Source organism: Ctenopharyngodon idella, chromosome 3 (assembly GCF_019924925.1).
Source record: "Ctenopharyngodon idella isolate HZGC_01 chromosome 3, HZGC01, whole genome shotgun sequence".
NCBI lineage: Eukaryota > Metazoa > Chordata > Actinopteri > Cypriniformes > Xenocyprididae > Ctenopharyngodon > Ctenopharyngodon idella.
The window spans coordinates 10,424,193-10,557,056 of NC_067222.1; the positions used below are offsets into that span (position 1 = coordinate 10,424,193).

Here is a 132,864-nt window from a genome sequence, read left to right on the forward strand (position 1 = left end):
CCTCAGCTAGCCCCTCTAATACTATAGCCAAGTCCCAGGCTGGAGTTCTTGTACGTGTAACCGGTCCGTTGCTGACCGCCGTTACTATCATCTGCGTTGTGTTTAAGAAGACTCAGGACACTTCTAATGCAGTTCACCAAAAGGGATTTTAATGACAGCCACGGCCGGCATTAACTTCACTCCTGTGGATTAACATGTATAAAGTTCATATCTCACTCTGGTGGGCGTTTCACGAGACAATCCTCTCCCCAGCATAACCAATGTGAACTCATTTTGTGTAACAGTTGAGAAAATAACATAAACACTGAAACATTATAGAATTAACACAGTACAAGAATATAAAAGAACATGAAAGACAATAAAAGTAAAATACCTGTGGATTAACATGTATAAAGTTCATATCTCACTCTGGTGGGCGTTTCACGAGACAATCCTGTGTAATATAACATTTGTTAGCTAATTGATGACTCAAAACCCAGCGAATAACATATCATACGGCCCACACGATATAACTTCACATTCCTAATCCACTCGCGTATAAAACATACAACAGAACACTGCAAATAGTCTCAGTACTGGTTACAATAAGATATTTAGTCGATTTATACACTTTGTAAACTTATTTCACTCATAGAATGAAGAGCTCCAAAAAACGCTTACCTCTCCCCAGCATAACCAATGTGAACTGGCGAGAGGCGCGCAGTCACTTGAAAATGGCGTCAGCAGAGCGCCAGAAGAAAATGTCAAAATAAAAGTCTAAATAGTGAACAGTAGAATCAACATATATTATTCAAAGAAAAACAGAAATAAATAAATACAAAATACAATAGAAGGATTTTAGTGAAAAAGCAATGTGTTACATTCAACTTGTATTTACTTTTAACTCGTTACATACGCACTGAAGGCCTCAGCCTCAGCGTGCCACGAAGGAAGCGTATGACAAGGGGGTCTCGACCCACCGAGAAACCCCCTACAGGAGCATGATAAGCCGAGATGGCTGCTACATAAACCTTCAATGTCGAAGGAGATAACCCTTCCGAGAACTTTTCTTGGAGGAACTGAAGCACAAGGCTAATAGATGACTGGACAGGGTCCATATTGCGTTGACTACACCAAGTAGAAAACAACTTCCATTTGTATGCATATAGCTTCCTTGTGGAGGGAGCTCTCGAATGAAGGATGGTCTCCACAACCTCGGTTGTGAGACCGGAATCTATGAGCCTTGCCCCCTCAGAGGCCAGGCCCACAGTTTCCATAGTTCTGGGCGGGGATGGAGTATTGTGCCGCCTGCTTGAGACAGGAGATCCTGCCTGAGAGGAAGCTTCATTGGAGAGCCGTCTAACAGAGACATTAGGTCCGCAAACCATATCCTGGTCGGCCAGTACGGGGCCACCAGTATTAGGCTGACCCCTTCCTGGCGTACTTTTTCCAGAACTACGTCTGCCACGTCTGTAGCATAGCGTCCAGCCCCAGAGGTGCTGAGTACATTAGGGAGTACCACAGTGGACACTGGGTTGACTCTCCCGAAGCAAATAGGTCGACTTCCGCTTGACCAAATTTTTTCCAGATGAGCTCCACCACCTCGGTGTGGAGTCTCCACTCCCCGGGCCTCGGCCCCTGCCTCGACAGGGCATCCGCTCCCACATTTTGATGCCCTGGAATATAAGCTGCTTTCAATGAGAGGAACTTTCCCTGGGCCCACAGGAGGATCTGACTGGCCAAGTTGCAAAGTCGGCGAGACCGCAGACTCCCCTGGTGGTTGATATATGAGACCACCATCGTGTTGTCCAACACGTGATGGTCCCTCAGGTCTGGGAGGAAGTGTTTCAATGCAAGAAATACCGCCATCATCTCCAGCCGATTTATGTGCCAGGAGAGCTGATGGTCCTCCCATAAACCCTGAGCCGAGCGACCACTCATGATCGCCCCCCAGCCCGTGAAGGAAGCATCCGTCGTAAGCATTACGCAACGACAAGAAGTCTCCAACACAGGTCCCTGGGACAGGAACCAAGGCTTTTTCCACATGACCAGAGCACGAAGGCATCGGCGCGTGACTTTGATCATGCGAAAAGGATTTCCCCTCGGAGAAAACCCCTTGGTCCTGAGCCACCACTGTAAGGGTCTCATGTGCAGAAGGCCAAAAGTTACCACGTTGGACGCAGCTGCCATAAGACCCAACAGTCTCTGAAACTGTTTTACAGTGAGTGACTGGCCTAACTTCACCCCTTTCACGGCCCCGAGAATTGAACTCACACGAGCAGGGGATAGATATGCCTGCATCGTGGTGGAGTCCCAAATTACCCCTAAGTAGTTGGTAATTTGACTCGGAACCAGCACACTTTTCTTGGCATTGAGCCTCAGCCCAAGGGGGCTGCCCTCGTGAGTCCCAGACAGCTGGCGTCAGGACTTTTTCTTTGAAGCCTTCCAGGAAATAATGACGGTTCCCCGAGGCATCGCCCCATAGCCGTGGTGCTTCAGCCCCACAATGTTACTATATCTTGATGTTTGAGAGCCAACAACACACATCTCGTGTGTGTCCCCACCCAAGATGAATCGCGTGAAGGGGAACTGCTGCTTGCTGGTTTTCTCCGCCATTTTATATATATATTATATATATATTGTGTCTTTGTGAGTGTTTTGAAACTCTTGTCCTCAGACGAAGAGATCACTGTGCGAAAACAGGACAAACAACACTAAATAAGACACACAAGATACAGAGAGCGCTTGCTGAAGACAACAGAAGCTAGCGTTCTTTGTTCACGGACCAGTTTCCTGGTCCGTGACGTCACCGCCTCTGACGTCTCGTCTCATCATTGGTTAGATACAGAAGTGCTTCACGACGCAATCACACAGAGGGTTCCCATCACGTCATTCGACGTAGCGTAGCTCAACACGTAGCGTAGCATAGCTCAACACGTCTTATTGTCTATTTATCTAGTTTTCTTGATTTTTTTTTTTTTTTTTTTTTTTGCGAGTACCATGCTTTTACCATGCCTCAGAGAAAAACACTATTTTGTGAAGTAGCTAACATAGCATAATCAGATGCAGCTTTATTTTTAGTAACAGTAACACATCATTTTCTCCATCATATAATACGTTTTAAATTTAATTTCATGCCATTTATCAACACAAGCCATCCAGCATTTAATATGATATTCTAAAATCGATCTATCTTACTGCAGTGTGTCTCAAACAAGTGTCTCACAGCAGCCACCGAGCGAACGCACAGAGTAACGTTATAACATCATTTTCAACACTCTCCAATGTATATAATATGATAAACAGAGCTGTGTTACCTCATACTCATGACCGGAAGAGCGGAAGCAGCGCCGGCGACTGTGGCATAATAAAAGTTCCGCTGCTCAAGAGGCGTGTGTTGCGCAGTCGCTCCAGCGGCCCCGTTCAGCTCCCACAACACTCGGTCCTGCTCTGCTTCATACTACGGTAACGTTAATAATCTCATCCATGAACATGATTTCTGCCCAAGTCATATCCAGATTATTTCTACCGGCTGTGAGGTGAAGACCACATGTCCCAAGATTCCACGCTCAAACTTGCCATCATCAAGCTACGCCTTTGTTTTGAATAGGCCTCTAGCGACCTCTAGCGGACAGAAAATTCTATATATTGCACCTTTAAGTTAAATGTATAAATTAGAGTAGTCAAACAGTGAAGTAAATGAATCATTTGATTTGCAAGAACTAAAAAATGTTAATCAACTAAATCGTTTGTTAATTGCTATCAAAATGTATGAGTATCAAACATGAGTAATACAAACTCAAAACTTGATAGTTCTGCTTACTTAAAATTGGGAACATAACTCAAAAATTTTGATGTAACTGATTACCTCAATTTTTTTGAGTTAGTCCAACTTATTTGTGTTTACAGTGTAATGTGGATTTTGGTCATATGATGAGGCAGAAACATATGTTGTAGCATTTTATAATAAGCTAATTCCTACCCCTGCTTAGCATTTCCCATGTAAATATTCTTTATTGTTATAAAAAAAAAAAAAAAAAAATAGCCCAAATCACATGAAAATTGCATAAAAATACCATGCTGTTGTAATCATTTGTTTATTAGCTTCATGTTTCATATGTAGAAATGCTTCTCTAGGTTAGTACATTTACATTTTACATTTAATCATTTAGCAGACGTTTTTATCCAAATGAGGAGAGCAATAGAAGCAATCAAGCCAACAATAGGGCAACAATATTCAAGTGCTGTGACTAGTCCCAGTTAGTATGCATAGCATGTATGAAACTGAACTCAGAAATGTAGTGGAACTTCATCATTGGAAGAGTAATATGAGTGACACACAATGCAAATCTTCCTCCGAGTTATAACAGCTGTTGTACAAATGAAAACACACGGAGACAGTGCTGGAAGCCACTATGCTCACCAGATCACATAATTCAGTGGAAAATGAATAGCTATAATGGTTCTGTATAAAGAAATACAAAATAAAATATGTAAAACCTTAACATAACAAAGAGGCACACATGCGAAGTCAGAATTTTAAAAAGGAAATACTCAATTACCACAGTTATTTAGTAAATTACTGCTACAAGGAAGTAATAAGCAATAATATTACTTTTAAAAGAGTGACAACAAGTAATAAATTGCATTTTTTGAGAAACAAGCCCATCATTGTATAATACACATTAGGTTTAGAGGTCTATATAGAAGTTTATGTCATACTAACAATATTCCTAAATAAACTTTCTGCATTAAATACTTTTCAGCACAGATACAGTTTCTAGAAAATGAATAGTTTTTTATTAAAGATGAGTATAAATGATACATTTGAGGTTCTCAATCCACATCATCTCTGTCAAGCAGACACAAATGTTTACCTGTATTCTACTGTTAGTTTTTTGCTGTCTGTATTCTGAATAATATTCAGTGATTGAGAATGTATCATCACAGAACTGATTGTTTTTGTTGTTTTATTCAACATCAGGTTCTACAACTTCCAGCTCTGATCCATGCTATAATTATACCACTCTTGATCAATACTGGAGAGACATACAGCCAAGCTTTTACAGCCTTGTACATGACGACACTCTTGTTGAATGGAGCGGCTGGTATCGGCTGTATCTAAGAGGAAAAAGTGCTCAGATGTCTGAGTGGTGTGTGAGTACAACACATTGTGGTGGTGAAACTGGACTGTCTCTTAATGGCTCTCATCCACGTATTGAAGATGGAGTGGTGACCCGTAAAGTTGTGGGAACTAATGCATGGTGGTGGTTGTGGTCGTCGTCTTCTTGTGGCAGTTACAAGTCCACCTCCATTCGAGTCAAAGCCTGTCCAGGAGATTATTATGTCTATGAATTTGTCAAACCCAATGCATCGATTCCCAAGCCAATGTATTGTGCAGGTGAATTTTAAAAGTCAATATGAAGAGTAAATGCTCTATGTATTAGGTCATTTAGAAATCTTTAAACATGTTTTAAACAGTCAGAATCAGTGCTGTGCAGTCTATTAAACATTAGCTCATCACACCCACCCATCATTACTGTAGCACTTCCTCAATTCCTGAAATCTCACAACTTTAATCAAACCATTCAATAGTACAAATGCATCCTTACTGTAGTTGCTTAATGTTTGACAGGAAAAAAAGGAAAGTAGTTATGGTGTGGATCTAATCACAGGCATCTTTATATATATATATATATATATATATATATTTTTTTTTTTTTTTTTTTTTTTTTTTAATAAAAAAGTAAATACAGAACACAGAAAAACTTAAGAAGATAGAAAAGCAAAATGTAACATCATTTATAAAGCAGATAACATTAAACACCTATGTTGAACAGACAAGAAACAAAATAAATCAAGGAATATAAAAAAGATAATGATGCTAAATGAAACAGTTGAACATTATCAGAAACCAAGGAAATCAGGAATACAGGAAATAGAAACACAAAACATAAAACCAAACAAAATCAACTTAAGAGTCTTCAAGAAACACAGACACAGATGACGCACAGTCCTCTTGGGCTTTTGGATCAGACTGCATGCCACTGGTTAGAATATAATTGCTGATTTCAAAATCATGAAAGTAACAATGCTTATTGGTTTTAGAATAATCTAAATTGTCTTCAATGTTAATGCAGTGTTTTAACTGTACTTTTGCAAACTCCATGACAGTTGCTTTCCAAAACATCAGCAGTGATCCCTGCTACAACTATCAGTCTCTGGATCGTCCCTGGAGAACCAACAATGAAAGTGAAGATCGTATTTGTGATAGATTTTTCTCCTGGAATGGCTGGTACCGGTTTTTCTACAATGGAATGAACATCCAGATGCCAGAGACCTGTGTTAGTTCATACAGCTGTAACACACAGATCACGCTGTACCTCAATGGTCCTCACCCTCGGATAGAGGATGGAGTGGTGATCAGGGAGGTCTGTGGAGGGACATATGGGACTCGCTGCTGTGAATACAGAACAAGACCCATCAGAGTGAAAGCATGTCCAGGAAATTACTACATCTATGAACTTGTGAATCCAGACGTGTGGTGTGCGGGATACTGCACAAGTACCATGATTTACTCCATTTTTTTGACAAAGTCTTTAAAACAATTTAAAATAATTTCAGTCATATTTCATATAATTTCCTTTTTCAGATATTAGCACCGTTTCACAGTCAGTTCCCACTGTAAGTCCCACCATAATCACTGGATCCAACAATTTGAGTAAGTTGTTAATCATAGTATATGTAAATGAATAAATTAGTTATTACAAATAAACAAAACATTGTGTTGTGTCACATGTGGCATCACTAAAACAGTCATGTTGAGTATTATTTTTTTTAGAATCTTGTGATCTCTATGTTTGACCTGTTCAGATTTGTACTCATGGGCCACGTTCAGACTGTCAGTCCAAATCCGATTTTTGTGCATATCCGATTGAAATCCGATCAGATTTAGCCAGTCTGAACGGCCAAAAATTCTGGAAATCCGTTTCAGTCTTACCTCTCTGATTGGATTTCGTGTGGTTTATGTGACTGTTTCACGCCACGTAAAACGTAAACGTCAGACGTTGTCATAGGAAACATATGGAGCCCTGGACATGACATGCAGGAAAAAAAATAGTAGGCTAAATCATGCGCACAATTTACTATTTCGTTCCCTCGATTTATAAATCATGCATATTTATGTGAATTAGTAAATCGAGGGAATGAAATAGTAAATCATGCACACGATTTAATTTTTTTTTTTCTTGCATGTCATGTGCGGGGCTCCGTAGAAACATGCAGAAAGTCGCTGCAGAAACAAAGGTTATGTTGTTGCAAAGTGCTGGACAAACAGAAATTGGCAATGTAGCGGAGACATGTTTTGAGACCGGGGGAGACGACAGCAAGGAATAAAGCCGCTCATATCAGCCCCCTGCGTTTCTGCTGCTGAAGCCCGGTTCACACAACCAGCGACAAGGCAACATGATCCCATTTATTTCAATAAAGCGCTGACGACTTCCGGAGACAAGAGCGACAGTGACCGTAGGCGTGTCAAGCATCGAGAGACACGTGACAAGTTCAGAAAATTCAACTTTATGCAAATGAGAAGCAAATTTCCCAAGCGACAACCAATAGGAGTGAAGGCTCTCTGGAGCTCACGTCACCGTCTCGAGTGCAGGCAAGACAGGATTCCACAATTTCACTGCATACATGGATATAATTAATGATGCATGGAAAAGAAACTGCCACAGAAAGCCTATGCTAGGCTTTTAAGCTTAATTCCTAGTCAAATTAGAATGATTTCTTAGTTTTATATATCATTTGTGATTGCATTTTCTATAGATATGAGCAGACATGCAGTCTACCAGTAACATTAGAGCAACAGCACTAGGAACGTCCACAAGCGACTTCACAGTATGAACGGGGTTTAACGCAGTAGTCCAGTGCCAGCGGCTACACATTTTCATGTTGTGTCATCTGTACTGCAAACCCCTCTGTGTTGCGGTTGTTGTTGTTGTTTTGGCGTACACCTACCAACGAAACATCATTGCCATAGAAACCATTGCAGACATTCTGGAAAACGAAAGAGTGGCGTGGACACACAAATCGGATCTGAACAGTTGTGATACACAGTGTGGACATCAATAATTTTTGATCAGATTCCAATTGCATACACAAATAATCGAATTTGGAATGACAGAACATAGCCATGAAGTTTCTCAATGAAAATGCCTTGTTTGTTTTAATCTCATCATCTCATCACTCACAGATTATGACCCGTGCAATAACTACAACACACTCAACAACTATTGGAGAAACATTCTCAGCTACGGGCATCAATATGGACTCAATTCTGATTATGATGACACCCGTGTTAGTTGGGGCGGCTGGTATCGACTCTACATTAATGGCTTGAGTGCTCAGATGCCTGAATGGTGTGTGTCTAACTTGGCATGTGGAGGTTTTAGTTCTCTGTGGCTTGCCGGCTCTCATCCTCGGCTTGGAGATGGAGTTGTTACTCGTGAAATTTACGGCTCTCACTTTGAGGAGTGCAGATACTACAGATCCAACCCAATCCAAGTCAAAGCTTGTCCTGGAAATTATTATGTCTACAAATTTACCAGGCCTCCTCTTTCAATCCCAGCTCCTGTATATTGTGCAGGTACATTCATTGTTCATTATATTTTCTTCAATAAATTCATCTGCAGAATAAAATATTCTCTTTCTACTTTTCATAATAGTACGTTTCACCACCCCAAGTGTCGACCCCTGCTACAACTACAACAGTCTAGATGAGCCTTGGAGAGCCACAAACAATCCTTATGATAGTAACTATAGAAGGTGTGATAACTTCCAGGGCTGGTACAGGCTGTTCTACAACGGTCAGAGTGTCCAGATGCCAGAATCCTGTGTTAATCAGTACATGTGTGGCACTTACATCCCAATGTGGCTCAACGGCTCTCATCCACAGCTGGAAGATGGAGTGGTCACCCGTCAGATCTGTGGTTCCGCATGGACTGGCTGCTGTAATTACAAATCCCTCCCTATACAAGTCAAAGCCTGTCCAGGAAATTACTATGTTTATGAGTTTGTCAGTCCAATATTCTGCGGAGCTTACTGTGCAGGTGAGAAATTCACTAATATGTATTTCAATCATTTACCTTTCTGTTTTTCTAAAAATTGATATTGATAAAACAGTTGTTCCTATTATCAGATGTCACACGACTTAATGCAACAACACCAGCAACACTAACAACAAAAACAACAACACCAAGAACACAAACAACAGCAACAACATCCATTACTACTCCATTCACAACCACTGGTAAACTATTGTCTTGCTTACTTCATGAACTCTCATGAGCATCTTTTTGGAAATGTATTTCAATTACATGAACTCTCAACATTTTTCTGTTTATCCCACTATTAGATATGAGTGTAGTCAATTCAAAGTAAAAATGTCTGTCAGGACCTCTACTGTCAAATATGACTGACAGTTAGCATACAGTTTGGATTGGCAGTATGGTTGTGTTCTGGGCAAAAACTCCTTGCCCATCCATACAGCCTAGCAAAGAACATGCAGGGAGCACAGCGATAGCCCCCCAAAACAAAACTATATGCCGACATCCCCCAACCGCACACATCTGGTGAATTTACCACTTCAGTAATTTAAGTGATATAAAAATAGATTTGGTTGTAGGTGTAATCTTTTTATCTTAACTATTCTCAGTCTTCCACCATCCCAACATCTCCTCTTTCATACAGACACAGTGTCAGTGAATGATGTTTCCTCTTGTATTTCCCTCTGTGAATGAGTACATATCACCACACAAATGTCTTTTGTTTGTTTGACATTACTTTCTTAGCTACACCCTCTGGCTCTGATCCATGTTATAATTATACCACTCTTGATGAATATTGGAGAGACATACGGCAAAACCCATATCAGTACTCTGACCATAATGACAGTGCTGTTAAATGGAATGGCTGGTATCGGCTGTATCTGAATGGGAAAAGTGCCCAGATGTCTGAGTGGTGTGTGAGTCGTATTGGATGTGGCGGTAATCTTGGACTGTATCTCAATGGTTCTCATCCAAAACTTGAGGATGGAGTGGTGACCCGTCAAGTTTTTGGAAGCTATATGGATTCTTACCAGTGTGGAGGCTACAGATCTGCACCCATCCAAGTTAAAGCATGTCCTGGAGATTATTACGTCTATAAGCTTGTCAAGCCAGATCTGTCGATTTACAAGCCTTCATACTGTGCAGGTACAGTTTTGACTTCTGATGATAACATGAATTTTAAAAAGTCAGTCTAAATTGTCTATTAATTAACTAATTTGCAGATCAAATATTTTTGTTGTGAATGTTTCAACCAGTTATAATCTGTGACATTCAGCTCATAAACCAGATTCTTGTGTGTCTACTGTTTTGACCCCACACACCCACCTGTCACTAATACAGCAATGTGTAACACAATATGCCGATACAGTTTCTCAAATCTTAGAAGTCCCTTTTCCTAAGCACACATTACTTTACACTAAATGATACTCTATTTTAAGCCAATTTAAGCCTTAAATCTTGTGCCTATTTTAAATCATTTATCCATTCACCAGGATACACTGCACAATTTTAGCAATCAACATCATTAAAATCGACATGGATCTATAAAACTCGGGTACAGCAAGCATGTAAACTGTACGATCATGGCAAATGTTGACTCGTAGGCTACGATGCAAGTTTCTATAGAAGAATAAAATATCAGCATGCGCTAGTGGTAAACAAAAAGACCACGTTGAATCACACTTTGGCAGTTGTAGTTTTATGTGTGCTGAATAAAAAGGAAGCGGTGAAAGAAGAAGGGAAAAGAGCTTGAGGTAAGCAGATTTAAGTTTTAGCGCCATGTCACGTTGATTTCATGTTGCATTTTCATTGGCTGGTCAGTAGATGCAGTAGGACGAAAATCATCCTGAATTTCTGACACTGTCAGAACACTATCGTAGGCTATCTTTGGTCTCAAGACTGGGAAAATGTCTGTCTTTGATCCTCTCTCACTGTATGCCATAAGAACACAGATTACCACGATCACAGAAATCGCCACGATTGTTTCACGATGGCAATCTTTTGTTTAGTCTTCTGATTTACATAACTTTTGTGATGTGATGTTCTGTGTTGGCAGTCAAGAAGTGATACTGGTTTCATCCAGGGCACTATTTCCCAAAAGCATTGTATAGCCTAAGTTGATTGTAGCTCCATTAATGGCTTTCGATGCTTTTGGGAAATGCAGCCCAGAGCACTACCAAAAATCGTGCAGTGTATCCCGGGCTTTAAAGGTTATAGGACCTGACTGCACAACAATGGCTAAAATATAACTGTTCAAAACTACACTATCATTGTGCTTTATTATATAGATTTTTGAGTTCTTAATTAAAATACATTATTTTTATCAGTACTTTAACAAAGAACTCTTTTGTCTGTAACAGTTGCTTTCCAAAACATCAGCAGTGATCCGTGCTACAACTATGAGTCTCTGGATCGCCCCTGGAGAGCTAACAATGAAAGTGGAGAGTTTATTTGGGAAGAATCTTTCTCCTGGAATGGCTGGTACCGCCTTTACTACTATGGAATGGACGTCCGTATGCCAGAGACCTGTGTTGGTTCATACAACTGTAATGCATTCCAGAGTCTGTCGCTCAGCGGTTCTCACCCTCGTATAGAGGATGGAGTGGTGATCAGGGAGGTCCAAACAGAAGCTTCTACGAGTGGCAGCTGTGTATACAAATCAAAACCCATCAGAGTGAAAGCATGTCCTGGAAATTACTATGTCTATGAACTTGTGAATCCACAATTCTGGTGTTCGGGATACTGCATAGGTACCATGCTTTTCCCCACTTTTTAATAAAGTCTTTTAAATTTTAAAATAATTTCAGTAATTTCCTTTTTTTTTTTTCCCTCTCCAGATGTTAGCACCATTTCACAGTCAGTTTCCACTATAAGTCCAGCTATAATCATTGGATCCAGCATCACCTGGAGTAAGTAAATGTTGAATTCATATGAATAAGGTTAAGAAAAATGGTATATATTAATTATTGTAAATACATTTATTGTTGTTATAAATTAATATTTTATAAGAGTTAAACATGACACTTTTTGTGCAAGAACATCCTCACAGTTACACAGTCATGTTGTGCATGAATGGTTTAGGAATCTAGTTTTGGATAAGAATTTAGTTTCATCCCTCACAGATTATGACCCATGCATTAACTACAACATTCTCAACAACTACTGGAGAAGCACAGTCAACTACTGGCATCAAGATGGATACATATGTGAACATGATGACACCCGTGTTATTTGGGACGGCTGGTATCGACTCTTCATTAATGGCTTGAGTGCTCAGATGCCTGAATGGTGTGTGTCTTACATGATGTGTGGAGGTTTTAGTGCTCTCTGGCTTGCCGGCTCTCATCCTCGGCTTGGAGATGGAGTTGTTACTCGTGAAATTTACGGCTCTTACTACGATCAGGCCAGTTACTACAGATCCAACCCAATCCAAGTCAAAGCTTGTCCTGGAAATTATTATGTCTACAAATTTACCAGGCCAGCTCTTTCAATCCCAGCTCCTACATATTGTGCAGGTACATTCATCCATCTTTATATTTAACATGCTTATCATGAATTGTATTATTGATTTTCACATTACTATCTTGGATGCATTAAATCACTACTCTCTTTCTACTTTTTCATAATAGTACTTTTCACTACCCCGAGTGTTGACCCCTGCTACAACTACACCACTCTGGATGAGCCTCGGAGATCAACCAGCAATTCGTATTACTATGGAATGTGTGACTATAATGTGAAGTGGAAGGGCTGGTACAGGCTGTTCATCAGAGGTCAAGATGCTCAGATGCCAGAATCATGTGTTAATCAACGCATGTGTGGCACTGAAGAGCCATTCTGGCTCAACGGCTCTCATCCACAGCTGGGAGATGGAGTGGTCACCCGTCATGTCTGTGTTTCTTCATGGAAGGGCTGCTGTGGTTACACATCCCACCCTATTCAAGTCAAAGCCTGTCCAGGAAGTTACTACGTTTATGAGTTTGTCAGGCCAATGTTTTGTGGAGTTTATTGTGCAAGTGAGCATTTACTCAAATGTATTTCAGTTATTTACCTTTCGGTTTATTATTAAATTGATATTAATAAAAACAATTGTTCCTAATATCAGATGTCACAGCCTCTTCGACAACAGCAACACCAGCAACACTAACAACATCAAGAACACCATCAACAACACCAAGAACAGCATCAACAGCAACTTCAACAAGAACTGCAATAACACCATCAACAACAGCAACAACATCAAGAACACCATCAACAACACCAAGAACAGCATCAACAGCAACATCAACAAGAACTGCAATAACACCATCAACAGCAACAACAACATCAACAACACCAAGAACAGCATCAACAGCAACTTCAACAAGAACTACAATAACACCATCAACAACAACATCAACAACACCAAGAACAGCATCAACAGCAACATCAACAAGAACTGCAATAACACCATCAACAACACCAAGAACAGCATCAACAGCAACTTCAACAAGAACTGCAATAACACCATCAACAGCAACAACAACATCAACAACACCATCAACAACACCAAGAACAGCATCAACAGCAACATCAATAAGAACTGCATTAGGAACAGCAACAACACCAAGAACACAAACAACAACTATTACTCCACAAATCACAGCCACTGGTAAAGTATCATTAATTAGAGCTAAACCTCTGTAAATTCTATGATGTATAGATAAGATAAAGTGCAATCAGTCGGACGTACAAAGGCACAGTGCTCAGTGTTCATTCAGTAAAGAAATAAAGTCAGTCTGGTCTGTAATAAGTTTTTGTAATGCTGTTTTTGGAGTTGTTTAATCATCCTCTTCTCAGATCTTGAGAAATGTAATTGATTTTATTGCAGTTGATGTCTCAGTGACTGAAATCAGATCAATTATTATTTGCAGGAGAAATGAATTTAAATGGGAATAAAGTTCTTAAACGAAACATGGCTGAAACATTTGAAATAAAAAAATATATATATTTACATAAAATAACAATTTAAATAAAATATTTATTTAATTTATTGAATTAATAAAATAATCCAAAATAGGTTACATGAACATTAACTTTTGTATTGAAAACTATTGAACTGTAAGTTCAAATAACTAAAATTGTCAAGTTGAAAATACTTAATATTTTAAGTAATTTCAACTTAACTGAGTCAGTGCAAAATAATAACTAAAAAATTAAGTTCACCTTACTTCCATAGTTATTCCAACTAAACGTTATAAACTCAATTACCTAAATTTGTCAAGGTGAAATACTTAATATTCTAAGTAATTAAAACTTAAATAAGTCAGTGGAAATTAGTACCTCAAAAAGTTAAGTTGAGTGAACAAAAAACATTTTACAGGGACTGTTTGTACTGAAAACTTACTTTCACAAAGTTAACCCAACTAAACTTTTTAAGTTCAAACCACAATAAATTTGTCAAGTTGAAAATACTTAATATTCTATGTAAATACAACTTAACTGAGTCAGTGCAAAAAGATATCTCAAAAAGTCAAGTGTGTTAAGTGAATGATTAAATGCAGTTACCTGAATGAGCTGAAGCAATTTGCACGTTCCCAATAACAGCCAGAAAAGCGTAAAGGGATAGTTTGCCCAAAAACTTTAATTATCCCATGATTTACTCACCCTCACCCTTTCATAGTATCCAGAAAGCTTAAAAGTGCTACTGCCAGACCCGGAGATTGCCTGAATGGATTCGAAAACGGTAAAACTCAACTGTTTAACTCTAGGGGAGTTGGAAAATGAGCCTATTTTCAAAAATACTGGCATGTTCCTTTAAAGCAACAAGCATGTTGGCAATAATAACCAGAAAAGGTTAAACAACAAGCATGTTGTTGAAACAAGCAATGAGGATAAAAGGAAAATGTGACTTAGCTGCAGTGAAGACACATTCAGAGATGGAAGAAGGGTGACAAGATGTGACAAGGATACTTTGATCTTCCGCAGGAGCTTGCTCTGAATTTTGCTCTTAAGGCCCAGTCAGAATAGCAAAACTCAACTAAATTACTCTGAGGTCAGGTTCAATCCAAGAAGTTACTCTTATTCGATGTGGCAAATTGGCTTGTTCAAGTCAAATTGGCTTGTTCAAGGTTCAATAAACTTGCATCCGACGTGAAAGCCATATATTGTGTGTGTAAGAGTGGAACACGGAGGCATCACAGCAGAGTTGCTGCCCATCATAAATCAAAGCATGTGACGGACAGTGGTCGGAGGAGAACTCCTGAAAATTTTAACATAATGAACAAAGTTTAGCAATGCTGCTGCAATCAGTTCCTAGTAGAAAGTAAGAATTGCTTCTCAATGTAATTCTAATGGTCAAGAAAGGCAGAAAGTCTAGAACATGATAAAAATGATGAAATGATCCCTACAATTTGCTATATAAAAAACTATTTTATTACATTGGGGGATTTCAAGCAATAATCAATTGGGGGTGGGGGATTTTGTGGGGACTATGGCTCTGTTCACACGACTCAGTGTCTTTTCATGCTGTATTTCATTTATCTGTACTTCTCTTAGGTGTGAAAGATCACTGTTCTGAACTCAGCTGCTCTGAGGATGAACACTGTGGGAAGAGAAATGGTGTTTATGGCTGTTTATGCAACAACAACACTCACAGCCCAAATTCTGACTCTTTTGGTTGGTATTGTTTAACAATAAACAATTGTGTTTTTTCAATGACATTTTAAATTATTCTGTCAATCTTATGGATGTTTTCTTTTTTTTTTAGATTTCTCAGAAACCTGTGAAAGCAGCTCTGGCTCCATGTCTGTGTCTCGCTGTCAGCTCTTTGAGGCTGGTTTTTCAGCTGACATCTTACACCTCAATGATCCTAGCTGCAGAGGAACGGTCCGGAACGGCAGAGTGGAATTTCATTTTGATAACGATGAACACATCTGTGGTACAAATCTTGTGGTAAGATTCACTAAGTATAGTCTATTCAAGACACAAGTACATCATCCAGTCATGGGGGTCAAATATTCTAGGAATATTCCCTAATATCAGTGATTTACTGGTTGGACAAAAAAAATGCAAAAACCCATTACCATATGGGTTAATACCATTTGTGAAGGTTACAGTTAAAAATGTATCTATTATCTATATTTTTGTTGTTTATTTTCTCTAGTTTGTATCAGTGAAGTGTTAGTGGTTTTCAGCAATATTTGTTATGAGCCTTGTGTAAGATGTGCGACTTGTTAGACGCCCAAAAAGGGCAAATTATTGGAGCCCAGTTAACAAGAGCATCTGTAAGCTTAACACCCAAATGTTGTGTGTTTTAAGAACAACAGTCTTTATGATTAAGACTCTGTATACAAAGCATGGCAAGAGTTCATCAGCTAAGGAAAAAAAAGAGCAAAAACTGAAAGTAAATGATAGGGATGCACACTGAGTAATAAGAAGGACTGTGTCCAAACAACACAGACAAACTGCAAACTGAGAGCAAATCTCAGTATTTACCCTGAAGATCATGTTTTCACAAAAACTGACCACAGAAATCTTCACAAAGCCAACATCAGTGAAAGAACTGCAATTGCTAAAAAAAAAAAAAAATCTCAGACACTAATGCTAAAATGTAAAAAAAAAAAAGGAGTTATGATCATAAAACACGGATAGTGTTGGAGCTCTAAAATAAACTTTATCATCTGCCCTGGTCAGCTTAATCACCTGACTTGAATATTATTGAACTCTTGTGGTCAATGTTTTGAGTGAAGTGTGAGAAGTAGATTCCCTCCTTCAACATCTCTGAACAAACTGGCAGAAGTTCTGATAGACGACACTCCACTGGAAACTATTCAGAAGTTGTATTAATCTACTCTAATAAGTTTGAAAGCTGTATTAAAGGCAAATTTTGGAAACACCTTAATAAAGAAATATTGCAGATTTCCCGTATGTTCACATCATTTTGTCCAACACTTTTTTTCCACAGGCCAACGGCACCCACTTTATCTATGATAACTTTATTCTGGGGACACCAAAATCAGAAGGCCTCATCAGCAGAGAGAAAATTCTGAAGCTTTCTTTCAGTTGCGCTTACCCCCAAACACAAACACTTTCCATGAATGTGGAAATCAACCCACTGGAGAGGTGCGGATTTCACTCATTTTAGTTGTACTATCATAAACATGCCAAGAAGAGCTAGTGCAGATGTCAACATTTTCTGTGATTAAGAAAATAACTTCTTTCTTTCTTTCTTTCTTTCTTAATTTCTTTTTTTTTTTGTGAGTGAATTAATCCTATGGAAGCCCGTTTCCACCACTAAATAAAAAATAGAAACAGTAATTGCGAGTTTTTATCTCAGAATTCTGACTTTTTTTTCCCTCACAATTGCGAGTTATAAAGTCAGAATTCTGATATATAAACTCACAATTGCGTGATATAAAGTCACAATTCTGACTTTATAACTCGCAATTGTGAGGAAAAAAAAGTCAGAATTCTGAGATAAAAAGTCTCAATTGAATGATATAGTCAATTCTGACTTTTTTCTCGCAATTCTGACTTTTTTTTCTTACAATTGCGAGTTATAAAGTCAGAATTTTGAGATATAAACTCACAATTGCGTGATATAAAGTCACAATTCTGATTTTTCTCACAATTCTGACTTTTTTTCTCACAATTGTGAGATATAAACTCACAATTGTGTGAAACTTTTTTTCTCGCAATTCTGACTCAGGAATTGTGACTATATCACGCAATTGTGAGTTTATATCTCGCAATTCTGACTTTATATCACGCAATCAAGAGTTTATAACTCGCAATTGTGAGAAAAAAATCAGAATTTTGAGAAAAAAAGTCAGAATTCTGAGATATAAACTCGCAATTGCGTGATATAAAGTCACAATTCTGTCTTTTTTCACAATTCTGACTTTTTCTCACAGAGAGATTTAAACTCAGAGTAAAGAAATGCTTCTTTTCTATTCAAAAATGATCATTTTTACGTCACTGTAACGTAAAAAAATACTTTTTGATCTGCACATAAAAAATAAACCATCTGTACTAAAACATAGGATTCTTTTTTTTTTTTTTTTTTTTTTTTTTTTTGAAACTTTTTTTCTCGCAATTCTGACATTTTTCTCGCAATTGCGAGTTTATATCTCAGGAATTGTGACTATATCACGCACTTGTGAGTTTATCTCTCATAATTCTGACTTTATATCATGCAATTGTGAGAAAAAAATCTGAATTGTGAACAAAAAAAAGTCAGAATTCTGAGATATAAACTGACAATTCTGACTTTATATCATGCAATTGCGAGTTTATATCTCAGAATTGTTAATTTTATAAATCGCAATTGTGAGAAAAAAAAGTCAGAATTGTGAGATGACAACAAAATGAAAAACACAAATGAATATATAAAAAAAGCAAATATGGTAAACATTTCTAAACTAAAGATATATGGTGTACTCCTAAAAACTACCATAAAACAGGGTAATTCTAACACAGACCTATTCACCATTTTAACAGCATTGTGCACAAGAGCCTTCCGGCGGGTGAAGGGAGATATCGTGTTCGCATGATTCCTTATCAGGATGATGAGTTTACGCTGCCCTTCACTGGTGCAGTGGATGCAGAGCTCGACCAGGAGATGCATGTGGAAGTTCGTGTTGAGGGGGTCGACAGCCGACAGTTTGCCCTGGTGACGGACACGTGTTGGGCTACACCTGTGAATGATCCCAATTATGATTTACGCTGGGATCTCATTGTTCAAGAGTAAAGAAATGCTTCTTTTCTATTCCAAAATGATCATTTTACGTCACTGTAACATGTAAAAAAATACTTTTTGATCTGCACATAAAAATAAACCATATCACAATCTGTACTAAAACACAGGATTCCAATTTTTTTTTTTTTTTTTTTTTTTTTTTTTTTGTACATGGAATGCAAATTTATAGTACATGTCTTTCATGAGAGAATTTGATAATTATCATTATTGATATTCTCAGGTGCCCCAATCCAGATGACGATACAGTGGAGCTGCTGCAGAACGGCGTCTCAACATCCAGCCGTTTCTCCTTCAGGATGTTTATCTTCACTGCAAACTCCACTAAGCTTTACCTGCACTGTGCTGTTCATCTTTGCCTTCTGTCAAGCAATCGCTGCTCAACGGTGAGTTTACAAAACCTCTAGCAATGTAATTTACCAATTATATTAGCCGTATCTATCTATCTATCTATCTATCTATCTATTGTTCGTGGAATGTGACGGTTATAATGGATGGTTGTAAATGTAAAGGTTTAAGATTCTGCCATTAAAAAAATCCTGTTGATCAAACACTAATCTAAACATCATAAGGAATATAGCACCCTTAATGCCCATAGTGACAAGGTTTAATGTCAGGGATGCTACAGTAGTTGTTTTTGCTGCCCTCTTCTGGAGACTTAGTGCACTCCTTCATGTTTCATGCTTGTTCGGTGATATTCAACAGGGATTTACACAGCTGGGCTTTGTCTTTTTCTCCTGTAGAACTGTACCTCTGGACCGCACTGGAGAGAGCGCAGGTCTCTGGACTTCCATGACAGTGCTTCCATATCCATGGGTCCTCTGATGTTGTCTGAAGGAAAAACAGGTGAACATTTCATTTAATTTTAATCATTAATAAGATAATTTTTCTGTCATGAACACATTACATTTCGCTGCATTGCATTATATTCCCTGTTCACAGATAAGTGGGTCCCAGTGCAGGTGAAGGTATCTGAGGCTTCTTGTCTTTGTGCTTCCCTGATGGTGTTTCTTGTTCCTCTGATGAGTGTCTTTATCGTCTTTTAGTATATTTCAACAAGAAAATCGGCAACATTTAAGATGCATATTATCTAATGCCATTTTAATGAAGGTGGCATTGATGCCACACTGGTTGTGGGTTTCTAAAAGTTTCTTTATTTCATAGCAGTTATGTTATATGGCATAAGTGAATTAGTATTTAATCAGTTATATTAATTGTTATATATCACTATATTAATCTTATTTTACTTTATTAGAAGATGTGCTACAATAACAAAGGCAATCAGATTCATGTTTACTCAAATCATATAAAAAACATAAAAAAAATCATTCCTGTTCTGTGGTTCTGAAAAATGAATACACTTGTGTGGCATGTGCAGGATGATGATAGCAACTCTGGTTTTTCGGGAGCTTCCTGTTTCTCTGACTGAAATTATAACTGTATTGGGACTGTCACTGGAAAGAGTGCTAAAGCTGCTCAGGTCATATTTCTGGTGGAAAATTTGTAGAATTGATAATTCTTTCTAAACGTGATGTAAACATACTGTGTTGATGTGACAACAAATAAACAAACAGATGTGACTGATTAAGTACAAGTGTCCTCTTTCGATTGTGAAATAATGGCAAATACCACTTTATTTCGGTGACTAATGTGCAATCTTGACACTAATTAATTCATTATGATCAATGTATCATTTATTATTGTAAAACTATAATAAAACATTGATGCTTGGGTTTTAAATCTTCAACTAAACAACAAAAATGCCAACAAACGGCCGCTTTTATCATGTTTCTTTTTTGTGATCTCGCTTGTTTCCAGTGATTTCTTTCTGATTTCTGATTTCTATTTTTCTGATTAAACTTCTCTTTGTTGGTGAAATGATGGGTTTGTGGGACTGTTCCAGAGGCATTTTTTAGTGAAGAGCTGTAGAGCTTCTAGCCCAACTGTGGAAACGCAGCATGGTTTTGGACTCGGTGCTACAAGTCTGAGGCTATTAGCCCATCCCGGCATGGCCCATTGAAAGCCCTGGCTTACACTGGGCCGACAGTGAAAAAGTGGATATTGATTGTTGGGATGGGCATTGGAGAGCAGCAGGGGGCCCTCTATCAAAACTGTTGAAGAACTGGTTCAACTGGTTTTTATATAATTCTTATTCTCAGCTATGCAACAGAGCATCCGTTAAAGACGCAATTTTATGATGTGATTGTATGTCACAAAGCTTGAATACTTTTCTGCTACACACTAAAAAGTATGATGTTTAGCTCTGCAGCTGGATACTATTGACTTCCATCGGTCCGTTCTCCTATGTAGGGTCACGAGGGCCCTCAAGCAGAGCCTAAACCATGGTCTTGAACCGTAGGCAGGGAAATACACTGATTGGATGCCAGTCAATTACAGGGCAAACTCACACACAGACGTACACATTAACACTCACATACAGTTTAGTGTCTCCATGTTTGTGGAACATGCAAACTCTGTCAGGCTTCAGATAAATGGAAGACTTAAATGCAGTGAACAAACGTGAAAAGTTTATTAGGAAAACTTGAGGAACAAACATATATGAATATGTGACAGTGAAGATGAAGAAGCTCTGTATGTTGGCTCCCGTGTTCTCCGCACACCATAATCGGACACAGACTGAGGAGACCACCGAGAGGAAACGAAAGCAGGATTCCAGCAAGAGATAATGTCCCGCTACAAACTCCTCATCTTAGGGTCCTGAGCACAATAGCAATCAAGCAGGTAAGTCACGAGAGCAAAAAACACAAGGTATAGAGAGCACAGACAAAAACACATCCACGCGACACAACATAGTGATCAACTGACAATAGACACAGCTGGAAATAAATAGGGTAAGGGGAATTGCTTGAATCACGAGCTGCAGAAAATGACAGGACAAACAACAGAGACGAACCAGGGACCTTTTTGCTGTGAGATGTCAGTGACGCTCTTTAAGCTAATGCATTTGCAACCTAAAACACAAAATTAAACATTTGTTTTGTATGTACGTATGTAGATGATTATGACGTCTCAGTGAGTCACTGTGTGATTCTACCCGAGCTACAGATGATTGCCCGGCGATTGGCTCACGTAGTGTTGCACCTGCACGAAATCAACGCTCTTTCAAAAAGGGATTTGTTCAAACTGATGGTGGGAGGAGGCTTGGTGCTTGTTGCCGTTTGCTTGTCTGTGTGTCATGAGGGATATATGGAGGTTGCGGGAGACCACCGCCGCATTCGAGGAGTTCTCGTTCAGATCCGCCTTCCCTAGAACGGATTTTGGACCTTAATCTTCCGTTGGTTGTGTTTGTTTGAACTCGTTACACTATTGGACACTATTCATCTATACTGACTACTAAACATTTCATGTTTATTTTCTTTAGTTTAAAGGAACACTCCACTTTTTTGAAAATAGGCTCATTTTCCAACTCCCCTAGAGTTAAACAGTTGAGTTTTACCGTTTTCGAATCCATTCAGCCAATCTCCGGGTCTGGCGGTACCACTTTTAGCATAGCTTAGAATAGTTCATTGAATTTGATTAGACCGTTAGCATCTCGCTCAAAAATGACCAAAGAGTTTCAATATTTTTCCTATTTTTCCGCACCCATGGTACGGCAGCAAAGTTCCTTGATTATTACGCCAGAATGAGAGTATACTTCCTAGCCATATCGGCCTAGAAAATCACAACTTTTCATTTTCCATCGGTCTTAGTAAACAATGTAACAACAGAAGAGTCAAGTTTTAAATAGGAAAAATATCGAAACTCTTTGGTCATTTTTGAGCGAGATGCTAACAGTCTAATCAGATTCAATGAACTATGCTAAGCTATGCTAAAAGTGGTACCGCCATACCCGGAGATCGCCTGAATGGATTCGAAAACGGTAAAACTCAACTGTTTAACTCTAGGGGAGCTGGAAAATGAGCCTATTTTCAAAAAAAGTGGAGTGTTCCTTTAATAAATTGTTTTGTAACGAAGCGGTGTGGTGTCTCCCTGTTGTTGTGTTCCTTGACAAAGAACCGTAAAGGTGATGATACACAGGGCAACTTTTTGAGCAATGTTGCCAAGCAACGTTGCTTGGGCACTTTCCCACTGAGAATGAGCAACAAAAATATCTGGATTCGTTAGATCAGTTGTGGGCAAGTTTTTGAGATCCTCCAATCAGAATGTTAGCAACCGATCACGTGACCGGTTCGGAGATTTCAGAAAAAAATGCAAACAAGATGGTGGCCTCTCAGTGGCAGTGGAGTGGAGAAAAGGAGCATGAACTTATATTTTTTTATACGCTAGTAAGTTGTCACGCGTCAACACAAAACAGGGAATTTACCTCATATAATGCTTAAAATACCAACAACTGTCCAATGTCTAAAAAGACGGGGCCTGTTTAACGTCTGTAGTAGCGTAGGCTATAGGGTGTATGGTACATGAATGTGATTGACGTGGGTTCGAATCAGCCTTTTGCTGAACTTGCTCTTCTCCCTTTTCCTATCACAAATCAGATCAGAAGAGCATTTATGTTTAATTAAAATGAAGAAAATATTTGAAAAGTTGAAATAAAGAACACCTAACAAGTGTTTATTATAAAATATTTATTGGGTTGGCAATAGATTTGCTCCTCTCTGATTAGTTGCTGCCAACTGTCTGTTGCCCTAATTAGTTGCCCTGTATCTCATCAGGTTGCCCGTTGACGGCAACATTGCTCAAAAATTTGCCACGTGTATCATCACCTTAACAATGATACAAAAGCTTTTAAAATGAGGTTGATACAAAATGCTCAATGCAAAAAATATAAAGTTTTAATGAAAGTAATAATTACCCGAGAATTATGATGAGGGCTATCAGCATCATCACCTTAGATCATTTTATTGAAAAATAAAAAATTTCAGATGATTCAAGATAATGTGGTGAGGAGTATATGTACTGTCAAATATAAGTAATATATACAATATACTGATCAGCTAACAGAAGTTCTCTGAAATTCATAATTTCATTCTGCTTTATTGTCCATCTATTTTTGTTGCTGAAAATCTTTATTGTCTTTGCCATTTACATTATGCCTCATTCCCACAGGAAGTGTATGTTGAACTTTTACCCACACCTGTTGTTCAAGACAGACAGTAAAAGTTTTTGACCTTTGTATCATGACGACTCCACCCGCACATACAGATTTCATCTCACTCTCATACAGCAATGAGGACATAAACTTCCAAGAATGACTTCTAAACCTCCACATACAGGTATCACATTTCATTATAAATACATTGTTTGTTATATGAAATAGACCTTAGTCAGGGTAGTGCCATATTTAATTTTTGACAGAAATGAAAATGAGGCTGTAATGGACACAGAAGTAGGCCTAAATAGTGTTCAGTGGACTGTACTGTTGTTTAACATTATGCCAATTATTTATCTAATGAAACGTCTTTCCAAAAATAAATAAATAAATAAATAAATAAAAACTTTCAGTAGACAAAAATTGAATAAAACAATTTTGAAAGTTGTACTGTAAGTTGTGACATGTGATTTAGGACCTTTATACAGTGCATGTCATTGTGAAGACATATGATGATGACGACTGACGATTGTATGACGATCACTCACAGAATCACTTTCATCCATGTTAAATTCAATATGGCGTAAAACCTGTCTAAAGTCTACAGTAAATGTAGAGTAGCATACAACACAACACAAATTTAGTTTAATTATGAATATACTGTATCAGGAACAAATCAGTGTTAAAGAATGTGTTCAGTGTTAAAGAGCAGGGCCGTGCCCACCATTGAGGTCCCTGAGGTCTAGACCTATGTATTTTTCAGAGGTGTATATAATAAAGGTTGAGAAATAATAGCCTAATATTAACTCTATTTTGATTGGTGCTGCAATGAATTGCACAGTGCCAAGATAACCAACCTTCTCATCTGAGCTGCCTCAACAGTTTAACACCGCTCGTCAATGTCAAAATGTTTGAGACCAATCAAATCAAAGTAGGTACATTTTATGTTCATAGACACCGCTGAGAGCAGCGTGCCACAGTTAACGGCCATAAAGTAGCTAAACCAAACTGTTATACATGATACACGATAGAAATTTTACGACAGAATTTTTAAAGGAGAGAAATAATCAGGGATGCACACTAATAAATTTTTGTCTATTTTCCCCATTTTGAATTTAAAATATATGATTTAAGTGATTCAGATAATTTGTAACTGTAAATGTGGTGAGACAACAAACAGGTGATTTCATTGGCATAATATTAATAATGAATTTTATAGTATAATAATATAATGTTATAGTATAATAATATATTGTTAATGAATTTAATAAACTTAGTTACCTAGCTTTACTGGTAGCCTTCAGCCTTCACTTTACTATTAGCGTTAAAGGGGCAGTTGCACGCTACTGAAAGGGGACCATGAAAAAAGTGTTATCAATCATTCAGTTTAATTTACTTTTATGTAGTTCAGTGGAGTGGTGAAAGCGGTGAAATCTGTGAATCTCATACAGAATGAGAAAACAGACAGACGTCAGAAGTCAGAGATGATGTTTGACTGAAGACTAAAGACAGACACGGAGGAGAGAACCGAGTATAAACCGCTGACACCAGACAAATTCAAATGACTGTTCAGGAACATTTTATCAAATTCTTTCAATAGAATTTAAATTTCTTTAAGTACTTCATTTGCATGCAGAAACCTCATCAAAAGTTGACCAAATAAGAGCAGAGATATTATTAAGATTATCACAGTTTCTTCATTGCATATTCAGAGAAAGTTAAAATGAGCAACATTCTCAGTTTTCTCAAGACAACACCACAAAAAACACTAAAGTGATTGCATTTTCTAAACTGATTTCTCATCATCTCTCTTTCATATTTCTGCTTGTAAACATTATTTAAAGATGATTTCTATTGGTTTACTGTGATGATAGAGTAAAATATATGATTTTCTTTTCATACAGTGATTTTTGCCCACAATCGTCCTTGCAGAAGAAGATGGAGCAAAGAAAACCCCCCTATAAGTAAGACTTTACACAGATGAACAAACACATGAAGTAATGAAGAGAATGTTGAAATTATGGGCAGATTGACCCCTTAAAAGCAGAAGAGATAAATCCGGCCTCAAACACCTCTTACTGGTGGATTATGTTCATTTTGAATAGTGATGTTGAAGTTCAAGATCTTGGCATCGTAACATGTTACATATCACATGAGCTCTGTGATAATGTATGAAGTGAGGATTGTGAATTTCACTCTTTACAGTGAGGATCATTCTGTTGGGGAAGAGTGTGTCAGAAAACAGTGGAGTGGGAAACTTCCTGTTGGGACGAGCAGCATTTGACAAGGAAGCTCCTCCAGATGTTGTAGAGAGAGTCGGAGGAAGATTGAAGGACAGACATGTGATGGTCATCAACAGTCCTCAGCTGCTCCAGACAAACATCTCAGATCATCAGATCACACAGACAGTGAGAGAGTGTGTGAATCTGTCTGATCCAGGACCTCATGTGATCGTTCTGCTCCTCAAACATGATCAGTGTTCAGCAGAAGATCAAGAGTGTGTGGAGAAGGTGCTGGACTCTTTCTCTGAGCGGGTTTATCAACACACCATGGTGCTCACCACACAAGAGTCCACTGAAACCAATGACATCCTACAGAAAATCATTCAGAAATGCTTCAACAGACACTTCAGTCTTCAGAGAAGCAGCTCTCCTGATGATCTTCTGCAGGCGTTTGAGGACGTTGTGCAAATGAATGATGGACGTCACCTGGATTGTGCTGAAGGTTCACAGTATTTCTCAATGAAACAACAGGCCACAGAAAGATGTGAGTGTGATGAAATGTGATGTTTCTAATGATAAATGAACTGTTTTTAAATGAAGTTCAAGTTCGTTTTACTATTAACCGTCAAGGCTGAATAGGGAGGCGAACTCATTAATTGTTCTTCTCAGTTTCAGAGGGTGTGAAGCTGAATCTGGTTGTGTGCGGGAGTGACGGGACATTAAAATCCTCCATATCAGAGCTGATCCTGAAGCAGACAGACAGAAGATCAGACGTGGAGCTTCACGGACGTCAGATCAGTCTGGTGGAGCTTCCAGCTCTGTTCAACACTCGTCTCTCAGAGGAGGAAGTGATGCGTGAGACTCTCCGCTGTCTGTCTCTCTGTCATCCTGGAGTTCATGTTTTCCTCCTCATTATTCCTGATACTCCATTGACTGATGAAAACAAAGCAGAAATGGAGGAGATCCAGAGGATCTTCAGCTCCAGAATCAACAAACACATGATGATCCTCATAATGCAGAGTTCAGAGCATCAGACAGCAGAACTCAATGAAGAAACACAGTCTGTCATTGAGGGATTTGGAGGACGACATCATTTCTTTGGTCCTAACACACAAGTGTCCACATTGATGGAGAACGTTAAGAAGATGCTGGAAGAAAACAGAGGAGAGTTTTTCTCCACAGAGACATTTCTGGAGGCACAGATGAAAAAACTGATGAAATATGAAGAGATGAAGAAGAAAATTAATTCACTGGAGACACATTTACTGTCACCAGGTAAGAGTTAAAGGGTTAGTTCACCCAAAAATGACATTTCTGTCATTAATTACTCACCCTCATGTCGTTCTACACCAGTAAGACCTTCGTTCATCTTTGGAACACAAATTAAGATATTTTTGATGAAATCCGATGGTTCAGTGAGGCCTCTATTACCAGCAATATCACCTCAAGATCCATAAAGATACTAAAAACATTTAAAACAGTTCATGTGAGTACAGTGGATCAACCTTAATGCTATGAAGAGACTATGAAGAATACTATGAAGTATTGAAGAATACTTTTTGTGCTCCAAAAAAAAAATTTTTAACAGCTTCGAAGCTTTTGTTTCTAATCAGTGGTTCGGAACATGTAATAAACTGCCAAACTGCTGAAATCATGTGACTTTGGTGCTCCGAACCACTGATTTTGAATCAAAAGATTCATAAAGCTCCGAAGCATGCTCTATTGTGTTTTCACATATGCCGCGTTTGCAGTGCGCAACTGATCCATGGCTGTATATCACAAACACAACATTTACTTATTTTTATTTTCAAATCCAAAAGTTGTTACTGAATATGGCTTGTCAGCATTGCGATTTTCTTTGTATATACACTATATTTCATAGATGTCACGTTTAAACCCACTACATTTAAACGTTTTATTAATTTCATAACTTTATATGAAGTAATACTTTAGATTTCTATATTATGTTGCTCACGCAAGTGGCAAAACATGTAAACGTTAGCTTTATGTTAAAATAAAAAACATTTTAAATTAAACTTAAAATAGACAAAAACAGGCTCTCATCTTTTCTTTCCTTTTAAATCTTTTTACAAGAAATCCCTCAGGTCATAAAGAACTTTGTTTTTCCACCTTAACGAAGAGGCGAGTGCTATCATTTATGTCTCCTTGTTCACCTAAATGCCTAGTAAGGTGTCATTTTCCTTGCTTTACCCAAAGCAAAAAAGCCATTTTGACTGTGTAACAGAGACTTTAAATTATATGCATCTATGGTGAAATTACTAGGTTTTTTTGCGTCAATACATATTTATTTTAAAGCGAACAGTGCGCTGTCGTTTTAATTCAGCGCTGTGCAGCACAGCAAAAGTAGACTCGGCGCGGAAACGATCGCTGCACTGCTGCAGACGTACCGCTCCTGAAACGCACTGCCAGACCGCATCTGCGTGCAGTGTGAAATCCGTTAATATGGGCACAAAACAAAAATGCGCACTGCAAACAGAGTATGTGTGAAACAGGCATTAGTGCGTGTGCACTATTGCGCGCAACGTTTGTATACTTTAACCACCTCCAAAGATAGTGGGGGTCGCGAGTCACTGGCATCGTTATTTTGGGGGTCGTGGGCTGAAAAGTTTGGGAACCCCTGAGTTATGGTAATGGGCGTTTGTTTCATACCATCTAATAATTTTACCTGCAGCTGTGTTTACCAGTTATGACACGTCTGAGGATCATGAGGGTCTTTCCCTTGATGTTCTCCAGTGAATTAATTAAAGGACTGATGATGGTGACATGTTTATTTCAATGTCCCATTTCATAGGAGGAAAGACAAAAGGACAACAAAAAAGCTTCTTCCGATGCTTGATCTAAGCATATAAGCAGTTATCTGTATTCAAAGAAGTGATTTAAAAATACTCAGAAAGGGCATCTACACAAACATTACAGATTTAATCCAAATATAGCATTTCCTGATCATCTCTGTCTAACAATAAATTATTTACCAGTTACTTTTTTCTCATTCTTATGTGTTTGAGTTTTGAACTAGCTGACATTAACACATACCAACAATACACAACAACATGCTATTAGATTCAAATATGTGCTAATATGCTAATCTTGATTAGCATCTAACTTTGAAGGGTTAGTTAACCCAAAAATGAAGATGCCATTAATTACTCACCCTTATTTCGTTCCACACCCGTAAGACCTTTGTTCATCTTCAGAACACAAATTAAGATATGTTTGATGAAATCTGAGAGGTATCTAAACCACACATAGGCAGCAACGTCATTGCACCTTTCAAGGCTCAGAAAGATAGAAAAGACATTGTTATTATAGTCCACATGACTACAGTGGTTCAATCGTAATGTTATGAAGTGACAAGAATACTTTTTTTTTTTTTTTGCACAAAAACAAAACAAAAATAATGACTTTATTCAATTCCATCTCCTCCCTGTCATTCTTCTACGCTGTTTACGTTCAGTGCTTCCAGATTCTATGTTAGAATGCCGGCTCATTATTGAACATGAACAGCGTCGGCCAATACAGAGTCGGCGTTCTGACATAGAACACGGAACCGCTGCACTGCGTTCACTACATCAACAGCATAGGAGACAGACATAGAAGAGAATAAATTCTCAAAATAAGAATTTAACAGACAAATATAAAATAATCTAGGTCTGACCAAGCAATCTCGCTGAGCAGCAGAATGTCGACGGGGTCGCCTTTTCTCTGGTGGGTTGCAAAGAGAATAACTGGGCATGCGCAAACAGATAAGCACAGCAACGGCCAATAGTGATCAAAAATAGCAAAAGCTGATCAGCTGGGAAATAGAGCACTGTCTGAAGATATCCACTTATGCCTGGCCGGTACTTCTTGGATGTACAGTTGCAAGAAAAAGTATGTGAACCACTTGCAGAATCTGTGAAAGTGTGAACAATTTTGACAAAATAAGAGAGATCATACAAAATGCATGTTATTTTTTATTTAGTACTGTCCTGAGTAAGATATTTTGCATAAAAGATGTTTACATATAATCCATAAGACAAAAAAATAGCTGAATTTATTAAAATTAGCCCATTCAAAAGTATGTGAACCATTGATTCTTAATACTGTGTGGTTACCTGAATGATCTGTGACTTTTTTTTTTTTTGTGATGGTTGTTCAAGAGTCTCTTGTTTGTTCTGAGCAGTTAAACTGAGCTCTGTTCTTCAGAAAAATCCTCCAGGTCCTGCAGATTCTTCAGTTTTCCAGCATTTTTTGCATATTTAAACCCTTTCCAGCAGTGACTGTATGATTTTGAGATCTGTCTTTTCACACTGAGGACAATTGAGGGACTCAAACACAACTTTTAAAAAAGGTTCAAACATTCACTGATGCTCCAGAAGGAAACACGATGCAGTATGAGTCGGGGGGTGAAAACATTTGAACGGGATGAAGATGTACAAATTTTTCTTATTTCGTTTAAATATCAATTTTTTTCATTTATAACTGCCCTTCGGAAGAAACAGAAGATACTTGCATGTTTCCCGGAAGACAAATACGTACAATTTACCTTGATCTTCGAATTCAAAAAGTTTTCACCCCCATCTATTAATGCATCATGTTTCCTTCTGGAGCATCAGTGAATGTTTGAACCTTTTTTAAAAGTTGTGTTTGAATCCCTCAGTTGTCCTCAGTGTGAAAAGATGGATCTCAAAATCATTCAGTCACTGCTGGAAAGGGTTCAAATATGCAAATAATGCTTGAAAACTAAAGAATCTGCAGGACCTGGAGGATTTTTCTGAAGAACAGAGCTCAGTTTAACTGCTCAGGACAAACAAGGGACTGTAGGAAACATTCAAGGGAGAGGGATACATAGAGTAGAGGTGGAGACAATCTAAACAAAGCATGCAAATGCAGTGCAGGAATCAGCCCATTCCCTACATTTCCCAGCCATGATCTAATCAGCATAACGGTGTCATTCAAATGCATAGGTGCTAATCCACTCAGTCTGACAGTATCGCCCATACCTTTACATTATCATAGAGACAAAGGCACCGCTGTATCTTGAGCTTTGTCCTGCCAAATGGTTAGGAAGTGCATGAAGACAAAAGGTTAATGTTACAGACACCTGGGCTGCCTGCCTTGATCTCCTTAAATTGTCATTATCTTTACCTCAAAATGTTAAATACAATATACTTCACCTTAGTATTTCATGTGAGGTTATGTCAGGATGTAGGATCAGCAGATCTTAAACAGATTCTTAAATTTGTAATCTCACAGGACTCATGAACAACCATCACAAAACAAAAAAAACAGTCGTAGATCATCCAGGTAACCACACAGAGAATTAAGAATCAATGGTTCACAAACTTTTGAACTTAGTTATTTGTATAAATTCAGCCCCTCCCTGTCATTCTTCTACGCTGTTTACGTTCAGTGCTTCCAGATTCTATGTTAGAATGCCGGCTCATTATTGAACATGAACAGCGTCGGCCAATACAGAGTCGGCGTTCTGACATAGAACACGGAACCGCTGCACTGCGTTCACTACATCAACAGCATAGGAGACAGACATAGAAGAGAATAAATTCTCAAAATAAGAATTTAACAGACAAATATAAAATAATCTAGGTCTGACCGAGCAATCTCGCTGAGCAGCAGAATGTCGACGGGGTCGCCTTTTCTCTGGTGGGTTGCAAAGAGAATAACTGGGCATGCGCAAACAGATAAGCACAGCAACGGCCAATAGTGATCAAAAATAGCAAAAGCTGATCAGCTGGGAAATAGAGCACTGTCTGAAGATATCCACTTATGCCTGGTTAGGAAGTGCATGAAGACAAAAGGTTAATGTTACAGACACCTGGGCTGCCTGCCTTGATCTCCTTAAATTGTCATTATCTTTACCTCAAAATGTTAAATACAATATACTTCACCTTAGTATTTCATGTGAGGTTATGTCAGGATGTAGGATCAGCAGATCTTAAACAGATTCTTAAATTTGTAATCCCACAGGACTCATGAACAACCATCACAAAACAAAAAAAACAGTCGTAGATCATCCAGGTAACCACACAGAGAATTAAGAATCAATGGTTCACAAACTTTTGAACTTAGTTATTTGTATAAATTCAGCCTTTTTTTTTGTCTTGGGGATTATATGTAAACATATTTTATGTAAAATATCTTACTCATGACAGTTCAAAATAAAAAATAACATGCATTTTGTATGATCTCTCTTATTTTGTTAAAATTATTCACATTTTTACAGATTCTGCAAGTGGTTCACATACTTTTTCTTGCAACTGTATAGGTTAGGAGGCCGATGTTCCACTCGTGGGCCGATGTCGGGCAGATGTATATGTGCTGTCCGGGTTGGTGTTTCTAGGTGGAAGGCATTTGGGGTTTTTAGGTGTCAGGAGATGTTTGTCTGTAATATTTGTAGAATGTAACTGGGGTTTAAAACTGATGTATTCCCTCTTTTACTGGTTCAACAGAGAGTGAAGATGATGTGAGGATTGTGCTTCTGGGAAAAACTGGAGTTGGGAAAAGTGCAACAGGAAACACCATCTTAGGAAGAGATGCATTTATAGCAGAAACATCTCAAGAGTCAGTCACTAAAGAGATTCAGAGGGAAACAACAGAAATCAAAGGCCGACTTGTTACTGTGATTGACACTCCAGGACTATTTGATCCTGAACTTACTAATGAGGAGATCCAGAGAGAAATCAGCCACTGCATCTCCATGATCCTGCCTGGACCACATGTTTTCATCATTGTGCTCAATTTAGGACAACGATTCACTCAAGAAGAAGAAACATCAGTGAAGATCATCCAAGAGACGTTTGGGGAGAAATCTCTAATGTACACAATGGTGCTCTTCACCAGAGGAGATGATCTGAAGAACAAAACCATTGAACAGTGTTTGGGGAAACCTGGATCTCCTTTGATGAAGCTAATTGAAGCATGTGGAAACAGATACCATGTGTTCAATAATAATCAGACTGGAGACCGAACACAGGTGTCTGATCTACTGGAGAAGATAGACAACATGGTGACAGCGAACGGAGGGAGTTTCTACTCTTGTAAGATGTTCAGACAGATGGAGAGAGAAAAACAAGAACAACAGATGAAGATCCTGATGGACAGAGTCAGAGAAAGAGAAGAACTGATTAAGAAACATGAAGAAGAGAAAGAGAGAATGAAGATGACGATGGATGAAGAAAGACAGAATCATGATGAAGAGAGAAAGAGAAGAGAAGAAGAACTCAAAAGAGAAATAAGAGAACAAGAGAAACACCAGAGAGAGATACGAGACGAGATGAGACGAGAACGAGAGACTTTCAAACATGAAATAGAAGAAATGAGGCAAGAAAAAGAGAAGGTAAAAACAGAAACAGAAAAACTTCAGATCAAATATGAGTCTGAAATAGACAGACTGATGAATGAGAAAGAGAGAAAGAAAAGAGAAAAAGAGTTTAATGAAAGAGAAGCTCAACAAAAGACTTTTGAAGAGAAACTAAAACTCCTTGAAGAACAACATGAAGATGAACTAAAGAGAAGACAAGTGGAGAGGAGAGAGGAATATGAAAGACAGATAGAGGATATGAAGATGATCTGCTCTGAAACTGATGATTTACTACAGGTGAGTGTCCATGTTACTTAGTCTTTCATTTTTTTTTTTTAGTAGTAGCACTTTTACTGGTAAAGCAGTAGTAGTAATGGTATTAGAGGTGGTTAAAGTACTAATACTATACTAATAATAGACCAGCTCTAAACTAAGACAATCAATGTCTCTCAGCTTTACTAATTCACTGCTTACTGAATGGTTTGTATTGGTTTCATCTCTAAAAGGTCACAGCTTACAGGAAACTGGAGACTGAATTCAGCAAATGGTCCTGGAGGCTTCACAGTGCCATGATTGAAACTGAGAACAAACTATACAACAAGATAGAAAATGAAGCAATTCATGAAGTTAAAGAAACTGATCTTCAAAGAGAACTGAAGAAGACAAGTGAAGAAGTGGAAAAATCAATGTTAGAATTCTTTGAGAAAGACACAGATAAATATATATTGATTCAGTGGAAAACATTATTTAAAATCAAAATCAAAAAGTTTCAGGAAAACATTGTGAGAGAAACAAAGAGGAAATTAAATGAGATTCTTCAGCAGCGAGACCTGAAGAAAAAGATTGATGCTCAGAGGACATATAATGAAAACACTCTCTATGAAAAGAGCAAAGAACTTGCCTTAAAACTCAAAGACAAAGCAAATGATGAACAAACACTGAAGAAAGAGTTTGATTTGTTCTGGGAAAATTTGAAAATCTTCAGGGAAGCCATTGAACCTGTAAGATATATTGAGAAGAAGAGAGAAGAGTACTACAGTATTTTCATGAAATACTGTCATGGAGCTGCATCAGCTGCCATTTTTGGAGAGATCATCTGTCAGAAACTGAAAGAGCCCATTGAGCAGAGTGTCTACAAGAAGACTGCCAGAGATCTGACGGATGAAATGAGATCAAACTGTGAATCACTGAATGGAAACAGATCAAATCTGGAGAAATACATCCTGAAGACACTGGCAGAAGAGGAGGATTTTAACAAATACATGAACTACATTCATAACCCCAGAGATCACTTCAAGAGTTTCATCAGAGATGAAGTCAGTCAGTACATCACTGATAAGTTCAGTGTCAGTGTTTTACCCAAGATGAAGGAGAACATTGAACTCCTGCAGCAGAAGATCATGAAAGCAGCACATGAATCTACTGAACATGTTCAAGTGAACAGAGGAGATGTTGGTTTGTGGTTGAAGAGTTTCACACAGCAGCTCTCAGATGTGCTGATCTTCTCTGAAAAAGACCTCAGTGGAGTGAAACATGATGTTGATGATGATTTCAAACTCCTAGAACATGTGATAAGAGAAGAACTTCCTGCTATAATGTCTGATATCTGCAGTAGATTCAACACAGATATATTTGATGAAAAGCTTTACCTCAAGTTCAGGCCAAATGAGATTCTGACCGATCACTTCTGTCGGTGCTGTTGGGTTCAGTGTCCGTTCTGTAAAGCCATCTGCACCAAAAACATAGAACATAATGGAGAACACAGTGTTCATTTCCACAGAGTGAGAGGAGTTAATGGCACATATTACCGTTCAACACAGAATCTCTGTTCTGATATTTGCACAAATTTAGTTTTAAGTGATCAGTATTTTAATACATCAGAAGGAAGGTTTCCATATAGAGATTACAGAAGAGCAGGAGGAGATTATGCCATCTGGAGCATCACCCCTGATCTCTCTGAACTGCCCTACTGGAAGTGGTTTGTGTGCAGATTCCAGAAAGATCTGGAAAAATACTACAGTAAAACATTTGAGAGTTATGGTGAGATTCCAGATGAATGGAGAAAGTACTCAAAACATGAAGCTATTCAGAGTTTGGTTCAATATATCTGACACTTATGTCTCATCTCAGATTCTCTTAAGATCACAAGTTGAGACACAGTAAGACTCTGAACTCATCTACACCTCATCACAGAGAACATGAAGAGTACGCTGAATACAAGCTGGTAAAGAACATATTCAATCTAAAAGTGTTCTGGCTCCAGATTTACGGAAATCTTTTTAAGAAAGAAGTTAAGAAAGTTCATAGGATAAATTCTAAAACATTCAAAGTTCTCAAATATTCTCATAAGTACATCTTTTTTTCTTCATAAAAAATTATATGCTTTGGTGTTATTTTAAAGGCTGGTGATTGCTGAAGACTTGCTTAAATGAAAAGCATCTCAATTCTTTTTGCAATGATTACTGTAGTTATCATAATTAGTACACAGACTATTTTGGTTGTGACATTTTTAATAGGAGTTGTGGTTGGTTGTGACTGGTTTAATGGGAGTGCATCACTCAGCGTTGCATTTTTATTACACTGTGTTATGTTAAAATAGTAATTTTAAAGCAGTATCTTGGGCCACAGGTGAAGAAACACCCTGGATGGATGTCCAGTTAATCGCAGGGTACACACAGACACATTCACACAATATGTTGTCTCCATTTGACCTATGCTTTGGTTTGTGAGGGAAACCAGAGCACCTGGAGTTAACACAGTGAGAACATGCAAACTACACACAGAAAGACCTCCTAGCTGAGCTGGCGCCAGTGCACTCACTACACACCCGCTATAGGTGGAGAGGAGAGAGAGTAATCGAGCCAATTCACTGGTTGGGGATTAGGAGACCACGATTGATAAGGGCAATGGAGGGAATTTGGCCAGGACACTGGGGTTACACCCCTACTCTTTACAAGAGGTGCCATGGGATTTTTAATGACCACAGAGAGCCAGGACCTCAATTCTTAGTCATCTGAAGGATGGTGATTGTTACAGTATAGTGTCCCAGTCACTACACTGGGACGTTAGGACCCACACAGACCACAGGGTGAGCACCCCCTGCTGGCCTCACTAACTCCTCTTTCAACAGCTACCTAGTTTTCACAGGAGGTCTCCTATTCACGTACTAACCAGGCTCAACACTGCTTAGCTTTTTTTAAAGTCGATTTTTAAAGTCGTGGGACCGCTGTTCTTCTCACACTGAGAAAAAAATAAATAAATAGAGAGAGATGCAAGAGATCTGAATAGAAATAACATGTTATTGACATGACTTTTCCTGACCTTTAAATTTTTAAAGCCCAGATTCACAATCTGCATGCAGCAGCACTACCTACCAATTGGATGTTCTCCCCTCTTTTCTCAATTGTTTCTCTCTCACTCTATTAAATTCTTCCACTTCACTGAAATAGTAAATGGAGAACATGATCACTGCTGGGTTAACAGAAATACTGTTAATGCTTAAAAAAATGATACATTGGACACTGTGGAAAAAAAAAACAAGCATTTTCTACTCTTACATGTGATGATAATCCGGACCAGAGAAGAAGGCCTTCTCAGCATCCCACAGAGAAATTCTGCAGCACAGCCAGGCCATATATGATGGTCTATCAAAAGAAAAATGTTCATTGAAATATACACAGATCTAGGAATTGAGGTCAATTTAAATTAATCATAACATTGCATTTCCCAAAAGAACATTTGAAAATGTTACTTTCATAGAGAACTGTGCGTTTGAAATGGCTCTCCAAATGGGATTTCACTTTGCTCAACTTTGTTGGGTGAAACAAAGCAGAACTGCAGAACGGGCAGAGGAACTCCTTGCAGCATGTGATGCATCTCTTAGGTCCAGGAAAGGATCTTCCTTCTTGGATTGTTATGTGTTTCTTGATAAAGAGAAACAAGAGAGTCCAATTGGTCAAATAAAACATTTTAAGTTCATTTCATATAAATAAATAGACATAAATTAGGCCTAAGCCTAGTACTTGACCAATTTATTTATTATTCTTTTGTCATATATTGCCTGCACTGAAATCACTTATAGAGTACACAGTACGTGACACAATCTAACACGTGGTATTTTAACAGTCAATTATTATGATGGCCTCTCTGTTATGTCTATTAAAAATGTCAAATGCTTCAATCAATATTATAAAAACAATGTCAAAATGAAGAGACATGCTCATAACATGTATTGTGGGGTAAACATGCCCAGGTGAAAAAATACTATAGTAATTTATAGTAAATACTATAGTTTTTTTTTTTTTTTTTTTAACCATACTATAGTACTTGAATTAATTTGTTGTGGTAATTCTATAGTTGCTGTGGTAACATAACTATAGTAATACAGTATTTTTTTGACCTGGGCAGGCTGACAGTGAGCACGCACGTGACATTTAAAAAAATAAGATTATTTTAACTTACTTAAAATGGAAAAACAATGCATAAAGTGCTACAGTTTATTGTACTGGCTAGGATTAATAATCATACCATAGTCACTAAGTCAACACAAGCTTGCTAGTCGGGCTACAGTTTTGTTAAACGAATATGCTAACAATTCGTTTCACAGCATTTTAAGCTGATATATGATGGCTATAAAGTGCATTCAAGACTATTTAGCAACTCACGATCACTTCACTTCGCAATTAAATGCATCACAATTGTTTTTAATGTTAAACAAATAAAAATTGATTCACATTTGATACTCACACTCTGAATATTGTCCATCTTCCAGAAAAATATGCAGTCACTGGTCCTGTAATTCGGTAGGTGGCGTTGTCACTAAACATCTAGGGTCCTAGAAATGCGGTCCTAGGACTGCGGTCCTGAAAATGCAGCCTCCGGTTGTGCAGGCAGATGCTACTCCAAAAAATGTGCTTTAGGGTGTAACAGACAAGCTTGTTACTAAGTCTTTTGTCTGCAGTTTTCTTCCTCATAGGGGTGCTATGGCACCTAAATGAGCTACTTAAGTAAAGGTGAGGCAGTAGAGGAAGTTAGCAGAGTAGCAGCAGTAGAAAGCATTGCTTGACTGCATTTGTGCTATGTCCTGGTTGGGAAATGTTCCATTTCAAGCTCAATTTAAAATAAGGATGTGTTTTCTTTCCTGTTATTTAAAAACTTAAAAACCTGTTGATGAGGTTTGTTGCCAAGACGTTTTTGAACTTGTTTGTTGATATATGCTGAGCAATTGTATGTAAGCTGTGTTGGGTTTGATGCTAAAAGGATGATACAGTTTATTTGTATGTATTTTAGAAGGACCATTTATCGGTGGTTTTAACACCACGTGTTGCAAGCTACATATGGATTTAAAAGCCCATATGGATGTAAGCTTGTGGCTTTTGGCTTACTTATGGCTGTACCTGATTCGGAAGAGTCTGGAGCTTAAGAACTGTTATTGTGCGGTGTGAATTCATCACCAATAGTTGGATTATTCATCGTCTAAGGGACACCTTCAACTTTGGACATTGTTGGATGAACTTCATACCCTCAAATAAGACTCTCACACACACATCCATTTTAACTTTATTGAATTGTGCAACCTAATGCCCAATTTCTGCAATGCACCTATCCATTACATTTTTTTGTATAATGTGATTGATTGTCTTTTTCTTGTATTTTCTTTTTGTGTGGTGATAATTATTTTTTTTCATGAGAAAAGAATAGTTGATTCATTTGGTGAGCATCTTTTCCTTCTTAATCTGTTGTTAGGCAAACTGAATCCCCCTTAATTAAATAACCATAACTTGCTCAATTTTCTACTGATTTTCAAACTGTTTGGTTTGTTATAAACGTCAGAGATATACTTATGACACTGCATACTTATGAATAATTATAACCATGGACTTCCATATGAAAATAACATTGAACAGAACAGATAGGTGCAATGAATATACACACGCACAAGGTATTTATGTTAAATCAATATACAGGCTACTAAAACTCAGTGTACAGAATGGCAACATATGTATATATATATATATATATATATATATATATATATATATATACACTTTTATAATATGAATATTACTATTATAATAAAATCATTTTAATTATTACGTTTATTTTAACTTCTTCGGGGTTGGGCCATTTACTAGGCTTTTCCCCTCGACATTGCACTGTGCCTACTTCAGAGATCACTGTTCCAAAAAAAAAAAAAAAAAAAAAAAAAAAAGGTGTCCAAAAGAAACATTCTGAGATTGTGTAAACAAACTTGTAAAAAGCTTTGGGTCAACAACAATCTTGTAATACTATTATGTCATAGCCCCGCTGTTCCTGTGTAACAGGACCTGTATTGTACATACATCCACTAAGTAACAAACGATTATCCCAAATATAATCATAATATTGTCATATCTTACAGGTGAAAGGTGATCCCACGGGCTCTCGTTTTGAGACTACGGCGATTGGAGCATCCGTAGGCTGCACAAAAGTCTGGCATCTTCTCCTATAAAGCCAGCAATTTCCTGTATCATAATGTAAGATGTTTTTAACAAACCAGACCGATTGGAAATCATGTGCAACTTAAGTTATATTGAAAAGAAAGAGCAATTCTGCCTCTCCCACTGATGTAAAATTGCTGGGTAGCAGCTAAACTGTAACTACTAGGTCTCACTCAAAGCTTCTTGTTATTAGCCAGCTAATAACTACAACCACATCTACAAAGATTGTAATTTAGACAAAAGATTACAGGTGCTGGTCATATAATTAGAATATCATCAAAAAGTCGATTTATTTCACTAATTCCATTCAAAAAGTAAAACTTGTATATTATATTCATTCATTACACACAGACTGATATATTTCAAATGTTTATTTCTTTTAATTTTGATGATTATAACTGACAACTAAGGAAAATCCCAAATTCAGTATCTCAGAAAATTAGAATATTACTTAAGACCAATACAATGAAAGAAAGTTTTTTAGAAATCTTGGCCAACTGAAAAGTATGAACATGAAAAGTATGAGCATGTACAGCACTCAATACTTAGTTGGGGCTCCTTTTGCCTGAATTACTGCAGCAATGCGGCGTGGCATGGAGTCGATCAGTCTATGGCACTGCTCAGGTGTTATAAGAGCCCAGGTTGCTCTGATAGTGGCCTTCAGCTCTTCTGCATTGTTGGGTCTGGCATATCGCATCTTCCTCTTCACAATACCCCATAGATTTTCTATGGGGTTAAGGTCAGGCAAGTTTGCTGGCCAATTAAGAACAGGAATTCCATGATCCTTAAACCAGGTATTGGTAGCTTTGGCACTGTGTGCAGGTGCCAAGTCCTGTTGGAAAATGAAATCTGCATCTCCATAAGGTTGGTCAGCAGCAGGAAGCATGAAGTGCTCTAAAACTTCCTGGTATACGGCTGCGTTGACCTTGGACCTCAGAAAACACAGTGGACCACCACCAGCAGATGACATGGCACCCCAAACCATCACTGACTGTGGAAACTTTACACTGGACCTCAAGCAACGTGAATTGTGTGCCTCTCCTCTCTCCCTCCAGACTCTGGGACCCTGATTTCCAAAGGAAATGCAAAATTTACTTTCATCAGAGAACATAACTTTGGACCACTCAGCAGCAGTCCAGTCCTTTTTGTCTTTAGCCCAGGCGAGACGCTTCTGACGCTGTCTGTTGTTCAAGAGTGGCTTGATACAAGGAATGCGACAGCTGAAACATTTGACATTTGATATTCAACAGTGCTTTGATCTGCCTGCATTGACACTATTCTTTTAAGAGCTGCTGTGCAGCCAAATATTGTACTAGTTATCAATGTAAAGCTGCTTTGACACAATCTACATTGTAAAAAGCGCTATATAAATAAAGGTGACTTGACTTGACTTGAAACCCATGTCTTGCATACGTCTGTGCGTAGTGGTTCTTGAAGCACTGACTCCAGCTGCAGTCCACTCTTTGTGAATCTCCCCCACATTTTTGAATGGGTTTTGTTTCACAATCCTCTCCAGGGTGCGGTTATCCCTATTGCTTATACACTTTTTTCTACCACATCTTTTCCTTCCCTTCGCCTCTCTATTAATGTGCTTGGACACAGAGCTCTGTGAACAGCCAGCCTCTTTTGCAATGACCTTTTGTGTCTTGCCCTCCTTGTGCAAGGTGTCAATATTTGTCTTTTGGACAACTGTCAAGTCAGCAGTCTTCCCCATGATTGTGTAGCCTACAGAACTAGACTGAGAGACCATTTAAAGGCCTTTGCAGGTGTTTTGAGTTAATTAGCTGATTAGAGTGTGGCACCAGGTGTCTTCAATATTGAACCTTTTCACAATATTCTAATTTTCTGAGATACTGAATTTGGGATTTTCCTTAGTTGTCAGTTATAATCATCAAAATTAAAAGAAATAAACATTTGAAATATATCAGTCTGTGTGTAATGAATGAATATAATACACAGAAAGCTTGCCTGTGACAAGATGGCCGCTGGTGATGACGTTAGAGACTCCGCCGTAAGACATCTAGCCTGTATTATGTATATCTATGGATATAGGTGATAATCAAAACCAAGCAGATGTCTTGTTTGTATTTGGCAGAGAATCCGATTGAGGCAGGAACTGTGATCGTAGAGAGGGGGCGGGGCACAACTGCTCATTTGCATTTAAAGGCATATGCGCGAAAACAGCCTGTTCTTGACAGTAGTCAGAAATGGGTATTTACAACATGGGTTTATAAATGATCTGTGAGGTATTTTAAGCTGAAACTTCACAGACACATTCTGGGGACACCTGAGACTTAAATTACATCTTGTGAAATGGACATAATATGGGACCTTTAAAAAGTACATGCACCATTAAAACACAATGTTACGAGTGAGCGAGCTGACTGTTACAAGATGGCCGCCAGGTGCGGACGTCGACCTCCATTGGCCAGCAGCGTGGACGAGACTAGCCTTTATTATGTATATCTATGCCTATATCGCGACCACTCTCACGGATAGCATAGTTCTTCTTTCATTTTTAAAGTTTATTATTTCCACTCGTTTCAGTTTAAACATCTAATGGATCATTTTCTGAGCGCACTTATCTTTAGCGCACACACACAGACTGTCAGATGTCAAGTCTCGTGAGTGACTTCTCTTTCACATTTATTTTGTTTTGTTTAAATTGTCAAATACACACAAGGTTCTGTCAAAAACACATAGTTCACATAAACACAGTCAGTTATGTCTGTAAACGTAAATAGCAGGTTACAGAAATCGTATGTGTAGATCTGTGGCACATTCCCTTCATAAATAAAACTAATCCATTGTGTTCAGCAGCTCAGATGTAGTTAAATGAAGACTGTTATGTTCACTCTTACACACAGCTCACCGAGGACGGAAGGGCAGAACTGTCAGTCAGTGGGCGTGGGCGGGGCATGAGTAATGTGACGTCACATTACTCCAACGAATTTAGAGGGTATGCATAGACGTCACTTTCCCGCCGGAACGCACTCCCTCAGCTGGACTGAGTGGTAAAAGAACCTGCTGCATGACTGGATTTAATAGAGGAAACTGAGAAAACACGAGTAAAACAAACGATTACACTAAAGGTTGGACTCGAAAGTGTTCCTTATGACATGTCAAAGAAACCTAATCCATGGATATTGACATGCAGCCAGGAGTCGTGTTTCCTGACATTTATATGTGCCTGATTTCGACGCTGGGGAAATACATTAAACAAATCTGCCTGTGAATGCTTTTTATAACCACAATATAGGTAGGTCTAAATCGGAGCGATCGCTTATATCAATGTTATATATTTCGTCATATCGTCCAGCCCTAAAACGTGTATAGTTTTTGACAGTGTTTATTTAAAAACACCCAATTATGCAGAATATAAGATGGTAAATATTTAATTGATGAGTTGTCAACACAATATATAACAATACAATAAACAGGGTATGATTTTACCCCAAAATCCAACATTTTGACAAAAAAGATAACTGCAAATCCATGTTTCTCTGCCTGAAGTCCAGTTTTTTTTTCTGTGAATTGCAGCAATCAATTTGCTTCTTTTTTCTGTAGCTTTTGGCATTCCTTAAAAATATACCTCAGATTTTGTGTCAAAGCTATTTGTACAGTCAATCGCAAAGCTTTTTCCCCATTTTGGATGTGTTTTGTGTGTTTTTCGCCGCATTCACGCTGAAAACCAATGCTGCCACTCTGTCTTTTTGCCACTCAGTGGGCGTGACCGCAGTCATACCGGCCGACGGTGACGTCACGTGCATACCCTATACACTAACAAGAAGCTACAGTCAATTCCATTGCAACACCGCGCCCAGCAGCAGCCCTGCGTTTCCGCCATTTTGGGGTGAAAGCGAGTCGGCAGTCCACTAGTTTCTATGGCGATATCAGCTGCTTTGTTAAAAAAAAAAAAAAAAAAAAAAAAACGTACATTAAAGCTGAAATCCAACCTGAATGATGACAACACAGAATAAAATACTATCACTAGTGATCATCAAATCCTTTTTTACATTTTATTTTACATACTTTGTGTTTAAGTCTTCCACTTTTTTCACAAAACCTTTGTTATAGAAACCAAGTCAGTTTGGGTTAAAATTCTTTAAAAGGCTACACTGAATTATTACCAACAAATGAAATTAAATTAAGGACATGCATCAGAAAAATTGGAAATGTTGGACAATAAATATATGAATATAACAGCTTGATTTTGCAGTGTTGTCTAATGTCCGTTAAAGCAAAAGTGTCCAAAAGTGTGAATTATGCGATAACGGACACAGCAATGCATCATGTATTATAAGATCATTATGTTTGTAGCGTGATCCATTAAAACGTACAATATATATATTTCAATTCAGACCTAGATTCTATTATTACTATTACTTCACTAGGTCTGAAATATATTGTTCGCTGCAAACATGATGATCTTAAATGTATTAATTATTAATTTACTATTAATAAATGTGTAAAGTTGCATAAAATGGAAATACTCAATAAAGTAGGCTAACGTTACCTCAGATGGTTGAATGGTTGGATTTCACAACTGGTAAAATAAAACATATATAAGACAATACAACATTTACTGTAGGAGCCATACTATTTACTGGTGACTTAATTTAAAAAACTGTTCTATTGCGCTTCTGATTTGGCAGTGAAATTTGCCGATTTTGGGTGCGGAAGGATCCTATGGTCCAGTTAGTATTTTCAGCCCATAATGGCGGCCGCGCTACCGGAGCGCCATCTAGTGGCTGTTACCCAAAAAGTATCAAAGTGTCGCCTCTTGGGTTCTAAGCTCTTTGCTGAGGGCGGAAGGGCAAGGACTGTCAGTCAGTGGGCGTGGGCGGGGCATGGGTAATGTGACGTCACATTACTCAGAGAATCAAAACGGCTTGTCTAATGAGACTGCTTTGGTTTAATGGGGATTTTAAAAAAAGTAGTGTTCACACACTGCCAACACATTTATATCCAAACACCTTGTAAAAGTGGATGTAGCATAGGTGAACTGACCTTTATGTTGTATAACTAGTTTTGTGTTACGAAGACATGAGACGGTTATAAGGGTTTAATTCCCCTTTAAACAACATGACTCATATAGAAAGTCACTGCTACATTCATTTTATCACCTGATAAAACTCTCATAGACGCTGTAAAGTAAGTGTGTGTGTGTTTAGCTTCTAGCTTGTAACCTTCAACCTCAACATTTCCTGCACAGGTCTTTCCGTTTACCTCCTCGACTCTGATTTGACTTTTATTTCACAGCAGTGATTTTGTATGGTGAATATGAAGCCATGATCACAGACTGAGAGAGTTTAGAGATGATCACCAGATCACCTACGCATTACATATGAAATAATCTTTGAACTAATTACTGCTGTTTACTTAGCTATCACTATTATTTAAGTCCTTAAATCCATATTCAATAGCAAGCAAGAACAGTGCATTATGAAGCTCTTATCACAATGATAAAATCCCTATTTGTGTCTACTGATAATGTGCACTTACAGTAACATTGTGGGTTATTTGTGATATAATTCAACACCTTTGTATCTGAAGGGTCTATATTGGTACCTTAAAAGGTATAGTTGAGCTTGAAAGTTTACATACCCCTTGCAGAATATGCAAAAATGTTAATCATTTTAACAAGATAAGGATCATGAAAATTGAATGTTATTTTTATTTAGTGTCCTGAATAAACTATTTCACATAAAAGATGTTTACATAAAGTAAATGACAAAAAAAAAAAAAAAAAAGCTGAATTTATAAAAATTACTCTATTCAAAAGTTTAAATATCCTTGGTTTTCAATACTGTGTGGTTACCTGGATGATCCATTACTGTTTTTATGTTTTGTGATGGTTGTTCAAGAGTCTCTTGTTTGTTCTGAGCAGTTAAACTGAGCTCTGTTCTTCAGAAAAATCCTCCATGTCCTGCAAATTCTTCAGTTTTCAAGCATTTTTAACATATTTGAACCCTTTCCAGCAGTGACTGTATGATTTTGAGATCCATCTTTTCACACTGAGGACAACTGAGGGACTCAAACACAACTATTAAAAAAGGTTCAAACATTCACTGATGCTCCAGAAGGAAACACGATGTAGTCGGGGTGAAAACTTTTGAACAAAAAGATAATGTGCAGATTTTTTTTTTTTTTTTTAAGATCATATTTTTAAATTTATAACTGCCCTTCGGAAACTACGGAAGATCAGAGAACAGAGCTCAGTTTAACTGCTCAGGACAAACAAGGGACTCATGAACAACCATCACGCAACAAATAAACAGTCATGGATCATCCAGATAACCACCCACAGTATTAAGAATCAAGGGTATGTAAACTTTTGAGCTCAACTGTACATATTAGTACCTATAAGGTACAAAAGTGTAACTTTTGTAAAGGTATACCACCACAGTGACAGCTTTTATACATTTATTTCTGAAAGTGAAACCACCTTGGCCAGACTTCACAATTCAAACATGCCCAGCCGAACCCCAGAACAAAACCCAAGCTAGACCAAATCAAATTATTCAAACACAGAAAGAACAAGATCTAAAACATTAGCCAGAGGCAACAGCAAAACAGGATAAATGCACCCCACTAATCAAAGAATGAAGTGGAACAGAAATGCACTTTAAGAACATGACTAAATGATACACAAATGAGGATGACATTTACCCCACTTTAAAACCAATTAAAACTTCAATCTGCAACACAAGGAAAAACTCCCACAGTTGATAGGTGAAACCTCAGCACACTCAAACCTCGATACCAGTGAAGTCCTAAAGAAACATGAAGAAAATACTCAAACATTTGAGTAAATAATACAGCAAATCATTAGTTTTCTTATTATACACCTTGTGCAAGACATTGTAAGAAAAGAGTCAGCCAAATGTAAATGTAAATTTTGAATATCTTGAGGGTGAGAGGTGTGATGTAATTGTAACATTAAAATTAGTAGAGATATTACACTGTTCTATTGTTATGTTTCACTATTATGTACATATTTGTGTTGTTGAAACTCTTTATGGCCAGCTGCTGTTTTCTTATTTATTCACACTGTCTCATTTCCACAGTAATTGTACTTTGCGACTTTGACCTGCACAACAGTAAAAAAATTTAACCTTTGTATTGTAACTGACTCCACCCGCACATACAGCTTTGATGTTGGCAATAAGGAAAGAAACTTGAATTTCTACATGATGACATGTCGACATACAGGTATGAAATTTCCTTATAAAAACCTTAGAAACATAAATGTATATAATGTGAAATGTAAATGTTTATGTAATGTATGTAAATAATTATGAATGTAATTAATGACTGTATAGGCTGCAAAAAGGGCAGTTGATGAATTAACTATTTTAATGTTTTAAAGTATGAATGTTTCATGTAATTAATATGGGCTCATAACACTGCTTAAGAATTATAGTACAGTTTGAAAATTCAGTAACACTTTACAATAAGGTTCATTAGTTAACAATCTTATAATGAACTGCACTTCTGCAGCATTTATTCATTTTTGTTAATGTTATTTCAACATATACTAATGCATTATTAAAATCAAGAGTTGTATTTGTTAACATTAGTTAACGCATTGTGAAGTAACAAACAAACTAACAGACGTATTTTTACTAACTAACATTGACAAAGATTAACAAATACAGTAACAAATGTATTGCTCATGGTTAGTTCATGTTAGTAAATACATTAACTAATGTTTAACTAATGAACCTCATTGGAAAGTATTTTACTGAAAATTCTTTTCAAAGTACATATGTATGCCACACTACAGGACAATTTAAATTGAACATGGCCATTTTATAGATTATAAGATAACAATTGGCATTTGACTTTCAAGCCCCCTTTATATTGTTGTAATATCAATATAAATTTAAAACACAAATTGAAACAACTATTGGAATCGTCGTAAAAAAAGAAAAGAAAAATAAATGATAATAAAAATAAAAGAGAGCCAAAAACATACATTTTAACTGACTGTTCATCTTCAAATTGTACTGAATGTAAAAAAAAGTAGTAAAGCGTAATTTGTTAGACTACAGACCAGCATGATATAATGCCAGATGCTGTTTTATTTGTTGCAACAGAATAATTATTAATTTTAAATTATTATTTTGTATTCAACGCTGGGGACATATACTAGAAAGACTGCAGGGCCAGTCTGTGAAATAGGCAGTACAGACAAGTGCACTCACAGACTTCACTTTCCTGATTGAGGTGGATGGCCGAATTCCCATGACACATGATAACTTAACATTATAGCCTGCCATATAGCCAGAAAGACCAAAGTCCTCTGGTGCTCAGGGAAGAAAAATAAGAAGAAAAGAGGAAGAGAACAGGATAAAGACAGAAGTAATGTAATGTAATGAAAAATAGTTTATTTAATTGTATAGTGTGTAGAGCAGTGCTTCCCAAACCTGTCCTGGAGGACCCCCAGCCCTGCACATTTTGTATGTCTCCCTATTTCTGACACACCCATTTCAGGTCTTGCTGTCTCTACTAATGAGCACATGAGTTGGATCAGGTGTAAAAGATGTGGGAGACATACAAAATGTGCAGGGCTGGGGGTCCTCCAGGACAGGTTTAAGAACCACTGGTGTAGACGATACTAGTAAAGTTTGTTAATTTGAAATAGCTAGCTATCTAGCTAGATATAACAGTTACTTTTACATTAAAACAGCAACATTTTATGTAAAATTCACTTTAAAAACATCTACATTTCTCAGTTTTATTCATGGTATTTAACATGAAAAATGTGCCATGGTTTAGTGGAAGACTGCTGCCATCTACTGGAAAACTAAAAATTAAACAGTATGCTAGAGAAGTCACAAAGGCCACAAAGGTCAGACTGAGCATTGTTAAATGGGACGGTCTAGCCTATGCACTACTGTTCTTGTCACCTAGCAACTGTCACAGCTGCCATTATTGAGTCGTAGTAAAGTTTGTACTGGACTTTTGTAAATGTTGTATTCAACTGCCTAAAAACAAAACAGGGTTCATAACCTGTCTAAATATGTTCACCATGGTCCATTTATGTGCATAATAAAGTGTAATATAAACTATATAAAAATGCATCTTGGTAATAGGTGTCAACATTTGAACCTCTTTTTATATATATATATATATATATATATATATATACACACACACACACACACACACACAGGTACTGGTCATATAATTAGAATATCATCAAAAAGTTGATTTATTTCACTAATTCCATTCAAAAAGTGAAACTTGTATATTATATTCATTCATTACACACAGACTGATATATTTCAAATGTTTCTTTCTTTTAATTTGGATGATTATAACTGACAACTAAGGAAAATCCCAAATTCAGTATCTCAGAAAATTAAAATATTACTTAAGACCAATACAAAGACAGGATTTTTAGAAATCTTGGCCAACTGAAAAGTATGAACATGAAAAGTATGAGCATGTACAGCACTCAATACTTAGTTGGGGCTCCTTTTGCCTGAATTACTGCAGCAATGCGGCGTGGCATGGAGTCGATCAGTCTGTGGCACTGCTCAGGTGTTATAAGAGCCCAGGTTGCTCTGATAGTGGCCTTCAGCTCTTCTGCATTGTTGGGTCTGGCATATCGCATCTTCTTCTTCACAATACCCCATAGATTTTCTATGGGGTTAAGGTCAGGCGAGTTTGCTGGCAAAATTAAGAACAGGGATACCATGGTCCTTAAACCAGGTACTGGTAGCTTCACTGTGTGCAGGTGCCAAGTCCTGTTGGAAAATGAAATCTGCATCTCCATAAAGTTGGTCAGCAGCAGGAAGCATGAAGTGCTCTAAAACTTCCTGGTATACGGCTGCGTTGACCTTGGACCTCAGAAAACACAGTGGACCAACACCAGCAGATGACATGGCACCCCAAACCATCACTGACTGTGGAAACTTTACACTGGACCTCAAGCAACGTGGATTGTGTGCCTCTCCTCTCTTCCTCCAGACTCTGGGACCCTGATTTCCAAAGGAAATGCAAAATTTACTTTCATCAGAGAACATAACTTTGGACCACTCAGCAGCAGTCCAGTCCTTTTTGTCTTTAGCCCAGGCGAGACGCTTCTGACGCTGTCTGTTGTTCAAGAGTGGCTTGACACAAGGAATGCGACAGCTGAAACCCATGTCTTGCATACGTCTGTGCGTAGTGGTTCTTGAAGCACTGACTCCAGCTGCAGTCCACTCTTTGTGAATCTCCCCCACATTTTTGAATGGGATTTGATTCACAATCCTCTCCAGGGTGCGGTTATCCCTATTGCTTGTACACTTTTTTCTACCACATCTTATCCTTCCCTTCGCCTCTCTATTAATGTGCTTGGACACAGAGCTCTGTGAACAGCCAGCCTCTTTTGCAATGACCTTTTGTGTCTTGCCCTCCTTGTGCAAGGTGTCAATGGTCGTCTTTTGGACAACTGTCAAGTCAGCAGTCTTCCCCATGATTGTGTAGCATACAGAACTAGACTGAGAGACCATTTAAAGGCCTTTGCAGGTGTTTTGAGTTAATTAGCTGATTAGAGTGTGGCACCAGGTGTCTTCAATATTGAACCTTTTCACAATATTCTAATTTTCTGAGATACTGAATTTGGGATTTTCCTTAGTTGTCAGTTATAATCATCCAAATTAAAAGAAAGAAACATTTGAAATATATCAGTCTGTGTGTAATGAATGAATATAATATACAAGTTTCACTTTTTGAATGGAATTAGTGAAATAAATCAACTTTTTGATGATATTCTAATTATATGACCAGCACCTGTGTATATATATATATAAATTTGTAATAATAATCATATATTAATTTTGAGGCTGCATTTGAAGGAGCCTTTGAATTGGGACAGCTTTCGTCATGTTGTGGTGACGCAATCAGCCTTTAAATGCGCCCTTGAAGGATCCAGCCTTTGAGTTGGGACGCAGCTAATGAATTCATGTTTTGCACATGCTAGATGTAAGCATCTTCAACAGTGTATTTAGGTTACCATCTGTAAAAATTATTATCCCTTAAAAACACTTATCCCAATTATACTTTTTAAATCCCATATCAAACTTGACCTGGTAAACAATAAAAGGTTAGACATGGAACTGCAATTTAAATTCTTTCAAATAAAAAATATAAAATCACATTTATTATATGGCTTGCAGGATCTGCAATGTTAAGTTAGACTTACCTGAAAAACATAAATCACTGTTCATCTTACAAAATCACCCCAATCATTCTAGAATGATCAATTCCTTGCAAATAGAGCTGTTCAAGTCATCTGGTGAAGTTTTCACATCGCAATATATAATGCAGAAAAACAAAATATAGCAATGTAATTTTTTCCTATTTCATGCAGCCTCAATTCTTGAACTGAGCACAGTATTTAAAGGGAGCTTACATTATAAATGTATGTTTTAACATTAGATGTCATTCCCCACTGTCCCATCAAACAATTTACATTTATGCTTCAGCAGATGGTTTTGTCTAAAGGCTCATACAGTGAATTCAACCTGAAAGTTTGATCAATGTTTGAGCCTCATGAAATGAAGAGAGTCTCAGGACTGTGAAGAATCTCTTACAAGATGTCAGGAGTTACAGAAGATGATCTGCATCTAAACATGTCCAGCACAGGTGATAAACACAGACAACACAGGTTTTCAAATGACTGGGATTCTATTACAGAATTCAAATTTCTTGAAGCACTTTATTTACGTGAAGATATTTATTATCGATTATAGATTATTATAAATGGAGATATATATATAATATCTGATGAAGTCTCGAGACAAATTCTTAATTGCATTTTCAGTGAAAATTAGCTCTTATCTTTTCATTTGTTCAGAGAAACAACACTGTTTCTCCTTTCTTTAGTAGCTATGTTTACATGCACATTTTTTGTTTCAATTGGACTGAATTAATTCCGATTGATGAATCTAAATGTAGTGTTTATATGAGCACTAAATAAAGTGAAAGGGTGGTGTGCGGGTTTATGTCACAAGCTTCAAATCAGAATTGATTTTTTGATTTGCACACATGGCACGAATATACAGTGTTTCCCACTAACCATTCTCCTACATTGGTTGTTTATTTGTTTTAAATGACAGACTTAATATTTATCCATTTCTGGTCATAATTTGGTGACAATGAGCATATGAACCATGGTGCCTAGCTGTTTATATTTATCACTTATAAAAATGCCCCTGCCTGTGCCCAAAACAAGTTGTCTATGGATGAGAATCTGAAACAAGGACTCATGAGAATTTTAGAATGACAGGACACTTGTTTATATGACAGTTTATTCACTTAATTCAACAGGAGGAAAAGCTCGTTCTACGCGTCATACGTCATTACACTATTTCTACATCATTGCACAAGTGCAGCGGTTTTTAATATGAACAAGTGTTTACATGCACACTCAATCGTATTAGAAAAGGAACAAAGCATCCCTTTCAATCCAATCAAAATTTCATTCGGATTGAGATCAGTCTGATCGATTAATGCATTTACATGAAAGCATTTCAGTCCAACTGAGCCATCAATATGATTACTAACAGATTATTTGGTTGCATGTAAACATAGCCAGTAATTCTGTTCATTTTTCATCAGGCGTCTTCAATAATGCTTAATTCATTCATTTACTCACTTAATTATCTCATTAACTCTAACAGTGCTTCAGTGTTAACTTTGCTGGTGGTTCCCACATTAACAGAGCAGTGTTAATTTAACACTGGGGATTTTGCTGTACTTCCACTTTGAATAATATTGCTGATTGAAAAAATGTTACTGTTATGGAGTCAAATATAATGATTTGTTTTTATACAGTGACTGCTTTCCAGAATCCTGATTGTAGGAGAGAAGAGAGCCTAAGCCCACCTCCTTTGAGTAAGTTTGAGTATAGATCAGGGGTGTCCAAACTCGGTCCTGCGGGGCTACTTTCCTGCAGAGTTTAGCTCCAACTTACCACAACACACGCCTGAAAGTTTCTAGTATGCCTAAGAGCCTTGATTAGCTGGTTCAGGTATGTTTAATTGGGGTTGGAGCTAAACTTTGCTGGACAGTTGCCCTCCAGGAGCAGGATAGTACACCCCTATTATAGATGAACAAATATATGAAATGATAAAGAGTGTGTAGAAATTATGGGCAATTTACACTGAAAAATGGCCAAAAACACTGAAACATAAGTGCAAAACTGAACCTCAAATATGTCTGCTTCTGTTGACTATTCTTTATATCACATGTGTGCTTTGTTTCAGTGAATCTGAGGATTGTTCTTCTGGGGAAGAGTGTGTCAGAAAACAGTAAAGTGGGAAACTTCCTGTTGGGACGAGCAGCGTTTGACAGTGAAGCTCCTCCAGATGTTGTAGAGAGAGTCGGAGGAAGATTGAAGGACAGACATGTGATAGCCATCAACAGTCCTCAGCTGCTCCAGACAAACATCTCAGATGATCAGTTCACACAGACAGTGAGAGAGTGTGTGAATCTGTCTGATCCAGGACCTCATGTGATCGTTCTGCTCCTCAAACATGATCAGTGTTCAGCAGAAGATCAAGAGTGTGTGGAGAAGGTGCTGGACTCTTTCTCTGAGCGGGTTTATCAACACACCATGGTGCTCACCACACAAGAGTCCACTGAAACCAATGACATCCTACAGAAAATCATTCAGAAATGCTTCAACAGACACTTAAGTCTTCAGACAACCTGCTCTCCTGATGATCTTCTGCAGGCGTTTGAGGACATTGTGAAAATGAATAAGGGACGACACCTGGATTGTGCTGAAAATGAAGCTTCAATGAAACAACAAGGCATGAAAAAATGTGAGTGTGATGATATTTAATGTTTCTAGTGATAAATTCAAGGTTTTGTTAAACTTCCTTCTTCTATCAGTTTCAGATAATGTAAAGCTGAATCTGGTTGTGTGTGGAAGTGATGGGACATTAAAATCCTCCATATCAGAGCTGATCCTGCAGCAGACAGACAGAAGATCAGACATGGAGCTTCATGGACGTCAGATCAGTCTGGTGGAGCTTCCAGCTCTGTTCAACACTCGTCTCTCAGAGGAGGAAGTGATGCGTGAGACTCTCAGCTGTCTGTTTCTCTGTGATCCTGGAGTTCATGTTTTCCTCCTCATTATTCCTGATGCTCCACTGACCAATGAAGACAAAGCAGAAATGGAGGCAATCAAAAGGATATTCAGCTCAAAAATCAACAAACACATGATGATCCTCATAATGCAGAATTCAGAGCATCAGACAGCAGAACTCAATGAAGAAACACAGTCTGTCATTGAGAGTTTTGGAGGACGACATCATTTCTTTGGTCCTAACACACAAGTGTCCACATTGATGGAGAACATTGAGAAGATGGTGAAAGAAAACAGAGGAGAGTTTTTCTCCACAGAGACATTTATTGAGGCACAGATGAAAAAACTGCTGCAATTTGAAGAGATGAAGAAGAAAATTCATTCACTAGAGACACATTTACTGTCACCAGGTAATGACCACAAAATCAGCTCGGGTCTTTAACTATACAGCTTGAAATCCCAAAATCCCAGGTATTCTGACTACACAAAAACAAGGTTAAAAGTCAAGTTTTCCACAGGAAAAGCAGATGCCTAGAATATTCAAGCTGATCATTTTGGTCAATCACAAAGCTACTCTGGAGCAGTGAGACAGTGAGTGCGTTTACATGGACCCTAATAATCCGATCATAATAAGAATAGAAGCACAATCAGAATTAAAAAAAAAAAAAAAAAAAATCATATGTGATCATGTCAATTGGATGGAATCGGCCAAATCCAATGAAAATTGTAAAGGGTGGTTCATTCCTTTTGTAATCTGAGCAAGAGGACATGTAAACACTTGATGAGAGTTGTTCCTAGAGACAAAATTCTAGGAAAATTCTTAGAAATGTGGGTAATTTCCTCTTAAAATTTAAGTAAAGTTCCTAGTAAAGAAAAAAGTAAAACATCTTAACCCTTAAAAGAGGTCTTAAGGTCCAAAATTGTTAGGAGTATGGACGAGGACTTTTAAGATGCTTAAGAGTTTCTGTAGCAGCGGCGAAAATGGCCGAGACGCAAAGAGGGAGAAGAAATGTGTTGGACAATGCATGATAGTGAGTTAAAGGGATAGTTCATCCAAAAATGAAAATTTGATTTTTATCTGCTTACCCCCTGGGCATCCAAGATGTAGGTGAATTTGTTTCTTCAGTAGAACGCAAATGATGATTTTTAACTCCAACCGTTGCAGTCTGTCAGCCGTATGATCCATTGAAATGGTAACACCATCTCTGAGAGTAAAAAAAACATGCACAGACAAATCCAAATTACACCCTGTGGCTCGTGATGGCACATTAATGTCCTAAGACACGAAACGATCGGTTTGTGCGAAAAACCAAACAGTATTTATATCATTTTTTACCTCTAATACACCACTATGTCCAACTGCCCTCCACATCCGGCTAGTGAGGTCTGACCGCGCTCTGACAACGGAAGTGATGTCTCGCACTCATTGAAGTATAAGCGCAAGAGATCACTTCCGTCATCAGAGCGCGTTTTTTGACCTCACTAGCCGGATGTGCAGGGCAGTTGGACATAGTGGTGTTTTTATTGTAATTGTTTTATTGTAATTGTGATTTTGAAAAACACGATATGTGTGTGAGGTGGCGAGTCCTCAGATCGATATCACAATATCCACCTCCTCAGAGCTGGACATATGAAGTACCGGTGCCTCAACCCGGGGGGAAGAAACCGCAGAGCGTGCTTCCACCTGGGAAAAGGCACTGAACCTGGCAGATAAGGGCAGAGAAAGAGCAGCGCCCATCTCTAACCCCTCTGCCAGATTCATCTGTGAACCCCATGATCTGAGCCGCCGCTTTGCCTCGGCAGAAGCGGTACCCAACCACGAGGAACGCGAGCCGCGGCACCCTCCTCAAAGAGCACATGGCGGGAGTGAAGAGGTTTTATATTAAACTTATCACAATGCATGCAGGCAACCCCCTCGAGGGCTGCCTTGACATACTCCACTCCCATACAAACAACAAAGAGCTCGTGTGTATTCCCACCCGTGAAGTAACGCGTGTAGGAAAAAGCACGCGGTCTGAACTGCTGTGTGCTCGCCATTATAGTTTATTTTATATATACAGGTGCTGGTCATATAATTAGAATATCATCAAAAAGTTAATTTATTTCACTAATTCCATTCAAAAAGTGAAACTTGTATATTATATTCATTCATTACATACAGACTTATATATTTCAAATGTTTATTTCTTTTAATTTTGATGATTATAACTGACAACTAAGGAAAATCCCAAATTCAGTATCTCAGAAAATTAGAATATTGTGAAATAGTTTAATATTAAAGACACCTGGTGCCACACTCTAATCAGCTAATTAACTCAAAACACCTGCAAAGGCCTTTAAATGGTCTCTCAGTGTAGTTCTGTAGGCTACACAATCATGGGGAAGACTGCTGACTTGACAGTTGTCCAAAAGACGACCATTGACACCTTGCACAAGGAGGGCAAGACACAAAAGGTCATTGCAAAAGAGGCTGGCTGTTCACAGAGCTCTGTGTCCAAGCACATTAATAGAGAGGTGAAGAGAAGGAAAAGATGTGGTAGAAAAAAAGTGTACAAGCAATAGGGATAACCGCACCCTGGAGAGGAGTGTGAAACAAAACCCATTCAAAAATGTGGGGGAGATTCACAAAGAGTGGACTGCAGCTGGAGTCAGTGCTTCAAGAACCACTACGCACAGACGTATGCAAGACATGGGTTTCAGCTGTTGCATTCCTTGTGTCAAGCCACTCTTGAACAACAGACAGCGTCAGAAGCGTCTCGCCTGGGCTAAAGACAAAAAGGACTGGACTGCTGCTGAGTGGTCCAAAGTTATGTTCTCTGATGAAAGTAAATTTTGCATTTCCTTTGGAAATCAGGGTCCCAGAGTCTGGAGGGAGAGAGGAGAGGCACACAATCCACGTTGCTTGAGGTCCAGTGTAAAGTTTCCACAGTTAGTGATGGTTTGGGGTGCCATGTCATCTGCTGGTGGTGGTCCACTGTGTTTTCTGAGGTCCAAGGTCAACGCAGCCGTATACCAGGAAGTTTTAGAGCACTTCATGCTTCCTGCTGCTGACCAACTTTATGGACCAACTGTATTTTTCCTTAGTTGTCAGTTATAATCATCAAAATTAAAAGAAATAAACATTTGAAATATATCAGTCTGTGTGTAATGAATGAATATAATATGCAAGTTTCACTTTTTGAATGGAATTATTGAAATAAATCAACTTTTTGATGATATTCTAATTATATGACCAGCACCTGTATATATAATATTTAATCACGCAGAGGTGATCCCAATGTGTATCAACGCAGCGTCGATGTTCCCATGAAAGAGAACGTGTAATTTGTGAAAGGTGTTGCAATTCTCTTTGTTTGAAGAATGTCACTTGGAAGTAGTGCATCATCTGCTATTAACACTCTAGATATTAAGACTTGTCTGCTTGTCTGGGACAAGTGGATTTTTTTGAAGGGGGTAAGAAAAAGAGAATTTTACTTGCCCAACCAGAGAAGTAGTTAGTCTGATTCAAACTTCAGTGACAGAAATAACTAGAGAAGCATTGAAACACAAGAATGAGTCTGATTTTATAAGATGGTGTAAGTGGCGAATGATAATGTAACAAGGTCACGCGGTATTGAGGCTCACACTACTCTTTGAGAGACTCACGTCAGTCGTATAATGCATGTCGATGGGAACTCAATCTATAAGAGTCAAAAAAACATGCACAGACAAATCCAAATTAAACCCTGCGGCTCGTGACGACACATTGATGTCCTAAGACACGAAACGATCGGTTTGTGCGAGAAACCGAATAGCATTTATATCATTTTTTGCATCTAATACACCACTATGTCCAACTGCCTTGTGCAGGGCATCCGGTGCGTGAGGTGTGTACGCGCTCTGGCGTAGTTTAAAGGATTAGTCCACTTTCAAATAAAATGTTCCTGATAATTTACTCACCCCATGTCATCCAAGATGTTCATGTCTTTCTTTCTTTGGTTGAAAAGAAATTAAAGGGGTGGTTCATTGCGATTTCACTTTTTTAACTTTAGTTAGTGTGGAATGTTGCTGCTTGAGCATAAACAGTATCTGCAAAGTTACAGCGCTGAAAGTTCAATGCAAACGGAGAAATTGTCTTTTAAAAGTTATGTCAGTTTAATGCCTACAAAAACAGCCAGTTTGGACTACAACGAGCTTCTTCCCGGGTTGGTGACATCATAAACCCTGCAAAACACGCCCCCGGGAACACGCAACAAAGTGGGCGAGGCCATGTGGCGCAGCATAATGGAAGCGGAAGAGTTGTGTACACCAGATGCGAGCAACGCGTCAAAAGATAATAAAACCCATTATAATAATAATCAGTGATGTTTTCTACACTGGATGCGGCGCTGAAGACAGTGTCCAGAATCTACACGAGTTTAATGCTGGATTTGCACTTTAAAAGCAGAAGCTGCTGTTTATCGGCCCCAAACTGTAAGTACGTTTTATTGTTTGTACATGTCTTTTAAATGTATAGTTCTGTTGCTATTTTTTGGTTGCCAGGACGTAAACAAAGACCAACGCGTTTTTGCTTCGCTAGCCAGTTAGCTAAATTCTATTGCATACTTCTCCAACAAACGCTAACAAACACCAACCAACTTCTATGTTCATAGAAAACAGTTGTTCATGCTATAAATTAAACGATACCTTTACAAAGATGCTACTACTCAGTCATGTATTCGGCTACAGTAAAGCTTTAATCAGGATAAAACCATATATTGAAAGCTAACAAACAGCAGTGACAGCATATCTAAACACTTTGACACAAATACAAAATGAAATACCATTCATAAACGTCCTTTAAAAGCCGCGATTGCAGAGGTTCTGCTTGACCCTCTTCATCTGGGTCTGATTCGGGCTTAATTTGAAACAGCAATATAGACGCCATTATTTACATTTCCACTGAAGCACATGTAACAACTAATGGTAAGGGGCATGGCGTTTCCGGATGCTTCAGCGAATCACAATACACTGGGCCAGCTAACCAATCTGAGCACACTGTGTATTTCAGAGGGAGTGGCTTCATAGAACCAGGAAGTCAAACGAGCTGTTCGAATGACAGTGGAAACAGAGGTGTAGAATAAAGGTAAAACATATGAAAAATATGGCTTTTTTTTAAAAACGAAGCATTAAGACATGTTAAACTGCGCCCCAAAAACACAATCAAGCCTAGGAAAAAGCCAGCGAACCACCCCTTTAAGGTTTTTAAAGAAAACATTCCAGGATTATTCTCCTTATAGTGGACTTCAATGGCCTCCAAATGGTTGAAGTTCAAAATTACAGTTTCAGTGCAGCTTCAAAGGGCTTTAAACGATACTAGACGAGGAATAAGGGTCTTATCTAGACAACCGGTCATTTACTAAGAAAAATACAAATACAAACACAAATGATCGCCTTGCACGTGCTTCCGCTTTCCATATTCTTCAAAAAGCTTAGGCTGTATGTCCTACGCCTTCCCTATTCAACATACGGAATGAACGTGGCACCAGTTCTATTTTTTCTGTAAGTAGAATAGGGAGCATGTGCAATGCAATCATTTGTGTTTGTATTTGTATTTTTTTTTAGAAAATGCATTTTTTACAAAAAGCTAAATTTAAACATTAAATTTTCATTTTTGGGTGAACTATCCCTTTAAGTAATTAAACACAGAGCTTCGTTGTTATTGGAGAGATCACTGTACAGACGCAGGTACACCATCTCTCTCCCCTCTCTCTCATCTACAAATCTCTCTCCTCTCTCTCTATAATGAACTCAAATAAATGCTACTTTTTTCTGTGTCTGATTCAAAGCAGGCAGTATGCCAGATTTAACGAGCCATAACTGACGGAAATCATTTTTACCCTTCCAGTCAAATATGGCGCTGCAAATATCAATAACTGCTTTTATGTTTTAAGTTCTGGCAACTGACTATGTTATTAGCAGGATAATCCATGGCTAGCTCTGCATTAAATGATTTGGTCCCACTTTTATATTAAGTGGCCTTAACTACTATGTAGTTACATAAAAAAATAAGTACAATGTACTTATTGGGTTCATACTGAATTGCAAAACACTTTTGCTGCTATTGATGTGGGATACGGGTAAGGTTAGGGAAAGCTTTGGTGGTATGGGTAGGTTTAGGTGTAAGAGATGGGTCAACAGTGTAATTATAAATGTAATTACAGAAATTAATTACAGATGCGATTACATGCAGGTGTTTTTAAAATATAAGTACAATGTAAAAACATGTATGTACACAATAAGTGCATTGTATCAAATGATTAATTTAATTGTAAGTACATAGTAGTTAAGGCCACTTAATATAAAGTGGGACCAATGATTTTAATGCACTTCACGTTGGGCAGTTCTTTGCCTTCACGTCGTGCATTAAAATAATTTAAAGGTGGGATCAGTAGATTTTGAGAGTGCGCACACAGCATGCTCCTCTGTCCATCAACAGTGCGACTGTGGAGAGCGTGAGCAGCATGAAGTTCCTGGGTATGCACATCACAGAGGACCTCTCCTGGACTAGCAACACTGCAGCACTGGCCAAGAAAGCACAGCAGCATCTCTACTTCCTCCGCAAACTGAGAAGAGCCAGAGCCCTGGCCCCCATCATGTGCACCTTCTACAGAGGCACCATCGAGAACATTCTGACTAGCTGCATCACTGTGTGGTATGGCGCTAGCTTAACTCCCTCCAGACCTGACCCCCCCCCCCGCCCCCCTTCTTTTACCCCACATACATCGGAACTTTCCACCTCCTCCCACTTACAAACTGTGACTCGCACCAGTCACTTTGTGCAGCATTGGATTGATCACTACCTCATCCAGCATTGTCTGCAAACTACCTCTTCTGACACTCTGATTTAAAGACTGTTCCCTGAGCTCTTTATCACTTTAACAGACTGAATAAGCTCGTTTTGCACTACACATATTATTATTATATCTGCACTTTATTTCTTTTATAAATATCCTCATTTGTATATCTGTATAGTTTGTATTTACATATATTTAAACTGTATTTATTTGTATTGTTATGTCTACTGTTAGTGTTTAGTGTTAACTGTATGCACCAAGGGTCTGAGAGTTACGCAATTTCAATTCTATGTATGTATGTACTGTATATGTGGTAGAATTGACAATAAAGCAGGCTTTGACTTTGAAGTTTACTTAATGATTCAGCATTTTGAATGAATCGGTTGAAATATGAATCTCTCAGTAAGTGACTTGCTGCTACCTACTGGTGGTTTAGATTCATGTTTAGAATTATAAGTGCACTTTTCCCAACAATTCCTATTTTTATATGATAAAAAAAATCTCATACATTAAATTAATTGATTGTTACAGCCATACAGTGTTTTATTATATTTGAATTTATTGATAAAATGCAAGAATTTGACTTGAAAGATGACACATAAATTAAATAATGTTAAAAAAGGTTAAGATCAGGTAAATAACGCCTTGGGGTAAATATGCAGAGTTAATCTAGTCAAAGTCAGTGTAATGCCTTAGTTATGTTCTTCCATCTCTAATATATTTTCCTAATTGAAAAGTCATTATAAAAAAGCAGTTATCAAAGACGTTGCTGGTCTAGTGAGTTTTCACTCTATGCCATCTTCATCCTTCACTCTTTCTGGCTGGATGACCAGAGTCTCAGGTGATCTCCCGTCACTGCGCTTATTTACTCACATGTTAAGAGCAAGTTGTGATGATTACTGATGAAAATTTCACTAGACTTCATTAAACATCTGTGATGTTTGCATTAACCCTGGTGCGTTTTCTCTTGTACAGGTTTAACAGAGAGTGAAGATGACCTGAGGATTGTGCTACTGGGAAAAACTGGAGTTGGGAAAAGTGCAACCGGAAACACAATCTTAGGAAATGATGCATTTACAGCAGAAACATCTCATAAGTCAGTTACTAAAGAGAGTCGGAGAGAATCATCTGAAATTAATGGTCGACACGTTACTGTGATCGACACTCCAGGACTGTTTGATACTGAACTTACTAATGAGGAGATCCAGAGAGAAATCAGCCACTGCATCTCCATGATCCTGCCTGGACCACATGTGTTTCTCCTACTGATTCCACTGGGACGATTCACTAAAGAAGAAGCAAAATCAGTGAAGATCATCCAAGAGACGTTCGGTGAGAAATCTCTAATGTACACCATGGTACTCTTCACCAGAGGAGATGATCTGAAGGACAAAACCATTGAACAGTTTCTGGGAGAACCTGGATCTCCTTTGATGAATCTGATTGAAGCATGTGGAAACAGATTCCATGTGTTCAATAATAATCAGACTGGAGACCGAAAACAGGTGACTGATCTACTGGAGAAGATAGACAACATGGTGACAGCGAACGGAGGGAGTTTCTACTCATGTAAGATGTTCAGACAGATGGAAAGAGAGAAACAAGAACAACAGATGAAGATCCTGATGGACAGAGTCAGAGAAAAGGAAGAGGAGATGAAGAAACTAGAAGAAGAGAAAGAGAGAATGAAAATGATGATGAAGGAAGAAAGACAGAATCATGACAAAGAGAGGAAAATAAGAGAAGATGAATTTAAAAGAGAAATAAGAGAACAAGAGAAACATCAGAGAGAGATACGAGACGAGATGAGACGAGAGCGAGAGACATTTAAACATGAAATAGAGGATCATGAAAAAGAGAGAAAGAAAATAGAAAAAGAATATGCAGAAAGAGAAGAACAATATAAAACATTAATAAAAGAGAAAGAGGAGAAAGAAAGAGAGATCCGTGAGGAGATGAAGAGAGAATGTGAAGAATGGGAGAAACAGAAACTACAGGAAAAGACAAGAAGAGAGGAAGAGGATGAGAAAAGAAGAGAAAAAGAACAGAGAGTTTGTGATGAATTTAATCAGAGACTGAAAGAAGAGAAAGAGAGAATGGAAAGAGAGAAAGAAGATCTTCAATCTAAACAGGAAGCAGAAAAAAACAAGATGAAGATGATGATGGAGAAACTGAACAGAGAAAGAGAAGAACTGATGAACAAACATGAAGAAGAGAAAGTGAAAATGATGATGATGATGGAGGAAGAGCGAAAGAATCATGACAAAGAGAGAAAGAGGAGAGAAGAAGAATTCAGAGAGAGAGAAGAAAGACAAAAAAGAGAAATGAATGACAAAGAGGAGCAAGAGAGAGAGATGAGGGAGAACACAAAAAGAGAACAAGAGATGTTTAAAAATGAAATTAAAACAATTAGGCAAGAAAAAGAGAATGTGAAGAAAGAAAAAGAAACCCTTAAAACTGAATACATTACAGAAATAGAGAGACTAATGAAGAAAATAGAGGATGAAAGACAGAATAATGATACAGAGAGAAAGAGAAGAGAAGAAGAGTTTAATGAAAGGGAAGAACAATATAAAACACAAAAAATGAAACACAAAGAGGAGAGAGAGGAACAGATGCGCAAAATTAAGAGAGAACAAGAGGAATTGGAGAAACAGAAACTAGAGGAAAAGATCAGAAAAGAAGAAGATGAGAAAAGGAGAGAGAGAGAAAAGCAGATTGCTGATGAACAGATTCTGAGACTGAAGAGTGAAATGGAGGAAATAATCAGAGAGAAAGAGAGAATAGAAAGAGAAAGACAAGGAAAACTAGAGGATTTAGAAAAGAGACTGAAAGAAGAAATAAACTTGAGAGAAGATCAATTGAAGACTTTTGAAGAAGAATTGAAACTCCTTGAACAACTTCATGAAGATGAGCTAAAGAGAAGACAAGTGGAGTGGAGAGAGGAATATGAAAGAGAGAAAGAGGAGATGAAGAAGATCTGCTCTGATTCACTACAGGTGAGTGTTCATGTCACTTTTGGTCTTTAAGCTTAAGAAAACGTATCATGTTTCGTATGCAACCATGGCTCCCTGAGAACAGGGAACGAGACACTGTGTCATAGCGCTATGGGGAATGCCTCCTCTTGAACCGGTGTCTGAAACTCTTATCAAATCACAGCAATCATACTGGCAGGCAACAGCCTATGACATCACTACTAATGCGACCCGAATGCACATAAGGGGTGCCTAGAGAACAAGTCATCCACTTTTCGTCTAGGGACTGTTCAGCAGTCCTGAGGCAAGGAGATGCAGTGTCTCGTTCCCTGTTCTCAGGGGACCATGGTTACATGTGTAACCTGAAACGTTCCCTTTCGAAAGGGAACTTGCACTGCGTCGAAACACTATGGGGAATGATATACCCACACCGCCATGCTGAGGGGAGTGCATGCAAAAGAATGGCTGGCACAAATGTCAGAAAAAGCTATTTCAACTGAAATGCCAGGATCACTCCCCCTACGGGTCACAGGTCAATAGGCTGTCAGTGACAGCATTCCCTACGGCCAACACTCAAGCTATAAGCCTCAAAGAGGCCTCCAAATTCCTAGAGGCCTACCAAGGCCACTAAAAGGCTTGGAACCAACAACTTTAAACAGGAAATGTGGGTTCCTAATGAGAGGCATACCTCTCCAGCTCCATCAACCCCCTTTATTCCTTTCTATAGGGAGCAGAGGTCACTGAATTTATAACGGATCTCACCAATGGTGAGGTGACCTAAAAAGCTTGACCTGAGACTTTAGAGAGTGGAGGCTTAAATGTAAAAGTGGTCTGCCATACTCTGCAGTTTGAAAGGATGCGCTCACTATGAAGCTCTGTCACCCAAACAAACAACACAAAAGTTGTGTGTGTGATTAAATTTCAAAAAGCTCGATTGAACACAAATCCGCACATCACTCAAAATGTTATATAAAGCACTGTCTGCTGATCCTGAGGATGCAAGAGACAAAGCATCCTCAATCAGCAAAACACTCTCATCAGCCACTGAAGCATATGAAAGATAAACACCCCTCAAACACTTCCGCGAGATCCTTCTGTGTGCTACCGAGCACAGAAGCCTGTCCCTCTTCCCTCGAGAAGAGAGACAAATGAGAGTGGAGCTTCCTCAGTGGGGCATTCCCCATTGCGCTTTCACTTTGAGTGCGAGTTGCCTTACTATTGTTTCTCAAGAATTGTTAATAAATTATTTGTTTGTTTTTTTTATTTCAGAAAGTCACAGCTTACAGGAAACTGGAGACTGAATACAGCAAATGGTCCTGGAGTCTTGACAGTGCCATGAATGAAACTGAGAACAAACTACAAAATAAAGTAGATAATAAAGTAATTCATAAGGTTGAGGAAACTGATCTTCAAAAAGAACTGAAGAAGACAAGTGAAGAAGTGGAAAAATCAATGTCTGAATTCTTTGAGAAAGACAAAGATAAAGATATACTGATTCAGTGGAAAACATCATTTGAAATCAAAATCAAAGAGCTTCAGGAAAACATTGTGAGAGAAACAAAGAGGAAATTAAATGAGATTCTTCAGCAGCGAGACCTGAAGAAAAAGATTGATGCTCAGAGGACATATAATGAAAACACTCTCTATGAAAAGAGCAAAGAACTTGCCTTAAAACTCAAAGACAAAACAAATAATGAAACACTGAAGAAAGAGTTTGATTTTTTGTGGGAACAGAGTGTGAAAAAGATCATCAGAGACACTCCTCCAATCAAAGACACTGACATAATGAGAGATGTGAAAGAGATCCTCAGTGACATCTATGAAGGATATCTCCCTGTAAACTACCTGAAGGTGAACAGGGATATTTTCTCTCTGTTAAGTTATTCATATTATGTACAGGACAAGAAAAACATTGTATTTACAGGATCTGTTAAAGATTCCTTCAAATCAAAAGAGAAACTTGGTTACATTCTATCTAAAGATGAAGAAGCCCAAATAAGTTCATTAGTCACAGATGTTGTTCTCCAGACAGACAAAATGATTCAGTCATTTAACATTTCAAAGATGGGATACAACATCAGCTACATTCAACAACTCACAGATTACATCAATAAGAGAGTAACAGAACATCAGGAAGGACCAGTGAAATACAAGTTCAAGAAAAAATTCTCTATTCATTTAGTTCTTTCGATATGTAAAAAAGCAAACAAGATGATCACTGACCAACACAGGGTGTTCAGAGAAGCTAATGATCCTGTAATATATCTTAAAAAGAAGAAACAGGAGAACTATAGTACTTTCCAAAAACACCTGCATGGAGCTGCATCAGCTGCCATTTTTGGTGCAATCATCTGTCAGAAACTTAAAGAGCCCATTGAGCAGAGTGTCTACAAGAAGACTGCCAGAGATCTGACAGATGAAATGAGATCAAACTGTGAATCACTGAATGGAAACAGATCAAATCTGGAGAAACACATCCTGAAGACACTGGCTGAAAAGGAGGATTTTGACAAATACATGAACTACATTCATAATCCCAGAGATCACTTCAAGAGTTTCATCAGAGATGAAGTCAGTCAGTACATCACTGATAAGTTCAGTGTCAGTGTTTTACCCAAGATGAAGAAGAACACTGAACTCCTGCAGCAGAAGATCATGAAAGCAGCACATGAATCTACTGAACATGTTCAAGTGAACAAAGGAGATGTTGGTTTGTGGTTGAACAGTTTCACACAGAAGCTCTCAGATGTGCTGATCTTCTCTGAAAAAGACTTCAGTGGAGTGAAACATGATGTTAATGATGATTTCAAACTCCTAGAAGATGTGATAGAAAAAGAATTTTTTTATATAACATTTGACATCAGCAGTAGATTCAACACAGAGACATTTTCTGTAAATCTGGACTATAAGTTCAGACCAGATGAGCTTCTGATTGATCACTTCTGTCAGTGCTGTTGGGTTCAGTGTCCGTTCTGTAAAGCCACCTGCACCAACACCATCGAAAACCATCATGGAGATCACAGTGTTCCTTTCCACAGAGTAACTGGAATTAATGGCACATTTTACCATTCAACACAGAATCTTTGTGCTGATATTTGCACAAATTTAGTGGCAAGTGATCAGTATTTTAATACACCAGATGGAATGTTTAAATATAGAAAATGCAGTAAAGCAGGTGGAAGGTTTGCTAAGTGGAACATCAGCCCTGATCTCTCTGATCTGCCCTACTGGAAGTGGTTTGTGTGCAGATTCAAGAAGGATCTGGAAAAATACTACTGTAGAACATTTGATGGTTCTGGTAAGATTCCAGATGAATGGCGAAAATACTCAAAACTGGATGCCATTGAGAGTGTAGATCAATGCATCTAATAGGGAAGATGAATGGGGAAAAAAAATTAGACTCTTATGATTCTCCTCAGATCATAATCAGTGTCTATTACATACATCAGTGAAAGTCTGAACTCATCATACCTTGTAGAGAATTAAGTGTACAATGGATACAAAGTGTTTAAAGACAACATTTATTACTATGTCTTCTGGTCTAGAAAACAAACAATTTGAAATAGAATTTTACAAATTTAAAGTATTAAAGAATTGTATACAATATATAACCGCACTGAATTGTAATTGTGCAGAATTTTATAGATTTGCATATTTAACAGCAGATTTTCATTGTGTATTTTATAGTGAAATTATATGTAGAATTATATGTTCACATTAATCAATTATTAAGTTTAAGTTTTATAAAATGTATAACATCTAATAAAAATCATGTTTATTATGTAAATCTTTATTGTGTGTTGTTAATGTTTATGACAAAATTGATCTATATAGCCAATGTTTGATACATTGAATTATAGTAAGAATAAAACAAAACATACAGAAATAATATGCCTGTCCTCGTCTTACTGAAACCCTAGACAAATCCTACTTAACAGATCAACAACTGGAAGACAAAATGTTTTAAAAGAACAAAGTGAACATTAAAGAAAAAACAGTTCAGGAGATCCACATTTACTCCAGACAGAGTGTAAAAATACTGAATTGCACTCACCTGTTTCTCAGTTCTTTCTCTATTTTAACCACTAGGGATGGTAAGATTCACCGATTCGCTTCGGTGCATCGGCATAAAAGTTAACGATTAAGTTATCGATTTTAAAAAGTGTGCATCGGACACAAGTTGACATTTGTATCATGCCGCATCGTTTATAACATATTTGCATTGGTAAAAACTGATTTATTCTTACATAATTTTAGTAGATGCGCTATTCTTCTATTATTTAGAAAGTGAACAATAATTTGTGACCAGTATTTTATATGTAGATTGATTTCTCCTCTCTAAACTGTTTCTCAAGCATGTACACTCATCACCACTGCTGCTACGTGAATATGACGTATCACAACACTACGGAGACCGAGGCATGTCCTGAGAGTCACATAGAATATAGATTAACATGGCACTACAATGTTTGTGAAAGGGCCATTCGTTAGAAGTCATAAGGCGCTTCAGTTAATTTATGATTTGCTGTCTGTCTGAACCAAAGAAATAAAAGCGAACTATCAGTACCATATTCAATCAATCAATCAAATCAAGTTTATTTCAGGAATACATGGCCTCTTGGCCCATAGTTCCACAGAATCACAATAGCATAAAAGATGCTCTTTTCATGAAAGATGCTCTTCATTCCATGATATATATACAATGCCAATCTCTATGCATTCTCAGAATTACAAACATGTGACACATCAATACAAACATCACTAACAAAAGCAAGATCACCCAAATATTTCTTACACAGATCCACATACAAAGAACAATCTTCTATCACAGAAGAATTCAAAGTTAACTAACAATAACTGCAGATTCTCTTTGCCACTGGTGTGTTACTCCATCTGCCTGTTTCTGTAGCCAAATGATGACCTGAGCATCTAAACAGGAACAACAATCGTACTAGCTGTATGTTATATACAGATGCAATGTAGTTCTCTTGTACCATCAAGGACTTGCATTGTGAATATATATTCAACTTCTTATTTTCAAGAACTGATGTGTACCATGCATCATGTGCTTTTTCTCTCCCCTATTAAATAGTATTAGTCATAACCTCTGACTAATTACCAGGATGAGTGAGTTTGTGACTGTAGGATCTGTGCACATGGCCAGTGTGAGAACTTGAGCTACACTTGAATCCGAATGGATGATTATAATTGAAATAAAGAGTATAGTAAAATAATCAAATGTCTAGTTACATTAATATATAAATCAAGGGTTTTCAAACTGGGATCTGGGGACCCCTAGGGGGCTGCAAAGGAGTAACAGGGGGTCTGTCTAGAGAAAATGTGTAAAAATGTAAAATAAATAAATAACATTAAAATATATAATATTAAAATAAGTAAATAAATAAATTAGCTTAAATAAATACTTTGTCATTTGTTTCCAAAAAACAAATGACAAAGTATATATTTTTTGTGTAATTTGTTACATTGGGTTCTCTTTGTCTACTTTTAGGACTTGTGTGAACATCTGATGATGTTTTGTGTCGTATTTATGCAGAAATATAGAAAATTCTAAAGGGTTCACAAACATTCAAGCACCACTTGTACAGAGAATAGTACACAGAGTACAGCAGGTTAATTAACCTAATTTCATCCCTACTTCAAACAGAGTAAACAGGTTGTTTTCACAGTCACATTATGGTTGTGCTAAAGGTCGCACTGTGACCCACTTCTTCCTCTCCTGAGACTGTCATTCAGTGTAAAAATTATTTGGTAACACTTTAGAATACTGTTCCATCATTAATGAATAACTACACAGGAACAAACGAGTAATGCTCGTTAAAGTTGAAGGTGGTAGTTCACTATTATTATTATTTTTTTCATACCTCCCAGAGGACTACTAAGAACTACTATATACAGGTTCATAATTGTTCACAATATGAATGATGCATAATATATAATTAATTCTAAAGTAAAATTAGTAATTTTTTGGATCAGTATTCTAAAGTGAAAAGCATGATAACTCTCTAGTAACTAGTCATTGTAAACTTTTGAGGTTTTTGTACAGTTTTGTACAGTAATTCCTTCTGATGTATTTGGTAACACTTAAGTAATTACTAGTGGGTTACCATGATCTTCACTTTAGAATACTGATCCAAATAATTAGTAGTTCCTTTAGAATTATGTAGTAACTCTTGAATTATTACTATCCAAAACCTTACAAAAAACTTAAAAATTTACAATGACTCCAGTAGTTACTAGAGAGTTATCATGTTTTTCACTTGAGAATACTGATGCAAATAATTAGTAATTCCTTCTGAAGGATTTGGTAATACTTCAGTCATTACTAGTGGGTTACCATAACCTTTACTTTAGAATTAATTATACATTATGCGTTATTCATGTTAATTATGAACCTGTATATAGTAGTTCTTAGTAGTTCTCTGGGAGATATGAAAAGACAGTAGTTACTGATTAGCTAATAGTGAACTACTGCCTTCAACTTAACACTATATTACTTACTAATTCATTAATCAGAGTTTCTTGTTAGTTAATAGTAGTTACTAGAGTGTTAATAATGCATTACTCATTTATTCCTGTTATTCATTAATGAAGGATCAGTATTATAAAGTGTTACCAATTATTCTTATTATATATGTTCAGCACTGAATTATTTTTTTTTTCCATATAGATAATGAAAAAGACGCATTGGGATTGGCATTTACAGACATTCTAAACTCTACTGGAGTTAGACAACACGTGTCAGGACCCACTTATTGTCGTAATCATACTTTAGATCTAATATTGTCACATGGAATCGATATTGCAGCAGAAATTCTGCAGCAGAGCGATAACATCTCAGATCATTATCTAGTCTTGTGTATACTACATTTAGCCAAGGCTGCTAAACTGCTCCCTGCCACAAATATGGTAGAACTATCACTTCTACCACTAAAGATTGCTTTATAAATAATCTTCCTGATCAGTTTCTTCGCATTAGCATACCAGACAGCTTAGAAGAACTCAATGTTGCAACAGAAACTATTGACTCTCTCTTTTCCAGCACATTAGACGCAGTAGCTCCTTTGCACTTAAAAAAGATTAAGGAAATTAGTCCAACACCGTGGTACAACGAGCACACTCAGGCCCTTAAGAGAGCAGCCAGAAAAATGGAGCGCAGTTGGAAGAAAACAAAACTAGAGGTTTTTCGCATTTCATGGAGAGAGAGAATGATTGAGTACAGAAAGGCCTTAAAAACTGCTAGATCTGCTTATTTTTCAAATCTTTTAGAAGAAAATAAACACAACCCTAGGTATTTATTTGATACAGTGGCTAAATTAATGAGAAATAAAGCTTCGACTCCTCATGTTTCCAAACAGCAAAGCAGTAAGGACTTTATGAACTTCTTTACTTGCAAGATTGACAATATTAGAGAGAAAATTATAGTCATGCAACCGTCTACTACAGTATCACATCAGACTGTGCATTGTAGTATCCCTGAGGAAAAATTCAATTCATTCGCTGCTATAGGTGAGGAAGAATTGTCTAAACTTGTTAAATCATCAAAATCAACAACATTTATGTTAGACCCTATACCGACTAAGCTGTTGAAAGAGATGCTTCCAGAGGTCATAGATCCTCTTCTTAATATCATTAATTCATCCTTATCACTAGGATACGTACCGAAAACCTTTAAGCTGGGTATTATTAAACCTCTTGTTAAAAAACCACAACTTGATCCTAGAGAATTAGTCAATTACAGGCCGATCTCGAATCTACATTTTCTGTCAAAAATATTAGAAAAGGCAGTATCATCGCAACTATGTTCCTTTTTAGAAAGAAATGGTATCTGTGAGGATTTCCAGTCAGATCGTACCATAGTACTGAGACTGCTCTCATTAGAGTTACAAATGATTTGTTCTTATCATCAGATCGTGATTGTATCTCTCTATTAGTGTTACTGGATCTTAGTGCTGCATTTGACACTATAGATCACAACATTCTATTAAATAGACTTGAAAATTATGGCATTAGTGGAATTGCATTGGCATGGTTAAAATCATACTTATCTGACCGTTATCAGTTTGTAGTAGTAAACAAAGAGATGTTATATCGATCACAATTTCAGTATGGAGTACTGCAAGGCTCAGTACTAGGACCGTTGCTGTTCACTCTATACATGCTACCCTTGGGAGATATCATTAGGAAGCATGGCGTTAGTTTTCACTGTTACGCTGATGATACTCAGCTCTATATTTCTTCGCGCCCTGACGAAACTTACCAATTCATAAAATTAACGGAATGCATAGCTGACATAAAAAATTGGATGACCAGTAATTTCCTACAACTAAATAAAAAAAACAGAGATTCTAATTATTGGACCAAAAATCTCTGCATGTAATAACCTAGAATACTGTCTAACACTTGATGGCTGCTCTGTTAAGTCTTCGTCGTCAGTTAGGAACCTGGGTGTGCTCTTTGATACCAATCTTTCTTTTGAAAGCCACATTTCTAGCATTTGTAAAACCGCATACTTCGATCTTAAAAATATATCTAAACTACGACATATGCTTTCAATGAAAAATGCAGAACAGTTAGTTCATGCGTTCATGACCTCAAGGCTAGATTACTGTAATGCTCTACTGAGTGGTTGCCCTGCTCGCTTGATAAACAAACTGCAGCTCATACAAAATGCAGCAGCTAGAGTTCTTACTAGAACCAGGAAGTATGACCATATTAGCCCGGTTCTGTCAACACTGCATTGGCTCCCTGTTAAACATTGTATAGATTTTAAAATATTGCTAATTACTTACAAAGCACTAAATGGTTTAGCTCCCCAATACCTGAGCGAGCTCTTAATGCATTATAGTCCTTCACGTCTATTGCGATCTCAGAATTCAGGCCAGTTGATAGGGCTGGGTGATATGGCAAAAAAATAAAATCTCGATTTTTTCAGAACGATTGACCGATTCATGATTTCGATTATTTTTTTTTTTTTTACTGTTTAACTAGTCAACTTAAAAACTTAACTACAATATGAATTAAAGGATTAGTCCACTTTCAAATAAAAAAAATCTGATAATTTACTCACCCCCATGTCATCCAAGATGTCCATGTCCTTCTTTCTTCAGTCGAAAAGAAATTAAGGTTTTTGACGAAAACATTCCAAGATTATTCTCCTTATAGTGGACTTTAATGGCCTCCAAATGCTTGAAGGTCAAAATACAGTTTCAGTGCAGCTTCAAAGGACTTTAAACGATACCAGACGAGGAATAAGGGTCTTATCTAGCGAAATGATTAGTCGTTTTTGAAAAAAAAAATTAAATGTATATGCTTTATATAAACAAATGATCGCCTTCCAAGTGGTTATGCCAAAACTGCACTTTTGTATTCTTCAAAAAGCTTACACTGTATGTCCTATGCCTTCCCTATTCTACTTACAGAAAAAATGGAACTGGCGCTGCGTTCATTCCGTAAGTTGAATAGGGAAGGCCTGTTGTTTAAGACAGACAGTAAAAGTTTTTGACCTTTGTATCATGACGACTCCACCCGCACATACAGATTTCATCTCACTCTCATACAGCAATGAGGACATAAACTTCCAAGAATGACTTCTAAACCTCCACATACAGGTATCACATCTCATTATAAACACATTATTGTTTGTCCCATATTTAATTTTTGACAGGAATGAAAATGAGGCTGTGATGGACAGAAGTAGGCCTAAAGTGTAAATTGTACTGTTGTTTAACATTATGCCAATTATTTATCTAACGAAGCGTCTTTCCAAAAAAAAAAAAAAAAAACTTTCAGTAGACAAAAATTGAATAAAACAATTTGGAAAGTTGTGAGTTCTGAAAATGACATGTAATTTAGGACATTTATATAGTGCGTGTCATTGTAAAGACGTGTGATGATGACAACTGACGATTGTATGACGATCACTCACAGAATCACTTTCATCCATGTTAAATTCAATATGGCGTATAACCTGTCTAAAGTCTACAGTAAATGTAGAGTAGCATACAACACAACAAGTTTAGTTTAATTATGAATGTACCGTATCAGGAATAAATCAGTGTAAAAGACTGTGTTGAGTGTTGAGAGCAGGGCCGTACCCACCATCGAGGTCCCAGAGGTGTATATAATAAAGGTTGAGAAATAATAGCCTAATATTGACTCTATTTTGATTGGTGCTGCAATGAATTGCACAATGCCAAGATAACCAACCTTCTCATCTGAGCTGCCTCAGCAGTTTAACACCGCTCGTCAATGTCAAAATGTTTGAGACCAATCAAATCAAAGTAGGTACATTTTATGTTCATAGACACTGCTGAGAGCAGCGTGCCACAGTTAATGGTCATAAAGTAGCTAAACCAAACTGTTATACATGATACACGATAGAATTTTTACAACAGAATTTTTAAACGAGAGAAATAATCAGGAATACACACTAATAAAATATTTGTCTAATTTCCCTATTTTGAATTTAAAATATATGATTTAAGTGATTCAGGTAATTCATAACTAAATGTGGTGAGACACATTCATAGCCATAAGATTAATAATGAATGTGCACATATTGTTAATGAATTTAAAAAAGTTATTTACCTAGCTTTACTGTAGCCTTCAGCCTTCACTTTACTTTTAGCGTTAAAGGGCCGGTGTGCACGCCACTGAAAGGGGACCATGAAAAAAGTGTTACCAATCATTCAGTTTAATTTAGTTTCATGTAGTTCAGTGGAGCGGTGAAATCTGCGAATCTCATACAGGATGATGAACAGGTGTCAGAAGTCACAGATGATGTTTGACTGAAGACTAAAGACAGACACGGAGGAGAGAACGGAGTATAAAAATGTCAACTGCTGACACCAGAGTGTAGCGAATTAACTCAAAGGGGAAATATTAATAATTATTCATAACTCTTTATGATTATTAATTATGAATATGTAAATCCATTAATCAGATTAACTGGATGTAGCTACATTAAGATTAATTTTACAATCAATTAACCTGTTCGTCCAGTGAATCGGCCAATGAAACATAGTATTGATCACCAGGTAGCTATGCTTGTAGATGCAGCTAAAGTTTAGATGAATGAGTCCCTCTGACTATAATTTCTAAGGCCTTTGCTCTGTAGAAAGGAAACCTTCATCCAAATCTACATTCATATAACACTGTACTGAGATTTTTCATCAGAAACAGGTTAAGCAATACTGCAATTGGTATTTCTTCAACCAAAGTAGAATAATCACTTCTGGTACAAACATGCTGCTGAGCTGAGTTTCCTTCGTCAAAACAGACTTACGCTCTAATGCTGAAATTAGGTTTTCTTCGCTAAAATCAGATTAACTTTACACTGATACCATTTGACACATGTTAAGATGTGTTAAGACTCTTTCTGTTACAGCAGAGGTGTCAATTCAAGCTATAGTTTTATCTGCATCTAACAAGCCAGCAACCACCGAGCTACATGCGAATCAAACGTTGTATCAATTATTAAACACACTTTTAGTTGGACAGTGGTTTAAGCGAGTGGCGTTAGGCCGTGCTAGCTTAACCAGCTCAATCTAGTGTCATAGTGACGTATAGCTGGAGTTAGCATTTCCTTTGACAAGTCGTTGTCATGGAAATCAATGTGCAGCAGTGCCCAATTGAACAGTGTATATCAAATGTCTGCAGGTTTCAAAATAGCTTGTCGTGGATGGTCATGAGCATTTGAGACTTAAACATTCATTCAAGGTTCCCTTCCACTCAGCGAAATTCATATTTTACTAATGCAGACTCCTGCTTTTCTGCGAACACACATTTTCACCTACTTTAAAAGCTTTATGCCCTATGCTGACTATAGGAACCTTTGTAGAAGCTATGTGGAAGGCACTGTGTTTGCAGTTCAAAGTCACTGGGGTCTTAAGAACCCCTTCTGAGGGGCCTTGTGTGTTACAGGCCTTCTGTGTCAGGTCACATGAATGGCATTGTGTGAGGGCAGGTTGTGTTGCCCAAAAAGGTGACTAACTGGTGTAGGAGGCAAAGGTCCTGTTGGTGTCCTTCATTCATTCCAGGTTTGTCTGACCTTGGGACTTTCAGATCTGCCCTGCTTGGTGTCGAGGGCAGCACTCAATCTGCGTTCAGACTTCTGGGTCTGAGAAATCCTTTATGCTGACTGGTTTCAGCTGCTAATAGTCTGATTGGAGGTTTTCTGGCTGTTAAGTCAGAAATCGTTGTGATTCTGGTTGGATGCGATCCAGAACAGAGAGCCTGCCTTGGTGGGTCACACCAGTCAGGGACTTAGGGCAAAAGGAATGTCTCATATTTTGGCATGGGCACTGTGGTCTTCTAGGTTGCGGGCTCTGGCCCCTCCCCCCTTTGTGTAGGGCTAGGGGGAGCTTGTGCTGCTGCTGTGAAGTCCATCAGGGTGCATGTTCCTTGTGTGGTCCATTTGCAGTTGGTCGGACTGTTTCAGTTCTTTTTGGACCACAACGAGTTTGTCTCCCACGCTGCTGAATTGCTGAGTCAGTGTTTGGATTTCAGCTCTGCATGCGGATGGCCTTCAAGGGCCTTAGCTTTAGTGTCTCTTTAAATTCAAACAGTTCTTTACATTCTTTAAATGGCGAAGTTCAACAGCTGTCAGAATCTCCTGAAGACTGGTGACCTCCCTCAGTTGCTCTGCTCTGTTAGGGTCCTTGCATCTGTTCTGTGCCTTCTCACGCTGAGTGGGTTGGTTCTCTGTGCAACTCTGTGACTTGCAGCATTCGTTCATTTACCTCCTGTTGGAAACCCGTATGAGCATGGGCTAAGGAGAAGATGAAGCTCTTTGTGGCTCAGGCCGGGTGTCAAGTGTCCGCTGGTGCTGCCGACCTCACCGTCCCTTGCTCTGCTGTTGCAGGTCGTTGACTGCTTTGGCTGAAGGGTGTCCATCACATTGTTCTGCTGGGTCTCCAGGGGGTCCTGGATGGCAGGGCTGGATGTCCTAGGCAAACTGGCACACTTATGGGGACACGAGAGAGAGAGAGAGAGAGAGAGAGAGAGAGAGAGATGGCACAGGCAAATGCAAGTTCGTACAGCTATGTGGGCCATGTAGGGAGTGAATAGCTTAGTGCTGGTCACAACTAAGGGGTTTGAGTATCTTTGTTGACAGCTGTAAGCTGTGTTGACTGATGACTGGGCTGGTACATGTCGTTAAACTATTACTCAGAATACTGATGGTTCTTTTCCATAGGTTGTCACCATGAGGGTAACGAATAGAACAAACTGGTAGAAAAAAACAATAAGATGAAATCAGAAAGGGGAAAGGAAGAAAAGAGGGTTTTACCTATTTAGTTTTGCTAGGAGATATGGTTAAGCAGGTGTCACTTGTTCAAGTAATCACCTTATCTCTATGCTAACAGAGAAACACCAAATGCCTTGAGGACAAAGGGAAGAGTTTCTAGTCCTTTCCAGAGCCAAAAGTGCATTGGATGGTGGCTGTACTTCATGTACTCGGCACTAAGAAGTGAGGAGGGGTAGCTAAGAGATAGGAATTAGGATAGTAATAACCTATAACTCATTATACCTCATTAAGGAAACAACAGTTTCTAGAACTACTGTAATCCTATAAAAAGAGGGAAGATGGTGATGGTAAAATAACAAAATAAATAGGGTAAAAGCAGAAGGTCCTTTTAGCTCTAAGGAACCTAAAGGGGAGGTGAATACCCAAGTTGATTTAATTAAATGCTAAGTTTAATTAAAGCCAACTTGGCTGAATAGAGATATTCAGGTTTAAACAAAGGACAGTGAATGAAATAAAATAGGACACATAGAGGAGGAATAAAGTCGAAATAAAAATGAAATTAGAATTTTCTTATAGATTTAGGAATCTAAAAGGAAAGGTAAATAGACAAAATTGATTTAATTAAATTTTTAAATTTAACTAAATTCAACTTGGCTGAATAGAGATACTCAGGCTTAACAGAGTGAGTGACACCACACACACACACACACACACACACACACACATAAATGGTTTAAACCAGAGATGGGTGCCTTTGAGGCGTGCCTTGTGAAGCTTCAGAGCCCATGTGAATCATTTGTCTTGCATCAGTGATTCGGAGCGTGTGTCAAACTGCTAAAGTCACGTGATTTCAGTAAACGAGGCTTCATGATGCGTCATAGCTGTTTCAAAGTGATTTGAAATGTCCATGGTTCATCTCTAAGTCCCTTGAACATGATTTGTACATGAAACATGTATAACACATTTAAATGACACATTTGATAAAGGGAAGAGACGTATTGTCATGTTTGTCTGATATAGTCCCGTTTTCATTAACAAGCTCTACCGTTTACTGAAATATCATGTCTTAACAGAAACCTCATGTTTAATGATATTAGACGATTCGTTCATCACTTTTAATTGAATCACAACTTCAATAAAACATTTGTGAATGGTTTATTAAAGATGTCTTGTTAAATCTTCGCTACGCTTACTGTTCTGACCCGCAAGGGGCGCTTTGAGCGGTTTGAAACAGTGAATCGTTTGTGACTCAATTGATTCATTTGATTCTGAGCTTCACAACGCTTTGTGTCCCCATCAACAGTTCAAATCAAAATCCCTCCTAAAAAGGATCCCAAAGTCTATAAAGTCTTTGGTTTGAATGCTTCACGCTTGCACGTGTCTAGGTGCTAGCAGGGTGCTAGCAGCTTTTAGTCGAGGTAAAGGGTTTTAACTTGTAGGGTATACGTGTAGCGTTGCTATAGAGCTAGATTTGGCTACACGCGGTTTGTTGTTTGCACAACAGTCTGTGATGTGGGTGCTGTTATCAGACTTTTAGAGGTGTCTGCTCTAACACGCTCTGTTGTCATGCGCTGCCAGGAGACCAATGCCAGCTTGCAACACAATCAGAATAGAGCAGAATTCTAACCGTGCTGCAAGTCCGCATTGAGAACTCCAGTGTGGCCACGCATAACTCACAAATCACAACAGCACATCACTTCACAGACAGTGGTGAATTGCTAGGTAGCTAAGCTAGAATTTACACCACAAATTTGTTGCGTGTGTTTCATATGGGTGGTCCAGCGCATTAATATGAATATAGTGACGTAACAAATAGTAAAAAGGCCTTAATCGGTGACAGAGGAGCATCGCCCAGAACACCATTACAAACTCTGTAGTGAGATTTCTTTGTCACACAGGTAAATTTATGCTGCTTAATCTGGAATTCCGTCATCAGAAAAAGGCTTATGCATTTAAAGCTGAAAGTGGGGGTTTCTTTGCCCAAGATCAGTTTAATTTATTTTGGTACCCTTTTGTACGCGCTGCTAATCTGATATTCCGTGGTCAGAAAAAGTCTTACGCTCGTTTAGCAACTGAAATTATGATTTCTTCGATAATTTCAGGTTAGCTTCTTCGTACAATTTAAACATGCATTATAGTATCGAGGAACGTTCTGCCATTCAAGGGAATGCGCATTCAAGCCCCAGTTTTGCTGATTTTATCAGAAATTTGTATGTGCATGTATAAGATGTTAATAAAGATTATGCAAAAACACATGATTGATTACTGGGTCCGTCTGCAAACAATTGCTTAAAATGATGCCCGCATTCTCCACCAAATGTAACGAATTAACTCAAAGGGGAAATATTAATAATTATTCATAACTCATTATGATTATTAATTATGAATATGTAAATCCGTTAATCAGATTAACTGGATGTAGCTTCATTAAGATTAATATTACAATCAATTAACCTGTTCGTACAGTGAACACTCAGTGTTGATTGTTTATTAATTCTAAGAAATGTTCATTTCCAGGTTATGGAAAAATAACATTCTTATTGTACCGTGCTACTCAGAGCATGTAGTCAGGATCTAAATCACTTAAGAGGCAATTTATTAGCAGACGGAGTCAGAACCAAACATGTATTGTGCACAATCTTTATTAACTAACTCACAAACACATTACTAAACTAACAAACACATAACATACACGCAGGTCACACACATACGTAGGTAAGAATGAGCAATGATAGAGTTGAACCGGAAGTGGAACTGTTGATAGAGCTATAGGAAAAAGTCATAGACAATCTGAAAAAGAAGCATCAGTTTCTAGCAAGCTAAAAAAAAAAAAATACTACCATATTGCAATATAATGCTATAAAACCACCACAATTCACAGGAACACAAGGCACCTGTACCACTTAGGTGATGAAATGAATGGGAGATAATCGATTTTAATTCAGTTTTCCAACCTGTACCTGGTCTCTGAGGCGAGAAAGGTAAGAGGACGATCCAGAAGTTCATCCCACTTTTATAGTGTGGAAAGCTCCGCCTCCGGGGTCATGGGCATGGTCTCGAGAGAAGGCGGAACAAAGGTTTCATTCTATTTAGACCAAAGGGACGGTCAGAGTGAGATCTAATGTTACGAATGTTATTGTTTTAGTAACATCATAAAGTAAAATGTCTACTAATTCTAAGTCTCAAGACCTTCATCTGCAAATATTTTTTTTCATAATTCAAAAATAGCACAGAAACAAAGATCTGTGGTTTTATAAATGTTTTATTCAGTACCAAAACTTCAGTACTCTGTGCAACACTAAAAAATGTAATGATTCTTGGTATTCTGGTACCATGGCAAAACCTATTGAAACTATTCAAATATTTTAAAATAAAAAATGTTAAATAAATGAGTTAATTATTAATGATAATAATAATTATAAGTAGTACATTAAAACAGCATGTGGACTTCAGATATTTTTAAATTGAGTAATCATTCCTTTAAAAAGTTCAAGTGAAATGTTAGTAAAGTTAGTAATAAAATAAAGGGAAAAAAAGAAATACATAAAACAAGTGGAAAGTCTATTAATCTGTATATACACTCCAAGACTTGATATATATCTATTTTGGCATACAGTAACAGATTTTTATTTCCTGTCCATTGCTATGGTTATTACTATGTCAGTCATTGAAGTTTCGGATTCAATCCCACAATTTAATGTGGTTATTACAGTGCAATGTGTACTTAGCAGCATGAAAAATACAAGTTTTATTCAAATTACAAATGGGTTATGTACAGAAAGCGAGCAAAGAGCACTCCCATTATAATCAGTGAAGCTGTCAATCACTTAAGTTTCGAGCATGAGCTCAGAGTTCTGCACACTTGTGAAAACTCCCGTTATAATCAATGAAGCTGCCTACACTGCACAAAGAATCTTATACTAACATTGTGTTTATACTTTATATTGAAAGGATTCATGAGTGTGTAGAACATAAACTCTGGCATTTTTAGCAGCGTTGAGCAGATTCTGATTGACTTAAACTTAAACATAAGTTTATTGGCCATTGCATTCACATACTCAACAGACATGTCCATGATTAGCTACAATGCTCAACGCTTCAAAAAACACATTGTAAATAGAAACATTGGATACTTTTCTAGTGCCCACACAAATACTAAATGCACGGGCAGTGGGGCACGTTTAAAAACAGCCGCCTATCTTGCCTATCTACGCATTTTACCAAGTTGACCCGGTACATTTTTGTTACATTTTTAAAATTTCAGTACAGACCCGATACTACTTCTGACAACACTAGTCACAACAGACAACAAGTCCTCTGTAATACTAGGAAAACAGTTGAACCGGCTCATTGGTTCTTTTGAGTCAGACATGATTGAATCGCTGACTTCTGACTCTGCCTGTTGGTTTAATTCATTCACTTCGAACCGGTTCTTTGGTTCAGTAACAGGTCTAGTGGCTCCTAGTGATGTCTCTAACTCTGCATCTTGTGTCATTAACCCACAACTAAACTTCGATTCATTTTGGTTTTGTGAACCAGCTCGGCCAACTCATGGCTGCAAATTGACTCAAAAGAATGATTTGTTTCGAGAATCAGACCTTCTCCTGTGTGAATGATGTCAGCTTTCCCCCAGTAGAGTCTCTTTGATGTTTAAGGAATATGACACTAAACATTTTGGCCAACATCAATAGGAGAATACAAGTTGTTAATGGTTTGTTAATGGAAGACCAGACTTCTGTGAGCCTGCTTGGGCCTATGACCTCCAGGAGGCATGTCAGAACTCTTCTATCAAATGCAATGTAACTGGTAAAATTTTCAAATCATGACACCAGAAGAATGGAAAGACTGTGTCAGTGAAGGTGGTTGTGAATGTGTGTAGATTTGTGTTAGTTACAGGATCAGAGAATGACACCGTTCCTCTGTCATAATCCAGGTGAACTCTCACCTTCTCAAGCTTCTGTTTAACAGGAAAGCCAACCCGTTCATCTAGTCCATACTGCACCCACCAGACATCAGAATTAAAGAAAACTAGTCCCTTCCTCTGGTTTGATGCTGTAGTTACTCCAAGACTCCAGTACAAACTCTCATTAACCTCCACATCCCAACAGTGTGTTCCTGAGTTAAAACCCTCTGAACCCAGAACACACGAATACTCATCAAATCTCTCTGGATTATCAGGTAGCAGTTGACTGTTCAAGCTGTATCTCACACCGGTCAGATCATCAGTCAGGACGAGATGTGGATTCGCAGTGTTTGGATCCAGAATCACAGGAGCTGATGAGACACAATCAACAGATGCTTTTATTCTGATGTTCATATAATGATCAAGAGTGAGCCATACGCAAATTATGAATTATGACACTCTTCCTATTGATCAAACACATCAGACATTTTCCTCTGATCACTCTGTCAGTGTTATAGTAAACGTACTTGAGAAATTTCAGATTTGCATCCCATGTCAACAGAAACTGATACTGACAAAACACTTGATATCTGTAGAGATCTTCTGTATCCAGTGTAAATGTAAATATCATTTTCTTCTCTTGTTTATAACTCGTTTTGGTGTACACAGCAAAAACTCCAGTGTTAAATTAACTCTCCTGGGAGTATATGTGACACCACACTCAAGAGTTGTAAAGTGTTAAAATAAGAGTCTTAAATGAATACTGAAAAGTGTTAGAGTTAATTAGATAATTAAGTAATTAATTGAGTGATGATTGACCATTATTGATGTCAACAAGCAGAATCACCAAAGAAGAAAATCACAATTGTAAGTCACCATTATGGAGATCAGGGTCTTGTCCCTTGACATTTTAATATTAGAATATTTCTGGGCTGTTGTAACTGAGTTGTAACAGCCAGACAAGCAAAGAGAAAAGATGATCAAGTGGTGTTGGTTTTGACATAACCATTATTTGACCTGAATCACTGAACTCATTTAGAGCCTAAACTCTGAATTAGATTTACCTTATAGATTGCAACATCCCTGTGATTCTAAAGCATAAGATCCGGCATTTACAATATAATCTAAAGGATTTCTTAAAAGTTGTTAAAAAATATTTCATTTAGACAAACAGACATCAAGAATCAGCCTGTGAAATCTAATATTAAAAAGTCAAGGTTCAAGAGCCCAACTAAAGCAAACACTACATTTGTGATTTTTCTCTTTTGGTGATTCTGCTTGTTAACATCAGGTATCTTCAATAATGCTCAATCATCACTCAATCGCTTAATTATCTTAATTTAACACTTTTCAGTGTTCATTTAACACTCTTATTTTATCACTTTACAACTCTTGAGTGTGGTGTCACATATACTCCCAGGAGATTTAATTTAACACTGGAGTTTTTGCTGTGGAGTAGCTCATCTATAATGCTAAATTTTTCTCAATCTTAACCCATAAGCCATTTCCACTCTATCTGTAAGAGCACAGATCTTCTCCAGACTCACTGTTTTGGACGATGTCCTGCATCTTCTTCCAGACTCTGAACTGCAGGTTGCCCAAGTAATGTGGCACATAAATCAAAGCTCCAGAAGCCATCTGTGGATCCGGCTGTGAGATCTGGACTCTGGAAAAACATTCAGGAGTCAGAACTGCAGTGGCTTTGGATCAGAACCTGAGAGACCAGAGACACCAGCAGATCACTCACCTTTCCATTGAGACTGGAAACTTCTGCAGAACAAACACACCATTTATCATCAAGAACTCAATCAATCATCAATCAATTAATCAATAATGTGAAATCAGACCTTCAGAAAGCAGACGTCATTGGCTTTCATCATCTCCTCCATGTCTTTGATTGTGTGTGAAAGAGCTGAGATGTGTTTGTTAATCTCCTCCAGCTTCTCCTTCATCATCTGCTTCTTCTGCCCCTCTTCCTCCCTCAGTGCAGTGATTGTAGCTGCTTCTTCATCTCTGAGAAACTGATGAAGCTTCTCAAACTGCTGTTTAATCTGGCGCTCTGTGTGCTCAGCTTGAGACTGGAATCAAATCACATTCACTTCAATCATTTCAAAGACACAACCGATTCTGGAACAGCATGAAGAGTGAGAGGGTAAATGTGGGTTAGTTAATTACAACTTTAACTTTATGAAGTACTAGTACTGTAGAAGTAGCTGTTCTGACTCTGTAAAGTACAGATACAGATAATCCCCCCAGCCTCTCCTCACAAAACAAGCGTTAAAGGTGCACTGTGTAAAATTTAGGAGGATCTATCGGCAGAAATACAATAAAATATACATAATTATGTTTTCAGTGGTGTATAAAGACCTTACACAATGAATGGTTATGTTTTTATGACTTTAAAATGAGCCATTTCTATCTACATACACCCTTACATGTCAAGTCGCCATTTTATTAATTACATAATAAGTGAACCTCAAGGAACATATAAAAAAAATCCATGTCATGACTTCTTTATATTACATTAAATATCTTACAATAATCAAAGGTGACTTCTGTTTACGTCTCGCCTCAGGTAGATGAATATTGTTGTGGCGAGGGGGGGGGGGGGGCGTGGTTCAGCGGAGTCGGCAGCGGGAGAGAGAGTCAGGAGACGAACGGTGAGTGAGTGGGTTAAATGCAAATGACGAACACCTGTCTCTTGTTTCAGTAATTGGTGTGGAGAGAGTATATAACGCCAGGAGAAACAGGAGTGGGAGAGAGAGAGAAGGACTACTGACTGCTGCCCCGCTGGATATGTCTTTTGTTGGGAGAGAATTGTGAATGATTTGTGACCGCTTTGTGCCTGTCTGCACACCTTTGTTTTTGTGTATGCTGAATTGGTTAAAATCCTGTCCTCTTCCTTCCTAAATTCTGAACCTTGCTACACTGGTGCCGAAACCCGGGAAGGAAGACGGAAGCCGCCGCCATGCAATTGTCCTCCGGATCGCCATTTGCGGAGATTATCACCTCCCTCGCGGTCATGCAACAGGAACAACACCAGGCCCTGCTGGACTTGAGACAGGATCAAGAGAGATGCTTCCAAGTCGTTGTCCAAGCCCAGCAGGAGGACCGCGAGAGGTTCCGGAGCTGGATTGACCGGGAGGTTTGACCGGAAGCCCTGGAACCTCGAGCTGTGCCCGCCCACCTACCACTCAACAAAATGGGATCTGAGGACGACCCGGAGGTATTCATCGACCTCTTCCAAAAGACGGCGGAGCTGTCGGGCTGGCCGCGGGACCAGTGGCCGATGCGCCTGGTCCCGTTGCTCTCCGGGGAGTCCCAGATAGCGGCACAGCAGCTTCCAGTGCAGAATTTCCTGGTCTTCGACGACCTGAAAAGGGCCATCCTCCAGCGGGTCGGCCGGAGCCCTGAAGAACATCGCCAGCGGTTCCTATCCCTGGAACTGGGCGAGTCCGGCCGACCGTTCGTGATGGCCCAACAGCTCCGGGACTCCTGCCGCAAATGGCTGTTGGCTGAGGGAAGCGACCTGGAGAAGATTGTCGATCGAGTGGTACTGGAGCAGTTCATTACTCGGCTCCCACGGAAGACAGCCGAGTGGGTCCAGTGCCACCGCCCCACGTCGCTGGACTCGGCCATCCACCTCGCGGAGGACCATATGGTGGCGTGCCCAGGGGTCGGCGAACCCCTCCCATCTGTCTCTCTCTCTCCTTCTTCCCCTTCTGTTCCTCTCTCTCATCCTGTCCCTCTCCCCAGGTCCCGCCCACCTGGCCATCCTCGAGCCAGTTTGGGGGTCCCAGAGCCCCGCCCAGGAGGGCGGGACTGACTTCCGCTGGACAGGACCCCGCTCCTGTTTCTCCGCTTTCTCCACGCCAATCATTTACCCCACTCCCTGCCACTGGGGCGGCGGGGAGGTCTGGGCCAGCCTGTTGGCGTTGCGGGGACCCGGAGCATTTCGTGGACAGGTGCCCGGTGATGGAGGTCGGGACAATGATCCGGGTCCCGGACGCCCCGCAGGCTGCCCCCGGTCAAGCTGGCTGGTATCAAATATCTGTGAGTATCAAGGGGGGTACCTATCAGGCCTTGGTGGATTCAGGCTGTAACCAAACCTCGATCCATCAAAGCCTGATTTCATCCGGGGCATTGGATACAAGCCGCGTGGTTAAGGTGGCAGTGTGTACACGGGGATGTGGTGGTATATCCGGTAGTGCCGGTCATTATCCAATTCAGGGGCCAAAAGCATAGCGTTGAGGTGGCAGTTAATCCGCACCTCCGGCATCCGTTAATTTTGGGGACAAATTGGCCAGCATTTTCTGAATTATTGGGTTATTTATGCACGGATGCCTCTTGGGGGAAAAAGGCAATGGTTGGGGATGCGCAAGTACAGGCGGGAGAGACTGAACGGGGACCACTGAGTGCTGCTTCAGGGGAACAGAATGAAATTGAGAGAATAATTCTCTCGGATCGCGATGACTTTCCCCTGGAGCAGTCTCAGGATGAGACACTAAAATGTGCATTTGAGCAGGTCCAAACCATCGACGGTCAGCCTCTCCAGCCTGGACGGGCGCTTACCTATCCATATTTTGCAGTTATAAAAAATCGGTTGTATCGGGTGACCCAAGACACCCAGACAAAAGAAGATACAACCCAGTTGTTAGTTCCAAAGAACCGCAGGGAAATGCTTTTCCAAGCGGCTCATTCTAATCCAATGGCTGGACACTTAGGGCAGGCAACGACACTAAATCGCATCATGACCCGATTCTTTTGGCCGGGCATTCACGAGAATGTGCGCAGGTGGTGCGCGTCTTGTCGTGAATGTCAGTTGGTAAATCCACCGGCCACCCCAAAAGCGCCTTTGCGCCCCCTCCCATTAATGCAGGTCCAATTCGAGAGAATTGGTATGGACCTCATCGGGCCATTAGAGCGATCAGCCAGGGGACATCGCTTTGCATTAGTCATTGTGGATTATGCAACTCGATATCCTGAAGCAGTGGCCCTCCGCAGCATTTCCGCGAAGAGTGTTGCGGACGCACTGTTTAGTTTAATCTCCCGGGTGGGGATTCCAAAAGAAATCCTCACCGATCAAGGCACGGTGTTTATGTCACCAGCGTCTTTCATCCACAAACTGACGGGCTGGTCGAACGTTTTAATCGCACGCTTAAAACCATGATTCGTAAATTTGTGCAAGAAGACGCCAAAAATTGGGATAAATGGTTAGAACCCCTGTTGTTCGCTGTGCGAGAAGTCCCGCAAGCCTCCACAGGGTTTTCCCCCTTCGAGCTTCTCTACGGACGCCAGCCCCGCGGGGTACTGGATGTCCTGAGAGAAACTTGGGAGGACGGACCATCTCAGAGTAAAAACGAAATTCAGTATGTAATGGACTTGAGAACAAAACTCCACACTTTGGGGCGGCTATCAACGGAGAATTTGTTACAAGCCCAGGACAGACAGAGCCGGCTGTACAACAGGGGAACTAACTTACGTAAATTCGCACCGGGAGAGAAAGTGCTTGTATTGCTTCCAACGTCAAGCTCTAAATTATTAGCAAAGTGGCAAGGACCATTTGAGGTCACACGGCAGATTGGAGATCTCGATTATGAGGTTATACGGTCTGATAGGAGAGGGGCTCGTCAGATATATCACCTCAATCTCCTTAAAAAATGGAATGAGGCAGAGGCAGTGATGTTGGCGACGGTAATTGGTGGAGAGGATAATCTCAGGCCAGAGGCGAATACCAAACACCAATCTCTCGCACTGGCCACCGGAGGAGATCATCTCTCGCCCTCCCAGCTCACTGACCTAACGAAATTACAAGCAGAGTTTGCGGACGTGTTCTCACCCCTACCGGGCCGTACTAATTTGATTCAGCACCATATCGAGACAGAGCCGGGCATGGTAGTTCACAGCCCGCCATACCGTTTGCCTGAACATAAGAAAAAAGTGGTTCAGGCAGAATTAGGGGCAATGCTTGACATGGGCGTAATAGAAGAATCCAACAGTAACTGGGAGAGCCCGATAGTTTTAGTTCCGAAAACGGACGGCTCGGTTCGGTTCTGTGTGGATTATTGCAAGGTGAATGCTGTGTCGAAATTCGACGCGTATCCAATGCCACGGGTGCACAAACTGCTTGATCGGCTCGGTACGGCTCGGTTTTATTCGACACTGGACTTAACAAAGGGATATTGGCAGATCCCCTTGTCTCCATTATCTAAAGAAAAGACAGCTTTCACCACGCCGTTTGGATTACACCAATTTGTCACCCTTCCGTTCGGGCTGTTCGGGGCTCCGGCTACCTTTCAGCGTCTCATGGACAGGATTTTACGGCCCCATGCTGCGTATGCTGCTGCCTATTTAGATGACATAATTATATTTAGTCATGACTGGCAGCGGCATATGCAGCATTTGAGGGCTGTCTTGAGGTCGCTGAGAGGGGCTGGGCTCACGGCCAACCCGAAGAAGTGTGCAATTGGGCGGGTGGAAGTAAGATATCTGGGCTTCCACTTGGAACATGGGCAGGTGCGTCCCCAAATTGATAAGATGGCAGCAGTTGCGACCTGTCCGCGTCCCAAGACCAAAAAGGAGGTGAGACAGTTCCTAGGGCTGGCGGGATATTATAGAAGGTTTGTACCTAATTATTCGGACCTCACCAGCCCTTTGACTGATCTCACTAAAAAGGAGGCACCAGATACGGTCCAGTGGACGGAGCCGTGCCAGCAGGCCTTTACCCAAGTGAAGGCTGCTTTATGTGGCGGGCCGTTGTTACACTCTCCTGATTTTTCTCTCCCTTTTCTGTTGCAGACAGACGCGTCGGACAGGGGGCTGGGTGCCGTCCTGTCCCAGGAGATAGAGGGGGAGGAACGGCCGGTGCTGTACATTAGTCGGAAGCTCTCGAAGAGAGAGACTAAGTACAGCACCATAGAAAAGGAGTGTCTTGCCATCAGGTGGGCCGTCCTCACCCTCCGCTATTATCTCCTGGGACGGGGGGGGGGGGGGGGGGGGGGGGGGGCTGCAGGCCGGATGGCTCCCCGGACTGAGTCGGGCGGTGGGGGTATGTGGCGAGGGGGGCGTGGTTCAGCTGAGTCGGCAGCGGGAGAGAGAGTCAGGAGACGAACGGTGAGTGAGTGGGTTAAATGCAAATGACGAACACCTGTCTCTTGTTTCAGTAATTGGTGTGGAGAGAGTATATAACGCCAGGAGAAACAGGAGTGGGAGAGAGAGAGAAGGACTACTGACTGCTGCCCCGCTGGATATGTCTTTTGTTGGGAGAGAATTGTGAATGATTTGTGACCGCTTTGTGCCTGTCTGCACACCTTTGTTTTTGTGTATGCTGAATTGGTTAAAATAAAGCAGTCAGTAGTCAAGCCGACCCTGTCCTCTTCCTTCCTAAATCCTGAACCTTGCTACAATTGTCAACAGCTCATGTATATTAATCGCGTTGTCTGCTTTTGCCTAAAATGAATTGCTGAATGTGGGGAGTTTGAAAGGTAAGTTAGCGCTAGCTAATTGGGTTGCCACTTGCACATTAGTCCAGCCCACTGCCAAAGCACCCAGAAACTGGAGGTTTTGTTTTATGCAAACAGTTAGATTTTATAAACTTAATACGAATTGCCCTGTTTACACCTGGTATTAAGATGCATTTTGGTTGAATGGATCACAAGTGGACAACGCTAAGTACAGGTGTAAACAGGGTCTAAAACGTTTTGAGCTTGTCCACTTTTGACCACTTCCAGAGGAAGTTGAAAACACATTAGACCGGATTGCTTTCGTAGTATAAACACTTATGAGGTTAAATGTATTCAAACAGCTGCAAAAGACTGCAAAAGCCTACTCTCCGCCTACTGACCCCATACCTTTAGCCACCCATAGACCCTCCCCTTGAAGAAATCAGGACAGAAGTGTTTGAAAGTGGACACCTAAAACACCTGGTGTAAACGTGTTATGTCTCCCTCGTCAAGTCAAGTCACCTTTATATAGCGCTTTTTACAATGCAAATTGTGTCAAAGCAGCTTTACAGTGATAACTGGTATATAATTTTGGCTGCACAGCAGCTCCTAAAGAAAATAGTGTCATTTTCCAGCTTAAGTAAATTCAGTATTGATTAATTCCGTTGTAAGAATCAATAGTTATTAATTTAGTTAATTTATCTATATCAGCACTGGAGTGATGTCCTCATCCAGCTCAGTTCGCAGGCAGATCAAAACATTGTTGAAAATCTAATGTCAAGTGTCCCCAACTAAGCAAACCAAAGGCTATATTGTGATCCGTTTGACCAAAACACATCTTAATACAAGGTGTAAACAGGGCCTCAGACAAACCATTTTGGCTTTTCACATCAAATTTGTAAATGTCAAAAGAATCAGTCCTCACCATGATGTGTTGAACTATTTTCTCAAACTTTGCTTTAATGTTTTCTTTGTGTTTCAGTTTCTCTTGTAAGGGCTTCAGTGCTGTATTGAGCTCCTCCTGGAATTTGAAAGTGAAAGTCTAAGACACCAGCGATTTCTTCAATATATTCATGTAATACAAAATGTTAGAGACAATTATACATTGTTTATGATATACAACTTCTATAAAACAAGTCCTCAGATATTAATCTGTCTTACCTTATATGATGAAGCCACTTCACCGATGGGTCTGAATGTGTGATTGATGTGTGTCTGTGAAGTATAGCACACTAAACAAGCAGGAAGATTGTCCTCCAGGCAGAAGAGTTTGAGTTTCTCACTGTGTAAACTGCAGAGCTCCTCCGACCCTGGTGATTGGTTCTCATTTCTCTCCTTCAGGAACAATTCACACAAGTTTTTTAACGCAAGGTTACATGTAGGATCCGATTTTGATCTTATCCTGCAGACAGGACACTCCTGAATTTTCTTGATTTTCCAGAACTGCTGAAGACACTCTTTACAGAAACTGTGACTACATGATAAAATAACAGGATTGTTGAAGATTTCACGACACACAGGACAGGAATAATCATATTCAGCTGGTGAATCCATTTTCACAGCTAGAGCTCCAGCAATGTAGACTTTACTTTCACTTTCTGAATGATGCCTTCAAAAATGAAAATGTACACAGATCCGCAGTCTGTTCTGAAACAAGCTTCTCAAAATCCTTTAAAGTGTTTTTCTTCATTTTCTTTGCTGATCCACTTTTTTTTTTTTTTTTTTTTTTTTTTTTGCCTTTGTCAAACAGGAGAGTCAGTTTGACAGGAAAAGAGAAACAATGAGACAGTCTCTTCCTGGTAAGTGTTATAAGAGGGTGGAGTTTCTGATCATCCAGGTTTCATTGTGCAGCAGGTCAGATGACAACGTCACGATTTCTTAGGGTTAATGTGAACAAAATGCGTTCAAAATGAACTTGAATCAAACTCTCAAAAGTTTAATGCTAAGAAAACCTTGAATCAGCAACATAAAAAATACTTTTTTTGCAAGTGTGTTTTATTTATTGCTCTTTATTTGTTGGTCAGTAAGCTCACAGAGTTATTGTCATGAACAAATCTTTACCAAAATGATTCCTTCACATGCTCAAGTTCCAGTGATAAACACGCGTCTGCTTATCAGTGTTTGGAGATGCGAGCAGCACTTACAGACATTACAAAGTAATGACCAGAAAATCAATTTACATTCTACACATTTGTTCATTTAGCAAACACTTTTTTCCAAAGAGAGGAATACAACAAAGTGATTCATCAGTACACAAGAACAATACAATTTAGGTTTTCAACGAGCATAAATAAAATAAATAAAAAATACATTTTGAGTTTCAAAAATTTGAATGTCACAAAACTACTACAATTAATTGGATCAGTGAGGCTGAAATACGAATATTAACGGATAATTTTGGTGTTTAAAGGTATAAACACACTACAAAATTAAGTAGGCTAGGCCTACTATTATTATTACCAGAGGGAATGCTAGCATGATGCAAGTGCAAACGGCAGTCTAAAAATGTATATTAAATAAAAAAAAAAAAACTTTCTTAACTAGAATTTAAATTTAGAAATTATTAAAGTGATTGTGTACTTTGTCGTGGTCAGTGGCCAACTTAAATACATTTTATCTCAGATTTTACCTCAGCACACCTCAGATTGTTCGTGCGCAAATCAACCAAACAGCAGGATATTTAATTACGTAATTAAGTTAAAAAAAACTCTCATATCAAAAAAACATTGAACATATAAGCAAAATCGATTAACAAACTGTCAGGAAGCGCTTGTCTCTGGAGGAAAGTGACCGTTAATCAGGCGCGTGTTAAAAAATTTAAAATTCAAACTTCGTGCCCCATTCAAAGCATCTCTTTTATTCACAAAGAATAAATATTATGAATAATCACCACCATTTACTAAATAAAATCTTTGGTAGATGTAAGAAAGCTCAGCTGAAAACACCAGTTTGCTTCACATTGTAAAATCAAACACCTCAGGCCTGCGTGCATTTTACATTTTTAAAATGTAAATACAATTTTACCTCACAAACACTAATTTTTAATAATCTTGTGTTAAAATAACATAATATTATTCATATAAGTGACTGTAGTAACACTCACACTTGTGCACATGAAAAATGTATTTGAAACTATGCAACACACGACAGGATTTCTGACCTATTTCCGCTGATTCACATGATTTACAAACGTGAAATATTGGGTTCAGAACAGAGAACTAGAGAAGAAATACATAGTTATTAAAAAAAAAAAAAAAAAAAAAAAAAAAAATATATATATATATATATATATATATATATATATATATATATATTATATATATATACACGATACTAAAAACAATTAAACATATTTCATAAAATAATGTTTATTACATAATACTATGATCAATATTAACGTTTCATTTTCATGTACAAACAGTGAATTACAGTAAGAATGAAACAAACTTATAAAAATAACACTTCTGTGCTCATCTTATTGAAGTCCTGGACAAATCAACAACTGAAAGACAAAATGTCCTGATCGCTGTCTAACAGATGAAACGTGTATTCAGTGTATGAACAGAATGAACACTAACGATCAACAGTTCAGAAGATCCAGAATCACTTCAGACAGAGTAAAATTAATGTATTGAACTGCATCCACCATTTTGTTTCTCAAAATTGTTCCATTCACAGACATAAGAAACATGTGTTCTGGGTCACGTCTGGATGATATACACAAGTTCAGTCTGGAGGTTAACATATTTCAGCTTCATTAAAACATGCAAACACTCATCTCACAGTAACTCTCACAGACTCAGTACAAATGTGTACTTGTTTGTTTAGTTCTGAAGCAGGAAGTTGTAGATCCCAAAGTCATTGTCAGTTGGAGAGATCAGCATGTCAGCTCTGGCTTTGTCCAACCTCCTGCGCAGAAAATCCCTTCGTCTGTGCCACTCCTGAAGCTCCTCCTCACTGTGAGCGAAGTCACAACTCAAGCCTTCAGTACAACCATCAGCCAACCTGTCAATCAAACACCACAGCCAATGAGGACATAGACCACACCTTGACTGATCAGACAACATGTGACTGAGTTACAAACTAATAACAGATGAGGGGAGCTGGTTTGCTCTGACCAGTCAGAAGAATTCTTCAACAAACTCATCATTGATCATGTTCATTGACTTGAGGATTGTGTACCTGGGACAGATGGAGAAACAGGGTCCAGGGAAGCGATAGGACCAGGACAGACTCTCATCTTCTCCCTCTCCGCTCAACACTCTGTGCTTGTGTTTCTCTGAGGTGATGTGCTGCTGCCACTGCCGATGACTGTTGCTGTGTTTACCACACAGAGGGCAGTAGAAACTGTCCAGCTACACCAGCAAACACACTTCATGAGATCACGTGGAGAACGGTAAACATTAGAACGGCAAGAATAAACCTGTGAGCACCAACCATTGGTTCAGCAAAGTCCGTTGGCATGGTGATCTGCTTCTCCTCTATTGGCTGAGGCGGTGACGTGCCGTCAGATGCTCTGTTCTGATTGGAGAGCCAGACGTCAAACACCTGCTGGATGTCCGTGACTGCAATTAAACCAGTCATTCATTCAGACTATGTCTAGACTGTGACATCAGCTAAAACCAAATTCACACACATGTATGTGAAGATGTACTGTGCTGGTGACAGTAAAGAATGCTAAAGTTAGGACAGTTTGTCACATATTCAAGCGTCTTGTATCATGAGTGAACCATGCTGGCAAAAGGAGTCTGAATGCGGACGGGCTAATTTCGAGCAAAACAATTTTGGTCGAATTTGAGGTTCACACAAAAATTAGTTCATTAAGCCCTCGTCTAGAGATCCCAATGCTCCAAATTGCAATTAAACATCTAAACATATCGTTATTTGTACGTTTTCTGAGAGAAGTACCTTTCCTTTGTCCGTGAAAAATACTGTTTTTCTCTGTTTGCTTCTCGACAACTGGCGCTTCCTCTCAGCACAAGTTTGGTATCGTTTTAAAGCGCAATGATAATATTTATAGTGAATTCTCGATGGCATGAGTCTGAATCAATGAAATGTGATTTTCAAACTTTTTCCATTTCTCTGGGAGCTTTCATATGTAAATTGTGCAAGCTTTATCCATTAGATCAAAATTTCTGAATGTTGATGTTGATCATTTTCAAACAAAATGATCTTATTTGCGCTGACTGACAGATCTGAAGCGCGCGCACAAAGACAGTGCGATCCCAATACAGTTTTTCAAAATATCTGTCTTGGCGACAAAGTTGCCAAGTCCACGGTTTTCCCACGGAATTTGGGCTACTTTAACACCAGAAACTCAGATTTTACCCCCCCGCAGTGCGATTTTTACCAGGGTACCCCCCTGAAACGCGATTGGGCTGGTTTAGGGTTAGTTTTGAGTAGCAATTGGGCGGGTTTTGTTGTGAAAACCTGGCAACCCTGCTCAATACAAACATTATCTATTATGTCTTAAGTAATGTCTGTTTCATTAATGTTAATCAAACAACTGCGGTATCATGGGGGAAAAAGTTGAATATATATTTTTCCTATAGATATTTAGTTTGACTTGGTTTGTACCAAATCTGGTGGTATTACCAGGATTTTAAGGTATGGTTGCTGGTGATTTTGTTTTTGGAAACTTCAGAAAACTTTAACTCGATTCTCAAAATTTACTTTGCTGACTACTGACTTCAAACAGGTGTAGCTCAGTCATTTTTTTTGTCTGATTCCAACAAATCATACAACATTTTGAAGGTTTTTTTTAATAGAGAATGTGAAAATAGTAACACGGGCATAAAAAATGTGCTTGTCCACTTTGTGGTGCTATAAAAGGAAAAAACTTGAAAATGGTCTAAGGATCTACTGGTCCTACTGACTTGAAAATTGACTTGCAATGTCTTTGTCAAAGGTGCCATTGTCTACGAAAAAGACATTCACATACAGTATGTTAAAAAACATGACTGCCACCAACCAACTTTTAAGCAGCTATTAAACAAGGTTGAAGAGGTCGATCAGAATTAAAATCTGTGGGCATGTTTGACTCTTTGATCCCAGAGGTCTGTGCAAAATTTGGAGGAAAAAATAAAAACCCGCCACCCGGGAGGAACTATCATAATTTACGTGTTCAAATGATTGTATGCTATGTTACTGTATATTATTGTATATTACATTTCACTTACACACACGTTGTTCATACAATACGTTAGATCTCCTCATTCTAAATAACTTTGTAGGTTAAAAGGGTTAAAAATGTTGTTACTATATTTTTATAAGACAAACTGCAATTTTTTCTCCCCTAAATTTCAGCCCTGACACTAAACCTCATCTATCACACTACACAGGACCAACTTCAGCGCATGAATAAACAACAGTGTTGACTGTGTGTTTGATTTCATACTTACAGCCATTGTTCTTCATGTACATCCACAGCTCCTTCTCCTCCTGACTGTGAGCGAAAGTACAGTTCCCGATGTAATGACATTTACGCTGCTTCAGCACATGGATGCAGATCTGTGGGGGAACATTCAGAAGTAGCGCCAAGAGCACACAGTCTAAGCATCTTTATTAAAGCGTGCACACAGAAAGCCGCCTCTCTGACAGCACGTCGAGTGCAGAATTGAGTTCTCTTCAGTTTGTGTGTATTTGAAAGGGCAAATGCACACAAAAATATATCAAACTGCCCGTGTTGGTGAGTATTCCTTTAAATAGTCAGTTATGTCTTAAACAGTTGGGAGAAAATCAGATGTGTACCATTCAATCTGTGCATTAGCTTCTAAAGTGACAGTAGCCTAAACCTGCTGCTGTCTGAGTCCTTAAAGTTAAAAAAAAAAAAAGACAAAAAGAAAATCACTCACTGCTCTTCACTGAGTAACTTTAGTAGCTTTAACAAGGAATTATACAAAGAAGATTATTGAATTTTAGTCGACAATCTATTGTAGATTTAATCAGCTAAAATCTCAGCAACAACTCAGATGACTAAAACTAAATGCCGATTTAGTCAAAAGACTGACTAAAACTAAATCAAAATTTGCTATCAAAATTAACACTGGTTTATAATAGTTCAAATATATTGTATGTAGAATAATAAATAAACAAAATAATTCACATCACTACTTTGAACAGAGTAAAGGAGTTGTTTTCACTCACGTCGTATTGTTGAGGAAAGGTCTTGGCAAAAGGCACAGGTCGCACTGTGACCCACTTCTTCCTCTCGTGAGACCTGACCAGTAAAACCCTTCTGTCTTTGGTCCAGCTGAAGAGAGACAGACAGAGAAAGAGAGTGAGAAGGTTTGTGTGTGTTCAGATGCGGCGTCTGTGTGTGTCCGTCCGTCCGTCTGCACCTGTGTCGGGCTTTAGCGGTGCAGTATTTCAGCGCTCGGTCCGGTTCACTGAGCAGCCCATCTTTCCAGCACTGACCGCACACAAACTTCATCATCAGCTCCAGCCTGTGACCTTTGACCTCAGCTGTATCAGCACTTCCTGTTCCCTGCACAGGACCCGCCTTCCCATTCGTTTGCTCTGCTCTGATTGGACTCTTTGGTTTTGCTGCAGTGTTTTTATTTGGTGATCGTGAAGCCGCAATCACAGGCTGATGAAGACACAATATAAACAGATTGAGTTTAGAGACGATCACTAAATGCTTTATGACAAGCTGTTTATGAAGTTACTCATCACTAGTACTAGCTTTCATAGTGATCAAACCTCTAACACTAAGCATTTCAAGGATAATTTAACTAAAAAAAAAACAAACAAAAAAGAAAACATCCCATTAAACCCACGCCGTATTTGAGCAATGACCAAAGTCAAGTTGCCAATTTATTATTATTATTAAATAATAATAAATGACAATTTATTATTATATACTTAACCTGGTGCTGTTCTAAAGTTGTATGACTTTCTTTAGTTTTATTTTTTATGGGCCTTTAAGCATTATTACAGTTTCTTAATGACAATTGTCATTAAAACACTGAATCATTTTGTTGTTACAATAAAACCAATATTTATACCAAAAATAAACGCAAAAATAAAGTCATACGATCTTAGAACAGCACCAGGCTGAATAAATAATGATAATTATTTAATAAATACTTTGATATTATATTAATATTATGTAATAATTGAGAAGAAACTCACACGCTGCTTGTTCCAGTGTTTTTTGGACTCCTGCACAATCTCTTCATGGCTGATACCTAAACACAGAGAGATGAAGTTTGGTGAGTTTATCATGGATCACTGATGTAATGCAGCACCTCAAACATAAAACATCTATTTGAAACATTTATTCTTAAATATGTGCCCCAGTTTACAGCTGGTATTGAGATCCAAACCACAATCACAACTGTTCAGCACCAAATACAGGTGTAAAAGGGCTGCAAAACATTTCATGATCGGATCAATGAAAAAAGAGACTGTATTACTGTGATATCTGCAAACCCGATTCCAAAAAAGTTGGGACACTGTACAAATTGTGAATAAAAAAGGAATGCAATAATTTACAAATCTCATAAACTTATATTTTATTCACAATAGAATATAGATAACATATCAAATGTTGAAAGTGAGACATTTTGAAATGTCATGCCAAATATTGGCTCATTTTGGATTTCATGAGAGCTACACATTCCAAAAAAGTTGGGACAGGTAGCAATAAGAGGCCGGAAAAGTTAAATGTACATATAAGCAACAGCTGGAGGACCAATTTGCAACTTATTAGGTCAATTGGCAACATGATTGGGTATAAAAAGAGCCTCTCAGAGTGGCAGTGTCTCTCAGAAGTCAAGATGAGCAGAGGATCACCAATTCCCCCAATGCTGCAGCGAAAAATAGTGGAGCAATATCAGAAAGGAGTTTCTCAGAGAAAAATTGCAAGAAGTTTGAAGTTATCATCATCTACAGTGCATAATATCATCCAAAGATTCAGAGAATCTGGAACAATCTCTGTGCGTAAGGGTCAAGGCCGGAAAACCATACTGGATGCCCGTGATCTTCGGGCCCTTAGACGGCATTGCATCACATACAGGAATGCTACTGAAATGAAAATCACAACATGGGCTCAGGAATACTTCCAGAAAACATTGTCGGTTAACACAATCCACCGTGCCATTTGCCGTTGCCGGCTAAAACTCTATAGGTCAAAAAAGAAGCCATATCTAAACATGATCCAGAAGCGCAGGCGTTTTCTCTGGGCCAAGGCTCATTTAAAATGGACTGTGGCAAAGTGGAAAACTGTTCTGTGGTCAAACGAATCAAAATTTGAAGTTCTTTTTGGAAAACTGGGACGCCATGTCATCCGGACTAAAGAGGACAAGGACAACCCAAGTTGTTATTGAGATGTGTTGATGCCATGAAATTTAAAATCAACTTATTTTTCCCTTAAAATGATACATTTTCTCAGTTTGAACATTTGATATGTAATCTATGTTGTATTCTAAATAAAATATTGAAATTTGAAACTTCCACATCATTGCATTCTGTTTTTATTCACAATTTGTACAGTGTCCCAACTTTTTTGGTTTGTATTTTATTTTTATTATTACATTCATAACTGATGTCTTTATTGTCTTTATTATATTATTGTATGTTATTTTGATAAAGTATCGATTTGTTTTATTTGTGTATTTTTTGAGATATTTACCATCTTCTTGTAAATTTGAATTCCTAGCAATGAAAAAGCAAGAAAAAAAGTCGGAAAACAATCCTTTCAATCATTATTGTGCAAAGGGGTAAAGGGGTTTTAAACTAATACCAAACATCACAATTGTTTTTTAATCAAACATCACAACAATATCTGTGTGCAAGTGACGCTTTAGATGAAATTGATGAACGAATAATATTTTAGATTGGTAATTTGTATATTTAAAACTTTGCTCTATTGTAAAATTATTTTCTATTTTAAATTGTTGGTCTATTTAGTATTGATGTTTCACTGTAACAGCAAAATAATTAATTTTTTTTTTTACAACAAATGTGAGGCACATCTGAAGTATATAAAGATACTTGACTACAATAATGTATTTTTTTTTCCCACTCCAGATGTCACATTTGTGCATTTTTAAACTTCTTAGTGCCTTATGAGTTGGTAAGGTATGTTATGATTAGGTATTAAACTGCACTGTGTGTGTATCAGATCTCCAGTGTGTGTTTGTGTACCAGAGTCTCTCTGCAGGATCCAGATCTGCAGTTCGATGAGCGAGTGAGCGAAGCAGCAGCCGTCCTCCCTCTTACAGCCCAAACTGAGCTCATGACGACACATGTCAAACTGACAGTGAGAACTCAACGCTCGGATCTTACTGTAACTCACAGCGCTGTTCTTCACCACGTGAACCAGACACCTGACAGAGGGACACACACACAGATGCTTTATTATGGCTGGCCGGCTAGAACAAAGACACCAATGGATGGATGGATGGTAGGGCTGTGACGGTGAGGAAATTTTCCCACCAGTTAACTGACGTGTGACACCACCAGTAATCACCAGGAGGGGGCATTCCCCTCTTTTGCACCATGCTTTTAAATCGCTAATATGAGATAAAGCGAAAGTAAAATGCGCACGGCCGCACGGGCATTCATAACAGTGTGGAGCGAGCATTTTCAATTAAGTTGAGCTTCCATAGGAATGAACTAAAAACGCTCTATGCCAACAGACTATGAATGCTGAGGGTTTTACTTTCGCTTTCATATTAGCGCCAATTCGGCGGCGGCAATTGCTTGAATGGTGAGTTATTCTAAATGAAAAACAAAACAACTAGAAAAACACAACTAATCCTTTGCAGGTTCCCTATTAGGACTGGGTTTAAATACAAAATATTGCAAAAATCCAAAAATCTTCCGCCATTGTCTTGTCAGTCAGCTCCTCACTCTCGTGATTAATGAAATCTGACTCCTCCTGCTGATCTGTGCTGCGACTCTCGTTCGGCTCACGCTGCTTTGAGCAGGTGCGTTCAGTTTTTAATTGTAGTGTTTGTTTTCTAACTGAACTAAATTATTTTTATTACTATAAAAAAAATTAAAACAACGGTGGGGGGCGGTGCCACGGTGGGCAAGTGATATAACTGGTGTTGCAGCTGAACACCGGTAACACCGTCAACACCGATTATTGCAGCAAGCCTAATGGATGGATAAATATAACAATAAAGAAACCGGATGGATGGATGGAACAAAAAAGAAAATGGATGGATGGATGTATGGTGTTTTTATCACGTACTTCTTTTTGTCAAACTGATGTTGTGTTTGTATGTTGGCACACAGAGCGGGATTCTCCTTCCAGCGTTTGCTGATCATTCTGGGTTTACGGTCAAAACAGGCCTGATGAAAGACAGACGACAGTGTTTCAGTATCAGAACAGAGACGTCCAGAGAGTTTAAACAGAAGAGTTTCCACTAAATGTCCCATTAAATAAGCACATGACTCATTCACAGCACTGAACCAGGAGCACCACTATTTTATAGAATATTTTTACCTAAATAATTATTTAAATGAATATTACTTTGATTGATCTGTGTAAAATGATGTCACTTACACGAGATGAAGTATAAGTGCTCTAGAAAAAGTGGTTTTGTCCTACATATTTTTGATTTTGTTAATGATAACTATTATATGAAAATAACATGTTTCATGGACAGAAACCTCTCAGATTTCATCTTAATTTGTTTTTTGAAGATTAGTGTTATGGGTTTGGAATGACATGAGGGTTTCTGTCCCTCCGTTTAAAGTCCAGATAACCAAAACTGATCATTTTTATATGTGAAGAAAAGCCTTATTAAATTGTTCATCACACAAAGCATTTGTATCTCTTCACAAGACCTGGGTTAAATGGCTCAGTTCATATGGATTACTTTTACCATGCCATCATTTCCTTTTTTGACCTTCTAAGTTTTGGTTCTTATTTCAGCATATTAGGTTTCACAAAAAATATGTTTGCGTTGATACATATTTAAATGCTGATTAAATTAATATATAAAGTGTTTGAATATTTGGTTTAATTTTTCACTCTTGTCAACTAATTTTTTTCATTGACTAAAATTAGATGCAATTTTAGCTTTTGTTAGTTTTATAGTAAAACTGACTAAAATTAATGAATATGACATGAAATTTTTGACTAAATTTGGCTAAATATATCCTATTTTTATTTTTTAACACATTTTAAATACATTTTTACTGATTTTGTTTCTTTGCATTTTATTATTGTTATTTCTTATGCATCTCTTGTAATTGTTTTATGATTTTTAAAATCTTTTTTATGTAAAGCACTCACGTTATATCAGTAACACCCCATTATAAGACTCTTTGAACTGAGGAATAAATCCATCAGGAAAAATATCAAGATTGGTATCGAATCGTGAAATTTTTCACCACAAATTGTATGCGTGTTTGCTTTTACCTCACAGAGGAACATAAACATGCCCGTGTGTATGTTCAGGAGTTTAATGACACTGAGTGTTTGTCTCTCATTGGTCGCCAGCGGATTGAAGAGCAGCTCTCTGACGAGTAAGCCCCGCCTCTCCTGCGTCCAGACGTCAATCTCTTCTTGACAATACGCAAACGTGCAGCCCTCACCGTACTTACACACCTGATTCTCCAACACCTCTACACACACACACACACACACACACACACACACACACACAAATAGGGAGGATTACAATCACATTAATTAAGGTATTACTTAATTAATCGTTCAACGGGTGACGCACCTCTGCAGAGCACAAAGGCGGCCTGGAAGTTGTTGCGAGTTGGGCGGGGCCGGATCCGCCTCCAGGGTGAGTTGGCCCCGCCCTTCCGTCTGCACAACAGAAGATCCTTCTTACAGCTGTGATTCACATCAGACCTGAGCTCAAAATCCAGCACACCTGGACCTGAGAGACACACAGACCGATGAGTTGGGGGTAACGCATTACAGGTAACGCAAGTTTTGTAATCAGATTACTTTTTTCAAGTAACTAGTAAAGTAACATTACTTTTAAGTTTACAACAAAATATCTGACAGCTCTCCTGTCCTCATGTTGAGAAATCGTGAGTAAGTGCAGAGGTGTTGTGTGAACATGATGGTTATTGTAGTTTTAGACTAAATGTGAGCATTTACCTATCTCACTTGCACAAAAACCGATTCAGTACTCCTCAAAATGAATAAAAAGAGTCATATGCAGTTCAGAATATAACGCTAACTTGAAATAATTATGTTAAATAGCACTTTATGTATTTAATCTCACTTTATTAACTAATGTCTTTACTGCTGACCTTTGACGATCCAATTCAACCATACTAATGAGCAAAAATTACTTCAGTTAAACAAACATTTGTGTTTCATCTTTTTTGAGCTGCAGATATTAATTTTGTTTTGTCTGCATATGCTTTTTTTGACTCAGAGGAAGACCGTGAGAGTTTAGAGTGCCATTTGGGACAGGGTCATCGGCTGTTCTTCTTCTGCGCTTTTTAATGTTGTGGCTGTTAGCAAACAGCATTGCATTACCGCGTGCCCCGTTCTGGATTGTGGAGTGTGGATCGCCTGTGACTGACTGTATTTGTCGTCTGACTGTATGAACCGAACCTTGACGTCAGGAACGTGAGAGTTCGGGACGAATACATTTACTGTTACACACCTAATAGAAAAAATGAATCTAAATCACCTGTAGAAGTGAAGCAGGTGCTGCAGGCTTGAGTAAATTCATGTGTTTGTTCCAGTGGGTTCTTGGACAGAGAGGAAAGTTTGGAGGTCATGTGACCGTTCCTCTGTAACACACACACACACATGAACTCTCTCTCATGCCAAACAGAGATGCTCTAATGCTTTCATATCATCAGACAGTCACACTCACCGTATGAGAAGAGTTTGTCAGTTTGACAGACGGCAGAAAACTATGACAGACTTTCCCACCTGAAAGAGAAAAACACATACAGCAGAATGAATTTATTTGTTCCCACAGTCTTGGAAAACCTGGATACAAGAGGCAATTTTAAAAGTGTTATTTCTAGAGATAAATCAAATCTTATAAAAAGTCATATGAATGTAATTTGTCTCTCAAGATAACTAATAAAGTAGAAATTGCTGAAGATTATAACGTTCTTTTGTTATCACAAATGTAAATGTACATTCCCTTGAAAAACATTAAGGTCTTGAAACTTTGGGAAGCATAAAATTATTTTACATTTATTTGCAGTTACTTTATTAAACTACTTTAATATACCAACACTCCTAGTTTCTGTAAATAAAATATCTAGTAGGTAATACAGGAATCACATGACAGATTGTGTCATTAGAAGATCTGAATGCACAGACCTGGCAGACTAAATTCAGACAGCGAATCGAGCGCGTCTCCTCCCACCACTAGAGGGCGCTGCAGGGAAACGGTGTCGGCGGACGGACAGATGGAGTCTAACGCGTCCAGGGTGGAGCTGGAAGAGTCCGAGTTCATCTCAGTTTTAGTGAAGGTGTCCAGAGAGTTCAAATGACTCCCAACGGAGGAGAAGAACGCGGGTGGAAGACGAGGAGTCGAAGACGAGAAACACACCAGACCGGTAGGAACGACTCCACTCTGAGTGAGAAACAGGAAAGTTCCAACTAGAAACTGCAAGCTACATCTCCAACACTCAGTGTCGTTATTATTCAGTCGCCTCACCTGCGGTGTGTCTTCCTCTTTAGACATGCAGTCCAGGAGACTGTCCAGCTCGTCTCCCATCAGGTCATTGTCCTCCAGCGGCTGAGACACGGGCACCGACAGCGGCACGGCTCCAGACAGACCCGAAGCCTCATGGGAGTCGCTCACGGGGACTGGGGCCGGTAAGACAGGAGACGGACCAGCTGTTGGGAAGAGACGACAACACATTACAGGCACACAATCAACCGCAAAACTTAAATGAAACACTTCAATACTGTACACTATATACTTGCTTCTATTGTATAAAAATAGCATCTCCATCATTATTTCAGATATACACGATTATGTTTTTTTTTAATTACTTCTACAGCATTAATCTTAATCTAAGATCATTGTGAGTTAATGTTAGCTACTGCAATTTAACCAGAGAGATCTAATTGTAAAGTGTTGCCATTTACGTTTATGCATTTGGCAGACACTTATCTAAAGCGACGTGCATTGCCTTCAAAGTATTTCATCAGTTCATGCTTTCTCTGGGAATTGAGCCAAAAACCTTGGTGGATCTAGCGCCGCGATTTACTATCTGAACTACAGGAAAACATGCTGCATTCCCAGCATTCTATACAGAGCTGTATGATATTATGAACATAATAAATGTCTCTTTAAGTACCTCCAGAGTCAGTCTCTTTCTCCACCTCAACAGACGATATCTGTAAACAAACACAAACGACGAGAGAGGGAGTTATGCTGAGCTGCAACGCAAAGATTAAAATTAAAATTCATACAATGCTGATTAGAGGTTTAAAAAGTAGTTTTTTGTTTTTTTATATATAAAATCCTGCCTCATCTAAAGGTGACGATATGAGCCTGTCGTCCTCAGATCCTGCCGCTTTCCCCCTCTGAGACAAGACAATAAAAAGAAAATATGTTATACAAATACAGCTTTCTGATGATATTATCTTCACAAAACATTTCTTCATGCACTCAAACATAACGTTTGAAAACATGTCATGCAGGGAATTCTGGGTGCTCACGTGAGAACTGATGTACGCTTTTCTGTTCTTCAGGCCCAGACTGGCTGCAATTTCCTGGGACAAATTACTGACCGTCTGATCCTGAAAAAGACACAGAAAACTTCAAAATAAATGGCTTAATTGAGCTTTTTTTCCCCCCATTGGATACATAATCTGGACTAAAAATACATATTTGCAAAATATAAAATACAGTGAAAAAAAAAAATTTGTACAAAATTAACATTTTAAATAATATTACATATTTAAAATAGTCATTTTAAATACTATTAGTTTTCCACTAAATTCCTTTCCAATACACATTAATGAGCAGCAACATTTACTTTCATAATGGTAATGGCTCATTTGTGATGTTTACCTCCGGTGAGGCCAACAGACATGCAGTGCTGCACTCATACGCCTCTCTCAGTTTCCCAGACTCCCTCAGACACATGGCTTTACGATATAACGCTTTAGCACTGTCTTTACACACCTCCAGAGCGCGGTCGCAATCCTTCACCCCGCTGTCAAACTCACCCTGAGAAAATACAACACATTTATATCCTGCTTTGCATTAATGTGAGCAAAAACCCGCCATTTTTGTGTGTGTCCCTTTAAATGCAAAAGAGCTGCTGGTCCCTGCCCCCTTTCCAGAAGAGGGCGGAGCTTTAACAGCTCGCACTTCGGTTGCTCAACAACAACAAAGCTGGAAAATCTCACGCAGCCAAAATGAGGATTGTCAGTAACAGTGTTCAGCCTTACATTGTTCAAACTGGAGTCGGACACTGATGGAGAGACTCAGGAAAACTTTTAGAATGCATCTGGATGTTTCTGAATGGTTAATGGATAAATGTATGTAGTTGCTGTGGAGTTGATTCAACTTTGAGTTTGAACTTTGAGCGTCGTAACTTTGCAGATGTTGTTTATGCTCAAACAGCAACATTGTACACTAACTAAAGTTAAAAAAGTGAAATCATAATCAACCACCCCTTTAAAAGGTACACTATGTAACTTTTGGCCCTCTAGTGGTTAAAAAACAAAACTGCATGCATTTTGTGGAAGAACATTGTTTTGGTTGTGCTTTGGCTCTATGTCAGTGCAGATGAATATGGTTATCCTACTGCTCATAAAATATTCACTACTAGGCTTAAGGCTTAACAAACGCAATTTCCTGCAAAAACCATCCCGACCGGTCTAAAATATAAACACTTATAATCAGTGTTGGGGGTAACGCATTACAAGAAACTCAAGTAACATAATCAGATTAATATTTTCAAGTAACTATAAAGTAACACATTACTTTTAAATTTACAACAAAATATCCGAGTTACTTTTTCAAATAAGTAATGCAAGTTACTTTATTTTCTCATTTATTGACAGCTGAAAGGTTTGAGCTGTGCCCTCTCCCGTACTTGCATGAATTTGCATTTCCTTCAGCCTGAGGCTTATTCACCAATTTTGGTGTGAAAGGGCCTTTATATTTGCCCAAAAATAACTTTTTTGTTATTAAAAAACAAAACAAAAACAAGCCCAGCCCAGGTGAGAAAAAGTAACACAAAAGTAACGTAACTGATTACTTTCCTTAAAAAGTAACTAAGTAACACAATTAGTTACTTTTATGGGAGTAACACAATATTGTAACGCATTACTTTTTGTAGTGCGTTATAAAAGTTGAAAGTAACTTTGCCCAGCACAGGCTTAATAGGCTTACCATAGTAAATCAGGGTAAGGCAAAAAAAAAAAAAAAAACATTTTGGAAGTAGAATTGATGATTATTGACTAAAATTTTGTTAATTGTGAACAACAAAAAAGTTACATATTTTACCTTTTAAACAAGTCTTTAAATATAACTTCATGAACTTCGCAAATCCGGCTGTTAGTTATTCTGAAGAGTGGCAGAGCAGAGAGATACATGGGAACTAAGGGGATTCAGACATGATTTAGGTTTATCAAAATATTTCTTTTGTTTATTTGTGTGACCCTTCCGATAATTTCATTGTTTCATTTGATTTAAGTAACTGGATCTAGTGTGGATATAGATTTCACACTCGCACTATAGGCACATTAATATTATATTATTAATATTAATATTATAGGTTAAAATCAACACTTAAACAACCCACTAAAGATGAGCGGGAGGAATTTGACCACATCTAGAAGTCCTCAACCCAGCAAACTTTGTCTGGTTCTTCTAGTGGCCCTCGTCTGACCAGCCTGGTGACGGCCTCATAGTCAGATCACGTGCATCCAGCTGGGGTTAGAGAGGGATCTGGGACTTTGGGAACTGCTCAGTAAGCTCTTTCTCATGCTATCATGCCGTCCTTGCTCCTTATCTATGTGTGGAGAAATCCTTGCCTGGTTTCTTTGGTATCCTTGAACATTTCTTACATCCCAGCTCATGACTTATTGATGTTAATGTATTCTTGGCGTTGAGTATATATACACTAACTGAAGAATAAACCGCTGAAGATGCTTGAACTCTGAACTCTTGTCTGTGCTTTCAATTTCGTCCCATGGCAAAGGGCAACTGAGAGTACTGGGGCGAAAACGCTGAACCTTTCTAGATTTTACAACAATTTAAGGAAAAAAGCACAAAAACTTACCAGATTACTGAGTACACTGTTGGTTACATGTTTTAACTTTTTCTTTATTTGTGAAAAGTACTACAATATGATTACAAAATCAAGAAGTTGCTATCTGAAATATAAATTGCTTATTTTAAAGATTTAATTTTATTGTATTTTTTATGTTGATTTATATTAAATTATTTCTAATTTAGTAAATATGCAATATATTAATTTTATTGCAATTGTTATGCATGTTTTATTTACTATCTTTAAATTAAATAGCTTGACATCAAGTCAAGTCATATTGCAATAGGCTTGCTGCGATAGTCTGCGATAGCCACTGGTGTTACCGGTGTTCAGCCGCAACACCAATTACATCACTTGCCCCCCCCGGGGCTAAACCCCCATTGACATTCATAACGGTGCATGTCTATTGGCGTGGAGTGTTTTCAGTTCATTCCTATGAAAGCTCAACTTCCACAGGAATTAATTTAAAACTCTCACACACTGTTATGAATTTCCGTGCGGCTGTGCGCATTTTACTTTCGCTTTCAAATCAGTGATTTAAAAGCAAGGTGCAAAACTTGGAACACCCCCCATCCCGGTATTACCAGTATTGTCACACGTCGATTAACCGGTGGGAACATTTCCTCACCGTCACAACCCTAACTATTAGTAATCAATATTTTATATGCAACATAAAATGTAAAACTTAAATTCACAGCTAAAACTGCTGAAATCTGAATTCTAGAGAACCTGGCCACTATTTTTATGTAAAGTTTGGGATATTACACAAAAAAAAAAAACTGAAGGAAAACTTTGAGGCAGATAATTTTTTATCCAATAGGACATGCATAAACTATAATGGATAGGCCTGTCGCGATAGTCGATATATCGACTTATCGCACAATATATGGACATGACCTCGTTAATTTTTGGTGACGCGATATATTGCCCATTATGTTTACACAAAAATAAATGTCACCGACATTTTGTCGATCGTGCTGCCTCTGTCATCTCGTCAGCTCTCCGAGGCGAAAGCAGGGCTCAGCTCCTTCATACTGACATCGACAGGCGGAAAAATGCACCATTCATGTCGTTATAGCGTTTTCCTGACAACTACAGACAGTTTGGAGTGCAAATGCACTCATGTTCCGCAATCTACAGGTGCAATTATAAACATAACAGCGCGAAATGGTGCACGCTCACAGCTAGTTTCACACAGGACGTAGCAGTCGCAAGTGTTTTTTTCTACTTGTTATTTTGCAGTTTTTGTTAGCAAAGGTTTATTTATTATTTATTCAACATTATTATTTTTTTGACGCTTCAATTCCAGTATCTAAATATTCTTAAGAGTTAAGTTCATTATCATTTGAAAGTGTTTAGGCCTACTTGCATTATTATGCTGTTATATTATAATTATGTATTAAGTGGCATAAAATGGTCTTAAAATGACAATAATATCGCATATCGCAATTATTTCTGGGGCAATATATCGCACAACAAAAAGAAGTTATCGTGCCAGGCCTAATAATGGAAACACATTTACTTAAAAATGCGCAACAAAAGAAGTCATGACATGTGACTTTGCCTAAACAGATCATGTGGTTAGAAAAATGGGACCGCATAACTGGACTAACCAGTGGCGCAATCTTATCACACAGATTCACAAATGTTGGTTCAGTCATTCTGAAATGTGTGAGCCAAAGTCTGTCATCAGAATGATTTGGTTTAATTCCCTTCCAGAAACGTTTCTCATGACAGCCTTTATTGTGTTTTGTCTGTTGCTCTGAGATGCAACTCATTTATAACGTAGGAAAAAAGAGCCACGGTTTCTTCCCTGATTGCAGCAATTTTAATTCTTATTACAGATATTTTGTGCCAATTTCCCAGAAAGTTGTTCTCTTGAACACGGGATGGAAACGCTAACTCGCAAAATGTTTTATGCAATATTCCAATTTTGCACACAAGTTACATTCACAATTTTGGATGTAAACAGCTATATTCACCATGTTCTGATGGGCGGCCGCGCGGTTGATGTACAGACTCTCCAGCAGGGCAGCGGGAACATGAAGCCCCTCGGCCTGAGCGTAAAGTGCCACATTGACGCCCTCGCTGAAATGACCCCATGCCTGCGTCCACTCGCCCTCTCGAAAGGCAGCGTTGCCCTCATCTAAGAGATCACACACCAGCTGTACCACAAACCCCTGATGACACCAACAACAGGGACAGAAGAAACAAACAGACGATGAACAAATGGTCATGAATGTTTTTAACGCTCGTTTCAAGCTATAATAACAGTACCAAACATGCTAAATGTCTGAATGAGTTTACTCAGCTATACTATGGTAACAAATTGTGAATGTGTCTTCATTTGTGTGCAAAATATCTCAACCTCATAGCCTTCAGGGTCCGGATAAGGCAGAGAACTTCTGTAGACATGAAAGAAAAACAAAAATCAACAGTCAGCAGGACTGAATGATACTCAAAATTGTAAGAATAGTAGAGTAGAGAATGACAGAGTAGATCAGTGCTTCTCAGCTGGTTTGTTTCACACAATCTGCCCATGTTGACATCTGTTAAAATTGACCAGATAACACATGAACTGGTGCCAAAATACTTTGATTGGACGCCAACACAGTCTACTATTAGGACAAACCGAAAACTCATTTTTGGGCCACGAACAGCCAGTTGAGAAGCACTAAAAGGTTTGCTGATATATAAGAGTTAGTTTCTGTGGCTGTTTTCATGGCAAGAAACATTTTTGGTAAACTCTGTCAGGTTTTTAAAACTATATTTGGTTAAACTTTGTTAAAAATCTCTTACAAAATATTAACTGTATAAAAAAAAAGCTTCTTCACTGGATTAAACCAAGTACAATCTAATGAAACAAGCTTCAGGGATAAAGAATTTTTGACAAAAACAACTTTCTCCTAATATTAAAAACTTGTGCGTCAACCTGGCCTATTTGGCAACAACGGACATAAACAATCTGGTCTGAGAATAATAGAGCAATCTAGTATTTATTTCTGCAGGGTTTGACAGTTTGTCATACTTGATGAAGCTAAGCGCTCTCTGAATCTCCTCTCGACGCTTCTGACGCTCAGCGCTCATGTTTGACCATCACAAGCCTGAAAAACAAACAAACGCATGTGCAAAAGTTCACGTTTACCATCTGTTCGCCATGACAGTCCCAAAAAGACACAAACGCCTTCAATGTAATAGTGCATTATATAAACCAAATCTTTGGTGAACTTTCTTTTTACAGAAAATAAACCCTGGTAGCTGTGGTTGAGAGAATGATGCTGTAAAAATACTCTGAAATGTAAATATACTTACAGAATCTGTAAATTTCACAATGTAAAACCATATAACCACCATAATAAAGTGATTCGAAAGAAAAACAATTACATGTGAAGTGTCACAGAGAATTCTAGAAATACAGCTTTTCACTGTAAATTATAATATGATTTGCTCATTTTTACTTCGAAAAACAGTACATTTACAGTATTTTCCAACAGATTACATTAAATGTAAGGTTAGATCTATTGTGTTTTTTTTTTTTTTTTTCATATATATAGTAAGGGAATTTACTGTAAACCAATTAACCATTTTAGTCTTCTACAGATAAAATTACAATAATTTATTTCTGTGTGTAGTTTATACACCAATGTATATTTGTGCATCTCAGCAGTGTTTTTATAGGTTTTTAATCGTGTCTGATGTAATGTGAGTTGCCTACTAGTATCATAGTACACTACATGCTCAGATCAGGCTCAAAACCGCTAGTGTACTAGAAGAAGGGAGTTCACTGGACATTTGATACACGCCCAAACGAACTTCCTCCCTTCAGTTTCTGCAAAAACGAAACTGAAGCAGCTGGAAATAAACATTCACAACGAGAACCTAATAATTCATAAAGTCAGCCACCAAAGAGCAAATATAACGCCCTAATAAAAAGTCGTATTAAAATCACTCACAAAGTTTCCAGTAAACTCACCTGTGTGTCTGGAGAAAATCACGACCAAACGCGCTTTCTTCTGAGCTTCCCGTGTGTTTAGATGGCGGTTCGTGTCTAAAACATTAGAGGAATGACTGACAGATTATTAGTTGATAATCTCAAGACATTTTTCCAAATGAATGTGTCAACGCGTGAACTCGACAAATGTTTCCAGTTAATATTCACTTCCCATGAAACGCACGCGGCTGTTCCGCCAGGAGGCGCTCGGTGGAATCCGCGTTCAAATCTCTGGATGGTTTTTATTATTGTTATTATTTTATTGGGAACTTAATAATTGTGAAAATTGTTTCTTTATAGAGTTTATAGCTGCTATAAAAATGGAAACACGCCATAAGAAACATTATAAAGTAATAATCAAATAACCCACATCGAGGAATCAACGAGCAACTGTGATTGGTCAATCCCGAACAGCGCTGATAAAAGTAACACTTATCATGTGACAGTTATGTTCCGACCTAACGGTCGGAGGTCTCTCTCTGGACACTAATAAACTTTAAACGACAACGCCTAAATAATTTTATAGAAAGCAAATCTGCTAACGTCTCCGACCTGTTCTTTAGTAACATATGGATAAACCTCAGTGTAGTCAGTTTGTTGGCACGTGAAGTGACCATGTGTTTTGAGAAACGTTTTTAAGGAGTCCGATAAGAGCGACCTTGAAATCCCTCCCAGCATTCAATATCTCTACACTGAACACATTATATCTAGTCACTGTGGGGGGAAAACATTCATACTGATGTTAAACTGCAGTCTAACAAGTTTCTTTCTAAAACCTGCCAACAAAACCAATATATACGACGAATTAAAATGTTTAATCCTAAACAAGTTATAACGTCATTGGTGTGTGGTAATTTCATTCAACACAGGCAGTAAAGCTCAAACAAATGACAAAAAGCCACGCTAAATAAGAGTCTCTAGAATAAGAGCATAGAACTACAAATCCCATGAACCACTGCGCGCCTACACCTTTTACGTCATCAGCGCGAGCGGGAGGAAGAAATTGGTAGTAAAAGAAATAGCCCACATCTAAAGCCAAAAATCATTTTAAACACCACTTGTAAGTACAAACATAATATTTATACTCTAAGTTTGTTCCGGGAATGAGTGTGTAGTTGTAAATAGGCTGAGTCATTTAAAACGTGTTTTGTGTGTTGATCATGTATCAGTGTGTATCTGAATACGCATGTTCATATAGACAGATACATAAGATAACATACACACATTAATTTAAGGGTGAACAACAGCGGTTACACATTAACATTTCAACATGTAAAATAGCTTTATATGGAATGGATTAATCTATGCAATTTAATATTAATAATACAAATAATTAAGGCAAGACACTACAGATGAATAGGGTGAATGTTATAATAGATTTTCACCAGACATTTAGAGTTGCAATCATTTTTGCATGACAAGTTTTCTGAAATGTTATGTTGAAGTGTCAAATGAAGCACATTATCTAGTTAAATATGCACCATACATTTCCAGAACAGAAATCTGAACATTGGATAAATCTTGTTTAACTTTGTTGACATACTAGAAGGGTTTTACAGAGGGGGTTTCTCTTTTCATCACTTCAGAAATCAGATGATTTTAGAAATTAAATGTCATATAAAAGTAGACAAATGATATATGAACAAACCCCTTGGTAAAACAATAAGAATATAAATAGGAATAAAATTGTGAAGTTTGGTGTATGTAAGATTTCTGACTCATTTTGAGAAAACAATTTTAAAAATGTGTATTGCAATTGAAATCTAATAGACACAAAATGATAAACACTTAGAAGTGTATTTTTGAATGTTTTAATTCCACTAGTCTGAATCAACATGTTATGAAAAGTCAATAGCACAAAATCCCAAACTGAACCGTTTCTTCTTTCTTTAAACTCTTATGTGTTTCTCTGTGGTCTTCAGTTGGTGTCAGGATGGCATCAGATGATGTGGCAAATCTCGCCGACTCATTGGCGAAAACTCAAGTCAATGAGGGAGAGCTCAGCTATAAAGGACAGGGCCTTAAACTGGACAACGCTCAGTCTGGTGAGCTCAAACGCACATCAGCTCATAATTATCGAATATCTCACATCTGTTTCTGGTGTCTTTATGAAAGAATAAATTTGTGTTTTGTGTGCAGTGGAGGAGATGGTGAAGGAGATCGAGGAGTTCGGCGGTCTGCGTGCGCTCAGACTGGAGGGAAACACCATCGGCGTGGAGGCGGCGCAGACCATCGCCAAAGCCTTGGAGAAGAAGAGCGATCTACAGGTGCTGAAACCACTCTCACAGTCCTCATTTTTACTAAACTCCATCCTAAAACAGTCATTCTTCACTAGTGGATCAAGACCTGAAAGTGGGTTGAGGGTCTATAAGCTAAACGAATGTTTAGCGAATGCCTTGGCAATAAACTGAAATATATGGAAGGCCATTTACACCAAAATAATGCAGATATCATGCATAAAAGTCAAAATTATGACTTAAAAAGATGAAATTAGGTCTTAAAAAGTATGTCATAACTTTGACTTTATCTCATAATTATACTTATGTCATAATTTCAACTTTTTAAGTCATAATTTTGAACCCATTTCCGCCACATAGGAGTTGAAGAAATGACTTAAAAATTATGATTTTAAAAGTCATAATTATGAGATAGAAAGACAAAATTATGACTGTAAAAGTCATTATGAGATAAAAAGTGGAATTATGATGTTAAAAGTCAAAATTTTGACTTTAAAAGCGATTGAAATAAAATGTCGAAATTATGACTTATAAGTATGTCTTAGTATGCCATAATTTCGGCTTTTCATCTCATTGTCTTAGTGTCATAATTTCGACTTTTCATTTCATTATTATGACTTAGTATATCATAATTTTGACTTTTCATCATAATTATGACATAATTATGACTTTTGAAATCATAATTTCGATTTTTCATCTCATAATGACGTCATAATTTCGACTTTTCATCTCATAATTAAATTAGTATGTCATAATTTCGACTTCTGTAGTCATAATTCAGACTTTTGAAGTCATAACCTCGACTTTTCCTCTCATAATTATGACTTGGTATATCAGAATTTTGACTTTTTATGTATGTTATTTTTTTCTCTAATGTGGGGGAAATAGGCTTCCATAGAAATAAGTTTAAGTTGAAGCACAAATTTATTAACTTGAAATAAACAAATTTAGTTTGATAAACAAACTAAAACCAAACAAAAACTGAAATGATAATAAACCAAAATAGAAATATTAACAACAAACTAATAAAATGACAAAGCACATAAAATTACTAAAACATTAAACTAAAATTGACATGAAAACTAAAAACATAAAAAATAAAAGCTCATTCAAAATATTAATAAAACAATAGTTTTATAATATTACATAACTAAAATAACAGGTTCACTTGTAGCAATAATAAATAAGATTTGTGACAATCACAGAGCCCCAAATATGACACAGTGATGGAAAAAATATGAGATAAGGGAAAAATTTTGAAATATTTGTATTGTTTTAAATGATGGGAATCAGTAGAGTGTGTTTTGTGCATTGAATTATTAGCTGCCAAGAGCAAGAAACCACATTTAGATGATAATTTTAATTTTAGGCAAATTTTGTAATGTTTATTTTCTTAACGCTATTATTAGGAAACAAAATGACAATATGTCCTGTATCTCCATTGGTCCCTCTCATGTTAGTGCTGCCACTGGAGCGACATGTTTACCGGCCGCCTGCGAGCTGAAATTCCTCCCGCTCTGGTAAGATTTGATGATTTAACAATTCTTTATGATACCACGATTCATCCTTGATAGGTGAAACCCTTTGCAAACTCTTTATTATGCCCAATGTGCTCCTAGTAAGTAGTTGTGACTTGTGACTAGATCCAAGAGTTTAACAGTAAGATGTGCTTTTCCAGGTTTCTCTAGGTGACGCATTAATCATGGCTGGAGCTCGTCTGAAGGTTCTGGATCTGAGTGATAACGCCTTTGGACCCGATGGCGTGAAAGGCATTGAGAAGCTGCTCAAGAGCGCCGCCTGTCACTCGCTGCAGGAACTGCGCCTGAACAATTGTGGAATGGGCATCGGAGGAGGAAAGGTGGGCGAGGTTTATGATGATGCCATCATCGTGGAACACAACAGTCGGGTTACAGAAGGAAAAACTCCATTCATTTTTTCCATAGGGGAATTGATTTTATACAATAACTTAAACTGGTTAAGACAGACCTACTGTGAGCTATGAGGTTGTTAATCAATAGTACTTTTATCTTAAGATAGTCGTTTAACAGCAGAATTCCTGCTGAAAAACTACATTACCCATGATTCTGCAGAGAAATATCCACCAATCAGAGAATCATGACAAATGAATGGGAAAATAGTTCTGTAACCAAAGATGCTAAAAAAAAAGTGGACAGAACTGTTGTGCTCTATTATATTGACATTTGTTTCCTCTGGTAATGCGGTGTTACCCTCTTCTGTAGATCCTGGCGGCGGCTCTGACGGTGTGTCATAAGGAGTCGAGTGCGCTGGGAGCCCCCTTGCAGCTGAAGGTATTCATCGCTGGCAGGAACAGACTGGAGAATGATGGAGCCACAGCACTGGCACAGGCCTTTCAGGTGCTGAATGACACGATTTTGAATCATTTTCTTGATTTTCATTTATTTGGAGTTTGTTTTAAAATCTTCCTGTAAGTCAGCCGGTGTCATTTTTGTCCATTGCGAACATGTTCTCTCATCTGATTGTCTCATTTGTGAATGCTTTATCTTCTCAGTTGATTGGCAGTCTGGAGGAAGTGCACATGCCCCAGAATGGCATCAATTACCCAGGAGTCACGGCTTTAGCCACAGCTATGCAGCACAACCCACAGCTGCGAGTGCTCAACCTCAACGACAACACTTTCACCAAGAAAGGAGCGATCGCTATGGCAGAGGTACACTGGAAAACACTGGACTAAAATTAAATCTGAGATACATAGGGCCTTGAAAATTAAGATTTCAAAAGGAAAGTTTATTAATAATGAGAATCTTGAAGGATATTAAGATATCTTGAACACTTTTAGAGTTACAGGCATGACAACTTTTGAAAATTAATATTTATGGCACTCACACAGGTATGTTCTATGCAAATGAGTGGATAGAAAAACACAACATACATTTCTAGTTTCAACATTGTTTGCTATTCAGATATTCCTCTTTAAAAGAAAAAAAATATCAGCTGTTTGCAAAGTGACCCACATTTGGTTTTTGACCACTGAAATATGTACAATTTACTAATTTACTCATAAAGATCTCCATATCTTTGGGAATGAACCATCGAGGACCTTTAAAATGAAGATACCAAAAGGAAAGTTTGTTAAGAACCAGAATCTACAAGAATATTAAGATAGCTTTAATACTTCTTGAGTTACAGGCATGCAAACTTGAGGCAAAAAAACGCAAGAAGTGCTTTTTGCCATTTTTGAACCATCACTGTTGGCATATAATGAAACAAAGATTGCTAAAGTCAACAGATTTTACTAATAGACCTATCAATCTCTGTGTAAAAATTAAATTAATGATGCTGCCATCTTTCTAAAGTCATTTTTACACCCCTCTAATTTGGATCAAAATCTCAGGTGAAAATTGTATGAAAATTGACCCCCCTCTACAAAACAGTGGATTACTCAGTCACATTTAATATTTTGGATTTCATCACTATTTATGTTTGTCTTTCTACAGAAAAAAATATGAATAAAATAAAAAATTTAAGCCAGGGAAATTTCCGAAATTTGGTTGATTTGACACGGAATGACCCATATTGTGCTTTAGATGAAAAATCAAAATTGTGGAATAGTTGAATGGCATCAACAGCTAAATATTGGTGTGGATGTATTGACACCACAGGTTAAGAACTTTAATAGATATCACCATACTTCCTCAGTTGATTAATCACAGTACATTAAGACAATTGTTTTCTATTTAAGTTTTTTGAAATGCTGTTTAAATAAGCAAATGAGGCATTGCCCAATTATGCACTAATTTGCATACATTTCCAGAAGATAAATCTGAACACTGGATAAAGCCAGGTTCAAAATGTTTGTTTCATTTTGTTGATATATTAGAGTTAAATGTTTTTACTGAGGGGATTTTGGATATCACTTTTTATTAATAAAAAATATCAGAAAATATTGTCGACAGACAGAAAAAAATACATTTTCACCACGTTTTTAGGATTAAACTGTTATATAAATCAGGCTGAATATTATATGAACAAACCCCTCAGTAAAAACCTTCAGAATATAGATAGGAATAAAACTGTAAAGTCTGGTGTATGTTAGTGCTGCTGAAGTGGAGAAAAAACTCTTTAAAGATATATATTGTAATTGAAATCTACAGGCACTTAAATCTACAAAACACTTACAAGTGTATTTTGGATGTTTTCTTTTCCCCTAGTGTGAAAGACACTTTATGGAAGCAAAATAATCCTCAAAATTGACCAGTGTATGAAAAAGCAATGATTCTCAAAGGTGTTTCTCTGTGTGTGTTGTTAGGCACTGAAACACCTGCGCAATGTGCAAGTGATCAATTTTGGTGACTGTCTTGTTCGGTCTGAAGGAGCCAGTGCCATAGCAGAGACTCTGAAAGAAGGACTGCCGATACTCAAGGTACTGATGGATAATTCTGGTTAATAGTTATTATATGTTATGTAGCTTTGGCTGAAGGACTTAAAAATGAAGAAATGATGAAAGCTAAATCAGTAAAGATGCTTGTCTCATTCTCCCTAGGAGCTGAATCTGTCTTTTGGTGAAATCACAGAGGAAGCTGCTCTGGAAGTGGCCCGATCTGTCCAGCACAAAGATCAGCTGGAAAAACTCGACCTGAATGGTACAAACACAACACACTTAAACAGAAAAACAAGTCTGTGATAATTTAATATGCACTGGTTTAATCAAGATTGGGCTCTAAAACCAATGGTGAACAGGTTATAAACCACTTTGACATTTAAGATTTAATTATGATTAAATGTGTTTTCTGTCACAGTTGTGTATTTGTGCATCACCTAATACATAATACACTCTTAAATGTGTTGAAACACACTAACAGTGATTTGCAGTGATAAAGCAACTGTTAGATGCACAGTTATTATTTAACTAACACTATTTTTGTTACTTGACATAAACATACTGAAAAATTAAAAGAAAAAGATTATTTTATTTCAGCTAGTTGCAAAAGAAACATTTGGCATTTACAATTAGTTCAAGTTGATGTTCTAAAATAACATACTAAAAGTGAAATAAAAATGACTAAAAACCATATACATATAAAAATATATAAAAAATATTAAAGAAGTGACAAGATGAAAAATGACAAAAACAACAAAATTACAAAAAAAAAAATTATTAAAAAATAATATAATAATTTTCCATATAAGTCTATGGGATTTTTCGGAGATTTAATTGTCATTTTTAGGAAAACCGTAAATCGGATCAGTTAGAAACGATATAGCAAACCAAGTCAGAACAGTCAGAAGGTCTAGTCTGAGTTTGGTGGTTCTAGCTTCAAAGCTCTAGGAGGAGTTACTGTCAGAAGAATAATAACTATAAGTTTAAACAGCATTTCAGTAAGTTGGCTTTCTCAAACTTAAAAAAAACATTGGAAATATTACAAAAACTATAATAGTATCTCAGTGATAACACTGGTTAGATGACTACATGAGTGAAAAACATTTGTGTCATTAAAAATTACACACTGCAGTAATACTCATACACACATCCACATAATAAATGTGTTTGTCTTTAGGGAACAGTCTGGGTGAGGAAGGATGTGACAATCTTAGAGAGGTAATGGAGAGCATGAACATGGGAGACAAACTGGGCTCTCTGAGGTATCAAACACACACTAAACAAAGTCAGTCTTACAAAACACATTTGTCTTACAAATTCCATTTATCTTAATGTTAAAAAATACCTTTACTTGATTTACAAGAGCATTCGTTTGGTCTTCTGTGTTCATATGCATTTGAAACAAGTCAATGAATTGTAAAGTCCCTCCGTAATTTCTTTCTTCCACCCCACTTCCACACACACACAGTGATGACGAGGGAGAACCTGAGGAAGATGAAGATGAGGACGATGAAGATGATGATGATGACGATGAAGATGTGGAAGAGGAGGGAGAAGGAGAGGAAGAAAAGAGTGAATTAAATCAGGTTTGATAGAAGCTTCAAGGCTTCCAGTTTGAAGTAGAATTCAACATAAGACGAAAACAAAATAATCATGTATCTATGGATGTTTGTGTAGTTCTCAACACCGCCTTCAGCACCTCGTACTCCAGACGTCTCGTCTTTCCTGAGTTTTCCGTCTCCAGACAAACTACTGCGACTCGGTGAAAGGAGAAGCTCCCTCATCCAGCAGCAGGTCACATATTACATTGAACACATGCTTACATAATGCACTTCTGAGACATAACTTGTGTTTTCAGGTCATTTCTAGTATTATCATAGAGGCTGTTCATGCAAAACATGTTTTAGTGTTTAAAAACGTGACACCCAAAGCAGTGGAATTGAAAAATGCAATTCTGAAAAATCTGAATTTGTGGCGCAAAATAGAGAAGGCTGTAATAATCACAACAGGCCTAGAGCTGAGTGTTTGCTTGTCTTTTGTAGGTGGACGTGTTTGATGTGACTAAGACAGCTGAAGCATTTCTGAAAATCTCTCTGTGTATAAGGAAGACGACGCAGAGGCTGAAATCAGCCGTGCTGGAGAGTATCGGTGAGATGACGTGAACATCCATCACATGGTTGTTGAATGATCTGAGAGTGACGTTTGACTGATTCCTGTGTGTCTGTGTGTTTCAGATGCAGTGCTGAGTAAAGCCTTCTTTACACCGACTTTCCAGGGTTTGAGCTTTGTATCATCGTTACTGGTGATGCTTGGACTGTTGAAGGTAAAATCATTCAGCGCATTCAGACTAGTTTGCGCACAGATTTTACATATATAGTTTTTTTTCTTGAAGAATACCCTTTCCTTGGAAATATGTCATATCATCTAACTAAAATAGATTATGAATAGTATTTTATGTTGACTTTGTCATTTTAACAGTTACTGAATTGTGCATTTCTATACTAGTCCATATATTTCTATTCTAGTTTGGGCTTTCTACAATTGTACCGAATTGTTCTAATTCAGGGGTTTCAAACTTTTTGATGCCAAGGACCCTCAAATATGATGATCCCATTGCAAACAACACACTTTCTCAATATAAATATCTAAATTTTCAACCCCAGACCCCAGTTTGAAAACCCATCCTGTTAGAAATGCACCTGGTTTCATTGCTCACCATGACTAAAAACCGTTCAAGCTGATGGTGGAAAGCACTTTTTTTTTAAGGTGAGGTATTTCTCTCTCTTTCTCTGTAGAGTGAGGACAAGTTAAAGCTGGTGAAGGTGGTCCCAGGTCACCTACAGTGTTTGGAACACACAGTAAAACAGAGTTATTTCCCTCGAGAACACATCACTGTCCTCAATGCTTTCATGACCAGGTAACTCGACAAACAAATACCGTTGTTTTTGGTATTAAAGGATTAGTTCACTTTGAAATGAAAGTTAGCCTAAGCTTTACTCACCCTCAAGCCATCCTAGGTGTATATGACTTCTTTCTGAGAGTGCTTGAGACTGCCTGAAATTCACCATGCAGAAACTCACACCAGAAAGCCTCTATACAAACATTTTCAAAACACAATGTTTAAATGAGTTCCATTGGATTAATAATAAACTAACATGTCTTGAAACATCACCTGTTGTCTTGCCTGCATTTTTTACAATGTGTACAGTAACTTAAATACTGCAAAAAATGTCTTTTCTTGCTTTTCTTACTTCGTATTTTTGTCGTTTACAGTCTAAGTATCTAAAAATTCTAAAATCCAGATGCCTTTATCAGATAAGTAAAATGGCATAAGATATTTTTAGAGCCCTAGCACCAATGGTGTGAGGACCCTATTGTTATTGTAGTTGCTCAGTTAATTATTCTTCTCCAAAATGAATCACATTTTTGAGGGCCTAAACATTCTCGAAAACTCATGAAACTTTGCACACACGTCAGAAGTGGTGAAAATTTACATCTGAAATGGGTTTCAGAAGAAGGTGTGGCAAAATGTTCCAGCAGCAACATAGTTTTCCCAGGAGGTCTCCCATCCAGGTACTAACCAGGCTCAGCCCTGCTTAACTTCAGTGGTCAACCAGTCTTGGGCAACAGGGTGATATGGGTGCTGGCAAGCCATATCACCCAGCCATAACAGCCCAATCCCTACAAAAAAGTCCCTGGGTGCAAAATCTGAAAACCCAACCGGAAGTGAGATATTTTGAGTTTTCTCTGCAACATTTTTGCAGTTTTTGCCATTTCCAAACATTGTACTTTAACAAACTCCTCCTAGAGCTTTAATCCGATCCACATCATATTTGGTCAGTCTAATCTAAAGGCCTTTGTGACATTAAATTGTGAAGATCTAGACTTTTCACTGAAGGGCTTGTCCGTGGCGGCCTGACAAAGTTTGATGTTTTGATCAGAGAAAATTGTTGCGCTCTGTTGAAAAAAAATTCCTTTTCCTTCAGGTATACTCAAAGATATACTTGAGCAAAACAGAAAAAATGGCTGACCACACACTGAATCCAAAAAGACTGAAGAGGTCTAGAATATACAAAATTTTTTTTACAAATTGCATGGTGCAATAAAGTGCAAGCGAGTTAAAAATAGAGGAACATGAGCAGACGTTTCAGCAGATTGCTATCCTCAGTGCTCAATATGCAACAAACAATCACCCTCTTTCTAGAAAGACAAGCAATTCAAAGCCATCAGCTGAATCCAATTATCACAATCACCAATTAACACCAATATCAATCAATTATCACAAGTGTCATGCCTGTAGCATGGAAAATTACCCTGGGGGCATCAACTAGGGTGGTCGGAGAAGAGACATGAGTGTCTGCATGAACAAGCTTATCCCTCAGACTAGAACTCCTAGAAGAAACAAAGAGTGGTGGATCATTAAATACATTAAAGTGATAGTTCACCCAAAAATTAATTGATGTTTATCTGCTTACCCTCAGCGCATCCAAGATGTAGGTGACTTTGTTTCTTCAGTAGAACACAAATGATGATTTTTAACTCCAACCATTGCGGTCTGTCAGTCTTATAATGCATGTCAATGGGAACTTCGTCTATAAGAGTAAATAAAACTTGCATAGACAAATCCAAATTAAACCCTGCGGCTCGTGACAACACTTTGATGTCCTAAGACACGAAACGATCGGTTTGTGCAAGAAACTGAACAGTATTTATATCATTTTTTACCTCTAATACACCACTATGTCCAACTGCGTTCAGCATTCGGTTAGTGAGGTCTGAACGCGCTCTGACAACGGAAGTGATGTCTCGCACTCATTAAGCATTAAGTTTCATTTACTCTTATAGACGAAGTTCCCACTTACATGCATTATAAGACTGACAGACTGCAACAGTTGGAGTTAAAATCATCATTTGTGCTCTACTGAAGAAACAAAGTCACCTACATCTTGGATGCGCTGGGGGGTAAGCAGATAAACATCAAATTTTCATTTTGGGTGAACTATCCCTTTAAATAACTGAGGATCACTTTGAATGATGTGCCAGTGACTTAATAATCCTCCTAATATCATTACTCAATGGACTAAATGTAGATTTAAAAACACATGAATAGCTTTTCTTGCTTTTGTTTGCGATCAAGTTACTTTCTTCCCGTTCCTGTAAACTACGCACCTTCTCAAGTGCAGTATCAAGCCACATATTGGGATATCCACGTGATTAAAATCTGTATATAGATTCTGGGCTTTAACATCAAAATCCTCCTTCCTAGAGCAGATACGATGAAGTCTTAAAAACTGACTATAGGTAACCCACGTTTTAAAGGAGTTTGATGGGCACTAGTAGCATGAAGGAGACTGTTCTTAGCTGTATCTTTTCTATAAGCGAAGAGACGATTTGTTTGTCAACAATATACAAGTATCCAAGAAACTGACATTTGTAATTCCAACGTTATGTGTGAACTTAATCGAAGGTCTTAAACAATTCATATATAAACAAATGCTTCAAAATCACTTGCAGAACCTTTGTAAATAACAAAACAATCATCAATTTATCTCTTAAACAGAATGATATTGTCAAAAAAAGGATTGTTATTGAAGACATATCTATCCTCCAAAAAGCCCAGATATAAATTGGCATTGTCGGGAGCCATGGTGGCCCCCATGGCAGTGCCCTCAATCTGTAAATAATACTGGTTTTCAAATAAAAAATAATTTTTAGTAAGAACCATTTCAGCCATTTTAATAATAAATTTAGATGGAAGGCCATCATCTTCAACACGTAAATCAAGAAAATGTTTTAAGGCCAATAGACCTTCATGATGTGGAAATATTGGTATATAATGAAGTCACATCCATAGTTTCCAGTGTAACATTCTGCTCAACATTTCGGAGCATAAATGAATTAGTGTATCGAATCAGCTGTTCGGAGTGCCAAAGTCACGTGATTTCAGCAGTTTGACACGTGATCCGAATCATGATTCGATACGCTGATTCATAATGCTCCGAATCTTCCTGAATCTTCCTTTTTTAATCAAACACAGATGAATCTCTCATTTCTTTTGCTCTTTTAAATGCATATGTGTAAATGCCCACTGTCGCCAGAGGATATGTTCTCCTTGTGTTACAGGTATGTTTATTTGTTTGAATCTTGACTGTTAAAACTGTTCTATTGAGACAGATGCGTGCTGCGTCGTCTTCAGGTGTTTGTTTAAAGCAACTGCAGAGAAGTTTATCCGATACTGAGAGGTGATGCATATGAGTGTAAATGCCCACTGTCCAGAGGATATATGTTTACTCCTTGTTGTGTTACAGTAAACAACGCATGAAACACAGATCTCCGTGTCCGCCTGTGATTTATGTGCTGTCGGATGAGAAGTGTTACATGAGCAATGACAAGCTGCAAGCAGCATTTATCGGGGTCAAGCTTTTAAGACCTTTGTGCCATTTATGGTGTTAGGTTCTAGGCCGACATGAAAGCATTTAAGATTTATAGGCTCCATTTGGAGATGCTTTCTGAATGATCATGTTATGGCTATCCAAATGATAAAGTTCAACAGTTTTTGACAATTATTGACCTAAAAAATCTAGAGAATTGTACTGCAGTGGTTTTGAGGTTGAGTGAAATACAAACCCAATTCTAAAACAGTTGGGACACTGTACAAATTGTGAATAAAAAAGGAATGCAATAATTTACAAATCTCATAAACTTATATTTTATTCACAATAGAATATAGATAACATATCAAATGTTGAAAGTGAGATATGGCTCATTTTGGATTTCATGAGAGCTACACATCCAAAAAAGTTGGGACAGGTAGCAATAAGAGGCCAGAAAAGTTAAATGTACATATAAGGAACAGCTGGAGGACCAGTTTGCAACTTATTAGGTCAATTGGCAACTTGATTGGGTATAAAAAGAGCCTCTCAGAGTGGCAGTGTCTCTCAGAAGTCAAGATGAGCAGAGGATCACCAATTCCCCCAATGCTGTGGCGAAAAATTAGTGGAGTGTAACGACTGAGACAAATCAGACACAATTATTTGTTTTAGGTAACCAATAATTGTTTAACGCACTCTGGGGCCTGTCCCCCATCCCCCGAGAAGTTCTCTGTTACAAGTTTTAATTGCGCTAAAGAATGTGGTTGCCACATGGAAGAGCAGAGAAAGACACAGAAACGTGCATCTTTCCTGCATTTCCCCACAGAACACAGACTTTCCTGCATTAATTTATAGACAGACCGATCTATAAATGAACATGCACATCCCTAGGAAATGGAATCCATTATTGCTGTTGTTGTATTGCACTCATTGTATTCGCATGTTTTATGATGCATTTAAGGTAACTTCAATTATGCCATGTTTAGTGTCTATGGGTTTCGTATCGAGAAGATTTAAATGCTTGTGTATGTGGTATGTCCATACCTGTGAAACACATCAGTATTACAAGAATCTTTAATAGTTCTTCTTCAAAAACTCAGCCAGTAAATCTTGCTCGATCGTAAAAGCCCTGACAGGAGGCGTGTTATCGCCCGGAAATACAACATCTTCATTGGTCCAGTCAACAACTAAGAGGTGTGACTTTGACCAGAGGTTAAAAGCTCTCTTTCCTTGCTTCTTGGACGACTGAAGAGAGCCCCTTCTTGCTGCAGGTCTGTAGGCCTCGGCCTACAACCCAGCCATGTGCTCATCAATAAGTTGTTTCGTAGTACTTCATCTAACGCAGAAGATACTGGCAACAACTTTGGACCGAACCATCAAGATTACAACCCAGCCTGCAGATCCGATGCTCCTCAGCCTAAAGGCATCTTGCAAGTATCGTACATTTGAACACAACACAGCGATTTAGTATTGATTTGTAAAATTTACTTTTGTCAGCAAAGGTGTTTTATTGCTGAGGAAACTGAGATTCTTTTCCAGATTGTCTTTGACTTTTTCCTATAGTCTATCAACAGTTCCACTTCTGGTTCAACTCTATCATTGCTCATTCTTACCAACGTATGTGTGTGACCTGCGTGTATGTTATGTGTCTGTTAGTTTAGTTATGTGTTTGTAAGTTAGTTAATAAAGATTGTGCACAATACATGTTTGGTTCTGACTCCGTCTGCTAATAAATTGCCTCTTAATGATTTAGATCCTGACTACATGCTCTGAGTAGTACGGTACAATAAGAATGTTGTTTTTCCATAACCTGGAAATGAACATTTCTTAGAATTAATAAACAATCAACACTGAGTGTTCACTGGACGAACAGGTTAATTGATTGTAATATTAATGTAGCTACATCCAGTTAATCTGATTAACTGATTTACATATTCATAATTAATCATAATTAATAATCATAATGAGTTATGAATTATTAATATTTCCCCTTTGAGTTAATTCGCTACAGGAGCAATATCAGAAAGGAGTTTCTCAGAGAAAAATTGCAAAGAGTTTGAAGTTATCATCATCTACAGTGCATAATATCATCCAAAGATTCAGAGAATCTGGAACAATCTCTGTGCGTAAGGGTCAAGGCTGGAAAACCATACTGGATGCCCATGACTTGAGCAACTTGGAGACTTGAGCAACTTGTCTCCTCAGTCCCCAGACGTTTGCAGACTGTTTAAAAAGAAGAGGGGATGCCACACAGTGGTAAACATGGCCTTGTCCCAACTTTTTTGAGATGTGTTGATGCCATGAAATTTAAAATCAACTTATTTTTCCCTTAAAATGATACATTTTCTTAGTTTAAACATTTGATATGTCATCTATGTTGTATTCTGAATAAAATATTGAAATTTGAAACTTCCACATCATTGCATTCCTTTTTTATTCACAATTTGTACAGTGTCCCAACTTTTTTGGAATCGGGTTTGTACCTAGGATCTTAAGGCAAACTTATAGAGAATGAGGAGATTCAACATATGCTATGTATATCGTTTATGTGTGATACGTAGCGCCACCTTGTGGCTGATTTCTTTCATACTTCATGTTTTTTTAAAGACGCGAAGGTCCTCATAGACATTCATGGCACCTTCGGCCAAGACACTGCATGCCAATTTTCAAGTCAATCGGATTAACGATTGTGTAGTTATAAGCCATTTTCATGTTTTTTTCCTGTTATAGCGCCACCAAGTGGACAATCGCTTTCCCATCATGGCAACTTGGCAAGGATGGTGCATGCCAATTTTCAAGTCAATCAGACTAACTGTTGTGTAGATGTAGTGATTTTCATGTTTTTTTTACTATTACAGTGCCACCAAGTGGCCAAACGCTAAATTTTTTATTGTGACCCCGGACTGAGCTTGTACACACGTGTGCCATGTTTGGTGAAAATATCTTGTTTCAATCAAGAGATATAACCATTTTAGTAAAAGGCAACTGCTACTTCAAACGTTTTGGCGTTCAGTTGCGAACTTGAATCACCAATCGAAATTCTTTTAATAACTTTTTGCCATGAGTGTTTCTAGATGATGCATGTCAAGTTTTGAACAGATTGCACAAATGGCCTATGAAGAATTTGAAAAAGTAGATTTTTCAAATAATCACAAATGTTTAACGAACAATTTGATTGATAGCAGTGGTTATTGAGGCAAAGTTGTTCAGAATGAGGAGATTCAACATATCACATGAACATTGTGTGAATGTGTGATATGTTGCGTGATATATAGGTTCAAAAACACAATTGCACCACCCAGTGGCCGTTTTCTTTCAAACTTCGCACAGACCTCTAGGGCCACGAGTCAGAAAGGCACACCGAGTTTTGTCCCGATCGGCCTCCGTTAACCTGGTCTAAGAGGTGCTCAAAGTTTATAGGCCGATGGCAGCCATGTTTTTCGAGATACACGAATGTCATCATACATCATCAAGGCAACTCAGACAAAGACAGTGCATGCCAATGTTCAAGTCAATTGAACTAACAGTTGTGTAGTTATAGAAGTTATGTTTTTTTCATATTATAGCGCCACCAAGTGGTAATACTCTGCAATTTTTTTGTATGACCACAGAATTAACTCGTACATGAGTCTGACAAGTTTGGTGAAAGTATCTCATTTCATTCAAGAGTTATAATCATTTAAGTGAAAGTGGCCCTGCCTCATTCGAATGTTTCGGTCTCTAGATGATGTATATCAAGTTTCGAGTGAATCGGACACTCGCCTATGAGGAGTTCGAAAAAGTAGATTTTTCAGAAAATTCAAAATGGCAGAACAATTTTAATGGAGATATATACGTTTTGTTCGTCTTGAGCCAAGGATTCCAATGATATAAGACACTAGACAAACGGTCTAGGAGTTGTTGCTAGGGTGTTGTTATGCGGTTGCTAGGGTACTCGGGATGGTGGCTAAGGTGTTGCTATGCGGTTGCTAGGGTACTCGGGGTGGTTGCTAGGGTGTTGCTATGCGGTTGCTAAGGTACTCTGGGTGGTTGCTAGGGTGATTGCTATGCGGTAAGAAGAAGAATAATAAGTTTAAATAGCATTACAGGAAGTTGGCTTTTTCAAGCCAACTTAATAAAAATCCTAACAATTACAATAGGGTTTCAGCACTTTGTGCTTGAACCCCTAATGAAGCAATTCCAATAGGGTCCTCACACCATCGGTGCTCAGGCCAAAATAAAGCAGAGAATACCCCTATCTGAAGAATTAGAGAGTTTTCACTTCTCTGTAGTTTTCTCTTGGCGACTAAATAATTAGTTGGACTTCTCCAATAGATCCAATTTTTAATTCTCACCACGCGGTTTCAATTTTGTTTTTATCAAAGAATTCTCTTAACCACACTGTTTTGGAGGGCTGCTGTCCTGCAGAGTTTAGCTTTAATCTGCTCCAAAACACCTGCCTAGAAGTTTCTAGTATTCCTTATTAGAACTTGATTAGGTGGTTCAGGTGTGTTTAACTGGGGTTGGAGCTAAACTCTGCAGGACAGTGGCCCTCCAGGACCGAGATTGGAGACCCCTGCTCTAGAGTTTTCGTTGAAGGATGTGTCTGTGGCGGCCTGACTAAGACTGATGTTTCACCATGAAAGAGGAAGCTGTTGAGCTGTTGTAACTCAGGCATACAATGTCCGATTTGCCCCAAACTTCACATGTGTAATAAGAGTCCTGGTCTGAACACATCTACATGCCAATATTCAGTTAGTCATAGCGCCACCTGCTGGCAACAGGAAATGGCATGCTTTACACTGTAATTCACTCCCAAAAACACATTTCAATATGCCACAAAGTACCAAGCATACTAGAAACACGTTAAATCATGCAACACTTGGCTAAGTGCTAATGTATGCGATTAATGCCACGAAACAGGAAGTTGTTGTAACTCAGGTATACAATGTCTGATCTGCTCCAAACTTCACGTTTGATAACAGTCCTGACCTGAAGACATCCACATGGCAATATTCAGTTACGGTCAAAGCGCCACCTGTTGGCAGCAGGAAGTGTGGCACTTTGAAATGACTTTGCCATAATTCCTGTATCTACTCGCTTACATGCATGTCGCTCACTGTTCAGTGTTTTCCTGAGGCCAGCGGGTGGCGGTGAGCCTGGGTGCAAGGGCCCATTTCAGTGCTTCTTGCAGCTTTAATTTCAAGTTGTTATGCACATTTTTATATACTTTTTAACATCTGTAAATTAAGAAATTTAAACGCAAATATTAGTATTGAAATTATACAGTTGTACTATAAAATGAAATTATTTTTATTAAATACTCGGTTTCTGTCATATCAAACTTTTGATTGACTAATCTTACAGAACTGTGTTAATCCTAACCCCTGTGTTAGACAGTGATCAGAACATTTTGTCTTTCATCTGATGACCTGCATGCAGTATTTGTCAAGAACTTCAATAAGACATGAGGGAACACGTTTTTTTCTTTGTTTCATTTTATACAAGCAAATGGAGCATTAGATAAAACATTGTTTCATTCTTTTTGTAATCTTCAATTTTGATATCATCATATGAAATCTTAAAGCAATTATTTTCTGAATATCTACATATAATCTGAATATCTACACCTCTAAAAAATTCAGAACATAATTCAGTTTTGTTAAATGTTGCATATCTTGTATGAGTGTTGAATCTTCAACCTCTCATATTTGCTGAAATCTTGATGACTTCAGAATCTGATGTTTAATAGAAACTCTTACTGTTAACATAGGAGATGTAAGAGTTTAATTCTTTCTTTTATCAAATTTTCTCCATTAGATATACTGATCCAAACTCTTAATAGCATCCTTTTTTCTGTTTTTTTCCCCATTCATCTGAAATCTTACCCTTCCACTCAATGTTTACTATATTATTTTTCCAGATCTTTCTGGAATCTGCACACAAACCACTTCCAGTAGGGCAGTTCAGAGAGGTCAGGGGTGGTGCTCAAGTCTGCATAAACTCCTCCTGCTGTGCTGTATTCTTTATATTTAAACCATCCATCTGGTTTATAAAAATACTGATCACTTCCCACTAAATTTGTACAAGTATCAGCACAGAGATTCTGTTTTAAACCTTAATATGTGCTGTTAATTCCACCCACTCTGTGGAAAGGTACACTGTGATCTTCATGATAATTTTCTATGGTGTTGGTACATGTGGCTCTACAGAACAGACACTGAACCCAACTGACACTGACAGAAGTGATCAATCAGAAGCTCATCTGGTCTGAACCTGAGGTCAAGATTTTCATCAAATGTCTTTGTGTTGAATCTACTGCTGATATCAGACATTATAGCAGAGAGTTCCTGTCTTATCACATCCTTTAGGAGTTTGAAATCGTCAACATCATCATGTTTCACTCCACTGAGATCTTTTTCAGAGAAGATCAGCACATCTGAGAGCTGCTGTGTGAAACTCTTCAGCCACAAACCAACATCTCCTCTGTTCACTTGAACATGTTCAGTAGATTCATGTGCTGCTTTCATGATCTTCTGCTGCAGGAGTTTAATGTTCTCCTTCATCTTGGGTAAAACATTGACACTGAACTTATCAGTGATGTACCGACTGACTTCATCTCTGATGAAACTCTTGAAGTGATCTCTGGGATTATGAATGTAGTTCATGCATTTGTCAAAATCCTCCTCTTCTGCCAGTGTCTTCAGGATGTGTTTCTCCAGATTTGATCCGCTTCCATTCAGCGATTCACAGTTTGATCTCATTTCATCTGTCAGATCTCTGGAAGTCTTCTTGTAGACACTCTGCTCAATGGGCTCTTTCAGTTTCTGACAGATGATCCCACCAAAAATGGCAGCTGATGTTGCTCCATGGCAGTATTTCTTGAAAATACTGCAATTTTCTTCTTCTTCTCTACATATATTTCAGGATCATTAGCTTCTCTGTGTTGGTCAGTGATCTTCTTGTTTGCTCTCATACAAATGGAAAGGACCAAATTACTGATGAATTCATTCTTGAACTTATATTTTACTGCTCCTTCCTCATGTTCTGTTACTCTGCTCTTGATGTAATCTATGAGTTGCTGAATATAGCTGACATTATAGCCCATCATTGAAATGCCAAATGACTCAATCATTCTGTCTGTCTGCTCTTGAACATCTGTGACTAATGACTTGATTTCAGCTTTATTCCCTGGAGACAGAGTTCGAACATATCCACATCTTATTTTAATTATTTTCCAAACACGGGTTACAGCCTTTTTAAAACCTCTTTTTGTGGACTTTTTGAAAATAACATATTCAGAATAACTCGACACAGTGAAAATGTCATTTTTTATGTGGTCTATAGGGAGACGCCCCTCATATACATCACTGAGGATCTCTCTTACATCTCTCATTATGTCAATGTCTTTGATTGAAGGAATGTCTGAGATGATCTCATCCACAATAATATCCCAAAACAAATCAAACTCTCTTTCTGTGTTTCTTCATCATTTGTTTTGTCTTTGAGTTTTAAGGCAAGTTCTTTGCTCTTTTCATAGAGAGTGTTTTCATGATGTGTCCTCTGAGCATTAGTCTTTTTCTTCAGTGTTATTGCATTTGTTTTGTCTTTGATTTTTAAGGCATGTTCTTTGCTCTTTTCAGAGAGGGGCTTTTCATGGTGCTTTCTCTGAGTATCATTGTTTTTCTTCAGGTCTCGCTGCTGAAGAATCTCATTTAATTTCCTACTTGTTTCTCTCACAATGTTTTCCTGAAGCTCTTTGATTTTGATTTCAAATGATGTTTTCCACTGAATCAGTATATCTGTATATGTTTCTTTCTCAAAAAATTCAGACATTGATTTCTTCACTTTTTCAATCGTTGTCTTCAGTTCTCTTTGAAGATCAGTTTCCTCAACCTCATGAATTGCTTCATTTTCTATTTTGTTGTGTAGTTTGTTCTCAGTTTCCATCATGGCACTACGAAGCCTCCAGGACCACTTGCTGTATTCAGTCTCCAGTTTCCTGTAGGCTGAAATCTCCAGAGAATTTCTAAAGCTGAAGACGAGTCGTTCATTCAGTAAAGCCTCCCAGAGATCTTTAATACGATCTTTGAAGTCTTTCAGCATCATTCCATCTGACTTTGCATGAAACATAATAGATTTCTTTAGTTCTTGAATATTCTCACAGCTGCTTGGGTTTGGTGGTGCCATGGGTGGGCTGCCCTCCCAGAGATGAGCAAAATACTTCACATCATTCTGAACATCAAATCTAATGACATCACTGAAACATCCTGCATCATAAACTTCCTCTCGGCAGCGAATTTTGTCATCTCATCCAGTGTCTCCTGCAGGTGTCTCCTTCCCTCT

General features: G+C 38.1%; 6 protein-coding genes across 9 annotated transcripts; 4 read left to right on the forward strand and 2 right to left on the reverse strand.

The window, feature by feature from the left end:
• Window positions 1-5,993: 5,993 nt before the first annotated feature.
• LOC127510211 (uncharacterized) lies at window positions 5,994-13,738 on the forward strand. Its single transcript, XM_051889782.1, has 7 exons — window positions 5,994-6,592; window positions 8,202-8,623; window positions 8,703-9,086; window positions 9,176-9,286; window positions 9,828-10,229; window positions 11,444-11,564; window positions 13,198-13,738. Exons 1-7 carry the CDS (start codon window positions 6,108-6,110, stop codon window positions 13,736-13,738), a joined length of 2,466 nt encoding a protein of 821 aa, XP_051745742.1. The 5' UTR covers window positions 5,994-6,107.
• A 1,779-nt stretch (window positions 13,739-15,517) lies between these two features.
• LOC127510047 (alpha-tectorin-like) lies at window positions 15,518-20,394 on the forward strand. The gene is made up of 6 exons (XM_051889554.1): window positions 15,518-15,740; window positions 15,832-16,016; window positions 17,029-17,186; window positions 18,564-19,205; window positions 19,563-19,665; window positions 19,762-20,394. The coding sequence occupies exons 2-4, from the start codon at window positions 15,867-15,869 to the stop codon at window positions 18,811-18,813; spliced, it is 558 nt and encodes a 185-aa protein (XP_051745514.1). The 5' UTR covers window positions 15,518-15,740; window positions 15,832-15,866; the 3' UTR covers window positions 18,814-19,205; window positions 19,563-19,665; window positions 19,762-20,394.
• A 5,673-nt stretch (window positions 20,395-26,067) lies between these two features.
• LOC127509843 (repetitive organellar protein-like) lies at window positions 26,068-67,598 on the forward strand. 3 transcript variants are annotated; one of them, XM_051888962.1, is made up of 7 exons: window positions 47,049-47,106; window positions 51,372-51,531; window positions 52,723-52,782; window positions 53,154-53,714; window positions 53,785-54,390; window positions 61,771-63,794; window positions 65,040-67,598. In XM_051888962.1, the coding sequence occupies exons 2-7, from the start codon at window positions 51,483-51,485 to the stop codon at window positions 67,137-67,139; spliced, it is 5,400 nt and encodes a 1,799-aa protein (XP_051744922.1). In that variant the 5' UTR covers window positions 47,049-47,106; window positions 51,372-51,482; the 3' UTR covers window positions 67,140-67,598. The 3 variants fall into 3 exon arrangements, with proteins under 3 accessions (XP_051744924.1, XP_051744922.1, XP_051744923.1); XM_051888963.1 differs by having other exon boundaries at window positions 47,090-47,106; window positions 51,375-51,531; XM_051888964.1 differs by lacking the exons at window positions 47,049-47,106; window positions 51,372-51,531; window positions 52,723-52,782; window positions 53,154-53,714; window positions 53,785-54,390 and adding exons at window positions 26,068-26,635; window positions 26,761-27,366 and having other exon boundaries at window positions 65,040-67,596.
• Window positions 67,599-79,663: 12,065 nt separating this feature from the next.
• On the reverse strand, window positions 79,664-91,331 carry LOC127509945 (zinc-binding protein A33-like). Of its 2 annotated transcripts, none has more exons than XM_051889347.1 (6): window positions 90,544-91,331; window positions 90,308-90,403; window positions 83,788-84,018; window positions 83,688-83,710; window positions 83,488-83,606; window positions 79,664-82,311 (listed from the first exon to the last, which is right to left on the reverse strand). In XM_051889347.1, the coding sequence occupies exons 1-6, from the start codon at window positions 90,934-90,936 to the stop codon at window positions 81,812-81,814; spliced, it is 1,362 nt and encodes a 453-aa protein (XP_051745307.1). In that variant the 5' UTR covers window positions 90,937-91,331; the 3' UTR covers window positions 79,664-81,811. The 2 variants fall into 2 exon arrangements, with proteins under 2 accessions (XP_051745307.1, XP_051745308.1); XM_051889348.1 differs by having other exon boundaries at window positions 83,788-84,067; window positions 90,544-90,570.
• Window positions 91,332-92,219: 888 nt separating this feature from the next.
• LOC127509876 (zinc finger CCCH domain-containing protein 7B-like) lies at window positions 92,220-111,795 on the reverse strand. Its single transcript, XM_051889083.1, has 23 exons — window positions 111,554-111,795; window positions 110,609-110,684; window positions 109,949-109,985; window positions 109,563-109,760; window positions 105,366-105,524; window positions 105,011-105,091; window positions 104,819-104,875; window positions 104,647-104,686; window positions 103,998-104,179; window positions 103,658-103,913; window positions 103,197-103,255; window positions 103,008-103,110; window positions 102,075-102,236; window positions 101,762-101,967; window positions 100,586-100,686; window positions 99,532-99,713; window positions 97,516-97,571; window positions 96,723-96,970; window positions 96,529-96,634; window positions 95,784-95,892; window positions 93,820-93,947; window positions 93,565-93,737; window positions 92,220-93,387 (listed from the first exon to the last, which is right to left on the reverse strand). Exons 2-23 carry the CDS (start codon window positions 110,665-110,667, stop codon window positions 93,207-93,209), a joined length of 2,883 nt encoding a protein of 960 aa, XP_051745043.1. The 5' UTR covers window positions 110,668-110,684; window positions 111,554-111,795; the 3' UTR covers window positions 92,220-93,206.
• A 702-nt stretch (window positions 111,796-112,497) lies between these two features.
• Window positions 112,498-121,339, forward strand: LOC127509915 (ran GTPase-activating protein 1-like). Its single transcript, XM_051889269.1, has 15 exons — window positions 112,498-112,631; window positions 113,494-113,616; window positions 113,711-113,838; window positions 115,269-115,328; window positions 115,487-115,666; window positions 116,049-116,183; window positions 116,339-116,497; window positions 118,097-118,210; window positions 118,331-118,430; window positions 119,346-119,430; window positions 119,637-119,754; window positions 119,846-119,962; window positions 120,211-120,316; window positions 120,403-120,491; window positions 120,964-121,339. The coding sequence occupies exons 2-15, from the start codon at window positions 113,505-113,507 to the stop codon at window positions 121,087-121,089; spliced, it is 1,629 nt and encodes a 542-aa protein (XP_051745229.1). The 5' UTR covers window positions 112,498-112,631; window positions 113,494-113,504; the 3' UTR covers window positions 121,090-121,339.
• Window positions 121,340-132,864: the final 11,525 nt, after the last annotated feature.

Coding starts and splice junctions, on each gene's coding strand:
- LOC127510211 (XM_051889782.1), top strand. CDS start 6,108: ATGTTAATGCAGTGTTTTAACTGTACTTTTGCAAACTCCATGACAGTT. Junction 6,593..8,201: donor AAGTCTTTAAAACAATTTAA/AATAATTTCAGT, acceptor ATGCCTTGTTTG/TTTTAATCTCATCATCTCAT. Junction 9,087..9,175: donor CTGCGGAGCTTACTGTGCAG/GTGAGAAATTCA, acceptor TCCTATTATCAG/ATGTCACACGACTTAATGCA.
- LOC127510047 (XM_051889554.1), top strand. CDS start 15,867: ATGTCTGTGTCTCGCTGTCAGCTCTTTGAGGCTGGTTTTTCAGCTGAC. Junction 16,017..17,028: donor TCTGTGGTACAAATCTTGTG/GTAAGATTCACT, acceptor TTTTTTCCACAG/GCCAACGGCACCCACTTTAT. Junction 17,187..18,563: donor GAAATCAACCCACTGGAGAG/GTGCGGATTTCA, acceptor CCATTTTAACAG/CATTGTGCACAAGAGCCTTC.
- LOC127509843 (XM_051888962.1), top strand. CDS start 51,483: ATGTCAGGAGTTACAGAAGATGATCTGCATCTAAACATGTCCAGCACA. Junction 52,783..53,153: donor CCTAAGCCCACCTCCTTTGA/GTAAGTTTGAGT, acceptor GCTTTGTTTCAG/TGAATCTGAGGATTGTTCTT. Junction 54,391..61,770: donor GACACATTTACTGTCACCAG/GTAATGACCACA, acceptor TCTCTTGTACAG/GTTTAACAGAGAGTGAAGAT.
- LOC127509945 (XM_051889347.1), bottom strand. CDS start 90,936: ATGGATTCACCAGCTGAATATGATTATTCCTGTCCTGTGTGTCGTGAA. Junction 83,711..83,787: donor ATGACGTCTGCTTTCTGAAG/GTCTGATTTCAC, acceptor TTTGTTCTGCAG/AAGTTTCCAGTCTCAATGGA. Junction 82,312..83,487: donor GCAGGACATCGTCCAAAACA/GTGAGTCTGGAG, acceptor GTGTCTCATCAG/CTCCTGTGATTCTGGATCCA.
- LOC127509876 (XM_051889083.1), bottom strand. CDS start 110,667: ATGAGCGCTGAGCGTCAGAAGCGTCGAGAGGAGATTCAGAGAGCGCTT. Junction 103,914..103,997: donor AAGAGGAAGACACACCGCAG/GTGAGGCGACTG, acceptor TTTCTCACTCAG/AGTGGAGTCGTTCCTACCGG. Junction 101,968..102,074: donor CGCCTTTGTGCTCTGCAGAG/GTGCGTCACCCG, acceptor GTGTGTGTGTAG/AGGTGTTGGAGAATCAGGTG.
- LOC127509915 (XM_051889269.1), top strand. CDS start 113,505: ATGGCATCAGATGATGTGGCAAATCTCGCCGACTCATTGGCGAAAACT. Junction 118,211..118,330: donor AAGGACTGCCGATACTCAAG/GTACTGATGGAT, acceptor CATTCTCCCTAG/GAGCTGAATCTGTCTTTTGG. Junction 120,492..120,963: donor TGATGCTTGGACTGTTGAAG/GTAAAATCATTC, acceptor CTTTCTCTGTAG/AGTGAGGACAAGTTAAAGCT.